The following is a 144,179-nucleotide window of genomic DNA, read 5'->3' as shown; positions in this document are numbered from 1 at the left end:
ATGATTATGATACTAATGAAAGGATGGAACGAGAATTTTATCCTCGGCACAACGATTTACCAAGTGAAATTGAGTATAGAGAGTGTATTGAGTGGTCACCTCAATGTATAGTCTCCTTGTAAAAAATAATATTTTGGATATTTATAGTGGTGTTGGAAATTATGTAGTATGGTAAGGTTTGGCTTGTATATATAAAATTACTTTTTTTCCCTTGTAAATAAATGTATATTATCAACAATATACATCATATAGGTGCTAATGATGTGGTTATAATTTTAATGAAAGGATGGAACGAGAATATTACCCTCGGCACAACGATTCACCAAGTGAAATTGAGTATAGAGAGAATTTTTGAGAAAGTGTATATTGAGTGGTTACCTCAATGAATAGTCTTCTTATAAAAAAAACAATATTTTCGATATTATAATTGTGTTGGAAATTGTGTAGTGTGGTAAGGTGTGTGTATTTATTGTATGGCTTATATATATAAAATTATTTTTTTACCCTTATATATAAATATGTTACCAATGTATACATCCACTTACAAGAAGAACAAGAACTAGAGAATTATGGAGAGAGATGGACGACTATCACAAGGGAGGGTGCGGCAAGAGATGTAAAATATATATTTTTATTTTCACAAAAAATCAGAATAGTCACACATCCATACACACTACACTTGCACACTCACAACACTATATCATATACACAACATTGTGTAAATCTTGATGTGGCCATGTGTAATATGCTAGGGGATTAACTTTCCACTTTTGTTATCTCATGCATCATGGGTGACTCAAGGGCTTGGGCTTGAATTTAAAAAAAATCTATCTATTAGTAAAGGTGTGATTAAAGAACTTCTTTCTTAAATACCCTCTCACTTTTTCACCACCCTTTAAAAACATGTATACTTAAATGAATGTATTTCAAATTATAATAAAATATAATAAATAAATATTGCTTCATTATTTGGGGGACATTTAAAAAACATTTGAATTTTGATTAGTTGTCAAATTTTAAAAAATAGACCTTTTCGCTCCATACTTTTATAAGTATTTTTTTTTTAAAAAAAATAAACCTTCGCTCTCTTTTACTTTTATTGAATGTTCATTTTCTATCTCGTTTTCATAAGAATGTAGAAAAAAATATTCCACTAGAATTATTATTTTAAAAGTTGTATCTCAATAAATATTGATAAGAATCTTTTGTATTTTGTGATTATTCACGAGCTACAATATCAAAATAAAAATAATTTAAAAAATGATACTGTGATCTTTTTACATTTAACCATATTTTATAATCTTTTCAACCAATCACCATATTACATTCTCATATGGAATATCATACATACAACACGTGAACAAACATGTAATGTATGATTGGGTTAATAATCATTCTATTCTACTCAAAATCACATCACACTTAATCCTGCCATAGAAACCAAATGAGACCTAAGAATTTATATATGTATGGTCCTTATTAATTCTCGCGACAAGTCATGTGTTTATCATGATCAACACAAGAAACCAATTACATTAATATCATACTTACTTGAAAAATCATGTTTACACGCATGTATTTGAGTCACGACACGAATAGGAAACATAAAACTTTACATAAAGGATACAAAAAATATATATATACACACTTCTAATCTTTGCATATATATATATATCATATAATGATAAATAAATTTCATTTAATTTGTTACAATGCTACTTTTATATATTATGAGAAGTTACATTGATGCTCCAGGGGACAATATATTTTTACTAAGACCTTTTCAGACCTTCTTCATTGACTTGCTTTGAACCTTGAACTGAAAATCTGAGTGCCTCAATGGCATCTTCATTTGATAAGAAAACAGCATCCTTCCCGATCTTGTCAATGAATTTTGTAACCATCAACTTGTCCATGACATCAATTCTGGGGTTAATTATGATCATCTGGAATAATTTGCAAAGTTAAATTCATCGAGGTATGGGGTAATATTCTCAGTTCAGTTCATTCAATACTATTGGATCAATAACGCATATGTATATTATGTAAAATAGCCTCGAACGTGTGTGTTTTGATTACCTTCATTCCTTTACATTCCAAGTTTCTTTGAACTTCGTGTAAAGATTCCACTCCTGTAGTGTCGATCGCCGTCACAGCTGTCGCAATTGATGAGATATTAAGTTGTTTCATTGTTCAACTAAACATTTAGGGTTTAGACGATTGATTTTTAGTACTTGTGAACCCTAAGGACATATATTCTAACCAAATCAAGGGAAAACTCTTGCTTCTCAAAGTCAAAATATAATTATTAAGTTTGTAAGCATTTCATCTGATTACAAATTATAACGTTACGATTGATGGATTAGAATTTGAGGGAAACATATGAAAAAAAGGGATTTTAAATGTCTTCAAATAAGAAGAATTTGAAATCTATTGATATTTAAGGAGATATAGTTCAGATTCAAAGTTGAAAGACTCGGAATCTTTTAAATTTAGACTTATCCGAACAATTAAAAAAAATTGTTATTAGAGATTTGAAGTCCACAAATCCAAACGTAAATTAAAACTCGGATAAGAAATCTAACCTCCAAAATCGAGTAACACGAACTCAACACTATACTCTAAAGCCATGGCCAACTCATTTTCATCTCGAGCCCATCTCAAGATCCTGTTCGTCAAAATTTATCCATCAGAATTAAAATAAAAAGTAAAAAAAACATGTAAACAAACAAGTAAAAAGGAAAATGTATTTCGTATTTAGTGAAAAATTAACCTTTCTTTCATGTAATTGGCATTTGCAAAATAGATGGGTGAACCAATCTGTAGAATAAGAAACCCTGGAATCGTTGTTGTGCCTGGATACTGCTCCATATCACGATATAGCTTTGAGTTTGGTATGTTCCCAAGCTTGCAGGTCGCTGGCCTTGCTATGTACAGAAGTGCTCGCACCAACGCCAACCCTACCTGTGAACCAATTCATGACTTCCATGACTACATGAATATATCATTTAATTATGACTATTTTTATCCTAGTTAAGAACCAATTAGTTATAGCAAAAAAATTATTGACTACAATCACACAACGGTTATTGGTTGTAGTTTTTGCGAGTGTGGCTAATACATTTATAATGGCTAAAAGCCATAGCAAAAATAATTTACATAGTGAATAAGTTAAGTTTTGTTATTGTTTTTTATTAAAATTGTGGTTAATAATGATTATTTACCATGACTTCAATCCATAACACATAAAATGATTGCCAATAGTAATATTTTTTCTATCTATCTCTGTCACACATTGGCTAACAATACTGGCGGAGGCTGCTTACCACTTCATCTAAGAGTTTAAGCTGTTAGAGAAGAGAATCATTTAATATTAATATCTTAAACGCTCCCCTCATGTGCAATGTCCCAGTATGTGAAACCTTTCTAAATGTGTGCAATAAAATTAGAGCTCAAGACTTATTGTTTGCTTTGGCTTTGATACTATGTAAATGACCACCTAATCTAAGAGTTTAACTTATTAGAGAAGAATCGTTTAATATTAATAGGGAAAAAATGCAAGCAACCATTATGTGTTATTGCAAATGAGCAAATTATTCCTTTATGCTAAAAAAAATAGCAATTTACTTCTCTGTATTTTCTAAAATAAAACTATTTATAAGAGCTCCCGGATCACTAACAAAATCTAGCTTCCCCGAGGGGCTAGGGTTTCCCTTCATTTCAAAAAGCAAAGAGGATATATTGTTATTCTTTTTTTATAGAAGGATAATTTATTCATTTATAATATCACATGGGATAAATTGCTATTACCCAATATTAATATGAGACGAGATAGAAAAACCCATTAAGGGTCACTAGAAACCAATTAGCACCGCTTTGAAGTTTCTAAGATGATATCTAGTTAGGGTATTGTGGATCTTACCGATATCATGAGTCCCATGTCCATGCTTATGAAGGAAACGCCGAAGAATGCGGACATACAAATGATGAAATCAAATTTGTCGGTCTTGAAGAGATAATACGCCTTTTTATACTTGATGAGGCCGAGCATTGCTGAGATGATAATGGCGGAGAGTGCAACTTGAGGAGTATAGCTAAATAGAGGGGCCAAGAAGAGGAGTACCATCAACATGCACACAGACTGCACAACGTTAGACATAGGTGTCTTGCATCCCGCATTCACATTAACTGCAGTTTTCGAGAACGGGCCTACAAGATCAATACTCTATTGTTAAATCATTGCTCCATCTGACAGATAAAGTTGTTAGAAACAAGTCATTTAATATTATTATCGTAACACTTTTGTCATCATTTCAATATTACCATAGTTTTAAATTTAAGAACAAATGTGTAAATTCACGTGCAATCTTGTCAACTTTGATGGAATTTAAATTATTTATTTATTATGATCTATTACAGGCTCAAGTGGTATCACTTGAGCGAGCCTAAATATAAGTGAAAAAGGGATTGGACTAGATATCTCAAAATAACTCGTCCAATCCCCACAAGCAAACAAGATCTCAGTGTTTTAACTGAGATTTTTTTAGAAGTTCTTGAAGCATAAATAGTAATATAAGTTTTTGAAGTGTATGTTTTTTTATTTATTATATAGTATAAATGCAGTTGTTTACCAGTGGTTAAGTAGCAGGATGTCATGGATCCTACAATGTTCATCAGGCCATAGGCAACCATCTCCTTATTACCATCAATCTGCTCATTTGTTGATATGGCAAAACTTCTTCCAATGGCTATTCCTTCCTGCAGAAGAAATTACACCAACACATTAGAATAAGTTTATTATTTTATTTATGGATAATTACACTCTCATTTCTTGAGATTTGATATAGTTACACATAAACATCTTATAACTAAAAAATTATATCTAGTATCCCTAAAATTTTCTTCATCTAATAAATAAATCTCTCAATTGATCAAAATTCATCGAATTTGATGTTATTAAAAATACCATATAAGAATCCATATTTACCCTCGATTGATTTATTACTGCTTTATTGCAAGTCAAATAAAATTCTTTATGATCAAATTATTCGTATACATCTTCACACTGTAATGCATGTGAGGAGGTATATCTTCACTATTGTAAGAAAAGTTTAGTCACAAAAGATTTATTTGATTTATAATAAGTTAATCTATGAATATCGATTGTCATTCAATGTTTTTGTTAATACAACCAATTTAAATTATGACTAACAAAGGAACCATTTGTTATGTGGAAATAAATCTCAAGAATATTAAATATAATTTCTTAAACCATATGGAATTTACATATAATTATATGAAACCTCATAGGACAGAGGTATAATTATTCTTTTATACATCATATAAATTATGTTTTATCTTATATACAAACACATACTCGTAAATGAATTTCATTTCAACTAAATTATTTTATTTTCACAGAGATCATATAAAATAAAATGAAATGTCAACAATTACGATACTTAATTATATTTGCATCCAAAAAATAGAATAAAAGTAAATAATAATATATAAAGGTGGCTCACCGCGAGGGCTATCAAGCCAGTGATAATTCCTGCTTTTATTGGCCCATATATATATTTTGGGTCGAAGATCAAACGGTTAATCGAAGGTTCATTTATCCCTTTCTTAAGAGGGCCCACCTGAAATGCATCAAGAAATACACACATGAATTATAACACACTATTCCTGCATGACACGGGATTTTAATGTATATATGATAAATAATTTTGTTATATTTCAAAATTATTATAAATAAAAATAAAATATATAGACTAATACAACATATTTAAAAATAAAATTTAAGTATTTTATTGACACAACAAATTATTGGTATATATATGTAAAAGGTACATATACAAGTTGAAGATCAAACGGTTAACTGAAAATTTGTTTATCCCTTTCTTAAAAGGGCCCACCTTAAATGCATCAAGAAATATACACATGAATTATAACACACTAGCCGTGCATGACACGGAATTTTTTTGTATATATAATAGATCATTTTTTTATGTTTTCAAAATTATTATAAATAAAAATAAAATATATAGACTAACGCAACATATTTAAAACTAAATTTTAAATATTTTTCGACACAACAAAATATTGGTATTATATATATGTAAAAGCTACATATACAAATAATAAAATTTATTATTGGGTTAGTTCCATTTTATCCCTTCAGTAAAAGCACTATAAACACAAACCCCCATCAAATATGTAGGTATTAATTTATCTCATTTTATATATTGTGTATTTTATTTTCATAAGTTTCTCTTATATTGATGTATTGCTCAATTTAGTAAAATATAATCTCACTTCTATAAAAAGAAAAAAGAAAATACAAAATCAATGATAATATGACTCCCGAATTCTTGACCAAGAAGTTCATTGACTTTTGTTTTAGAGGGTAACATTGTCTTTTTTTTTTTTTAAATATAGGGGTTGTACTATTTTTTCTTATTTTTTTTCACGAAGAATTTTTATGTATTAGTATTTTGACAGAAATACCTGTAACGGATAGATACTATACACACATGGGGTGCAAAAATATGAAATTGAATAATTATGTCTCACAATTGCAATGCCATGTTTCTCAGCATGAGCGAAGTAGGCGAAGAGGCAACCGGCAACCACAACTGCCATGGGGCCGATGGCTGACACCCAAAATAGCTTTGGTTTCTTCTTTTTCTGCATGTCCACAAACTTTTATTATAATCATAAAACATCACACTAGCTGTTAATTTATTTATGTTTTTCATTTTTGATTTTTGAAACATAATTAAAGTGAAAATATGTTTGTTAATATATGTTGTCACTGGAATATGAAATTTTGTTAATTAATCTAAATATATGTACCAAATTAATGTAAGAGCATGTTTGGGTGTCAACTTACCACAAATCTGGTGAATTGGAGAAAGATGAGAAACATTACACCAATAACAACGCTCTTCCAATTGAACTGTGAGGAAAGAAAGATGATGAAAAGGGAAAGTTTTAAGTAAATTAAATACGAATGGAGGAAGGAGAGAAACAAGAGATTCATTACTTGTATTGGGAGAAATGCAAGCAATTCCTATAATATTGTAAATGAGCAAATTATTTTTCTATAAAAAAAATGGCAATTTATCTCTTCGTGTTTTAAAAAATATAACAAATTTTCTCTTTTATGTTTTTTAAAGTGAAGCAAATTGCTTTTTCTGCATAGGAAAATAATTTATTCATTTGCAATATCACAGATGGGTAAATTGCTATTCACCCTATTTTTATATGCAGTTCGCAAAAAATCCAGTTTTCTCAAAATTAGACATACTAAAACATAGATTTATAAATATAGGCACATAATCAATAATGTCTTAGCCTAGTTATTGAGGTCCCATGAAAAAGTTTGAGGTTATTGTTTTGAGTCTCACCTGTGCGGGTATCTGTCTCACTTCATGTGAGTATTTATCTTATTTACTAGTTTTAATCCTATTAATATATTTGTTGAATCTATGTATAAAACAAAAATATTACAAGCGTACATACCTCATGCCTATTTTCATGAATTGCTTTTAGTACATCAACTACGCCTGTGCTCTTTGTAAAATGCTTCAACCCCAGCAGTCCTTTCATCTGCTGAAGACAGATAAGAACCGCTGTTCCCCCCATGAAGCCCGTAATTGTTGAATGTGCTAGAAAGTCTACCAATATACCAAGTCTGCACATTACAAAAATAAAAAAATAAAATAAAATTAGCACCATAATATATATTAATGATATAATATATAGACACTTTCTTTATTCTACTTTAATAACACAAACACTTTACCTTTGTTGCAAAATTATAAATACATTTTATTGAAGTTGTAGTTGTAATTATAAGTACATCCTATTTAAGAACAAACTTTTACAATTATACCCTTAGTTAATTACAATAATACCCCTCAAAGGGTGTATTTGTAATTTTACAGGTGTTGGTGTAAGTAGACAAAGAAAATGTTCATAATTAAGCTCCTATCCAATATCTAAGGTGTTTATCAATTGAAGGGTTTAGTTACACTAATCTCTTGCTCATGAGGCTTAACTGAGATTCCATGAATCATGTGTTCGAATATTGCTATATGCATAGGATGTTGTCCTAGTGCATAGTAGGTGTTGTCTACTTTCATAGTAGATGTTATTTAGATTTCATTTATCTGATATTATTGATAAGAATATGATTGTTGTTTTCTCTTTGTTAGATACTGATACTTGACATGAATAATTGTAATCGAATTATTTTAACTATTATAATTGTCTTTGTTAAGTATTGATATTTGACATGAGTGATGGTAATCGAATTATTTCAATTAATAATAGTTGATTACTTCAAATAAAATTTACACTGGCCTCTAGAAAAGTTAGTTTAATTATATTATACACTTAATTAAATTTTGACAATCAATTAAAACGGAGAGGAATAATAGCCTAAAAATCATATAAAAAAAACAATTAGATTAGGGAGTTTTGGCTGACCTCAAGATGCCCAAAGCAGTTTGAAACAAGCCAGAGAAAAGGGTGGCCGTGAAAACAAGACTTATGTACAGTTCCTGATTTGTAGTGGGAGATGCCAATTCCCCAATGGTTTCTGCTATAAGCAAGGAACATGCTGCCACTGTTCCCACTGCCAGATGCTTTGAACTCCCAAAAATAGCATACACCAGAGGTGGTACAAAACTGGAATCTGCCCACATAGCACCATTCATCAAACATATGTCTCATCCAAAAGTTTAAACTGACAAATAAAATAAAAAACTAAAAATGAGAGAGAGAAGGAAGTGGTTACAAAGGCCAATAACAGGAGGAATCTTAGCAAGGTTCGCATAGCTAATGGCTTGTGGGATGGCAAGGCTGGCAATGGTGATGCCAGCAAGTAGATCATACTTGAAAAATGAGAGACTATATTTGGGAAGCCATTCGCATATGGGAATGAAATATTGAAGAGTTTTGAGAAATCGATGTCCCAAAGGCTCATTTTTCAGCAGGTGGAATGGGTCGTCCGGGAATAACGTCTCTTTCACCTTCGATTTTAGCACAGTTCTGAAGCTGCGCGGGGGTCCGAAGTTGACACTGCGACTCTCTTCCGTCCCTGTCGTCATACTTCCCTCCCTATTGCTCTTGGGAATTATGACAAAATTCTGCACCATGCACACACACGCATATATATGCATTGGATAAGTCGCATCACAAATCAACTCGAAGTACTACACAGTATTATACTAGGAAAGAATTTATTGGTACGTATAACAAAAGTTGAGGTTTTATGAATAAGCATCATAAATACTAATTAGTAATTAATATGTGTTGATACATGAGAGAATTATACTTTTTTTTGAAAAAGAAATAAGTGTAATTATAAATTATTTAGGTTTTAGAATACAAATAAATGATAAACAATATTAAAGTAATTAATAACTATAAAAATACTAAAGATGATGAACTTATAAATAAATTCAAGTTACAGATTTACCTAGAAAAATGAGTGATTAATCTTTTGATTAAAGATAATCAATGGGATTTTATCTCAACTCAAATAGAAAATAAAAAAAAATTAAATATTATTTGACATCAAAATAGAATTTAAATTGTATTGCTAACTAATTTTATACAAAAAAATCTAATGAACATTTTTTGGATAAAGTCAAATAATTTTACACTTATCTAAATATAAATAAGAATAAAAACACTTTTTTTGCATCATAAAATAGAATTCAAATAGGCTATCCAAATATATGTACATGATATGGGTATTTATTTTATGTTATGTTATTTTATTGTAATTTATTGTTTAGTTGTTAATCACATATGCATGTTGATGTAGGACTAAATGCATGCATTTTAACCCCACAACTTAGGGTCATTCGACTTTTTTCATTTTTAATTTTTTAACATAGTATGTTGGTCTTATATTTTTTTTTAATTTTTGCAATTTAAGTCATTTTTCTCTACGAAAGAAGGGTGAACTCCGATGAAAGAAAATGACTAAACTCGCAAAAATTTGAAAAAATACAGTCTCAAATGCTATTCTGGAAAGTTAAAGAACAAAAACACCTAATAAATTAAGTTACAGGATCAAAAATACCAAATTTAAGTGTGTTAATGTAATTTCCGTGATAAACAAAATGAAAATGTTTTGGTGGACAGATCAATCAAAATCAATGTCTCATTGTTATTGAAAAATTCCTATCCGGATCAAGTTTGGCCGAGTCAAACTAATCACAGAGCAAATGTATTGCACTTGCTATGTGATTTGTTACTTTTCCTGAATTGTACACCAATCACACGACAAGTATATTGCACTTGCCATTTGATTAGTTCAGATTCGGCCGAATCAGGTTTGGAATAAAATTTTTCCATTATTATCACTATAAAACAATTATTTCAAAGATGAACACATGCAAAAATTAAAATTATCCCAAAGTCGGATGAGTGTAAATTTAAAAGTGGAGAATATATATGTTACCGAAATATGCTCTGGAAATGGTCAGTTATTGATGAAGCTTTAAACAATGGTCCCAACAGAAGAAGTTTAATACGAAGCTAAAAACGGAAAAAAAAAGATCAACTTGTATATACAGGAAAAGTAGAGGGGTTAGAAGATATGTTTGATTACCCAGGTAAATCTCAATGATTTACTTAGCTAATCCCAATTGATGTTAGACAAAGTTGAGTTAAGGAAGGGGTATGTACAACATGACTTGAAAAGCATTTCAACATATGTGTCCTAATTTATATGTTGGAGTTTTGGATTTATGAAGAAGCAGTTTTTGGAAAGAAGAGGTGTGTGGATGAGAGACCTAAAACCCATATTTAGCCAACTATTACGAATGTTTTTAGGATGCAACTAGCTTCAAATGAGGAACCTCTGTGGCTTTCATTTGTAATATATAAGAGAAAAAATGTATGCTTCTCAATATTAATTATTTACAGGATTAGATATTATAGAATCACGTGTGTAATAATAACAGGCGAAAAGTGAGACAATGCAATCCTTGAACCTATACTAATCTTGAAAGAAAGCCACTTTTCATCCATAACTCGCAATTTCTGCACTAAAATTTAAAATATCAGTTATACTCTTAAATGTTTGTAATTATATAAAGACTCATCTTCTCATCGTCAGTACCGTTATTTTATTTATGCTCTATTTTCACTCATATTAATCACTTGATGTATTTTTAATCATACATTGATTTTTATTTTTAAAATTCATGTCTTAGGTATATAATTATTGGATGAAGTATTTCATACCATGATGGGTAGTACATGAAAACGAAGCCACTTCTCACTCATGTTGGTGGTTTATGATGCAGCAATACAAACTTTTTTGAAGTATTGATTATACGCTTAAATATTTGTATCTATGAGGAGCCTCCATGGTGAGAGACTACACGTGATAGTGAGGAAAATATATGTCTAAATTTTTATTTTTTATGGAGCTAAATATTATAAAATTTCTAACTTATAATGTCTTTTATTTTTTTTAATATCTAATTTTCTCTTTTTATTTCATCCGTAGATAATATGAAAATAAGAAAAATATGTTATTAAGAAAATTTTGATGAAAATATGGATACTGAAACTTGATTATAAAAAATAACAACAACCATGATATTTATACATTTGCCTTCTTGAATGGACGGTGAAGATTAATCTTAATGAAGTGCTAAGAAGTTTTCAAGGACTCTCTCAAATATATTTTTAAATATTATAAAAGTTTCTAAACTTGTATATAAAATTTTCCTAAACTTCTCTCAACTTTTGTATTTGTCTAAAAACTTACATCTACAAACTTCTCTATTATATTAAATACTCTCAATTTTTTTTAACATTTTTAATTTTATATTGCATTTAGTGCTTTTCATATTAACCTCTAAAAATAAATTATTTTATTTTAAAAAATACAAAGAGATAAATTGCTATTTTAAAAAATACTTATCTCTTTGTATTTTTTAAAATAAAATAATTTATTTTAAATATAAAATAAATTGCTTTATGAATTATTGTATTTTAAAAAATAAATGAAAGTAAATTGCTAATTTTTTTTTATAAGATAATAATTTATACATTTATAGTATCACAAGAATTACTTGCATTTTTTTTCTAAATTCTGAATCTGGCCTCGGGTTTCAATCGAAGGGTTCCAACACTGTCGTAAACTTATCAGTATAGTTCATTGTATTTTTTTAGAATTGTATAGAAAAATATACACTATTACATGTGTATGCTTCATTGTATTTTTAAAATTAATACAATTTTAAAAAATTAATTAAATATAATTAATTTATAAAAAAAAGTAATACAATTTGTGAATTTAGGTAAATTAAAAAAAAGGATAGTTTTTTAATTCGAGTCGCGGTTTCTAACCGCGACTCACAATATTTTTATTATTATATTAAAATAAATTATAGTAATATAATTTATTTATTTTTTATTAATAAAAAAATAATTAACCCCTGAGGGCAGGATGCTATAATCTCATGACTTTACAATAATCTCATGACTTTACTAGTTAAGTACTCTCTTGCTAAAATAAGAATATGTTCTTGTTTTTCCCTATTGTACCCCACTCTGTAATGTCTACATAATGTATCGAGTAATATGATTTATCTTATTGGTGTTAAGTGTGAGTTTCTGATGTGATAGAATGTATTAAGGAGGGGAGCTACAGTAGAAATAAATCCCTTTTCTATTGGCAAATAAGGTATTCACCCTACCTTCTTCAGCCATAAATATCTAAAGGTAGTTTTGATAGGCGTCCATCATACAAAACAGGGGCACAATCGACTATGAAATCCACCAAGAGGTCTATGTCAGGCAAGGGAAATAGGTCTTTGGAGCAAGCTTATTGAAATCCATAAAATCAGTATACATTTGCCCTTTCCCCAGCTACTTGGATACCACAACTACGTTTGACATCATTTCTTCCTCTTTGCTATGAACGTTCTCCTCTTTTGATTTACCATTTTCACCTCTAGGTCCATATTTAGTCTGTGAACAATTATGGATTTATACCCTAGAAATCAAATGGGTTCCAAGTGACAAGTCCACGTTGTTGCTAGGAAAATTCACCATCAAAACCTCGGTCTTTAGGAGCTAGCTCCTAGTTGTCTTGTTTGGGTCCACTAGTATCAATTCTACCACTTTATGCCCTTCAATAGGTTCAATTCTCCTTTCAGGTCTCTGATTTTTGCCATCCCCTAGTGGTGCAAGTTCTAGGATTTTATGTGGAGTTCACATTCATACTCTGATTAGACTTCACTTTTTCCTCTTGCTTTTGCTTTTTCTATCTACTTCTCTTTTGTAGAGAGATTGTATCATTGTTTAGCCTTTACCAGGTTTCACCACACCTCTCCAATTTCACTTTTTATGGGGAATTTTATATTAATAAAATGTGGATATTATAGTCTAAAATTAATCCAATCCCAGTCTTCCAAAGATCATATTATATGACTTGATCATTAAGTTTTTCTACTTGGTTCAGTTCCCATAGAGATTGGGAGATCTATCATGCCCAATGGAAAAACCTCTATTCTTCCTCACCCTACTAATGGTGTATGAACAAGATGTATGGTTGTAACATCCAATTCTATTCTTCTTAAAACGTCCATGAACAAGATATCCACTAAACTCCCATTGATAACAAGTATTTTATGTACAGTATTGGCTATGTCCTTTTTTAACCATGGGATTATTCTGGGATCCCACCACATGCTCCAAATTCTCTCTTATCGAGTATTATTTCTTCCATATCCCCAATATTTAATGCCTAGCCCTAAACTTTGTTCACTTAAATTTTAAATGTATTTTTTTCCTGATTCTCACAAAGTTACTAATTGTTAGTCTTGCTATCATGTGGACTTCACTTTCTTAGGGATGTTATCCGCAACCTCATTATCCTTCATTGCATCCTTTTCTAAACTTCTCTCTTCTTCAAGCGTCTCAATGATTTTCTATCTTTATTTTATATTCTCTATCATAATAGATTGATCTCCATAATTCTTATTATCTCTATTAATGATGTATTCTTTAAAGTAACTCATGTGTATTATGGCCTTGTTTTATGGAAGTGATAGTACATGTTGAATTCTTCTTAGCTGGCGTATTTCAAGTTTTCCTAGGCTACTAGAGTAATTACAACTCTCCACCATTATCAAAGCTAGAGTCCTCGTGGTGCTTAGTGGTGTATGCTCCTGATTTTTGGTATGAATATCATTTATGGTCTTTTTCAAACCCATCTCTTCGATGTTCCTCTCTTCTTTTTCTTCCTCTTCGAGCCTTGCACATTCCACATCTTTCATGGCATTTACCTCCTCCTTATTTATGTACTTTTGTGTAACTTCCATCAATAGTTCCACATTGTCCAATGGGTCTTGGCTAAGGCCGATGCGATCGGACCTTCTTCAACAAATGTATCAAAATACTTATCATCAGAATAATGCACAAGTCCTATATTTCTAATATCTCATTGTTGAACCTCAATATGGCACTTCTCAATAACTCACCTTCGTTTTGCCTAATCATGAACATGTGGCCAACCTCTCAGTTTCTTCTTACTGGCAAAATGAAAAATGAGTTTTTGAACCAATTGGCCTTATGATTTGATGGTTGGGCAAATTTGTTTCCACAATTTCGCTCAAGATCTTGGTAGAGATTGGTGTATTCTTGTTTTGCATGACTATTTCTCCTTTCTTCTTCAGCTCATCAACTTGCAATCCTAAAGAATGTATCTATCTATTAATATTCTCCACCTCTTCCTTAGAAATTGCTAGTTGTCTTCTTGCTTATTTATCAGAACTAGCTCATGATGATTCCTTCTCTCTAGAGAGTTATCTTACCGGATCTTTTTCAGGTCTTGTCTTGCTCATGGCTACATCAGTAGGCTAACCATCCCTTTCCCTTTGTTGCTTCCATCTTGTTCAAGAAACAATGGTCTTCGCACATGTTTGCGAGCTAGTGGGAAGCAATTTGTGCTCATACTTATAATAGCTTGCATGCCCACCTCATTATAATTCGTTGCATTTCCCTTAGTAAACTAAATATAGGTCCATTTCTTTGCTCAAGAGTTCTTGCTTCATCATCCTAGCCAGGTACACGATTTCTTCTAGAAGTTTCTCCTATACTATTTTTGAAGTTGGTGTATTCCAAAGTTCCCACATATAGGCCCAAATCGATTTAGGTTGAGGTTGCGTAGACCTCCATGGGTTGCCAAATCCGGGACAAGTGCTAGAACCTGAGAAAACAAGCAAAACATTAGTCTTGTTGGGAGTCTGTTCAGGTGCGAAATTGAGGTATAACACAAGTATAATCTCAAAAGATGACATAATTTGGCTCTAGGTAATTCGGAGTATTTATGAAAGTCATATGTCTGTACTTGCACGGACCCACGTGTTAGAATTCAATGGTTTTAGTTTAGATTGTCAGGTCAGGCCAAATCGTGTTCAATCAACCTGATGAAAAGTGCACAGTTCTTGGGCCATGATTAGAATTTTTAATACGATTTGGGGGTATTTTTATCTTTTAAGCAACTTTCTCATTTTACACATTTTTAGCTTTTATGAATTTTAAAATAACTACGTATTATACTTTTTTCTTTTTGGGAAAGGTGAATTGCATAAAATCGATAAAGGAGTACAATCATACAACAGCAAGGTGCGGCATCACACCTCATCTTGCTTGCCAAACTAGCCTTGTTGCCATGGGATTTTTCAAAATTCTAAACAATAGCCCACGCTATATACTAACTTATCACTCATAACCCGAGGTCCGACTTGGTTCACGATTCGATGCACAATTACTTTCGGTTCTGTTGTCGTATTTTGGATTTTTCTACCGCTCCATCAACAAATGATGCAGTAAGCAAGCTAGCACAACCCTTCTTGATGCGTGAATAACATGCTTCCCCCTCCATTGTTTTGATACTTGGGTTATAGCCACATGCCACAAAAGACCTGACCAGTTAAAGTGGACCTCGTTCGCTAGCAATTTTAAACACTTCGCAGAAGAAGTATATCGGAAGAACAAGTGCTCATGTGTTTCCAAAAACCCATCCTCACATAAGACACAACTTCTATTTGTCAATTGGAGCCAAGGAACATCCATAGTAGTTAATTTGCCTCGAAGCACCAGCCACAGAATGAAATTATTCCTCGCAATTTTAAAAGGTCCCTGCAAGAGTGTTGCCCATATTACATTCGGGGCATCGTTCTCATATAAAGTATAAGCCTCAGCCGAGGTTGTCCTGCCTGTAGTTCCCCTCGACCGCACCGAGTTAGACCCACCATGTATAATTAATAGACTTTTGTATATTTGAAAGTGTAGCCGCTTTTAACAGCTAGCCAAGGCAAGGTAATCGAGAACTCGATTTTCATGCCCTATATTCTCGGCACACTCGATACCATCTCCCATTTTAATTTCTGATTAATATTCTCTCCCTACGTTCTCTTTTCTATGTTTTTTCGTACGTTTTCAACAGCAAAAGGGAGCTGTCTTTCTCTGCTTCTACTCTTTCTTAAAGTTGAGCTGTAAAAGGATAAACTTGAGATCCATCATCTCTAAGCAGACCTTCATTGATCTATGAGATTGTCCTTTGCCGATCAGGTCTATTAACTTCTACTGGCTCAATACTGCCTTCCCTTCTTGAAGTTTGTTCAATTGGACTTATACTTTTATCAAGTAAGTAAAAGGTGTGGGCTCTTCAAGTTTGTGGTTCTTCAGTTTTTTCTTTTTGGTCTGTCTTCTACAGGCAAGTTCGCTTGGGCGACTTTTATTGACCAGATCTGGTTCTCTGAAAGTTTGAAATCCCTGTAGTTCTGATCCCAGAATTCGTGTTTCTGTATACCTCTGTCCTTTTATTGATTGTTTAGTTGATAGGTAGATTGAATTGTGAAGAAAAAGTGGTGGGGTTTATTCTGTTGGTATTGGGATGGCGAATCGACTTAAAGAGGACGAGAAGAATGAGAGAATTATACGGAATCTTCTGAAGCTTCCTGAGAATCGCAGGTGTATCAACTGCAACAGTTTGGTATGCTTCTTGCTTGTCTTCATGGATTGCTTCCATTGTTTTACAATGCTTCTTTCGGTTTCACTTTCCAAGCTTGAATAACATTTAATATTCGAAATTGCTGTTCAAAGTTATTTGGATCACTTTCGTAAAGGCACATCAGGAATTGGGGAACCCGGAGCTTACTCTTCTATTAAATTGTATGGGGCAAACCAACCTGATATGACTTCTTGTTACCCCAAAACGGATATACAATAATTCTGAAGGGAGTAAACCTGGAAGTCTCTTTTGGGAATTGTTTCTCATTTAGTTGTTTCCTTAGCCTTATGAAGTCCCAAAGTTAAATGTTCTATGGAACACCCAATGTATCATTATTCAAATGTTGTGCGTACATTAACTGATAAGTGATACTACAAATAAATTGGTGATATACGTAAACAACTGGAGCGAAAGCAAAATATTTGTACCATTATTTAGTTGGCGTGCAGTCCTATGTGTCTGAATGTTGTGTCTCTGCTGCTCTTGTCCTAAAGAAAATACTAATATGTTTGCAACAATAAAATGCATGACTATTTTTTCAGCTTTACATCAACCAGTCCCCGGAAGCTTAGGTTTTGATCACCATAGTTTTTATAGAGTGCGATTATACCATATACATATTAGCTCTGTTTTTGGTTGCTTTTCTTTTTTATTTTACTATGTTTTACGTTTATTTCCTTTATAGATTTAACTGCTAGTTGTACCTTTTGAAAGGTTCATGAGCTTGGCCAACTGTACCACTGTTCTATACATTCTTCACATTACATGAAAAGAAGCTCTCATTTGAAAACTTGAAATTTGATTTGGAGAATGAGATTGGATTATTTCATATACTATTTAATTTACAAATATTGATGAAATACAAGGCTCTTCTATGAATTATTAATGCCCAAAAAAAATTGTCACAATGTAGAAGAAACTTGATGAGTATTTTTTATTCCATTTACTCCATTCATTTTGTTGAGAAGCCAATATAAGAAGACCATACCTTAATCCTGCTGTTAAATCTGTTTATCAAAGCCATTAGCTTGGAGCAACTGGCTTATGTGGATGCTGTCTCTACTTTTCAGTTATATCTTGAAAACTTCTAATGTTGCTAGCATTGATACAACCAGAAACCCTACAAGAACGAGAGCACGGGACTAATGGAATTGAAGTGTCTCCGTCTTTGTACATATCGCAAATCAGATAAGATTGAGAATAGTTAGAACTCTAATTGTCCACGCTCCAGATGTTTGAATAATTATTTACGTGAACAGGATCTTAATCAAATAAAGATCTGTCTAGTGGTTAACTGGAATGTTGAAGTTCCATGGTTGCTGAGGAATTGGACATTTTATCTCCAATTCTCGAGATATGAAGTTCATTTTTCTTGGCAAAGGAGCTTAATTACTTATTCTTTATCTTCAGAATTTCTGACCAAAAATTTGAGTTTTCAGGTGAGTTACACATTAGATACTTACCCAATGCAATAGGTCCTTAGGAGATGCAAGAACATTTACTCCCTGGCACAGTTTTCCTTCATGAGGATGATAGGGACAAAAACTAACCTGACTTCAACCTGTTCAATCAGTCCACAACATCTTGATTCACCTTATACTAGGTTTTGGCACCATGAGCAGGATTGAATCCATTAATATCCTTTGCCAACATGATTGTCGATGGTTGTTGTCTGTTTTAATTGGTTAATCAGATTTACAAGTCACTCTCCATTGAGATAGCAAGGTACAAGAACAGAAGCAAAATGTTTTAGATTCTAGGACTAGTAGGTCAAACCACTGATGATGCTGAAAGAGAGTTACTCCTCCTTAAAGGACTGACTAGATGCTTTTCAAGTAAGCTTATTGAATGAGTTTCTTACTGAGTGCAACTCTGCACTCTGCATGTGTTTAGCTTTACATCCAACGGAGGCGATCTGTAGTTTTTGACACTGTTATAGAAATGAAGGATTATGCTATTGATGGGTCTGTACTATGGGCATGAACATTATATTTTATTTCAATTAATTCCAATGATCAGAACTTCACCTGCCTTATTGTGCTGGGGCGGTGAGGCTTGAACATGTATTGTGATGCTTTCTGTTATGTTATAATTTAAGTGATGGGGCTGACTATTTCTTTCCTTCTCATCAGGGGCCTCAATATGTGTGCACTAATTTCTCAACATTTGTCTGTACAACGTGCAGCGGGATACAGTAAGTATTAAGCAATAATGAGCTTCGGTTCTGCATCTTTTATTCTGTGACAACCTTCCAGAGGGTTTACAAGTGCTGAAGCTTGTGGAGTCCTTGTTCAGAGCAATCCTCACTTACTATATTTAAAATTTACTTGCAGTCGAGAGTTCACGCATAGAGTCAAGTCGGTATCTATGGCTAAATTTACTCCACAAGAAGTTAGTGCCCTTCAGGGAGGGGGGAATGCAGTAAGCAAGCAACTTATCTCTTTCACTGATGATTTCTAGTTTCTTATTTTTTTAAGCATAGTTCAGTAGAGTTCTCATGTTTGAATCATTTTTTGCCAATAGAGTGCTAGAGAAATTTATCTCAAGGAATGGGATCCTCAACGTAATTCACTCCCTGATGGCAGGTACACTAAAAGATGCCTTGTTATTACATTCTGTGGTGGAATATTGTTCTTTTCTGTTTTTTTTTGGCTTGAGGTTTCCTCCTTGTTTTCATAAATTCTGCATTTTCTGATATGTGTTTCCTACCAGCAATATAGAGAGACTACGTGATTTCATCAAGCATGTCTATGTCGATAGAAGATATACTGGTGAGAGGAACTTGGAAAAGCCTCTGAGGGCGAAGATGGTACATATAGGGTCCCCTTACTGTAAAACTTTTAATAATCTTTTGATGACTGGTTAGAACATTTCTATACATGCAAACTAATATCATCCTTGTTTACTGGTTGGAGTTCTCCCAAAATTCTGGAGCATGCACTCATGATGTCTTTTAAATTGCATTTGCCTGTTTGCAGGGAGAAGCCGAAGATTTCAATGGCAATAGGAGGATAGACACCTATCAGGGTGGTTCACGAAGTCCACCTTATGAAGACACTTTTGAACGCCACCATAGTGATAGGCGTAGTCCTGGTGGAAGAAGTCCAGGATATGATCGGCAAAATAGTGAATATAAAAGAAGTCCTGCTCATGGTGAAGTAGTTAATGACTGGCGACGAGAGGATAGGTTTGGAAATGGGAGGAGGTCTGAAGATAGAAGTTCTGATGGAGGGTCTAAGGTTGAAGGTAAATCACCTGATAGTCAAAGAGATTCCGACATATCCAGCCCGCCTATTGTCCGTCCTGTTAGAGATATCTTAGGAGAGAATGTATCTCCTCTTCGAGTAATAGAACCTCCAAAAGTCACTGGTGTCAAGTTAACTGATGGTTCAGCACAGACACAGGTAAGGCTTCCTGTTTAAGACGCGTTTTGTTATGCTTGCTTTTCTGTGCAAGTTTCTCTGTTGTATAAATTAAAAGAAGCGTGCTTTTGATTCTGAAGGCTAATAATAGTTTGTCATCTTACATTTCTCCCTAGTTAAGAAAAGGTGAACTAGGTTTGCATAGTGATAAAAGAAGCAGAGCATCTTCAATTGGTGATTACTTGTTTCTTGTCACTTGCTGTAAGTGAGCATTGTTTTTCTAAATCTAAACTAATTTCTTACATGACTTGTTACTTCAAACATCATTGGATTACTTTCTTCAAGCTGGAGGGATCACCTTATTTAATGATTTTAATTATTAGTAGATTGTATTACAGTCTGTACTTTTTATAGTAGTTACTTTACTTTCATAAGCATTTCGCTCAACTCTAGCTACTTACCCTCACCATTGAATGTAAGTGGTAGAATGTTCCTTTTGCAGAGAACTGCATCCTCAAGCAGCTTGGCCTCATCTGAGAATCCATCTGAGATCAAAATGGAGGCTTCGTTTATTGATTTCGATTCTGTTCCCGAACCTCCAATAACAGTGACTGTTCCACAAACCCAGCAAGTGCCTCCAGATGCATCTTCCGTGCAAGTGACAGCATCTAGTGGTGATGACTGGGCAAATTTTGATTCTGTACCTGAGGTGAAAGCATATACTGCACCCTCAAACTCTTTGGAATCTGTGCTTTCGGAGCTGTCAATTCCAGCACCCACATCTGGTGCCTCTGCTCCTGTGGGCAACTTATCATCTTTCCAATCTAGTGGCTCACAAGGCTCATCTTTTGGGTCATCCTTTGGAAGTGCTGGTCCGTCATCAGTGCTTCCCCATGGTGGTAATCCTGCGGCATCCCTTGGACCAGTACCACAACAGTTGGTCAATGTTGAAGGTAGCCCGCTTGCCAATGATCTCGCTAGAGGACAATGGACTACCATGAATTCTCAAAATCATTCCATTCTCCCTGGAGGTATTGGCCAGCCGATTTCTCAACTAGTTACCCCTGCTGTTGGTGGGTCTTCAAGCAACGAGGTATGGCATGTGAATGTAATGTTCTTTCTCGTATATTTGATTTTCTTCAGGAAGTAATTGCCCTGGATGTTTAACAGCCATGGAATTCACTTGCGCCAAATGCCCAAGGACCACCTGGTACATCTGTTGCACGAGTTGGCAACTTTGAAACAGCTCCTGCCATGGGAACCTCAATTGGATTCCGGACAGAATCATCAGAAGCAAAATCTAGTGGGAGAAAAGCACTGCCTGAGGATTTATTTACTGTGAATTACTCTTATACTCCATCTCCAGTTTCAGGCTGGTATTCCGGTTCTGCATATGTTGCTGGGGTCCCTATGCAGTATAACATGCCAATGGTATCTCTTGCAGTACTTTCTTCAAAATTTAATTCCTTTTCTCTTTAAATCTCCGATTCAGTGAATTGCATTTGACCTCATTAAGATTTTCTGGAGAGTAAACAATCATGTGGATTAATAATTGGTTGACTAGGCCATGGTCAATGTAAAACAGAATCATTGCTTTAAACCAATTAGTCATTGATTTGATTTAGATGTGCACCGACAGAAATGCCATTCTACACATACACACATTTATCTCTATACAATACATTTTTCTTTGTTTATTTCTCAGTGACTTCTGATTGGTTTGAATGAAGAATTGAGAGATATGGTGTTGGGGGCATCAAAGTGAGGTAAGGCTAGGTTGAAGAGTAGCCATACTCATGCATAAGCATCAGATTACTTGGAGAATGAGCCCAGGATGATTCTCTTAGCTTCAAGCATATAGATTTCAATCTCCACCAGCATCCTAGCCCTGGAAAAAAGAACCCAACAAACAAGAAACAATGCCTACAGCTCTGATGCTTGAAGTTAAGTGATGGTGGGTGAGAGGGAACGCTATCCGTGTGGCTAATTTGCACCCCCAATTTAAATACCAACCCTTCCCCCCCCCCCCGGTCAGCAGTGCTTCTCTGATGCTAGCTAGCTGCTTGAAAAGTGAGAATTGATTTGGACCAGAAGTTGGGCTGTCCTTGAAACTATTGATGAGGTTCCAATCCTCTTTCCGTGAAGTGGATTATGGTGGCTGTGGTCGCAATAGATGAACATTCTATAAGTGAAACCATTACTAGCTTGGGTTAATACCAGATAATGTACACACGTTGCTATTTATAGTGTTGAAGTGTAGAAACGCCATTTAGAGGATCAAATACCTATAAAATGATGTAATACTTGTAGAGATGGGGTCTGGGACTCTCCTAATTAAAGAGTTTGAATTGCCTATTTTTAGAAGTTTGTACTTTGTATGTGCTAATACTTCTGTCCTTGGATCAGTGTTTACCCCTTTGGCATGCTAGCTCTCTTAATATTTGAAGGGAGTAAGTGCAATCCACCTATTTTAATGTTGTCGACGACGTTGTTCAGTCTCCATTAAATATTTGGTTTTTCCAACTGCAGGTTGTACCTAATTTCCAGCCAGTATCGAGATCGGCAAATCCTTTTGATGTTGGCAATGAACCTTCTCCTGTTCAAGCCTCAACAGTATGTTCACTTCTCAACTTAGACTAATTTACTTTTTAATCAATCATTATTCATTTCTATCTTGAACCATGTCAAGATGTTTGATGGCTAAAATATATTCGTTTTTTCTCAATATATTTTGTGTCAGCTGATAACTTGGATAGCATGATTGATGTTGTGATCATAAGACCTGAACAAAAGAACGATTGGTATACTGCAAGAAAGAATGCTGAACATACATCACTCTATTGAAAGAAACCTATATATAAAGAATGCCAAGATGCTATTCATACATTGAGATTTAGCTTAATTAAAGATAGAAAAATGTAAATGGTTCCTTTCTCCTAGTTATTCTTATTTGTGTTTTTCTATTTCTGCCATCTTTTTTTTTCCAAATGAGATGCAATTTTAGCAGATTATAAATTCAATTGGCTGTCAACTTTAATTACGTTATTGAAGTGTTTTAAGAGCTAGTTTTGGCCAAACTTTTATCATTTGCTACAATATTTATTTATAATGGATGATGTGGTAGCGCATAGATGAGACCAGTTCACTCCTTATGCTATCTTTGTTTTTGGTGAAGATATAGAATATCAAGTCGGGGTCCACCCACGAGGTTGACATTTCTTAACTGTATTTTTAACTCCCTTTGCGCTACCAAAGTGAAGTGCGTGGTATGCCAATTTATGCAGCCATTGCATCTGCTACTTCTGGGATAGATATTTGACTTTCATAGATAAGATGACTTAAGGAAACAAATGGGTCTCGATGACTTGTGATTTTGTAACTGTCATTGCCAGGAAAACTAAAAAAATACCTCTTTCAATGATAATGATAAAGGCCAGCTGGAATGCCTTTATTCTCATATCATCCTAGGAACCTTTATGTAAATAATTTAGGGGGGTATCGACTAGTAGATTTAAAATCCCATATCCTTGTTAATGGTTGAAAAATTATGTGTTATAGCTTTTATATCTGAAACACTTTAAAAGTACAATGTGAACCTGACCCAGAAATACCTTAGTAATTTTATAAAGTAAATCGTACTTCATAGATTTACACCTAGAGTGATAGATATATCAATTTGCTGATCTAATTTGAATCACAAGCAACATATAAGATTTCTCCAATCTTTTAACCATGCTAAGGTGAACCACATTCAAATGCTTGAAATTGAACATTTCTTGGAAATAAGAAAAGTCAAATTTAGGATGATCTATTCCAAAACTTACCTTTTAGATATTCAAAATGTAAAAAATCCTAAGAAAGGTTGAAATCAGTCTCCACAATAAAGAATCTCCAGTTAAAAAAGAAAATCACTTACTGATTGAAGTAAAGAATGAGCTTTTTGTAACCACCTAATTGGTCTCGTTTCATATATTAATTAACATATTGAAATAGGAAGTTCCATTTTCTTTCACAGTAAACTGAAACAAGAGGAAATAAAAGACATTTAAATGGATAAATGCCTAATTGTGTAAGGAACAAGGGTAGTTGGACAAATGAAAATAGGAACCCGAACATCCTTTGTTACTTAGCAGCTCCTTTTTATTTATCTGATGGGAAAACAATTTTTTCTTTTTCAAATTTTATTATTGTCTATGTGCAAACGTCTAAAATTCAGCTTGTAAAAGTTTCATTCACAAAGTTAGATCTGGGACTATGATTAGTAATGTTTTGTTGAGGCAATAACCAGTTTATCGGTAAAGAAAGAGAGACTTCTGATTACACTATCAAACTTTCTTTATCAGCTATAGGGATCTTATTTTGCATAAAACTAAATTCAGTTATCAACTTGTTAATTTAGTATTGGGAAAGCAAAATCAAACTTTTTTACTTTTTTCAAATTCTACTTTCTAACAACCTAAATCTGCAGTTCAAGAAGTTATTCTGCTGTAGTTAAAATCAGGAAATAAGAAATGAAGTAAATAGTAATTTTCTTTAGAACGAAAGAAAGAAAACCATTTTCTAAAAACACTGCAGTACATGACTAAGCTGGCTTAATTGGAATACAAACATAAGGAATCAAGGGAGGCATCGCTTGTAAGATTTTTCTTCTTGTCTTGTGAAATGTTTTTCACCCAGATCCATGTTTGTTTGCGAAAATACTTTTCAAAATATATCTCAAAAACATTAACTATAAAGAGACATATGACACCAACTATAATCGTTGCATTTCTGTTACCTAGTATCTTTTACACATAATATTAACTATCAATCATGCACTTTTATCTCACACACAACCACATAGTAAAAAATAAGTCTTATTTCCATCACACCCATTTCATCTCATATTTTCTCATCTTAAGATGACATGTAATCTCAAGCAGTCCGTCTTTAAATTTAGATACCTGCTGGTTCAGGTCTGCATCTCCCCCCCCCCCCCCCCCCTATTTCTACCTAAATTTGATCAATGTGATCAATGATACATTTGTAAAAGATTGCTGAGATAGGAATGTGATAACTTTGATTAGTCCTCTGTAAAGATCATCATTTCTATCCACTAAGGACCTCATTGGGTTGTAATCATGGGATTGGAAATGATATTATTGAGAATGATGGTGATGCTAGAAAATAAGTCAATACCACTATTGCAATATTATATTTGGTAACTAAATTTCATGTGTTAGATATCCCACTGTGTAAAATATGTGGGTGTTTGGCAGGCCACATCATACGGGTAGCATATCATATGGGTAAGATTTGTTTAAATAGACAATGATACCATTACTTTCTGAACAATGACCTGATTTGGCTGGGTACATTTTATTGTAGATGGGCGATGGATTAGTCTTCTCTTCTTTTGTATTGGGTTCATATACTGCATGGTATATCTTAGCAGGCCTGTTAATTAATCCAAGAAGACCTACATGATTATATTGCTGGCCGTGGTTGTCACCGGCTTTGGCTTTCACCCTACTCAAATTTAGTGACTGTTATGGTAACTTACTGTACATGAAATTCTGAGAAAGTCACAGTTACCTTTTGAGTTTAACCCTATTCACATTAAGGGAGTATTAAGTGTATCCCCAATAATGAATCTTGTTCAATTAGGATCTTTTTGCCCGAATTTGAATCTGTTACTAAAGTACACTCGCAATGAAGTTTCAAGACACTTCTTTTCTGTTTCCCTTCACTCACTCCGCTAGCTTATACAATACGGTATATTGTTGATTCAGGCAATACTGGGATGGGAAAAAGAGAAGAATTTGGTTCCTAGAGGAATGTGATTTCATGCAAGACAATTTTGACCAAAATAAGTCTCTAGCTTTTAACTATAAGTTATTGTCAATTCTAGCTCAAAAGTATTGTAAGTATTTTTGTGTTCTGGATTCACATCAGGAGTTATAAGTTGAGTCTTGTTACATCTATATTCTGATTCTTTACTAAAGTCCATTTCCTAGTTGATACGTTGATGCCTTCAAATAGATATATCTTCAAGATATGAATAGACGTTAATTAACAAACTTTACAGCTTATGGTTGAAGCTCTCTTCACTTGTGATTCTGTGATGCAATCCAATCTTGGTGAGACACATGAGGCATCCTGGGAGTGGTTCATGAATTTCTTGATTTTTTTTTATCACTTGATTTCTGGTAGTTTACTGTCCTGGCAGCATTGCACTTGTTGAAATACAGTCTTTCAATATATATTTGGTGAAAGATCATTTTTCCCTTGCTTATGTCCAAAATATGCCAAAACACGCAAAAAACCATATAAACTGTAGCAAGTCTGAAAATTTGACAAGGTGTTCTGTAGCTTGATCTTGTTTTGTGCTTAATTTACCTCTTGATGTGCTGTAGTTTCCTTCACTAGCATCTTTGGGAGGTGCATTACCCCAAACTACAACTCCCTCCGGGCTACTGCGTACTTCAAGCCTTGGAGGCCTTCCACCTCATCCTCCGTCGATGCTTGCTCAAGGACCATCTTATGCATCTGCAACCCCTCCAAGTAAACAATCATATTTGTTTCTTGGGTAAATTACAACTAAAATTTGGTATAATTATAAATACCTTCTCGTTATTTGAAAAATTACAGATACCCTCCTGATTTTAACATCCGTCTAACAGCGAGCCAATTTCAATTAAGTTTCCGTCAAATTTTTGTGATGAATTGATCAAAATTCACTTTTAAATTATAAATTATAAATTATAATTTTATATATTTTTATAATTTTGAAATATTTTAATGAACTAATATTCTCTCTAGATTACTTGTTTTACCCACATTTTTTTTTATATTTTTTCAAGTATTTATTTATTTTTAGAAAAATTCAATAAGGGTAAAATAATAATGTTCTCTTCATCGTTTAGGGGCTACATAATTATTTTCAATTTGAAGGGGGTATTCGTAATTATGCTAAACCTCATGGGAGATAGTTGTAATTTACCTTAATATCTTTTAGTTTGTTGGAGCATTCTGATCGTAGTACTTACATTTCTGAACATATCTCCATTCACTAAAGCAGGTTCTGTTATTCAACAAGAAATAGCGGGCACCATGACACCAAGGTAATAGTTTGTATCTACAAGTCCGCTAGTAATCATCTTTATTTATTTTGGTCTGAGTTGGACCAATATATCAGTTGTTTCTGATTGAACATAATGATATACTGCGGCACTCATTGAAGTTGTGGAACTCTTGTAGGCCACAAGGACTATCCGGCTTCAGCATTCAGGACCCTGCTTTTGCACCTCTAAACCCAAATTCTCAACTGGGTGGATTACATCCAGCTCAGTCTGCTTCAAGTAACTTCACTTCTTTAGGTGGAAACCCATTTGGCTAAGAAACAGAACCAGTTTGGTGTGAGCATCATCTTGTTGCTTCCTTTCAACTCATTATAGATGATATTGTAATGGTTCTACTGAGAATGAAGTGTGCTGCATTTGGAATTGGACAAATGATTCATTTTTCCTTGGTGTACTTCAGAAAGCAGTTACAGAGTGGAGCTTGACTCAATCTATTGTTGATTGAGCTCATTCATGTCCATCTGAACTATATAGCCCATGAAGCTGGCGACTGTAGCATGTTTAACTAGTTCTGGTGATGCGGTTTATGCCGTTTTGCTTTCCAAACTTCTGTATTATAAGTTCATTTTTCTGGTTTAGTATTGTGGTGAGATGATACTTGTAGTTTAAGAAACAAATCAGCTTGTAGAGTGAATTTTTATATTACCATTGTGTCGAATTTGGATAAATATTTATGTTGATATTTGTATTTTTAAATAAATTGACAGTCACCTATACAAATTTTGAGGTTATGTATTAATCAGTACGCTATCAATATTGGATTGAGTTGGCAGTTCTTGCACTCCAACCCTTACACTGTTGTAATTAAAAAAAAAAAAGGTGGGTAAATTACAATTATCTCTTCTGAAATTTGGTATAATTATGAATATCCTATTATTATTAGAAAAATTATAATCTTCTTTCAAATGAAGAATAATTATGTAGGCCTTAAGCAGCAAGAAAAATTACTACTTTATTCTTGCTTTTATTTTTTCAAAAAAAAAATATTTAAAAGAATATATAAATTTTTTTTGGGTGGACAAAGTAAATAATCTATCGAGAATATTAGTTCATCAAAATCACAAGCATATCAAATTATGATTTATAATTTAAAAGGGCATTTTGGATCATTCACAAAAAAATTAAATAAAAACTTAAATGAATGGGATCGTTATTTTACGGACGTTCATATTATGAGGTATTTGTAAATTTTCAAGTAAGAAGGCACATTGTATGTGTAAGTACAATCATAATATAATCTACTAATATATATATATATTTTAATATTGAATTTGAACAATGAAAAGAATAACTTCTTTTTTTGACAGAAAAATGGTAATTCATTATGAAGGCAAATCAGTCAAAGCCAAGGTACAAAGCTGGAGAAGGTAATAATGCAGTGCCTTCATCCCTATTTAGGAGATGTCTGGCAAGTGAGTGAGTCATTGTATTACCAGTTCGACAAATTAAAGAGAAAATACAAGGAAAGTTAAATAATGTAAAAAATAATAGATCCTATTGTAGAAGAGTACGCCACTAAAGAAACAAGTTGGAAATAGAAAGATGCACAATTTTTGGAGGTACATTTAGGGATGAATCTATTTTTTTTTTAGCTAAAGTATACCCTTTTTCAGTTTTAGTATCTCAGGTTTCCAAGTCATCATATTTAGTATCCGAAGTTTTTAATTTTTATCCGTCTGAGTACTTTTCTTTAAGTTGATCGTTAAAATAAATTGTCAACCTAATTTTGGTGGAAAAATTAGACAGGAGCTTGTCTAAACAAAGTCATATTTGATTGTCATTTTTTTCAACAAACAAAAAATTTCTATTTGGATTTCAATTTTATAAGTAAGGACAATAATGTTATTTAACCCAATTTCTATTAAAAGAAAATACTGAGTTAAATCGTTATGAAATTACAAATTCAAACATTTTTTTCTAATTTAAATCATTATGGAAATAAAAATACATGCTATACGCAGAGTAATGCAGAGATAATTATAATAATAATTCAAGAAAACTAAAAGTTAGGATACAACATATCATGACTCATACTTATAGCAAAAAGACCCCCCCCCCCCACACACACACTTAAGATTGATTTTTGCGTCGATGTCCGATATCCTAAGGACAAGAATGAGAAAAAAAGGAGTAGAATACTGCTCTGAGCATGTGGGGCTAGCGGACACCCAGCGAGGGGGAGAGAGGAGTGGCTGGAACTGCATGAACTCGAAATAGGCATGCATATTCAGTTCCATGATTGCAACCACTATATCGTTGTTTGTGCACAAAATAAGAACTACATTTCAATTATTATTTTTGGAATTTATTAAAATTTTCTATTTCGCTAGTCACAAAAAAAAGTAAAAAAACAAAATCATTTGCTAAAATAACTAAACAAAATATAAAAAAATTTATAGCATAAACCCTCGATAAATAGAGTATAACAATATTTGCATTGTGGCCAAGCAAAAAGAAAATTACCTTTGTGATATTGCAAATGTGCAAATTACCCCATATGAAAAAAAAAATAGCAATTTATACCCCTGTATTTTTTAAAATACAGCAACTTACACCCTTGTGTCTTTTAAAAATTAAGCAATTTACCTCTCCAGATAGGGGGGTAAATCGCTTCATTTTAAAAAATATAGGGGAGTAAATTGCTATTATTTTTTTTATAGGGGGTAATTTGCTCATTTGCAATATTACAGGGAGTAAATTGCATTAAACCCTAATTTTTTTTATATAAAAATTAGATTAATTATGTATTTATTTTAAAATTATTGTCCTCGTTTATGAAATTAAAATCGAAATGAATCAAATAGAACTTTTTTTGTGTATTGAATAAAATGGAAGCAAAACATGCCCTTACATAAACAAATTTTCATCTAATTTTTTCTTCAAAATTAAATTGACCGATTGCTTTAACAACAATTTAATGGAGGGTATTCAAACAGATGAAAATTAAAAATTTTGGATACCAAATTTAATAACTTGAAAATCTGTAGTACTAAAACTAAAAGGTAATATATTTTAAATGTGAAAAGTGAAATTATCCCACCACATTTACTATAGGAGTTGGTGCAAATAGAGTTAGGATGGCTTTGCTTGGGAGGATGAAATAATAGCTCTACCTTATAAATATACAATTTTCGCTTTAAAGGTTATTTATAGAAATGTATATAGTAACATGGATGCAAACAGAAAGGTTATTCATTAGAGAAAACTTGCAAGGTAACAATTTGATGTTCAAGTGTATAATCAATGTTTTGAAATTTATATTTTAATCGAATAAAAAATTGACGCGTTATTGATCCAGCAGTTAGGTTAATAATGTCGAACTAGTGACGTTAGTAATAATTATTAGGCTAAATTTCATTTTATACCGTGTATTTTTTTGAAATAGCTAATAACCCTTCTAATCTTTTGCTTTACCCGTTATAAATTAACGGAAGGTGGGATGCACGCGTTTGAAGTACATTCAGGCTTGATTTTTTTGCGTATTTTGGTATTTTTTATTTTTAATTGACTGAAATACCCATATATTGAATCTAAAATTACTATGGTCAAATTGACTTTTTAATTCTTTTAGGCATTTTCCTCTCTTCTAAAAATATAAATTATTTTATAATTAAACATATTATATTAAATATCAAAATACAAAAAAATAACAAAAAATACATTACAAAGACTACTATACTAAATTTTATTTTTTAAATTTAGATATGTAAATGGATATAAATACTAAGCAATTATAATAATTGTAAGTTATAAAATAGAATACTTATTATATTATCTAAAAATTATTCTTAATTAACTATAATATATATAATTATTATAATTATCTAAAATTATTTATTAATGAATTAAAATATATTTAATTAATATAATTAAAAAATTTAAAAAGAATTGGGGGGAGGAAGGTGGCGGGGTGGGGTGGGGGTGGCGATGATTGGGGAGGGGATAGGCAGTGGTGGTGGGGGTTTTATTTTTTAATATATAATAATAATAATAATAATAATATTTTTTAATAATTTTAATTATTTATATATTATAAATTAAATAATTTGTTTAATTCAAACATTTCACTTTTTTAAAATCTATTAGTTGAGATTAATTAATTAAATATGATGATTATTTAAAAAAAATTCAATAGTCAATAAAATAAAAAATAATATATATTAAGTAAGGATATAACGATCACTTTATAAGAAAGTTAACACTAGTAGTTAAATTTATTGGAGAGGGACAATTGAGTTTATTGATCATGTCATTACTAGAAAACTAGCTCACAAGTTTATTGCTAATGTAGTAGTAAGTAAATGGCTGAAAATACTTACGTAGTAACTTGTAAAAGTATCCAAGATAAGGTTAATTTCGAAATAGATCAGCTAGAAGTTTATGAAGCACATCACGTGCCTTGCACCTGGCCTCCAATGGTGTAAGTTTAGGCATGGAAAGCCCTTCTCCTTCTGTTAAATCTACCAAGGAATCATCAACCCTTTGCCACTCAAAACATTGTATTAGAGACGCTATGGCTAAGCCGACGACCCGATTGGCTAGGCCGATGCCCGGGCATGACCTTCTTCCCATCCCGAACGGCAACAGCTTCGTGGGTCCAACTTCTCCTGCTCCTTCAAAACGCTCGGGATTGAAACTTGTGGGATCATCCCAGACTAAGGTGTCTCGGTGAATGGCCCAAACATTTACTAGTAGGATCGTGCCCTGCGGAATGTCATATCCACCGAGCGTGCAATCAGCCGATGCTTCATGTGGTACTAGTAATGGTACTGCAGGGAATAGACGAAGCGTCTCCAAAATAACGTTTTGGAGATATGGAAGCTTGGACAAGTCTGATTCATTGACGATGCGATTGTTGCCAATAAGATTGTCAATCTCAGCCCTGGCCTTGTCCAATTTTTCGGGGTGATTTAGTAGAGCAGACATTGCCCATTCTATAGTCACTTGTGATGTATCTGTCGCAGTAAGTAGCAGAACCTGCCATTTGTTTACCACATAAAAACGATGATTATATGTTGTGATTGTGATCCAATGAATGAGCATAACTTTAGAGATCACTGAATTACACATGATTGAGATGTATGGCATGTCTAACATGGCATCAATCATGAATGCATCTTGATGTTCGTACTGCACTGCATCAATTGTTAACAGTGTACTCTATGTGGTGTTCATAGGTATACGCTCAATCTAATCCTCGAGGAGAACAATTAAGAAGAAAGAATGAAGAACTTACCATTATAATCCCTTTGATCATAACATCTGTGTAGTACTCAGGCTCTGATTCTTGCAAAGAGAGCAAATGATCTATCATTGTATGTCTACTCTTATCTCTTTTATGTTCATTAATCAAACCTTGAAAAAAAGCGTCCATTTTCCCAGTAACTCTCTTCAAAGTCTTCTCATAACCTTTATAGTCAATCCATCTGAACACTGGGATGAAATCTCCGGGGTTCGACACACCACCTAGTATGAGAACCTTATCTATGATCTCTCTAAATTGCTTCGCCTCATCATTTTCCTCATCATCACCGAAATAACGCTTCCCGGCCACCATTCTCATGATAACATTGAATGTTAGCTCAGACAACATAGACCTGAGTTCAACTCTTGCAAAGTCTTGGCATGACTTTCCATAGAGCTGTTTCAGCAGAAGTTTGTTTTCGTCATGTCTGATGGACTGAAACACATTGAGGCGAGCTGTGGAGAATATTTCGACAGTGGTCAGGCGGCGAAGGTTGCGCCAATGCTCACCATACGGGGAACCAACTAGGGATGTGTAGTTGTAGCCGACGTATTTGCTTATGATGAACCGGGGCCGGTTGGCTAGCACGATATCGTTCTTGGTGAAGCACTCCTCCACGATGGCCGGGGAGGAGACAGCCACCACGAGGCGGTTGCCGAAACGAAGTGAGAAGATAGGTCCTAATTCTTGAGAGAGCTTGTGAATGGTGCGATGAAGTGGGAATTTGAGGAAGTGGAGGTGGCCTAATACAGGAAGTGCTGGCGCTGGACTTGGTGGGAGTTTTCTTTTTGCTTTTGGTGAAAACATCAACACTAGGGAGAGAAGGAAGAGTGAGAGGAGAGCGCATAGCCAGCTTATTTCCATGCTTTATTTGTGAATTGCACCTGTATCTGGATTTTTTACATGTTATCTGATCAGCTATATATAAAGATATACATGTATGGTAAAATAACGTTGTATTAGTTATGTTAAATAAGACCTATTTTTTTTATATTTGACATAATTGCGAATATGTCTTTGTTCTTTTATGAAATTATGTAATTTTTGAATAGAGACATGAAAGTATCATGTTAGACCTATATTTTCTTTTTAAAAAAATATGGGACGCGGCGGCGGTTAAAAAATTTTAAAAATTATAAAAAAATTATCCACTTAATTCAAAAAAAAAAATCAAAGTGGATGAAAACCTAAATGATTAACCTAATTGTAAAACGATTGTTAAAATAAAAAATTATAAAAAAATTATTCACTTAATTTCTTTATTTACTGCTTGCTCACTGCGTGCGGATCCCGATGCGGGGTTAAGTTGACAAATAACGAATGCCGACTTCTCCTGCTGACAATTTAACGTGAAAGTCGAGCGTACCACTTATTTAATAGGATATATACAACTGGTTCTACACTTGATTTAAATTAATATTTGTTTTATTATATATAAATAAAGAATTAATCAGAATATGATGGTTTTTTAAATAATCTTTATTAAATTTAATGAGCATAAGTAGAATTTTATTGAAATAAATATTTAAAGAAATAATAATTTTATATTAAAATAAGTATATTTTTAAGAATATCTTAGTCAAAATATATTTTGCAACCCAACTCAGATCTCTATACACCTACAATAATAAAAATACACTTGATGTGTGTATTTAATTTATTTTATAACTAGTTGCTATGGTACATCTTTTTTGTGTGTATAAAATACATAATTATTTATATTTTAGACAAAAAGAAATATCTATAAAGCCAATTGGATAACGTAATAACTGATTTATGAAATAAATAAATATATTTAAGAATATTTTAGTCTATACACGTTAGGTCAGCCAATATAGTTACCATCGGGCCTCTTCCTTAATAAATAACTAGTGGATTCCGCACACTTAATTGAGTGTGCTAATTAAATACCAATTTTAAAAATTTATTTTATTTTTAAATTATATTTAAATTTTAATTAAATAAATTACTATTAAAAAAAAACTATAAGAAGTTGAAGTTAGTAGAATTTGAGAAGACTAGACAACTTGACAGTTATGAAAAGAGGGAGAAAATTTAAAAAAATTAATGAAAATAATATAAAATAAATAGATAAAAAAAATAAGACACCGAAAGGTTGATCTCACTTAATAATAAAGTCGAGAAAAAAATATGTTGCTTGGGTCCATGAAATAGAATGTAGTGAAATAAGTGCTGGAAAAAAGAAAAAGAGTGCAAGTGAATGATATCGAGTGTTATTCCTCATTTTTCATGTACAAAAGAGAGGTTGATATTGAAACAAACTCCAAAACGAAATTACAGTGTTTTTTTCAAACTAAAGTGGTAGCATGAAGGTAGAAATTTGTAGTATGTAGGCTCAAATTGCGTTCTTTCGCTAGGAGAACTCTCTATTTATGGACAATCATAAGTTGGTTGGAGAAGATCATGTACTTGGTGAGTATGGTCTCAAAATGGTTATATAAGACTAATTCATCCACTGATACGGTGGAAGGTCTGCAGTTGTTGGGATATTCGGGTCCGATCCATTGTGTTCTAGTACTGGAATGAGAGTGGTTATGTCCGAGATAAAACAAGTGGATATCCTTCATTATGTTTGGTTTTGTTTTTAACTTGTTTTTGGGTATTTTGTGGAGATAGAGAGAGAAAAACAAAGATAAATAAAAATAAGTTAGAGATAGTGTGTATGTTTGGATTTGTTTTTGGACATAATATAAAATAAGTATGTTATGTTTGATGTTGGGTAGTGGGGAGACAAAAAATACTGTTCATTGTCAAATCATGTCTCTTTTATATATATTTATATATATGTATAAAAATATATATAATTTATTTAGTTGTGAGTGGATTAAAATAAATATTATTTCCTAATTATATATGTATGGAAATAAAAAAAATAATTTATGTAAATACACTTTTAAGAATAATTAAATGCACTCTAATAATGGATTAACAATATTTTTTGTTAGTTGTTCTATTCGAGGTGATAAATTTAAATACATTATTCAAATAATGTAATATATGAATTAACCACGTAGAATAATTATATTATTTTATATTTTTTAAAATTTTTAATTATTCCAATGATGTAGAAAATATTATGTATAAAATATTAAGTGGTTAAAATAAAATATAATTGTATTTAAAAATCAAATACTTATAAACAAGACAAAAATATGGCAAAATAAGCAATGTCAAACATTGCTTGGGCCATCTCAAACATAAGGCTTGTCTCCGAGGCTATCCCCCAAACTCGATTCTTCTTTGTTCCTCCAAGCATAGTTGTTGATCGTTAACCGATGTGCTCGATAATCACTTGGGTAAATTTTTAGAAGCAATATTGCGATGATCACTCAATTTTTGAATTTTTTTCAGTATAATTAAGAAAAATATAATTAGAAAATAAATTAAAGACTATAAACTATTTACTTTGATTTTATCTTAAATAATAGACACTTACAACTTTGGTTTCGTATTAAATTAGTTTACTTGAAGGTTTTTTAAGTTGACAGTTAAATCAAAGTTTTTAAAAGTTGATAGTTAATTTAATTAAATTAATTTAGTTGAAACTTCAAGTTCATAGTTAGCTTACTTAATTTAGTTTAGTCGAAGGTTTTAAGTTGATAATTAACTATGTTAAATTAGTTTAGTTGAAACTTTTAAGTTTGAATTAACTATATTTGATTAGTCTCCAATAGAATTTGCCACGAAAATTCAAAAAAATTGAAACTCCATTGCAAAGTCGTGGGAAAAGCCGTTGCAAATTTGCAGCGAAAGTAAACATCAACTATTGATCAGAAAGACAGTCGATAATTTAGATTCCGGCTAGCAAAAAAATGACATTTTATATGCTTAATTACCATAGTTAAAAGTAAGATATTAGGACGAATACTAATTAACCATGATCACACAGAGGCTTATTAGCCGTTGTTTTAGCAAACGGGATCGATATATAGCTATAATTAAAAGTCATAGCAAATGTTATGCTCATAGGTAAACAAATGATAAATTGATTAACTATAGTCACAACTTAAACTTTTGTGTTGATTTTGTTTGCATTGTAAAACATTGATTTATCATAATTTTAAGTTGTCGTAATTTAGAGGTAAAGTTGCAAAATTGGTCATGTATGTATAAGGGGATAGCAAAATTAAGTCGTGTACGTATTAGATTGGCAATTTTAGTCCTGTAAGTTTTAATTTAGTGGTATTTAGTCTTTTTCACCAAAAATTACCATATTTTACCCAGATAAGTTGGGACTTAAGGTTTCGACTGTCAACTGCAGTTCACTTACTCAATTAGCATCCTACATGGATGTTGACGTGGAGCCGGGAGGGGATAAAAAATGTGTAAATTATTTGAGAAAGATTTGAAGTGTTCAACAATTTGTCAGCCTAAATGTCTCCTCCATTGATTCGCTTGATCTTCAATTAATTGACACCCTAAAAATTAGAAATCAATTAATTAAAACTCCACAAAAATATTGCTTGATCTTCAAATTTAAGATGATTTCTTTTCCTACTCTCATCTCTAAATATAATTATAATACAATCTAATAACATATATAATTAGATTCTAATTGAAGTGGGTTTGGGTTATTTGTTCAATTGTTGAATTAATAATATCGAATTAGTGATGTTATAAATAATTTTTAATATGATAAAAATAATTTTGAAACAATAAATAATATTAATATAGTTAAAAATATATCTCTTAAACATTTCACTCTTTTTCTTTGCTATTAATATTTCAGTAGAATATGTCAATATAAATGTAATAAAAAAGATTATCAATTGTATAAATAAGTGTTTCCGAATTTGAGCCTTCTTTGGTTCATTTTGAAGATTAAGACGTTGGGCTAAATTTATTTGAAATATTTTATAAACTCATTATACAATAAAATATTTTTAAAATTTATAAAATATCAAATTTATTTTAAAATTAAATTCTTGAAATGTTCTAATAAGGGCAAAGTCCTTTTTGGTCCAGTTAAAAAATACTATTTTTATTTTTGGTATCATAATTATTGCGAGTGTTGTTTTTTGTATCATAACACACAAAAATACGTTTTTTTGGTCCTAAGGTAACGATAGAGGCCATGTGTCTCGCACGTGGCCGTTAACTCCTATTGGCTGACCTGATTTTGACTGATTTTCACGTTGTTTAATGGTACAAAGAAAAAAAAAACATCTTTCTTTTGTACCATTAAAAGAAAAAAATATATATTTTGATCAACTTTTGCCACAAGCTATAAAAATTTCTTTCTATTTTCTAACAAAATGAAAAATTAGAATAATTTTATTTTAATATATGTTATAAATAGTTCTAAAGTTCTAATTATGTCTAATTCAGATAATTTCTAGGATTTATTTTACTCTTTTTAAAATTAAATTATTATTAGTCTAAAAATGTATTAATATTTCAGCTCAAATTATAAAAAGTAACATTTATTCTAAAAATATTTTAATAAACTTTGATTGAAAAAAGTAAGAAATAAATTTTAATTTTATTTCAAAAATTTATCTCGAATGTAAATAATTATAATTTAAAAATTAATTTATTATTTAATAAAAAAATTATCTAATACTTTTATTCAGAAAATAAATTTTACTTTTTATAGTTTGTTCTCAAATATTAACATATTTTTAGACCAAATAAAAAATTAATCTAAAAAATAGTAAAATAGATCCTAGAAATTATCTGTAATAAAAATAATTGCAATTTTAAAACTATTCATTATATATTAAAAATAAAATTTTCCTAACATTTTTATTTTTATAAAAAATAAAAAAAAAATCTTATAGTTTGTGGGCAAAGTCGGTAAATATTTTTCTTTAATGATACAAAAAATATAATATTTTTTATTTTATTTGGTACCATTAAACAGGATCTTTGAAGTCAAATTTAATTCAAAATCACATGAACCAATGGGAGTTAACAGTCGTTAACGGCCACATACCACAATTGTGGTGCCAAAAACAAAAATAACACTTTTTAACGGGATTAAAAAAAAATTTGCCCAATCAAATAAAATAAAATCATGAAATTTATACTATGCTAGCAACAACATATTTGTAATTTATGTACTCAAAGTCGAAGACATTTGTTAAATTTATAAAATAATTTAGGAACTCTTTACTTTCTCAAATAAGATTACTTTTAATGTAAATCAGGAACTTTTTACTTTTTCAAATAAGCTTACGAGCTATTAACATTATATTTTTTAATCTCATAATCTGATTTTTGAATGCTTCTCAATTAATTTCAAATATTTTATAAAATATTTAAAAAAAATTATATAATTTTCCAAAAACCCTCGACAATTAATTTGGAATAGGATGGACACATGATTAGACTTTTGTGACCAACTACGGAAATGTGAAGGGGGGGTCATAGTCGAAAATGCACCATATAGCCATCGTGACATTTAATGAACCCATTTTGTCTAGGTGGGAGTTAATTATACTATTAATTCATTGGGCAAAATAAGGAAAAAAAAATGCAAGTAATTTTTCAGTAATATTGTAAATGAGTAAATTATTTTTTTACAAAAAAGATAATTTTTTAAAATGTAGCAATTTATCACCTTGTAAATGAGTAGTAATTTTTTTGTATTTTTTAAAATGTAAGCAATCGTCGTGTGATACTGTAAATGAGCAAATTATCTCCCCATGAAAAAAATAGTAATTTACCTTCCTGTGTTTTTTAAAATGTAGCAATTTATCACCTTTTGTTTTTTTCAAAATGAAACAATTTACTTAGACAAGGAGTTAAATTACTTAATTTTAAAAAGTACAGAAAAATAAATTGTTATTATTTTTCTATAAGGAGTAATTTTCTCATTTTCAATATGAGAGGGAGGTAAATTACATTACCCTAAATGGTATTCAAAGCAAGATTGAAAACGCATACATAATAATATGTAAAAGTATCACAAGATAAGGTTAATTTTGGGATGGCTCAGCTAGAACTTTATGAAGCACATCACGTGCCCTGCACCTGGCCTCCAATGGTGTGAGTTTAGGCATGGAAAGCCCTTCTCCTTCTGTTAAATCTACCAAGGAATCATCAACTCTTTGCCACTCAAAACATTGTATTAGAGACGCTATGGCTAAGCCGACAACCCGATTGGCTAGGCCGTTGCCCGGGCATGACCTTCTTCCCATCCCGAACGGCAACAACTTCGTGGGTCCAACTTCTCTTGCTCCTTCAAAACGCTCGGGTTTGAAACTTGTGGCATCATCCCAGAGTAAGGGGTCTCGATGAATGGCCCAAGCGTTTACTAGTATCATTGTGTCCCGCGGTATGTCATATCCACCGAGCGTGCAATCAGCCGATGCCTCATGTGGTACTAGTAATGGTACTGGAGGAAATAGACGAAACGTCTCCAAAATAACATTTTGGAGATATGGAAGCTTGGACAAGTCTGATTCATTAACGACACGATTGCTGCCAATAAGATTGTCTATCTCAACCCTGACCTTATCCAATTTTTCGGGGTGATTTAGCAAAGCAGACATTGCCCATTCTATGGTCACTCCTGATGTGTCTACCCCGGCAAGTAGCATATTCTGCCATTTTTTTACCACATAAAAATGATGATTACATGTTGTGATTGTGATCTAATGAATGAAATGAGTTTCAATATCATAGAATTACACATGATTGAGATGTATGGCATGTTAACATGGCATCAATCACGAATACATCTTGATGTTCGTACTGCCCTACATCAATTGTTAACAGTGTACTCTATGTGGTATTCATAGGCTATACACTCAATCTAATCCTCCTGGAGAACAATTAAGAAGAAAGAATGAAGAACTTACCATTATAATCCCTTTGATGATGACATCTCTGTAGTACTCAGGCTCTGATTCTTGCAAAGAGAGCAAATGATCTATCATTGTATTCCTACTCTTATCTCTTTTGTGTTCATCAATCAAACCTTGCAAGAAAGTATCCATTTTTCCAGTAAGTCTCGTCCAAGTCTTCTCATAACCTTTATAGTCAATCCATCTGAACACTGGGAAGAAATCTCCGGGATTCGACACACCAGCTAGTATGAGAACCTTTTCTATGATCTCTCTAAATTGCTTCGCTTCGTCATTTTCCTCGTCCTCACCGAAATACCGCTTCCCAGCTACCATTCTCATGATAACATTGAATGTTAGCTCAGACAACATAGACCTGAGTTCAACTCTGGCAAAGTCTTGGCATGACTTTCCATAGAGCTGTTTCAACAAAAGTTTGTTTTCGTCTTGTCTGATGGACTGAAACACATTGAGGCGAGCTGTGGAGAATACTTCAACAGTGGTCAGGCGGCGAAGGTTGCGCCAATGCTCACCATAGTTGGAACCAACCAGGATTGTGTTGTTGTAGCCGACGTATTCGCCTATGACTAACCGGGGCCGGTTGGCTAGCACGATGTCTTTCTTGGTGAAGCACTCCTCCACGATGGCTGGGGAGGAGACAGCCACAACGAGGCGGTTGCCGAAACGAAGTGAAAAGATAGGTCCTAATTGTTGAGAGAGCTTGTGAATGGTGCGATGAAGTGGGAATTTGAGGAAGTGGAGGTGGCCTAATACAGGAAGTGCTGGCATTGGACTTGGTGGGAGGTTTCTTTTTGGTTTTGATGAAAAGTTCAACACTAGGGAGAGAAGGAAGAGTGAGAGGAGAGCGTATAGCCAGCTTATTTCCATGTTTGATTTGTGAATTGCGCCTGTATCTGGATTTGTGACTTATTATCTGATCAGCTATATATAAAGATATGCATGTATGGTAAAATTAGGTTGTATTAGTTACGTTAAATAACAGCGATTTTTCTTTATATTTGACATAGTTGTGAATATATCTTTATTTTTAAATGAAATTATGTAATTTTAATTATCAATTTTGCCCTTATTATATTTTATTTTAAAAAATAAAAATCTGTAAAAAAAATATGGAACGGGACGGATGGAAAATCATAAAAAACTTATCCATTTAATTCAGAAAAAAAAACAAAATAGATGAAACGATAAAGGATGGCCTAATTGTAAGAAGATAATTAAAATCAGATAAATATTAATATTTTTAAAATAAAAAAAAAATATTTACAATTATATCAAATTTTAAAAAATATCGTTATAATTTAAACTTTCAGTTAATACATAAGAAGTGAAGAATAACATTGAAAAGTCAATGATTCTTTGTTCACTGTTTGCAATAATTCTCGCAATATGGAAGCTTCGGTAGGTGTCGCCATGGTCAACATTGTTCTTAGCAGATGATGAGTTGATGTTTGGTGGGTGTGGGTCCCGATGCGGACTAACCGAAAAACACTTGCATTGTATTTAGATTTATATTTTAATTGTTTTGTTTTGTGTTTAGAAAATAGAAAGAAAAATAGAGATAAGTAAGTGTGTGTTGGAAATAGATGATATGTTTGGATTTGTGTTTTGTGGTAATTTAAAATATTTTAAAATAAGTGATGTAGGTTTGATGTTCGAATTTGGGAGACAAAAATCACTGTTAATTGTCAAATTATATATTTTTATATATAAATATTTTATGCTTAATGTTGTATTTTTTGAAAACAAAAATTACTGTTTATTGTCAAATCATGTCTGTTTTATATTATGCATATATAGAAAGTTGAAAGACAGAAAATCACACAACACAAAAACAAACATTGAGTGTGTTTTATCTTGTCTCGAAAAATACAAAATAACAAATCCAAACATAGCCTTAATCAGCGTGCAAATTTTAAATTATTATTATATTTATTTTATTATATATAAATAAAGAATTAATCAGAATTTGATGGATACTTGATGTGTCTATTTAATTTATTTTATAACTAATTGTTATTAGACGTTATTTGATTTCTTAATTACATCTCTATCTGGATTTTTGACTTTCTATTAAAGGTATTTTAGTCCATACACGTCAGGTCCATATATTTTTTTATAATTGTATAGAAAAATATAAACTATTACATTTGTATGTTTCATTGTATTTTTAAAATATAATTAATTTTTTTTAAATAAATTATAATTTATAATTTATTTAAAAATATGAATTGCAATTCACATTTCACACGTCAAGTCGCAGTCGCGATTTACAATCGCGACTTGATTAATTTAAAAAAGAAAAATATTTTTTTAATCGGGTCGCGGTTAGATGCGGACTAACAGAAAAATTGGTCCTTAGTTGGGACTGTATGAAGCCGGAACAAATATTGTAGGTATTAAAAAATATCTTATTCAAAATATATTTTGCAATCCAACTCTGACCTCTTTACACCTATAATAATAAACTAGCAACAGTGGTATAGTTGATGTGTCTATTTAATTTATTTTAAAACTGGTTGCTATTATACGTTATTTCCATGCTTGATTTCTTAATTGCACCTCTATCTAGATTTTTGACTTTCTATCTCATCAGCTATATAAAAAAGAACTATAAGAAGTTGAAGTTAGTAGAAGTTGAGAAGACTGGACAACTTGGCAGTTATGAGAAGAGGGAGAAAATTCAAAAAATTAATGAAAATAATATTTAAAATAAATAAATAAATAAATAAAAAGTGAGACACCAAAAGGTTAATCTCACTTACTAATGAAGTCGAGAAAAAAATATAGTGCTCGGGTTCACTTGGAATAGAAAGTAGTGAAATAAGAGCTAGAAAAAAAAAAAAAAAAAACAGAGTGCAGATGAATGATATTGAGTGTTATTCCTCATTTTTCATGTATAAAAGAGATGTTGATATCGAAACAAACTCTCAATATGAAATTACAATATTTCTTCAAGCTATGGTGGTAGCATGAAAGTGGAAAATTGTAGCATGAAGGTCCACAGCGGTTGGGGGATCTCCCGAATTCAGTGGAGGGTTATTCAATAGGCAATTGGAGTACGCTGTGGATGAAGGCATCATTCAGAGATAGTGATGCCTTTCTGAATTTTTGAGAAGGTGATGGAAAAGTCATTTGCTCCTAGTTAGAGTCCAAGCTTTTACAGCTTATAAAATTACTTTTGGATAGAGGTGCCACGTGTCTTCGAGGGAACGGTTAGTCCTTATTTGATTCTGTGACGTGTGCCTCTAGTGATCCTACATAAATGCCACCTAGGCCACTCGTGACACTATGTGAGACGGGCTTTAATTTTGGTTGGAGGATTTCAAGCCCCTTGATTTTTTGTGGGCCTGTATAGTCTTCTTGGATCGAAACCCTTTCAGATTTGGACCGATTGGGCTTTTTTTAGCCAAATTTAGTTCCTGGGGGAATCTCGTACTATATTTCCTTCGGGCTCTATTTGGACCGGGCTTCTTGAAGGCATTTTGAGCCTTTACTCGAATTGGGCCTCATGGGGGCATCTTGGGCTTTTACAATATTTTTCTTCCTTTTAAATCGATTGAGCCAACCCATTTTTATGGGCATCATTTAGCCCCTCCCTCCCCCCCCCCCCCACTCTAATAGGTGGGATTTCTCCACTTATTAAAAGTACAAGTCTTTGAAGCCAAGAGACTGGCCCCAAGAAAGAGCCTTTTTTTGTTTCTAATTCTTGTAGGAAAATATTACTAACATAAACATGCTTAGAGAACAAAGAGTTTACTTCATGCTTATATGGAGTAGGACTTTTGCTAAAGGAGCTTTTCGGAGCAAGCTCGTGTGCCTCCACGGCGGAGGGCTTGACGAGTGCTTTTTGTGCCTACTTGAGTGTAAGGCTTTATTTTTTTGCAAGAAAATATTAATAATAGAGACGTGTCTATTATGAATTGGGTTTTTTCTACATGTGCTGAGCAAGAATTGTGTGTCTCCTCGGAAGAGGGCTTATCTAAAGGTGCCTACTAGGAGCAAGACTTAGGGGTTTCGTGGGAGGAGCGATAAGGTGTCTGCCCTCAACACAGCTTATGTGCTTGTGTGGAAGACAGGGCTTTTTTGTGTATGTGTAGAAGACAGGGCTTTTTTTTGTGCCTACACAGAACAAAACTTATGCACCTCAAAAGGACCTAAGTGTCTGCTATGAGGTTGCACTTATTCCTCGAGGCCTGTGTGGAACGCGGTCTTGTTTTCCCATTCCTTGCTTTTTTCACTAAAGGCTTTATACTTGTACTTTCTAACTTCCTCCAAGTCAATATATCTATCAGCCTGGGCTAGGGGACTATAAAAATTAGGAGAGGACTTCTTGGCTAAGGACTTGAAGAAGTCTCCACCATGCAATCCCCATGAAATTGCACAAGTAAATACATTTGATGTTGCAGAAGTGACGTCTAGGGCCGCTAACTTAAAATGTTAGAGATACTCTCCCATATTGATTCTCTTTCTTTTTTTTTTTTTTTGTGGGGAAACAAGGCTCGTGGGTTTCTTTCCGCGTTGTTTACTAGCTGGCAAATTGATGCAAAAAGAGAAAGTGAAATTCTTTGAATGGTCAGATTGATCAAGTGGGAAATTAATTGAACCACAATTTGGCCAACCATGTGAAGATGGTCACAAACACACGACGCTTGACCCCAGCGGTATAATGATGCAGAAAGGAAACATTCTCGGAGCAGGACACGTGCTATTGTGGATTACTGGTTCCACCAATTAGGCTTTTTCCAGATGAGGAGTTCGTCTGTTAGGATTTCTTTGCAAGGGTGCCCTCTTGCTCCCCAGGAGTAAAAGGTTATGAATCAGTCTAAGAATGCGACAAGATCATAAACTAAAAGGCTATTAAAATAATTTAACCGGATCGAAAAAGTGTACCCTTTGATAATTCCTAGACATTGTGTAATTTAAAAAATACAGAAATAATATAAAATAAACATCATGCGTTAACATGATAATGATTAAACAAAGAGAACAGAAATAACCACGGATTTTACCTTTTATCTGACTTCTATTCGGCTACTCGCATTGATTCTCATTCTCCACCTATTTGTCCGTGCTAGGATCAACGTAGAATTTTTCTAATATAGTCCACACCACATCGTGGATATCAACCTAGTTAGGTAGATGTTCGATTTTGGAAGAAAACAAACTTCGAATCACACTATTGATTAGTTTATCAAAATTTTAATTGTTCTCTACTTGAATCTAATTTAAGGAGAACTTATAAACACGGAGAGGGAGAGAAAAATGTGAGGCCTAGAGAGAGGAGGTGGCCGAGTGTTGTGGTGAAATTAGAGAGTGATGGAGTTGTGTGTATTGTAAAAGATCTACTCTCTCAAACACTCATAACCAAGTCCTCACATTGGGCACCGACTAAACTTGTTGGATGAGTGGGGCTCTCCACTCAAGGAGGAGTCCTCCTTGACTCAAAATGAAGTTAAAATCGATGGCTACGGTTTTTATAGTTGGACCGGGCTTAATTTAATTAATTTAAATGAAACCTAACCAAAGTTTAATGGATCCAAAATTCATTCAATTAATTTAATTGAAAGGAAGCCCAATTATTTTAATTCAATTAAATAATCCTTAAGTCCAGATAATAATTAATTAGTCTAATGAATTAATTAATTCAAATCCATTTCCACTAATGAATAAATATAATTTATTAAATAGACAAGCCCATAAACTAATTAATTTGTCCAACAAATTAATTAGCCCAAACTATATTTAAATTATTTCAATTAACTTAAAAGGTTATGCTCAAATTTAAACAATTCAATAAATTAAATTCTTTGGTCATCCCTCTAATGGATTATCTCAAATAAATGTTCTAATTATTTATATTATCCATGAATTAATTCAATTCAATTCAATTAAACTAATTCTTTTTTTTTTCTTTCAAATTAATTCAACAACTTCCACAATGATTCGTGTGAAACTTTTTAGGTTTACCCTTAGCTTGACTTGAGCTTGTATCCAACATAATTTAATTAATAATTTTTTGTTAAGCATTAATAAAAAAAAAATGCTTGTCACTATGAGTAGTCATCTAGCAATGGTGAATGACACTAGAGATTAGGTGAATATAGCGTGAACATTTAGGCTCTCGAGTTCCATACAGGTACGATCCTTCCATCGACCGTCTCCCGACCTTAGTCTAGAGTATGGAGTTCGGTGTTGATTCTCATCCTGAACTAGACAACTATGCTTCATACTTGAGATGTGTTAACTCTATTGATCGATATAGAAAACCGTTCCCTATTTGATCAATCGCTTAGGCTAGAGACTTAAAGAGTCTAAACTATCTTAGAGCGCAAAGAAGATATCTCCATCATGTACTGAAAGGGGACAAATTCTATTTTGAAATCCACCATTCTCACTACAAACTCCGACTGCACTTGACATGGCTTGTAATCGAAGACATGGTCATCTCTCATTAGATCTAAGATGCAACCATTATATGTATAAGAATGTTGTGATTCCTCAAGTTCGAAAACTAATCCCATACTATTGGAGTCAGAGAGTTCTAGTTATACCGACCAAGCCTCTAAGTTTTAAATCTGATGATTCATTGTTAGTCAGTTCAGTCAGCTCAATAGACTTGTCAACCAACCCCTAAAATTGAAGAGATGACCTACATTTGTTGCAAAACAGAACACTCATTGAATAAATACAATATTTAGTGCAAGTTTCTATAGGACTTTAGAAGCCCTGTCTCGAGGTCCTTGACCTACAACATTTAAAACCAATTATCAGAAATTGGTTTGATAGCTGGCATCCAATGCGTAATCCAACTACATGGGTTATCCAATAGTGTGTGGGTATTTATTGTGACGTTAATACCGTAAACAATAAGAATAACAAACACACATAATTCCATGGATGAACACTTACTATATTTATAAAGACAATATTATTTTAATAAAGATTGCTAAATAGTTATCAAAACTGCCAATCACATTAGCTTTCCGGTCATCTATTCTAACGAGGGGGATGTCGAAGACACACCTCTGTAGGTCTAAGACTTCTTACTGAAGCTTATCAATGTGCATCCTCCAGTCCTTTGGGATACCTTTTTGTCGGGGTGGATGCTCATGCCTTCTCCTAGAGGGGACATCTTGTCGTAAGGTTCTCAGCACATTAAAAGTTGGGTTAGCAGGGATATTAGTGTTAGGTAAGCATAATGGTGAAACTGCTGAAGTTGAGCCTCGAACGGAGGTAGTAATCATCTGCTGGTAGGGGTGGCAGATTAGTCGAGCTCGCGAGCCGGCTCGATTTTGAACTGGAGCTCAGTTATGACTATTCACCAGCTCGCAAGCTGGCTCGCGAGGTAGTGAATATTTTTTTTATTTTTTTATATATATTTTTATTTTTGAATTTTTTGTATATTTAATTTTATATTTATTTGATTAATTTTATAATCAAAATTGACCATATATTATAATTATCAATCAATATTAATATTTTATTTTGGATAATAATAAATTATGGTACTTGTATTTATACATTTAATCTTTATACAAAAATAAATTTAATAACAACTTAGTAAATTATAATTTTTTTATAATTAAAATTATTATTTAATATGATATATATAAATTTTATATTATATTTTAATATATATTTGTATTACATTATATATTTTTTAAATTCACAAGTAATTCAGTTATGATTTTTTATTATTTATATCAAAATTTAGTAAAATCTATTAATTAATCTAATAATAATAATAATAATAATGATAATAATAATAATAATAATGATGGTTGAGCAATTCTAATTATTATTTTATTATATATAATGAGATTAAAAAATTTAATAAATAATTAAGATATCTTAAAATTCGGGCACCCGATTCATACGAAATTTAAATATATACAAGACTGTGTCCATTAGATCATATCAGATGGTATGATTTAAATCACATGGTCTGATTCAACAATACACCATCTTGAATGATTATTCTTATGTTTCGAGTACGATATCTCGACATCCGTACATCCAATAAGTCTAAAACTTTACCAAATATATTTTCTGTAAGTTTTATCATATCTAACGGTCTGATCTGGATTTTGATGGCCCGATAAACCTATATTGTTTAACAATATAAGATGATAGTTACAACAATATTATACTAGCATTTATAAATATATAAATTTTGTAGATTGTGAACATTTATTAATTTCAACTATAAAATATTTTTATGTATTTCAATTGCATTATTTCAGATAATTGATACTTTGGCAATAACTTTAAACTGTGCAGAATAATTTTTTTTTGTACAATTTATTAATTGTATTACTACTAAACTAATGAGTAGTTTATATTTATAACAATAAATTAGAATTTCATACTATATTTTGATATATTTATAATATAATATACATTATACAATCTATTTTATTACTTATAAATTTATGTAAAAAATTGGTGATTCTCATTATTTAATCTAATACTACTACTAATAATAATAATAACAGTAATATAGTATGCATTATATAATTTATTTTATTACTTATAAATTTATGTAAAAAAAATGGTGATTTTCATAATTTATAATAATAATAATAATAATAATAATAATAAAAACAAAAAAAAACAGTTTGCGAGCTCGAGCTCGACATGTAGGAGTCGAGCTAGAGCTCGAGCTTAAAATTCTAGAATCGAGCTCGACTCGTTGCCACCCCTATCTGCTGGAGGTCCTCTTGCAAGAAAGAGACCATTCTCCCAAAGGAGGTATTCAATGAAGTGTTAGCTCTGATGTTGGTAGCTTCTGTTGTTCTCATATTCTAGTTTTGTGTTTCCAGTGGCTGCGCCAATGATTGAGCAAAAAATACAATGCTCAGGTCTATTTGGAATAAAAAGTAGTGAAATAAGTGCTAAAAAATAAAAGATTGTAAATGAATGATATTGAGAGTCTTATTATTCGTGTTTCATGTACCAAAGAGAGGTTAATATTGAAAGCTCTCAATACGAAATTACAATATTCCTTTGAAAGTTTTAGTATGCCGGCTCAAATTGCCTTTCTCCCATTGGGAAAGCTCTCTATTCAAAGGCATTGTTTAATGTTACAAATAAAATAAAAAGACATATTTTTTTGTACCATTATAAGAAAAAATATTCTCACCAACTTTGCCCATAAACAAAAAAAGACATTTTTTTGTTTTTTTATGTAATATTAAATAGCGCCTTTGAAATCAAAACCAGTCAAAGTCACGTGAGCCAATAGGAGTTAGACGCCATTAACTTGGGACAAAAAAAAGTGTATTTTTGTGTTTTATGGTATCGAAAGTGCCACTTACCACAATTGTGGTACAAAAAACGAAATTAACACTTTTTAACGGGATCAATAAAAAATTTTGCCCTTTTAAAAAAAACTAAATTTTAAAATTTATACTATGCTAGCAGCAACATATTCGTAATTTATGTACTCAAAGTTGAAGACATTTGTTAAAATTTATAAAATAATTTAGGAACTCTTTCAGTATGTTTGGTTTTGATTTTGGCCCATATTTGAGATGGGCCAAAATATAGAGTATGTTTGGCTTATTTAGTTTTGTAAGTTTTGGATATATTTTTTATTATTTTAAAATATTTTTAATTACTTTTTGTCCAAAACATATAATTAATTAAAAAATAATATTTATTTTAATCACTCACAACCAAATAAATTATATATATTTTTATACATACATATATATAATATATATAAAAGAGACATGATTTGACAATGAACAGTAATTTTTGTCTCCCCACTACCCAACATAAAATATACCATACTTATTTTATATTATCTCCAAAAATAAATCCAAACATACACACTATCTCTAACTTATTTTTATTTATCTTTGTTTTTCTTTCTCTATCTTCACAAAACACCCCAAAACAAGTTAAAAACAAAACCAAACATTATGTTTATTTTCTCAAATAAGATTACTTTTAATGTAAATCAGGAACATTCTACTTTTTCAAAGCTTACGAGCTACTAACATTATATTTTTTAATCTTATAATCTGATTTTTGAATGCTCCTCAATTAATTTCAAATATTTTATAAAGTATTTAAAAAAAATTATATAATTCTCCAAAAACCCTCGACAATTAATTTGGAATAGGATGGACACATGATTAGACTTCTGTGACCAACTACGGAAATGTGAAGGGGGGTCCATAGTCGAAAATGCACCATATAGCCATCGTGACATTTAATGAGCCCATTTTGTCTAGGTAGGAGTTAATCATACTATTCATTCATTGGGAAAAATAAGGAAAAAAAAATGCAAAGTAATTTTTTGGTGATATTGCAAATGAGTAAATTATTTTCTTATAAAAAATATAATGATTTATTTTTTTGTATTTTTTAAAATGCAGCAAGTTACCCCATTCTTATGGATGTAAATTGCTTCATTTTTAAAAAGCATAAATGAATAAATTGCTACTTTTTTATCATAATAAAATAATTTACTCATTAACAATATTATTGAGAGGTAAATTACATTAACTCCGACATAAGGTTGATGATCGATTGAACTCTTAGCATTCCTAGGGCTAGTTAGTAATAAAAGACAAATCTTATTAATGTAAGTGGATATGCATGAATGTTCTATACATGAACTAGATCGGGTGGCGGACACAGCGGTGGACAACGTTGACCAGCACCTATGACGCTGGATAGTTTGTTTCCTTCACTAGATTAAGACCACTGATTCTGTAGGAAAACCTTATTACAAGACGTCAACATAGTAATTTCTCCATACAGTCGTGTCCTTTACTAGAAAACTAGCTCACAAATTTATTGCTAATGACTTCATCATATTAATTGTATTATCTCATACACAATAGTAGTAAGTAAATATAAGCAATCCACTTGTGATACTGTAAAATAACAATTGACCTCCCTGTATTTTTTAAAATGTAGCAACTTACCACCTTGTGTTTTTTTAAAATGAAACAATTTACTTAGACAAAAAGGTAAAATTATTTTATTTAAAAAATATAGGGAGATAAATTGTAATTATTTTTTTATAAGGAGTAATTTGCTCATTTGCAATATAAGAGTGAGGTAAATTACATCACCTATGCTAAATGGTATCCAGAGCAAGATTGAAAATGCATACATAATAACTTGTAAAAGTATCTCAAGATAAGGTTAATTTTTTGGATGGCTCACATAGAACTTTATGAAGCACATCACGTGCCTTGCACCTGGCCTCCAATGGAGTGAGTTTAGGCATGGAAAGCCCTTCTCCTTCTGTTAAATCTACCAAAGAATCATCAATCCTTTGCCATTCAAAACATTGTATTAGAGACGCTAAGGCTAAGCCAACGACCCGATTGGCTAGGCCGTTGCCCGGGCATGACCTTCTTCCCATCCCGAAAGGCAACAGCTTTGTGGGTCCAACTTCTCCGATTTCTTCAAAACGCTCAGGATTGAAACTTGTGGGATCATCCCAGACTAGGGGGTCTCGGTGAATGGCCCAAGCATTTACTATTATGATCGTGCCCCGCGGTATGTCATATCCACCGAGTGTGCAATCAGCCAATGCTTCATGTGGTACTAGTAATGGTACTGCAGGGAATAAACGAAACGTCTCCAAGATAACGTTTTGGAGATATGGAAGCTTGGACAAGTCCGATTCATTGACGATACTATTGTTGCCAATAAAATTGTCTATCTCAGCCTTGGCCTTGTCCAATTTTTCGGGGTGATTTAGTAGAACAGACATTGCCCATTCTATGGTAGCTACTGTTGTGTCTGTCCCGGCAAGTAGCATAACCTGCCATTTATTACCACATAAAAAACGATGATTATATGTTATGATTGTGATCCAATGAATGAGCATAACTTTAAAGATCACAGAATTACACATGATTGATATGTATGGCATGTCTAACATGGCATCAATCATGAATGCATCTTGATGTTTGTACTACCCTGCATCAATTGTTAACAGTGAACTCTATGTGCTGTTCATAGGCTATACGCTCAATCTAACCCTCCAGGAGATCAATTAAAAAGAAAGAATGAAGAACTTACCATTATAATCCCCTTGATCGTAACATCTGTGTAGCACTCAGGCTCTGATTCTTGCAAAGAGAGCAAACGATCTATCATTGTATTCCTACTCTTATCTCTTTTGTGTTCATCAATCAAACCTTGCAAGAAAGCATCCATTTTCCCAGTAACTCTCATCAAAGTCTTCGCATAACCTTTATAGTCAATCCATCTGAACACTGGGAAGAAATCTCCGGGGTTTGACACACCAGCTAGTGTGAGAACCTTATCTATGATCTCTCTAAATTGCTTCGCCTCATCATTCTCCTCGTCATCACCGAAATACCGCTTCCCAGCCACCATTCTCATGATAACATTGAATGTTAGCTGAGACAACATAGACCTGAGTTCAACTCTTGCAAAGTCTTGGCATGACTTTCCAAAGAGCTGTTTCAACAAAAGTTTGTTTTCGTCATGTCTGATGGACTGAAACACATTGAGGCGAGCTGTGGAGAATATTTCGACAGTGGTCAGGCGGCGAAGGTTGCGCCAATGCTCACCATAGTTAGAACCAACCAGGGTTGTGTAGTTGTAGCCGATGTATTTGCCTATGATGAACCGGGGGCGGTTGGCTAGCACGATGTCGTTCTTGGTGAAGCACTCCTCGACGATGGCCGGGGACGAGACAGCCACCATGAGGCGGTTGCCGAAACGAAGTGAGAAGATAGGTCCTAATTGTTGAGAGAGCTTGTGAATGGTGCGATGAAGTGGGAATTTGAGGAAGTGGAGGTGGCCTAATACAGGAAGTGCTGGCACTGGACTTGGTGGGAGTTTTCTTTTTGCTTTTGATGAAAACTTCAACACTACAGAGAGAAGGAAGAGTGGGAGGAGAGCGTATAGCCAGGTTATTTCCATTCTTGATTTGTGAATTGCACCTGTATCTGGATTTTTGAATTGTTATCTGATCAGCTGTATATAAAGATACACATGTATGGTAAAATAAGGAGTTAATTATTTTTTTATTATAAAAAAAAATATTTTATTATAATTTTTTTTAAAATAATAACAAAAACATGACGAGTCGCGATTTGAAATCGCGACTCGTCATTAAATAAATGCCAAATTCCATTTCCATATACATCATATACACAAGGATATAATATACACAAGGATATAATATTTCACCAATTCCATTTCCATCATTTGGTGCATATCGTGACAATGTGGAGTCAAGTTCTGAAACATTAAGTCGGTTTGTTGGTGAAGAAAATGAGGCGCAAAATGAGCCAGTTCAAAATGTGGGCGAGGAAATTACAAGACCTCGACGTCAACGCCGCAGACGACATTGTGGAACGGGTGGACATTTTTTATATTTGTAATTGTATACATTTAATGTAATTTTTTACAATTGTACAAAATAAATGACTATTACATTTGTACCCTTAATTGTAATTTTTTAAGTTAATGCAATGTTAATTTTATTAATTTTGGATATTAGTATATTGTTAAAATTAATTATATATAAACTAAATTATATAATAATAATTTCAACGAAAAAAAAAAATGCAGAATTCCCAAGTCGGGAAACAAAATCCCGACTTCAAGTCGGGATTCAGGATCCCGACTTGGAGTCGGGTTTTAAGATCCCGACTCCAAGTCGGGATTCAAGATCCCGACTTGAAGTCGGGATTTTGTTTTTTAAAACCCGACTCCAAGTCGGGATTCAAGATCCCGACTTGAAGTCGGGATTTTGTTTCCCGACTTGGGATGTTTTGCATTTTTTGGCATTTATTTAATGACGAGTCGCGATTTCAAATCGCGACTCGTCATGTTTTTGTTATTATTTTAAAAAAAATTATAATAAAATAATTTTTTTTTATAATAAAAAAATAATTAACTCGTAAAATAAGGTTGTATTCTGTCATTCAATAATATAATCATAAATATTTTCTCGTTGTTTAAAAAATTATAAATATCTCTTGATGTTTGGTTAAATTATATAATTCTTAAATTGATGTATGAAATTATCAACTTTACTATTTCTGTATTTTTTTTTAAAAAAATAAAAATTTGTAAAAAATAAGACGGGTGGATGAAAAATTTGTAAATTATAAAAAAATTATCCAACTAGTCCATGAAGAAAATAAAAAATCTTCAAAAAAATAAATAAAATTATTCATAGCCCACAAGAAAATTTTGATTAGTTCATCACACAAAATAGATAAAAAATTTATTAAATTTGACTAATTATTAGGTGATGGTAAAATTAAAAAGATATTAATAATTTTTTAAACTATTATTCGTCTGTCAGGATTTCTTTGCAGTGGTGCTCTCTTGCTCCCCAGGAGTAAAAGGTTATGAATCAGTCTAAGAATGCAACAAGATCATAAACTAAAATGCTATTAAAATAATTTAACCGGATCGAAGGAGTGTACCCTTTAATAATTCCTAGACATTTGGTGTAATTTAAAAAATGCAGAAATAGTATAAATAAACATCATGCGTTAACAGGATAAGGATTAAACAAAAGAGAATAAAAATTAACTAGGAATTTTACCTGTTATCAGACTTCTATTCGGCTACTCGCATTGATTCTTAATCTCCACTGGTTTGTTCGTGCTAGGATCAATGTAGAATTCCTCTAATATAGTCCACACAACATCGTTGATATCAACCTAGTTAGATAGATGTTCGATTGTGGAAGAAAACAAATTTTCGGATCGCACTATTGATTAGTCTAAAGTATGGAGTTCGGTGTTGATTCTCATCCTAAAATAGACACCTATACTTCATATTCGAGATGCGTTAACTCTATTGATCGATATAGCAAAAAAGGTTTCCTATTTGATCAATCGCTTAGCCTAGAGACTTAAAGAGTCTAACCTATCTTAGAGCGCAAAGAAGATATCTCAGTCATGTACTGACAGGGGACATATTCTATTTTGAAATCCACTATTCTCACTACAAACTCCGACTGCACTAGACATGGCTTGTAATCGAAGACATGGTCATCTTTCATTATATTCAAGTTGCGACCATTATATGCATGAGATTGCTATAATTTCTCAAGTTCCATAACTAATTCCATACTATTTGAGTCGAAGAGTTCCAGTTATACCAACCAAGCCTCTAAGGCTTCAATCTAATGATTTATTGTTAGTGAGTTCAGTTAGCTCGATAGACTTCTCAACCAGCCCCTAAAATTGCAGAGACGACCTACATTTGTTGCAAAACACAACACTCATCCAATAAATGTAATACTTAGTGCAATTTCCTATAGGACTTTAAATGCCCTGTCTCGAAGTCCTTAACCTAGAACATTTAAGACCAATCCTCAAAAATTGGTTTCATAGCCGCCATCCAATGCGCATCTCAACTACATGGGTTATCCAATAGTCTGTGGGCATTTTTCATGACGTTACTACCGTAAACAGTAAGAATAACAAACACACATAATTCCATGGATGAACACTTATTATATTCATAAATACAATATTATTTTAATAAAAATTGCTAAATAGTTCCCAAAACTATCAATCACATTAGCTTCCTGGTCATCTATTCGAACAAGGGGGATGTCGAATACACACCCCTGTAGGTCTAAGAGTTCTTGCTGAAGCTTATCAATGTGCGTCCTCCAATCCTTTGGAGCACCTTTTTGTCGGGGTGGATGCGCCTCCTTCTCCTAGAGGGGACATCTTGTCGTAAGTTTCTCTACACATTACAAGTTTGGTTAGCAGGGATATTAGCAGTAGGTAAGCATAATGGTGAGACTGGTGAAGTTGGGCCCCGAACGGAGGTAGTAATTATCCACTGGAGGTCCTATAGCAAGAAAGAGACCATTCTCCCAGAGGAGGTATTCGATGAGGTAGCTCTGATGTTGGTAGCTTCTATTGTTCTCACATTCTAGTTTTGTGTTTCCAGTGGCTGCGCCAATGATCAAGCAAAAAATATAGTGCTCAAGTCCACTTGGAAGAAAAAGTAGTTAAATAAGTGCTAAAAAATAAAAGATTGTAAATGAATGATATTGAGAGTGTTACAATTAGTTTTTCATGTACCAAAGAGAGGTTAATATTGAAATAAAGCTCTCAATATGAAGTTATAATATTCCTTTGAAAGTTATAGTATGCAGGCTCAAATTGCCTTCCTCCCACTAGGGAAGCTCTCTATTCAAAGGCGTTGTTTAATGTTACAAATAAAACAAAAAGACTTATTTTTTGTACCATTAAATGAAAAAATATTCTCACCAACTTTGCCCATAAACAAAAAAAGATGTTTTATTGTTTTTTTTTTTTTTGTAACATTAAATAGCGCCTTTGAAATCAAAAACAGTCAAAGTCATGTGAGCCAATAGAAGTTAAAGACCGTTAACTTGGGACCAAAAAAGTGTATTTTTGTATTTTATGGTATCGAAAGCGCCACTCACCACAATTGTGGTACAAAAAAAAGAAATTGACACTTTTTAATGAAATTAATAAAAAATTTTGCTCATTCGAATAAAATAAAATCGTAAAATTTATACTATGCTAGCAACAACATATTCGTAATTTATGCACTCAAAGTTGAAGACATTTGTTAAAATTTATAAAATAATTTAGGAACTCTTTACTTTCTCAAATAAGATTACTTTTAATGTAAATCAGGAATATTTTACTTTTTCAAAGCTTACGAGCTACTAACATTATATTTTTTAATCTTATAATCTGATTTTTGAATGCTTCTCAATTAATTTCAAATGTTTTATAAAATATTTAAAAAGAATACATAATTTTCCAAAAACCCTCTACAATTAATTTTGAATAGGATGGACACATGATCAGACTTTTGTGGCCAACTACGGAAATGTGAAGGGGGGTCAGAGTCAAAAATGCACCAACCATCCTGACATATAATAAGCCCATTTTGTCTGGGTGGGAGTTAATTATACTATTAATTCGTTGGGTAAAATAAGGAAAAAAAATGTAAGTAATTTCTCGATAATATTATAAATGAGAAATTATTTTTTTATAAAAAAAATAGTAATTTATTTTTTTTGTATTTTTTAGAATGCATTAATTTACTCCTATTTTTAGGGATGTAAAAATTTGTTTATTTTAAAAAATACAAATAAATAAATTGCTATTTTTTTTATTACAAGAGAGTAATTTACTTAATACAATATTATTGAAAGGTAAATTGCGTTGAGCCCGACTATAAGGTTGGTGATCGGCTGAACTCGAATGATCGTTAGTAATAAAAGACAAGTCTTAATAATGTAAGTGGACATGTGGACATGCATGAATGTTCTATATAGAGATGAACTAGATCGAATGGCGGACACGGCGGTGGATAACATTGACCAACACTTGTGACGCTGGACAGTTTGTTTCCTTCCTAGATTAAGGCCACTGATTCTGTAGCAAAACCTTATTACAAGACTTCAACATAGTAATATTTTCCATACAGCCGTGTCCTTTCTAGAAAACTAGCTCACAAAATTATTGCTAATGACTTCATCAAATTAATTGTACTATCTCCTACAAAATAGTAGTAAGTAAATGACATATGCTAAGAAAAAAACGTAAGCAATAGTTTTGTGATATTTTAAATGAGGAAATTATTTTCGTAAAAAAAAAAATAGCAATTTACCTTTCAGTGACTTTTTAAATATAGCAATTTACCACCTTATATTTTTTCAGGATTAAACAATTTACTTCGTTAGACATGAAGGTAAATTACTTTATTTTAAAAAAATAGAAAGATAAATTACTATTATTTGTAATATGAAAGGGAGGTAAATTACATTACCCGATGCTAAATGGTATCCAGAGCAACATTGAAAATGCATACATAGTAACTTGTAAAAGTATCCAAGATAAGGTTAATTTCGAGATGGCTCAGCTAGAAGTTTATGAAGCACATCACGTGCCCTGCACCTGGCCTCCAATGGTGTGAGTTTAGGCATGGAAAGCCCTTCTCCTTCTGTTAAATCTACCAAGGAATCGTCAACCCTTTGCCACTCAAAGCATTGTATTAGAGACGCTATGACTAAGCCAACGACCCGATTCGCTAAGCCGTTGCCCGGGCATGACCTTCTTCCCATCCCGAACGGCAACAGCTTCGTGGGTCCAACTTCTCCTGCTCCTTCAAAACGCTCGGGATTGAAACTTGTGGGATCATCCCAGACTAAGGGGTCTCGGTGAATGGCCCAAGCATTTACTAGTATGATCGTGCCACGCGGTATGTCATATCCACCGAGCGTGCAATCAGCCGATGCTTCATGTGGTACTAGTAATGGTACTGCAGGGAATAAACGAAACGTCTCCAAGATAACATTTTGGAGATACGGAAGCTTGGACAAGTCTGATTCATTAACGACACGATTGTTGCCAATAAGATTATCTATCTCAGCCTTGGCCTTGTCCAACTTTTCGGGGTGATTTAGTAGAGCAGACATTGCCCATTCTATGGTCACTCCTGATGTGTCTGTCCCGGCAAGTAGCATATTCTGTCATTTTTTTACCACATAAAAACGAAGATTATATGTTGTGATTGTGATTCAATGATGAGCATAGCTTTAAAGATTATAGAATTACACATGATTGAGATGTATGGCATGTCTAACATGGCATCAATCATGAATGCATCTTGATCTTCGTACTGTCCAGCATCAATTGTTAACATTGTACTCTATGTGGTGTTCATAGGCTAAACGCTCAATCTAATCCTCCGGGAGAACAATCAAGAAGAAAGAATGAAGAACTTACCATTATAATCCCTTTGATGATGACATCTGTGTAGTACTCAGGCTCTGATTCTTGCAAAGAGAGCAAATGATCTATCATTGTATTCCTACTCTTATCTCTTTTGTGTTCATCAATCAAACCTTGCAAGAAAGTATCCAGTTTTCCAGTAACGCTCGTCCAAGTCTTCTCATAACCTTTATAGTCAATCCATCTGAACACTGGGAAGAAATCTCCGGGGTTCGACACACCAGCTAGTATAAGAACCTTATCTATGATCTCTCTAAATTGCTTCGCCTCATCATTTTCCTCGTCCTCACCGGAATACCGCTTCCCAGCCACCATTCTCATGATAACATTGAATGTTAGCTCAGACAACAAAGACCTGAGTTCAACTCTTGCAAAGTCTTGGCATGACTTTCCATAGAGCTGTTTCAACAAAAGTTTGTTTTCGTCATGTCTGATGGACTGAAACACATTGAGGCGAGCTGTGGAGAATATTTCGACAGTGGTCAGGCGGCGAAGGTTGCGCCAATGCTCACCATAGTTAGAACCAACCAGGATTGTGTAGTTGTAGCCGACGTATTTGCCTATGATAAACCGGGGGCGGTTGGCTAGCACGATGTCATTCTTGGTGAAGCACTCCTCCACGATGGCCGGGGAAGAGACAGCCACCATGAGGCGGTTGCCGAAACGAAGTGAGAAGATAGGTCCTAATTGTTGAGAGAGCTTGTGAATGGTGCGATGAAGTGGGAATTTGAGGAAGTGAAGGTGGCCTAATACAGGAAGTGCTGGCACTGGACTTGGTGGGAGTTTTCTTTTTGGTTTTGATGAAAACTTCAACACTAGGGAGAGAAGGAAGAGTGAGAGGAGAGCGTATAGCCAGCTTATTTCCATGCTTTATTTCTGAATTGCACCTGTATCTGGATTTTTTACATGTTATCTAATCAGCTATAAATAAAGATATACATGTATGGTAAAATAAGGTTGTATTGGTCAGAGTAACGAAATAATTATAAATACTCTCTCATTGTTTAAAAAATTATAAATATCTCTTGATGTTTGGTTAAATTATATAATTCTTAAATTAAGCTATAAAAATTATCAATTTTACTTTTACTGTATTTTTTTAAAAAAACAAAAAATTTGTAAAGAATCAAAAGGGTGGGTGGAAAATTTGTAAATTATAAAAAAATTATCCAATTAGTCCATAAAGAAAATAAAAAAAACTTCAAAAAATAAATAAAATTATTCATAGTCCATAAGGGCATTTTGATTAATCCACCTTACAAAATGAATAAAAATTTAACAAATTTAATTAATTATTAGATGATGTTAAAATTAAAAAAATATTAATAATTTTTCAAATAACGAAAACACGTTCGTAACAATATAATGTAGAGAAAAGTCATTGTACAATAAGTTGGAGAAGGATAAGGCATTTGTGGCTCTCTGGACTTGAGGAAAAATGGGTAGAACTTTTGCAGGGGCGTCTGATCTCTGTTTATGACTTTGACCATTGTCTTGACATGACATATATGAATCTAGACCTCTTTAGAACTGAACATGAACAGGATGAGGCAAGCAGTGAGCAAAGAATCATTGACTTTTCAATGTAAGTGCATCTAGATTCGTTAGTTTGTTTATGTTTTTATTATTAATTTTTTATTTTTAAAATAATAATTAAATTAAAAACATGTTTGTTTATACATATTTTTATTAAAAATACTTTCTTATAATTTTCGTCTCATCGTTACTTTTTTATATAGTTACATTTATGTAAAAAAATTTCAATCATTAATCTTACAAACTAATAATATATTTTCAATTATAATATTTTGACTTAACATCACCAATAATTCTAAATCAATACAAAAATTAACTATCAGTTTTTTGTTTAAATAATAAAATATATTTGATATGTCATCACTAATAATATAAAAGTAGAATATCATCATTGACTAGCGATTCCGAAGGAACTGGAGTTACATCATTATCACATTAAAAATATATTGATTTAGCACTACTAACAACCCCGTTAACTAGTCCAAATATATTCTTATTTTTTCGAGAAAATTAATAGAAAATTTAATACACAAATCTATATTTATATCAATAACAATATCTATTATGTTTCTATATCTATTCTATATCTATATATATCATATTGTTATTATTAGGCTTAAAGGTAATTTTCGTTCCCTAATTTCAGGCCATTCTTGTTTTAGTCTCCTAAGTTACTAGGATTCCATTTTGATCCCGTAAAATTAAAAAAAATCTCAATTTTAGTACAAATTTGGTCGGAAAGTTGAGTCACTTGCCGGAAAAAAGTCACATGCCAGGCATGTGACTTTTTAAATTGGGGCTTGCATTGTGATTGGCTGAAAATTTGAGATTTTTTCAATTTTATGGGACCAAAATGAAACCCTAGTAATTTAGAGGACTAAAACGAGAATGACCTGAAGTTAGAGGACGAAAATTGCCTTTTTAATCCTTATTATTATCATCATCGTCATCATCATCTATAATAAGTATGAAGGAACTTAAAAGTTTCTTTCCTTTTTTGTTCTGCTAAATTAACTATATAATATCATTTTATGAATTATAAAAATATAAAATAATATATTTATTAATTTCTATTGATTATTTTTATATTACATTTATATATTCTTATTAATTACTTTTCATATTATACTCATATTAATTTCTTTTTAATATTATATTCATAATATATTATACTTACAACACTACAAAAAAAATATTTTATCACAATGGTTTTTTTAACGGTGCCCAACTTAAAATTTTGTAACGGCTTTTTAATAATTGGAATGGCTTTTGTAATGGATAGGCGTCTATGGCTATTTTAGGTGTTAAAAAAATATTTGTAACGGCTCATCTTTTGGCTGTTATGAATTGTAACGGACTTTGTACCGGCCAAAAAAGTCATTACAATACTTGACCAAATACAAAAATTGAATTTGGAACTGTTTTTGAAACAATCAATTTGAATTCAATAAATATATTATTGGAACGGTCATTGTAACACATAAGCTTACTGTTATCAATCTTATATTGGTTTTGTGCGATAAATAATTCCAAAAATTGCTTCCGGAGGGACAATTTTCAATGCCTAGTAAGGGGATTTGGACTTGTCCACCTTTCTCATAGCCGGCAGCCGAGTCAAAGATGGTTGGAGTTGGGGAGTTGAGCACATTTCACATTAAGTTGGTGCTTTTTCCCGCGGTTCCTTCCATTACATCCGAACGCGTGTTCTTGGAAACTTCACTCCTCACACACGCACACGCCTTGGACTGGACTCAAAGCTATATATTAACCCTTCTCGATGCTTGAAATAAAGTGACCTCTTTTTAATAGAAAACATTAGGTAAAAGCGTATTTTTTAACCACTTCTTCTTCCTTTCATTTCATCCACTGACAAACAAACAGTACTTTTGTTAGACAATTGCTCGATTTTTTGTTTCTTTTATTCAATCTTATAAGTCGTGATTATGAATTTCATGGGCATGAGGTATTACTTCTCTCTCCCATTCATTGGTTTGATTCTGGTGGCGCTATTCGACTACTCCTACGGACAAGGCGTCGCCCCTACGCCTGCAGCAATTGCTCCTGCTCCTACCAACGATGGTCAGTTTTTATTTATTTATTTAATTTAATTTACTCCATATAATATTATAAATGAATAAATTACTCTTTATAAAAAAAAATAATTTATTCTTTTGTATTTTATTAAAAAAAAAACCAATTTACCCCTTATTTAGGAAGATAAAATTATTACATTTTAAAAAACACAAGAAAATAAATTATTTTTTTTATATTGAATAATTTACTCGTTTGTAATATAATATATGTGGTTTTCGTTTTCCTTGCTTTTTTTTTCTTTTTTTTTTAAACCCCAATAAAGAAATTTAATGAGTTGTTTCTGTCACTTCATTGTGACATGTTTATTTGGGTTAGGTATCAAAAGTCGCGATTGGTTTATTTGAACAATCAGGTTTTTTATTTAATTTTTTTCGGTCCAAATTACACGTCCTCGCCTGAAAAATGATGTTTACTCTTTTTTTAATCAGGAAAAATAGAAATTTGGTAAATTATTTCGGGTATTTGTCTGGATGAGTTAATGTTAGTAAAAGAGAAATATATAATTATAATTAAGATAAATTATATTGACACTTTTGAGTTTAAATTTAATAATATAAATATTTTTTTCTTTTATAAAATTAACAAAATTTTATAGAAACACCAAATGAAATAAATTACATCTTTCTGAGAAAGAAACGATGAATTTTCTATTATAATTATCTTACCCAAAACATCAAATGTATCCTCACATGACCTAAACATGCCCAGTGTCCTTAAGTCATACGGACAGCTCTCAATCTCAATTTAATGACAATTTTATAGGTATTGTCACCAATTCATACGAATAACAAATTTTATAAAATAATAATAATTATTAAAATTATAAAATTCATTATTGTGATAAAGTAAATATCCTTATCACTAATTAAATATATATAATTAGTAATAATATTAGAATTATCACTATCATTAATATTATATTTTTTTTAGTGAAAATTGAATATTTTTTTAATAATTGAACCTTTATATAAACTTATTATTATGAATTAATTCGTCAATGCTAATACAAATTTATAAAAACAAGCCCAAATGTATTTTCACGATGGAAATGCAGTAAAATTCCATCAATAATACCATTCATTAATTAATGTAACTAAAAAAATTATACATTCAGCAATATTAATTATTAAGAAGCAAAGAAATCATGATTAAATAACTAATTAATGAATTCTTTTTACTGAAACTACTTTTTTTTATTTCATGTAATTTAACTCGATGTGATATTTCATTTGAGCAAATTACTCTGCATGAAAAAATACTAGCAATTTACCTCTATGTGTTCTTTATAATAAAACAATTTACTTTTCCGTGAATTGCTTCATTTCAAAAAATACAAGGGGTATATTGTTACATTTTAAAAATATCGACAGGTAAATTATTATTTTTTTTATAAGGGAATAATTTATTCATTTATAATATCCCAGGAGTCTGCTGGTATTTTTTCCTATTTTTTTCATCTCCCTCTAATTTGTTAAGGCTATAAATACTAGAGTATTAATTGAAACTTAAATACGTATAAGCATCTTTTCTAGCATTTTATTGGAAATTGCTAATGACATTTGAATCTAACTGTTGACATGGTCATGCAGGCACAACAATTGATCAAGGGATTGCATACGTTCTTCTCCTCGTTGCGCTGGCGATTACGTATTTAGTCCACTGATTTTTTGTGCTGATACTTTTTGAGATATAAATGTTTACCACATAGTAATTACATTTATTCAATTCTTAGGTAATTTCTGTCCAGTTATTACAGTGAAAATCGTGTAGCATGGCTGTAGCTTCCTTGTAGAGAAAGTTGATTTTTTTTTTTTTTTTTAAGACCAATGAAATATATTCATGCACTGAACAAAATACACGGATAAAATATTTTTTTTAATCCAATAAGACAAGAGTATAATTTCTTTTGATTGCACAATTATGGCAGGTGTCGCTTTTATTCTCATAATTAAAACTCATAATCATGTATTTTTAGTTGTAAAAAGTCATGTGTGGTGTGTTTTTGGGACAAAGGCGTTGTAATTTTGGGACTAAAAAGCTTAAAATCACATTTTTTGGACTAAAAAGACGTAGTTTTGAATTTTATGGGACCAAAAGCGTCATTTACCAAAGTTGTGTTACCAAAATAAATTATGTCTTTGTTTATAGGATTAAAAAGATATTTTTAGTTGGCCCATCAACAGTCGAACTCGCTAGTTGGCCCAATGACTTCCAAAGATCACATCTAGTTCCCAAATCATTCACCCCATACACAATAGACACAAACGTCACATGTATTCATCGAATAAGCACACGACAATGATTAAATTGCAAATTAACATTCAATATCTTAACTTCAATCTCATCACCATCCCATACAAGCGAAATACGATTGCCCGAGCCCAAATAATTCACAAACTAATTCCAACGAGGCAATAAACTAGGCTGAACTTGTGAGGCATTATTAATAGCTACTCTAGTTTCTAATAGACCAATAAACTATAATCTGAACTCCGAAACCAAGTCTCAAAGTGCCACCTGATGGTCTCGGTGATTCAGCCCCCTCACGTTCCAGACAGCTGCATGCATCATGTATCACCTCGTAAGGGGCTGCAATGTTTAGGGTCTCTAGTAGAACACTCTGCAATCTCATCGTAAGCACATCAAACAGATTATAAAGAACAATCTCCTTACATTATCCCTAATTTTCATTTGGTTGCCTCAGAGGTACATCAATTTCGTCTACAAAGTCATCTTTCACCTCCATATTTCTGCTAGGAATAGATCACATCAGGATACAGCGGTCTTCCAATCCCACTAGCCACCGTGCTACGACCCTTATCAGTCCAAAACTCGATCGGCAAGTGGCGCAACTTAATCCAAACGGGCAATTGCGTGTTCTAGTGCTTACGTAATGCCATACTCGGATCCCATTGTTGAAGGACAATCGGTTGACCCTGAAACAGTCAAGGGACACCATCGATCACCTCTTCCATTACTGCCTCCGTCTTGAAATGAAAGAAATATAATCCATTCATAGCCGCAATAACTTCTTTAACCGCTGGTCATACCGAACAAACAAAAGTATTTAATTGATAGAAGTATGATTTTCAGTCAAGGAAATAGCCAACCGTCGTGGTTGCCCACCGTTGTGATCCCTCACTGACCATCTCCAAAGTAGGATGAACAATAATCTCTCCCTTTTGTGTCGATGGGGCTATGTATGTCAATGTTCGTAGAGTAGAATTATTGATCCTACTACAATTTAATCGTTCAATAAATTATGTGGAACATGAGCATGAAGGGGAACATTACCAATATACAAGCCTATCATTGGTGGAGGTATGGGGTCCGAGGGCTCCTATGGAGTCAAATCATTCATGGGCGCCGATAGAGGTATGGGATGATGAAGCTGCACTATAGGAGAAACCCTAGATAGACTTTCCATGTTAGGCAGCAAAACCCTAGGTGATTTCTCCATGGATGGCAGCACAACCCTAATTTATAGCTGCGCAAGAGTGTGCAATATCTCTGCCGCCTGTTCCGACATTGGGAGGCGTGGGATTCTTCGTGCCATACGTGGCCCCGGTGGTGGAGGACGATAAAGAGTCAATTGGTGGGAGAAAATCGGTTTCAATGTATCCATAGTTGATCTAGAAGACCGATTAACATTGTCATCACCAAACTTGGTTGCCCATCTTGCTTTCAAATCATTGAGTGCCGCCATGGAAGTCTCATCACCATCATCAATAACTCGATTTGCAAGAGATAAAAATTCTAAAACATTGAACTCGTTTTTAATGCGTGCTGCTATATCCTCATTCACCGGCTATCATCTGTGGTGTCATCACTACTGCCATCAAGGCCTGCCGCCACTGTAAAACTACCAGTATTAGGGTTAACATGAGGAGTAGTGTGTGAACTGTGCGAGAGAGAAGAGAGAGAATTTGGAGAGAACATTTTTTCATATGCTACATCTTGGAGATTGGATTTTAAAAGTAAGTGGATAACTGACTTTTGGTCAAGTAAAAGATTGTTTGAATGGGTAATGAGTAAGCCAGTTGTTGGCCCCTATCATCTATTGATAGAGAACACTCTTATTCAATGTAGTGCTAATACTATGAACCCAATAAGTTGTCATTTAGCATACCTTTATTCTGCTTGCTACCACATACTTGATATGTCACGACAAGCCCCACAAACCACATTATAACTAATGAGGTAGGGTTGCGTATTGGATTACTGCCTTGAAACTAGCTTTTGGGGATTAGGCCTGACACATTCAAAGTTGATAACCTCGAGGATATGGTATCGAGGGTTCTATATAGATTTGCACTAGGTAAAGTATTCATTAAGATGGGTATCACGTTTCATTAACAACAGACACAAGATGTCTATACATTCTTAGTAGTGGGCATGGATTGTCAAGTTGACTGAACTGACTCGCGAGGAATCATCGTATGACAGTCTGTGGGACTTGGTTGGTATGATTGTTACTCCTTAGCTCTAACAATTAGGATTTAGTCCTTAAGCTTGAGGATCCATAGCAGTCGCATATATGTGATGGATGTATTAGAGTCTGACAAAAAAAGATTGTATTTTGACGTGGTTATTGTAAATCTTGTCCACTGCAGTCAGAACATGTAATGAAGATGGTGAGTTTCAAGATAGAATTCATCACCTATCGTTGAATGATAACGAGATCTCCTATGCTCTCTAAGGCGTGTTAGACTCTTGAAAGTCTGTGGGCATGGCTAACGATCAAGGAGGAAAGGTTTCTTGGGTTGATCAATGTAATAACACTGTTAGAGTTCATAAGCATAGTTGTCTAGTTGAATATTGGAATCGATAACCAATTTCATCCCTTAAACTAAAATCGGGAGATAGCAGATGGAAAGATCGTACCTGTGTGTACTCAGAACCCTATAGTTTCACTTAATATTCACTATTCTCTAGTGTCATGGACTGTTGCTAAATGACCAACCATGGTAACGGTGCTTTTGGAGTAATGGTTACTCAGAAGCATTTAATAAAATTAAATTAAATTAATCTAGTACAAATCATTTACCAATTAAATTGTTTTTAACATTAATCCAAGTATAGTTTGAAGATGAACCTAAAGGACCACACATGAATCCCTATCAAGGTGGGAGAATTAGTTATGGAATTAATTCTTAAAAATTATAATTAATTTAAAGAGTTTAAATTAATCAGTTTGTGTAAGTAAATAATACGATTATTTACGTAGAGATCCCATTTGATAGAAAATTCAAGAATTTAATTGATGAAATTAATTAAATTTGGGCTACATTCAATTAAATTAATTGAATTAATTTACATTGAGTTGGACTTATTAATTGTTCAATTAATTAAAGGTCTTGGGCTTGTTTTAAATTTATATTTAGATAGAACGATACCCACACTTTGACAATCATAGCTCCTATCAGATGCCCCGAAAACCCGATTATGGCTTCAAACGGTCGTATTTTCCTCTTTATTGAAAAAATAAATATAGAAAAATGGCTAAAAAAAATCTGAGTGACTTAAACACTCTCACAACCTCTCTATCCACGACGAAATTCAGAAAGCTATGGTTCATAGTTCTCTGGCGATAACATACCCAAAATTGTCATGCTCGTTTTCATCTACTTCCACCTCCGACTCCCACCGCTCCTGCTTCTCCTTAGCGACCACAAGACTCAGGCGTTCAAGATTTAGGATTTTGTCCAAGATTGATGATGGATCTCCGGATCAGTTTTTGCAGAACAATTCCATTGCTGATTTCATGAGGTTCAAGAGGAGCAACCATGACGAGTTGCAGACTGCTGTTGTGAGCTACCGCAAGAAGTTCCCTTGGTCCCTTCTTCAACCCTTTCTGCAGGTAATGATTCGATTTTTATGATTTGTTTTTGGGTTTATAAAGGAGTAGTTTATTCTCTTCTTCTTCTTTATCTAGGGTTGGTGAGTGGTTTTCTTGTTTTTGTTGCCTGTGTAGGTGGACTTGGTTTCGACGATTCATATTGCCGACAAGGAGTAAGCTTTTCGGAGGATTTTTGTTTGAAAATTGATTGCCCTTCCTTATTTTGCCCGATATGCATCTGTTTGGACTTGGAGATTAAAAGGCATCTTTTTGTGTGATGCATTGTCATAAATGATCTGTGATATATATGCATTGAGTGAAGAAAAAAGGGAAGCAATCATCATGAATTTGAAGTCCTTCAAACCAAGTTAAAGAGGAGATGAGGCGACTAAGCCCGAGCTGTTTTAACTGTTAGGAATTGCATGATCGAGGCCTTAGTTTATACAATGCTACATATTATAGTGAGCAGATTTTCTTCTTGATTATCATGCAAGGGCTTGAGTGAAGATTGTAGTTCTGTTTGGTACCTGTTGACACAGTTATTTAGTTGTGCTGTCCTTTGATAGTTGTGGCGGCAGTGGCTCAGATCAAATTTCAGCATGAGTATATAGACTTGATACTATTATGCATGAGGAAAAGACAGTTATGGTGAAATATTTTGCTTACGTAAATATTATAAAACCCGCAACTAACTTCATTGATATTTTTTGAACAATCAGCTCGTAGCTTAGTACGCCCTTCATGTTATTTCATTCTAGTATGATACAGTTTAATAGCTAGGTCATGGAACTCTTCATGGCATAGTAATACTATGGATTTTATTCCTCTGCTCCAATTTGGACGCAGCATTAAGATTTCAGTGGTAGGCTGTTCATCATTCTCTTCTCTTCTCTTCTCTATGTATTAGCTTGTCTGCTTGCGCATGTGAACACCATCTCTCTTTCTTTTCAGATTTGACTCAAATTCCAATTTGTTATAGTCTAGAAAATTATATATTGATTTGAGTCTCATTGTGTTTGCCAAATTAGTCATATTGTTTGTAATGTTGTTCAGTATCGTCTTTATTGTCTTAAACCTGCTTTAGTATGTCGTATTCATCATGTTCGCATGTTTTCTTGCTTTTATCATGCTGAAATGTTTTTTCATTTTGAGATTATTTCTGCAAGTATTTTCAGAAGCCAACACCTCTCTTCAACAAGAGTTTTAACACCTAAATCCCATTTTTGTAGAAGGTTCCATTTTCAGAAACCGATTCTTAATATAAATTTGAAAGCAAGTGACCAAATCGTGTAATTTCAAGGGAAGTGTTAAATTTACCTATGGAGTCAATTCCTAGATTCTTGCAACCCTCTCTTATAAACAAATTTTCATTTTTTTTGGTAAGAGTTAAATGAAAGGAAGAGGGAATTTTACAGCATTTTCATAAAACATTTTCTGAAACTATAAGCAGAAGTTAATCTAGATTACCCTAGTGATTCCTTTTATTCAGTTTGTTACACTATTGTTCTATTTCTGATTGATAACAAAAATATATGTATTTATACAAAACACTTGTACAAGTCTGAAGTTCCTATTGCAAGAATAGGTCAGCACCACACTGCTCCTACCAAGTTGACTACATTCTTCTATTTCTCTTCCTGGAGTTTTGCTGTATGAATTTTGCTTCATGCTACTGTAGGTGCTGAAAATGAATCTAGTTGGCTTGATAGATCACATTGGGACTTTTGTTGGTCAACGTCAAGCTCTTTTGCCTCTTTTTTGTGAGTTTTTCCTATTTTTTAAAAACTTATTTAATATAATGTAACAAGATTTTTATTTTTCTTCGTTAATATCAATTTCCATTGTATTCTCATTTTCCGTCCAATCTGAAATGTTTTATATATACAATCGCTTATATCTTTTCATAATTCAGTCCAAAATGTTTTTTCGGGAATGAAATTAAAACATCCACATTCTTAAAGTTAATAATTTTTCATACTTATCTAGTGAATATTTATATATATTTTACCAGTATATATATGTGTGTATAATCCTTGTAAACTTGTGATTAACTTATTCTATGTCTTAGTTCAAACAGAGAATTTTATCCTGACAATTATTTGTATGATTTACAACAACAATTAATGGAAGTTTTTCATATTTATTTCCTTTTAATTTAATTCATATATAACTGTATGAAGCTACCTATTGCGAATATGATTTGATCCATATTTCTAAATCTTTCCCAAGTTTATTGCCATTTATAAACTGATAATATTTTTATTTCTTTTATCAAGCAAACAAATTATGAGTTAAATGAATGGCCTCATCCGTTTATCCTTTTTAAATCTTTTGAACAATTACTTATAAAAAGCATATTAATATCTAGATTCATTTCCATTGTGGATCTAGTTCTTGGAGTTATCTTGCTTGTTGATATAAAACTAAGAATTCCCTTTTAAATTGAAGTCAAAATAAAAAGTTCTATTGTCAAACTAATTCCTTTATATATATTTTTGAAAAGGATTTTGATTTTTTGAAATCATTTTCTAATTCAAATTCTAATTTATGTACTTTTTGCATGACTGAGCTTCAGCTTGAGTTCAAGCCATTCAAAAAGAACTCGTGGAGCTTGAGCTCAAAATTAAATGCTGGGCAACTGCATTCAAGTTTTTCGAGCTCGAGCAGTTTGCACCCTTATGCTACCCCCAAACCCTTGAGATATGAGGCTACATGAAAAATTCTACCATGTGATGAAGTCGGGACAGCGGAAGTATTTCAAAAAAATGAAAATGAACATACAGCATTCGTCTTTCTATATGATAATTTGACTTTTAAGTGCCGCTTAATGTCAAGGGGATGTTGGAGTTTTATTATCATTTGAAAGTGCTAGTAAGCTGGTCATATTTGAAATGCCTTGGTCACTCTGGATCTGTAGCACCTTGTCTGACCTGTGGTCTCTCCCTTGATCAGCAAATGGAACTGTATATATATGTGCACACATGGAAAGCATTTCCTATTTCAAGAATGCATCATTGCATGGCAAGATTTTTGTGTGTTTTTTTAACTGGAGCCTAGAGGGACCGACATCAAGCTTTTCTGTTATAGGACTCACTAACTGGGTCTGATGATGGATATCATTTGTGCTATTAATACAATGTATTAGCTATATGCAATAATCTTGCTATGTCGAGGACTATATGCATTTGTTTAAGTATTTTTTTCTGTTTGCATTCTCTTTTCCTGTGTTTCTCCTGAGTTACAAAATGCTTAAGATTTTGTTGCTGGGAACTGAGCCTTTGTTTCATTTGGTTTTATATTGATGATGTTAAGCTGATTAGAACAAGGACATGAAGATGGTTGAAGCTTCGTGGAAAATTTTTCTGCGACTTTTTTGCTATATATTTCTCTATTCATGTATAGATTTTATATTAATGAAAAATAACTTCTCACTAGCTATTGTAGCATGTGGTGAATTTAAGGTGAAGTATTGTTTTCAAGGTGCTTCACATCAGAAGAAAAACCCCTTGCTGGCAAACTGCATGGTCATAAGCATATTCCAAGGACTCATTTTGGCAGTGTAGTTAAAATGTCCAAATTTTCACTTCTCATTGTCTGTTTTACTCGGAAATTGGAACAAGAAAGAATGAAAAAGTGGTGTCGGTGAAAGATGGGAGCTGTGTGTTAATTGTACTTTGATCTTCTTGCTAATGCACCTGCTTATTACCTGCTAGAAAAGGTCTGAGGGGCATGTCTTTGCAGGTACTTCACTACACTGCAAAAAGTACTTGAGCCATATGATTGTGTTCTTTATGAGATGGTTGCTAGCAGAGAAAGTTTAGAAAACAGAAGAAACCCTGAGGCTAGAAAGAAACTTAAGGGCTCATATTTACGAGGATTTAATGTACTTGGATGCATTCAGCGGCAGATGGCTAAACTGCTTATGCTCGATTTTCAGCTAGATTGTCTTGATTACCAGGCTGAAAACTGGTACCATGCAGATCTTGACTTTGAAACTTTCAAATTACTTCAGGTACCGTTGCACCATGGTAGCCTAGGTAATTTATTTTGCTCGAGGCATATTTTTATTTAATATATTGAAATATTAAAAGACAATGATGTGACAACATAACTGCAGTAAATGGAAATAACAATAGTTGGAAAGATAACAACAAAGGCTACTGCTTACTAACCCTTTTATCAAGTTTTAATTGCTGATTTCCCCATATATTTGGTTCCTTCTCTAAAGTTGACAAGATTGACATGTTCTCTTTAGATAATTTGGCTAGTTAAATGATGGTTCAGAAAAATTTACTGTAACTGCTATGAGTTTCAACAGCAGTTTCTGCTGGTTTTATTTTCTGTCTTCACAAAATAAATGTTTTCATCTGCTGATTCCAAAATCTGTTACCTGATCCATTTCAGCTGGAAAAGGGTGAGAGCTTCTTCACATTTGCCAGAGATATGACACTTAGATCCACTAAAGCCATAGTGCAGCCTACACCTGTTCGAGAGGATCTTGGTCCTTGGAGATCCAAACTTTTATGGGCCTCCCGTGTTGTACCAATGCCCCTTGTTGGTCTTCTCATCATTGGAAGTGTTTGCGCAGATGTGGGAACTCAAGCCGAATTTCCTGAATTGGAAGCCTTGTCCAGGCTTGACTTTGGTGCGGCAATGAAAGTTTTTCTAGCAAAGAGGCTAACATCTGAGTAAGTGCTAAAATGTGTAAAACTGAGTTGCTTTTTTGTTTTTCTCTTTTGGTGATTATCCTGAATGTTTCTAGTTCCTAGTTTATAGATTATTAATTTTTTGCGCAGGTTTATACATCTTATCTAAGTTGCTGCATGTCTCATTTGTGAATAAAATTATGCGAACCTTCCTTACTTGTATCAGCATTCAACAATTTTACTGTAGCAATCACTTAACTATTAACCTGTCTTGATTCCACATTGTTTCTTTCTTCGTGTGTTGAGAATATAGATCAGAGAATTACTGGATAAATAAATCACAACAATCAGACCCAAAAGTAGGCTTCCATTTTACCTAGTATACTTGTTCAAAAGGGCTTTTGAATTTTAAAACCGAAAGAACAGATGGACAGAGCTGACTGAAAGTTATCTTATGCTTAAGTTGCATGGGGTCTGACTCCTTGTTGATATCCTTCTGCTTCCTGGCTGAGCTCAACATGTTGATATTGATTATCTTGAGAGCTGCTTTAGTGATTTAGGAAATGAAAATTGGTGGGTTGAATCTAGAGGAAGAAAAAGTCAGGTTTAATGGAATGTAGATGAAGTGTATCAGAGGATCACTTCAAGTAGCGTTTGGATTAAGGATTTGCATTTAGCGAAGGGATCTTTTAAATTAATCATAGCGACTAAGGGTTCCCAACAAAAGCAGAGATAAGAAGTAAATCTTTAAAAAAATAGAAAGACCTAAGGTCTGAGTTGCTTATTTCTTGTAACACACGACTTGAGCATCATAAAAGAGTGATTATATAATGAGGGTTTTATAACTACTTAGGTTAATTGTGGATGGCTTTCGAAGCCTTTTTTTGCTAACTTTTTCCCTCTCAGAATTTGTTTTTCTTTGATGGTTTTGGTCCGTTATAATTCCTTAGTTCAAAATAAATCACTGTTTGAGTTTTGGATTGTTGATGAATTATTGTTTACAAGCTTTGTATATGATGATTTGATCAAATGAGAACCTCTCAGAAGCATCACTCTTTGATGTTGTGAAGTTCTAAGAGCAACTTCGGATGCTTCTTTCTCTTAAATCCTCTGAGACTTTCTCAGATATGGAAACATAAAAACAAGATTAAGTTGAGTCGATATCGAGTCCCTTGGTTTCACATGCTTGCACAAAACATCCTTTCATGTGGTAAGTTTAATAAAAAGGTGAAGTAGCTGTCATTTTCTTTGACCTTGATATGAAAAATGTTGCCACTCTTGACATAATTGTCGTTCTGCGAAACAGTTGTAATTTCAGATTGTTGAGGAACAGATAAGAGAAGAATGAGAAGGTTATTCACCAGAGTTTTATGTCAGTCAAGCGATTTTTTCTGCCAACAATGGCAAACTGATAGAAGAAGGAATATCACAAGTCTTTGAACCAGAAGGGCTTTCACTGTCCAGAAGAAGAAACTCGTAAATAGGAAAATTCAATGGTGCTGTTTGGTTGAGCTAGGGAGAAATGTTGGTCAGAATTAGGTGATGCTGGACACAAAAGCAAAATACTTGGAACAGCAATAGTCCATGTCTGGCTAAACAAAGATTGTAAGAATTTGAATATGAAATGAAGCAGTATTTATCTTAATCTACTAATGAAGTAAGACTATAAAGAATGATAAAGTAATCCACCGTGCGCAATAGAAAACCTAGCCTAAGCTGAGAAATGCAACAAACTGCTAAACTGGGATGATGAAGAGGGGAGAGACAAATACTAAGAACCAAGAATTATTTTCAACATAGTATAAATAGGCTACATAAAAGTGATGGAATCAGACACTTATGACATGCAAAAAGATATGTAAGGTCAAGATACCAAAATCTGATTTATCTTGTTCTATTTTTCACATTCTGATAACCTTTTAGAAGTCCTCGCCGTATAAATGCAATGGTGAAGACATGGTGCCCTGGAAATGCAAGGGCCTTGACCAGATGACCAAGGAGTAACAGTGAGCTGGCCAGCAAATGTGGACACAGGTACTGAGCAAGCAGTGGCTGAACCAGGATTTACATATTTTGGTGACTAGTTAAATGGTTGAAAAACTTTCTGTATAGTTTAATGTAAACAAGTTATACTCACACATAAAACAAGTAAAAGGATAAACTAGTCTCAGCTCAACTAAAGTGTCTAAAAAAATGAATAAGAGAAAATCTTGATGTTATGTATATGATTATAGAAAATTATAGCAATTTCATAGATTTTAATAAAATAATAGAAAACTAGAATTATTAATATGGTGTTAGAAATTAGACAAGGAATAAAATAAGTGTCAAATGAAGCTGACAGAATCTAAGATTAACTGCCCTTTCATTTACTTAAGCTAGTTTTAATATTTTTATTGCGCCTCGTAAAAGCCAATTTTCTTCTCTTCTCACTATTGGTCTCTCTTCCTTTTCCTGGTGCTTCCTGTTTCTCTTCCTTTTAACATTTACCTTTTCTTCTAATACTGAATATCATTCTTAAAAATTTAACTCACATGACCTTAAACACTAAGATCAAGATTTAAATGCTATAATTGTGGACTTAGGGTGGATGAATGGTCCTGCCCAGACCCTCTGCTTGCATCACTTTTAGCACGCAACAACCTAGAAATTACTTTAGTTGGTAATTCCTGAGATGTAAAAGAGATGCTCCATACCAAGTTTCAGGTTTGCTAGGCTCAATGGTTACTTTTTGAGGATTTTATTTCTCGAATATTGTGAGGTTAATATCTCATTAGTCGAGAATCTGGTAGATTTTAACCTTGGAGTAGCTTATGGCTATGTTGTGAGCTTCAGTGTAGGTCATACCTGGTCTTTCAAAGTTGGAATGCGAAATGTGAATACATAATAATTTTTGGGTTTTATATTGTCTACCCTCTTTGATCGGCTTTTGTTTGCCAAGTCTACTGCGGGAATACTTGGCCAGCCTTCTTCATGTGCCTGTTGGACAGTTGTGGGCATTATCCAAACAGTACCATGCTGTCTTTGGAAACTAAATTATGATTCTAGTGTCTGAAAGGAGGTCTTAGAGTTATCATTGGAGTTAGAGGAACCCTTTGGCGGTTAGATTCTGGCAGCAGTGTCATTGGGGTTAAATTATGTGTGTCAAGTGGCCATCAAAGACACACTGTGACAGACCCTAATTGCGGATGATGTATGGGCAATAACCTGGCTTGTTAATATTGCCTCTAAAAGCACACAACATGGTCGACGGAACCTTGATGATCATGGTGAGTGCGTTGGCACTGGCTATCTCAGTGGTTTTATGGGTGTTCATGCTAGCAAGTCGAACTCCTATGTGAAACAGACCTTTTTTATAGAACTTGAGATCAACCCTAGCTTATTCTAGACTGAGTTTAAGATGGGATCTTAAGCTTAAGCATATTGAATTGATATATTCAGCATGCAAATAGGACATAGCTAGACAAATCTTGTCTGCTATATAAATTTAAGTGATCAACATGGACCGCATGCATTCGAGAGCAAGAGGTGGAAGGTCAACTTAGTTTCTTGATCAAGTTCAGAAGGATTTATTGGTATGAACTCTTAAAAATAGAAGTAATACACAAGCTAAGAAATAAAATGGAAGTCTTCAGCAGGCGCTTCTATTGTTACTTTTCTAGATACTTAAATATCAGAAACCATGTGCCTTGTTACAGTCATGAGAAATAAAATGAATATTTGTCTCAAACAGAAAAGCATTTATTTTCTTAAGATGTGGATGTGTCTCAATAGAATACCATTGTTCTTCTCCATTTATCTCTCTTTCCGAATGTACTTGAAACCATTGTTGCTGTTCTTAGGTTCACACAGTTGACAGCTGATGTGGAAGAGAAATCTGTTATTATTGGTGAAAGAAACCGAGCAGCTACTGAAGCGTTACATCGAGCAATTGATGATGGGAACAATAAGATTGCTATATTATATGGGGGTGGGCACATGCCAGATTTGGGACGCCGTCTGAGAGAGGAATTTGATCTCGTTCCCTCCCAGGTACAGTGGATAACAGCATGGTCCATCAGAAACAAGAATCTTACAAGTAGTTCTTTTCCTTTCCTAAAACAATTAGCCCAAGTCTTCGGCTGGCCCTTAAACCGGTATCAAACTCTTGCACTGCTGATCTTCTCTTCAATCCTTGCACTGGATCTCTGGTTTTGGGAACTATTTTTTGGTACCACTGTAAATTGGGTTTCCAATGTGGCCTCACACTTATTTCTTTATGTTGATAGCACTCAGCCAATGTGATTAAGTATGCTAGTAGCAAAGCATGTCTTGTACATATTGTATTATCTCCCATGGATTGAAAATTGTTCTTAATAGTCTGTGGGACTGTTTATCGTTGAAGGGCACATGCCCTTAATGAATGAGATAAATCTTCTAGGCAGGTTCCTGCTATGCATCTTTTATTGTACTTATAGAGATCTTCGACCCTCTCCTACGTTTTTCCAGGGCCTTTCTTTCGATGATGTTGTTCCTTTCTTATATGCTTCCCATAGTGGACAGCAATTTTAAAATGAAATTTTATCATTTTAGATATTTTCCAACAATTTGAAGTCCTCAGAGGTAGATTTATGAGATTCTCTCTGTCTGACATTGTATAAATTTGAGAAAATGTTACAGAAAATACATATAGAAGATATAACGTTGTGTAAGAATTAGTTTTGATAAATCATAAATATAAATAAGAAAATCACTAGTCTAATTTTAACATTTAAAACTATATATGTCAAACATGTACAAATAGTTCTAGAGAAATCATCCTCTAGCTTCTAATATCTTGACAACACAATTTGCTTTTATATCAATTCCACTTACGACTGATAATGTGTTGCTTGGGTTTGAATTGAATCATCAGTCAAGAGGGAGCTATGTGGCCTTCAAATTTGACATGCAAAGCTTATACCGAGTTGGATCGATCTTTCTTATGCATGTTCGTCTTCATTAGGATTTTGTTGGTTTTTTTTATTGATCTTATTATGATGCTTGTGACTACTGTTTCATATTTACTTACATTAAATTGTTCTCAATCCAGTTTCTTTTTGCCGCAACGTGGGATGCGCCAGGGTGATCCCTTGTCACCTTATTTATTTATTTGTGCCGAGTTATTTTCATGTTTGTTATAGGAAGTCGAACTTAGGGGATGTTTGATGGGGATGGTAGTACCTCAACATGCACCACGTATTTCTCATTTGCTATTTGCGGATGGCACGCTGGTGTTTTGTGGAGCTAAGGTGAGGCAACTTGATGAGATTCAAGAATTCTTGCACTATATGCATAGACATTGGGATAGGTTATAAAGCTTAGCTTGTGGAGCTAAAGTGAGGCAACTTGATGAGATTCAAGAATTCTCGCACTATGATTTCACTTATTCGACTTAATTTTATTTTAAACACATTTTTACTTTTACAACAATACTAATATTTCAAAATGTAGTTTTTTCTATGATTTTTTTATATAATTCAATATTTAAGTTTTATAATTGCTATATTTTATTATCTGATAATATCCTCATATCTACAAAAAATATAAATTAAATTTCTGTGATTAATTAATAAAAAAATATTTTTTTGGCAATCATATATGTAAGTTTATTTATTGTGTATGAATGAATAATTGTATTACTTAGTGAGAGTATTATTAAATTAAAACCTATTTTTTTAAATCATATTCAATATTATAATAATATAAATGATAAATAATTATAAAAATTAAATAAAAGACATATAATAATTGAAATAAAATGTATTACTTTTGAGAAAAAAATTATTATTAACAAAAAATAAGTGCAAATATTAAACGAAATAGTATCTCTTTAACATATGTTGACAAAATGGTTTTTAAATAATTAAGTTTGTTTTACAAGTAATTTTTTTCCAAACTCTGTATACTCAATTTAGCTTGTCTTTGCTTTGCACTCTTTTTACGAATACTACCTATTTTTAAATTTCTACAGCTTTCAATTTTTTCTATAAAAATTACTTCTTTAAAAAGTAAAATTTTTTACGAACATTTCCAAAAATCAGCACTTTTAACGCTCAAGTCGGTAATATAATCAACATAAAATAATTGAAATTAAGCAAGACTAGTGAAGTGTAGTTCAATATGTGTGAGTGTCGAAAGTAACAGATTCTATCAGGATAGGCATTCCAACTTCTATTGCCCGTCTCCCGCTTTCAAGGGAGGCGATAGAGGCATGCTACCAGCTGCATTCCACTTTTCCTGGGCATGTTAGCAGTATCGTGTTGAGGCTGCTAGCCAATTTCGTCATCATGTTTGGGTACGAGCGGTGGGGGTGTAGATGAGTCGATCTCAAATAGAACTCGATCAAATATTTTGGTTTGAGGTTGAGTTCAAAAATTTTATTGTAAGCTTGAGCTCGACAAATTTTTAAGAAAGATGTTCGAATTCGAGCTCGAGCTCGAAGCATATATAAATAATATGAGCTCAAGCTCATAAGCTCATTTCCTATCGAGTCGAGCTCGATAAACTTCTTTTTTTTTTTTTTAATAAAATCACTACAAAATAATTAGTTGTAAATAAAATATTAATTAAATATATCTATAATTAAAGATAATTGTAAAAGAAATATAATTTTCTATAAATATAAGATTGACGAATGTATATAATATATTGTTTCAAATGCAGAATTTAATTTGAGAGATCAATTATTTTTCTAAAGTATGAGACTAAATATTGACGATTTCAAAAAGTACGGCAAATCATCCTATATTTTGGGATCAAAATACAATTTTCTCTATAAAAATCCAATTAGCATAATATCCTACTCTTAGACCAATTATTTTGGAATATCAAGAGCTATACAAATAAGATAAACAATATACGAAAAATTCTTTCTCGAATCAGATTTGGACAAATTAAACTAATTATTCATATTTCTTCAACTGTACACTAATAATATAACAAATATATTACACTTGTTATATAATTGATTCTAATTTCATGGAGTAATTTGAATTTCCCTACAATACACTACACTTTACAAGAAAAAATAAGAAAAAGTAAAAGAAAAAAGGAAAAGGAGTTGAGTTCCCCACATCCCAAAATCTTGTCATTGTGATCTTTCGTGCCACCATTTATATCCCTTTCATATCTCCATCTCCACGTGGCATTACATCCTTCATTACTGCCAGGTTTTAGTACTATCCCTTTCAATCCTCTGCTCAATCTGTTCTCAAACCCAAACGGGATTGTCATTAATTTCGCCCTGGGTTTGATACATACAAACTACAGAAATCCCTGTTCAGGTTTGATCGGAATTCCAATGGATTCCCGACAGAGGGGAAGGGCTCGCCTCAACAAGTACGCCCTTGCCTGTGCCCTTTTGGCTTCCACCAACTCCGTTCTATTGGGTTATGGTAATCATGATATATCAGTCTTGAATTCTCCTGTTTACTTCTGAATTTGTGTACTTTGATCCCATTTTTGTACATCGATCGACTGGTTTGTAGATATTGGTGTCATGAGCGGCGCTGCGCTTTTCATCAAAGAAAACTTCAGGATTTCATCAGTTCAGGAGGAGGTTTTGGTGGGTTCTTTGAATGTCTTCTCCTTGATCGGTTCATTAGCCTCCGGCAAGACTTCCGACTGGATTGGGCGGCGCTACACCATTGTCTTGGCGGCAGCGACCTTCTTCATTGGCGCTCTTCTAATGGGCCTCGCCCCATCTTACCCCTTTCTCGTTGCCGGACGGGTCGTCTCTGGCGTTGGAGTAGGTTATTCTCTCATGATTGCTCCGGTTTACACTGCGGAGGTTTCTCCCGCCGTAACCCGCGGCTTCTTGACCTCCCTCCCGGAAGTATTCATCAATGTGGGAATTTTACTAGGATACATCGTCAACTACGGATTATCCGGTCTTTCGCCGCGCATCAACTGGCGGCTGATGCTCGGCCTCGCTGCCGTCCCTGCCGTCGCCATTGCCTGCGGCGTCATGGCCATGCCGGAGTCGCCACGGTGGCTGATCATGAAAGGGCGGACGCGAGAGGCCAAAAGGGTGCTCCGAAGAACCTCGGAGAGCGAAGAAGAGGCGGAGGCGAGACTCGAAGAGATCACCAAAGCCGCTGCATCAAGTCAAGAAAATCTAGCTTCTAGTAGTTGGCATGGGCAAGGTGTTTGGAAGGAGCTGTTGAGACCTTCAAGGCCGCTCCGTCGCATTCTGGTGGCGGCTATAGGGATCAACTTCTTCATGCAGGCCTCCGGCAACGACGCGGTGGTGTACTACACGCCGGAAGTGTTCAAAGCCGCCGGAATCCACAACCGGAGAGGCCTCGTTGGGGTGACAGTCATCATGGGGATAGCCAAGACCTCCTTTGTTTTGATATCTGCACTTTTCTTGGACCATTACGGGCGGAGGCCTCTACTGATATTGGGCTCAATGGGGATGGCAGTCTCCCTCTCCGGGCTCGGTCTCGGGTCCAAATTTCTTGAGCACAGAACCCATAAACCTACTTGGGCCATAGCATTGTGCGTGCTGACAGTTTGTGCTGATGTTTCGTTCTTCTCGATCGGGCTCGGGCCTATTACGTGGGTGTATTCCTCCGAGATTTTCCCGATGCGATTGAGGGCGCAGGGTGCTGCTTTGGCGGTGTCGGTGAACAGGCTGGTGAGTGGGGTGGTGGCCATGACGTTTCTCAGCATTTCAAAGAAGATTAGCTTTGGGGGAACATTTTTTGTGCTTGCTGGGATTATGGCCGTAGGGACCGTTTACTTTTACTTCTTACTGCCTGAGACGAGAGGCAAGAGTTTGGAGGAGATCGGGGAGTTGTTCGAGGACAAAGAGCGGCCTTGTGATGCTCGAAAATCGTAGTAGTAAGACAAAGTTGTTTTTGTAGAAAATTTGTGGAAAATGAGGAAGAGTGAGTTCATTGTATAAATATATTTATCTTTAGGTTCAATTCTATTTACTACCTTATATGTTAGTGCTGCATGAGTGGTAAATATGACTCATAATTTAATAATTTTTAATAATTAGAGAACTCTGGGTGTCAGAGTTTATATTTTGTTGAAAATTGCTGACGTGGATAAAATTAGAGTTTTGTTGAAAATTACTAACGTGGATAAAATTAGAGTTCTTTAAACTGAAATTTTTATTGGCGAAGTAACCAATCAGCTGTCTCAACGATGTATCCAATGATAAAAGTATTTTATACCCTATATATTATGCGGTGGTATATATTTTAAGGACTTAGTAACAAAAGGATGACAATTAAATACTCATAAATATATTAATTTTGTGCAATTTTTGAACTTCTTTTATCTTTTTATATGTCACCAACTTATGTGTATCAGTAAATGTTTTCACGTGGTAATAACTTGTAGGTGTAGTACCAATTTGACTTATTTGTAACAGTATAAACTACAAACACTATATAAAAAAATAGGAAATAAGTTCCAAGATAAAATATTATATATGGTAATATCATAACTATGTTTGGAATAAAGATGAAATACAAAATAACATAAAATTATATTAACTAAAACCAAAGTGACTAGCAATCTTTGGATACAGAATTGGATGTCAACTAAACTAGCAGCTAAACATAGACATTTCACACTTGTAAGCTACCCACTAAAACATATGACTCTACTAAAGTTATGTTCTCTACACATCTTACGCCAACCTATCCAATGAGTGTGTCGCTTCTCCTTACTATGTGATCCAGGTCGAATTCAGCGATCTCGAGAAACAATCTCGACACAGAGAGCTAACTCCTCCAAGATCAGATTTTGGGTTCCCTGAGAATAAAACAAGAACTGTGAGCTCGTCGGGCACGTCCCCGACAATGACCCTCCGACGCTCAAGTTAGGTTGATCGAGAGAAAAGTGTACTATCTCAAAGTTCGATCTCAATAAATGCAGAATAGTTACCTTTAATGACGGGTTTCGGGTCTATATATAGGACTCAACAGGGTGGCGCTGACCAGCCACGTGGTCTCATCCTACTGGCCCGCGTCTATGATCAGACGGCTATAATTATCGGGTTTTCGAGGGCAGACGGATCCGGGTCGGGTCCTTGCGACCCGACCGATGGAAGAGGCACGGATCCTTGCTTAAATGACTATAATGCCCTTAATGAAGGGCATTTTTCACATTTTCCTTGTATCTCCTCTTAATCACACATCACTATGCCACCAGGAATTGGCTAACATTGTTTCTATGTCATGTAGAAAATAGTCCGACAGTTGAAAGCATGATATAAAATAAGTAGGAATTGATTGCAGCACGACTTTGATCAATACACCCGACATGCTTACGAAAGTAGTTTAGTATTCCAACCCTGGATCCGACTCCACTCTCGATCCTTAATTCCTTGAAACAGTTCTCCTCGTGATCTCCTAGCAACCTCTGGTAGCCCGAAATACTTCTCATGCCTCATAACCAAGGTGACTCCAAGAATATCTGCCATCATTTTATATTTAATAGGAAAATAATGTATATAAATATGTATAAAAAATATATTTTTATCTTTTTTGGTATTTTTAAAAGTTTTTGAAATAAAACATAATAATAATAAATTTAAATATAATTTATTTCATATTTTAGTCATAATGCCAAAAAAAGGCACACAAAACAAGTCAAAAAAACGTCAGTCTCTTATATAAGCATATAAAGAATATTTTAGTCCAAAATGCCCTAAAATATTGACCAAAACACCAGAAACCAACAACCAAGCGCACCACCGGCCCGTGCATGCCACATTCCGTCAATTGTTAACAGAATATATATATTTTTTTTTTGCTGGGATTTTAAAAACAGGAGGGGGATTTTTGCCTATTTTCAAAACACAAGGGATTTTTTACTAATTTAACAAAACACAGGGGGTAAAATAAAATTTAGCCTAATACAACTAACTATAAATAATATACATACATATATATATATATTTATCTATCTTTAAAAAATATATTTCTACAGGTGCATCACACATCATATGTCTTAGTGATCATAAAATCATTAATATTAAGATGAATCAAGTTGATGAATATTATGAGCATGAGTGAATGTATCTTGATTATGTGTGAAGAAAGCTAGATTGTGGTGTGGACGATTACTCCATTTGTTCAATAAGTCTATGTTATAGTAACTTAATAGACACATACTACCCATGACGAGATATGGGGATTGGTAGTTTAAAATGTTTGAAGGTGTTCTCAATACAGATAAAAATGATATTTTTGCACCTCAAAATATCAAAAACTATCATAAAACTCATTCTTTTAATAGACAAAGGATCACACCAGTCATAAATATTACATGTATTTTATGTGCGAGAAATATCACTCGTGAGGTTTGTTTATGTCTAATAAATAAGTTCTTTCATTAGTTAAAATTCATTGAATTTGCTAATATTAATAAAAAAAAATATATTTACTCCCGATTAACTTATTATTGATTTATTACAAGTCAAATAATTTTTTTATCAAATTATCTTTATACGTCTTCACGCATTAATGCATGTGAGGGGGGTATATCTTCACAATTATAAAGGTAGTTTAGTCGAAAAAAATTGTTTGAACTACAATAAGTTAGTAATAAATAATCTAAGGTAAATACCAATTAAGTGAAGGTTGACTAACAAATAGATTTATTTGTTAGAGTGATAGAGGTATAATTACATTAAAATTTAAGGAAAGAGAGCGTAATTATGTCAAAGATAAATTATTTGTATTTTTCCCACAACATAACTCAATACAAATTCAAAAATCAAACTTTTATACCTACAAAAAGTAATCACCCGCTTTAACGGAGTTCGAGGATATCAATATATATACTACCTCGATTAAGTCTAATGGGGACAAGAATGAAGACGAAAACGGCAAAAAGTGCTTATGAATTTTTAATGACAATCAAAACTCTCTATTATTTTCAATAATCAAATTCTTTCTCTCTCCTCCCCCTACTCTCTCTCCTCAGCTTATATTCTCCTCCTTAAATTTGCCGACTAGCAGCTGCTCTTTCTTACAAGAAAGAAACTTGGCAGTCAACCTTCTCCCATCCACAACCCCCCCCCCCCATGGCGGAGAACCGTCTCAAAATCCGTATCTGCCGCATTTTCCGATCACCCCTCGGCTCATGCAAATCCAAAGATCAAATCTCTGACGTCATTGAGACCCATCACGGCCGCCAACACTACCAGTTGGTCGAGCTCTTCTCCCCACAACCTCGTAGCCCATTCAGCTTCTCACCATTAATGCCGGAAAAAAGCTATTTCTTGAGAAGCAAACTCCATTTTTTTTCCTCTGATGTGGACGGTCGGAAATGCCCACCAGCTTCTCCCATCATCTCACCTCTCTATGGAATTCCCAAAGAGAAGAAAAAGCCCACAAACAAGAAGAAGGGCCGCTCCATAGCGTACAACAAGAAGTATTCAGGATTTGCACAGTTCCCGGAATGCAAGTACAATGGGTTGTTCAGCAGCGATGAAGAAGAAGAAGAGGAGGATGACAGGGCAAGTTTTCTTCCCTCGACGGGCACACGGCGGAGGACGGCGGCTGAGCCAGCGGTGCAAGACAGCTTGGCGGTGGTGAAGCGCTCGAGTGATCCCTACAGTGATTTCAGGACATCCATGGTGGAAATGATTGTGGAGAAACAGTTGTTTGAAGCAAAAGATTTGGAGAATTTGTTGCGCAGTTTTCTGTCTCTAAACTCTTATCATCATCATAAAGTCATCATTCAAGTCTTTTCTGAAATCTGGGAAGCTCTTCTTCTGTAATTTGATTTTTTGTTTCAAATGATGAGCCAGACAATTATGTTCATTAATTATATTCAAATTTCTGCTTTTCCTTCCCGTATTTTTTTCAGTTCTCTAGACAGTGCCATAAGAACAAATATAATTTTTTGCTTATGATTAATTATTATAATTAAAAAAATAAAAATTGTGGTAAAGGAATAAATGCAAATATGATATCGTAAATGAGCAAATTATCTCTTATAAAAAAATAAATAGCAATTTACTTCTCTATATTTTTTAAAATACATTAATTTATCTTTCATATGAGTTTTAAAATGGACCAATTTACCTCACTGTATAAGCGGGTAAATTGCTTCATGTTAAAAAGTACATGGGGGATAAATTGCTATATTTTTTTCATAGGGGGTTAATGTATTCATTTTCAATATCACATGGGGATAAATTGCTATTCACCTTATAAACCTATTTGTTGTCTCGGCAATGTGGTGAAAATATTAATTATAGCTAAAATCATGGCAAATGCATCGATTATGGCTAAAAATCATGATAAATATTGATTATCGTTTTAAAAATTTAAATTATAGCTTTGATTTTTTTAACTATATTAATAGTATTAATTTATCACGATTTTCATATTGTGGTTATTCATAATATAGCAAAAATTTAATTTTTTTATAATGTGATGATAAACATTACAAAAGTATCTTTTTGTTTATGAAATCTTGGTTTAACAAAGTGGGAATGATTATATGTCGACATTAATTTCGTTTTAATATCTTTATTTGTATTGATGTTACTTTTACTTTTCCATCAAGTTTACTATTTGAATGTAGGCAATTTTTTAAAATTATTATATTCTAAAAAATACCAACAAATAATTAAAATATAAAATTTGAATAAGCAGAAAAAGATTTATGTGAAAGTTTTTTTTTTTTAATAAAATTACTTAATGACCTCGATAATTGATAGATTTTAGACATTATTAGGATGTTGTATATCCCGAAAAAAAAAAAGTTAGGAAAAATAAATTGTTAAAAAAATTCAACTTTTTTTTTTATAAAAATATCTTATAATGCAACAAGCACGTTCTCACTAATTAATAGGTTTCAGTTTATTTTAATTTAATTTTAAATAAACATAATAAAAAATTATATTGTCAAGGCAAATACTTTTGTTCAATTTAATTTAAATTATAATTTAAAAAAAAATAGTCCGTGTTTGGGTGACCTTATAAGCTCCTTTATTCAGCTTAGCTGAACACTCTCTTAATTTAATTTTTTAACAACACCCCTTAATCAAAACAATCAATCACAGATACAGTTATTTCCACGTCAGAATTTAAACTATAGCTGATATAAAGGGATCATTTGTTTTGAAACCCAAATGTGATATTTTCATTTTCTATTATTTAATAGAGAAACCCATTATTCTTAAAGTACTTGATTAAAAATATTAAATTTAAATATGATCTAAACAGTTTTCTGACTATATATTTTTAATTGTTTTTAACATATTAATTAAAAAATATTATTATTTCTACAGAAAAGATAATTTGTATATTTTTTAAAAGAAGAGAAACGTGAGAGGGGAGAGTGAAACCCGACAAAAGCGCATTCTTGAAAGAAGAATGTCAAAAGGACAAAAAGTCTTTGGGCGATGGTCTAAAAGGTGATCTGATAAAAAAAATAGACTTTGTGAAAGATTCTGATTGATGATTGACAATGATCACTATCAGTAGAGGACACATGAAGACAAGAGCTTTATAATTGAAGAGCTTTATAATTGCTTCTTTCTACAAGTCACATATAAAATGATAAATAAAACCAACCATCGCTCGAAATTTATCATAATTATAAATATTTTTTTATTATTTGAAAATTATAAATATTTTTTTGATATTTGCAAAAATTATGTAATTTTTGGATGAAGGTATGAAATTGTCAACTTTACCATTATTGTATTTTTTTTATTTTTTAAAAAAATCAAAACCTATAAAAATTTTGAATGAAGTGGATGAAAAAAATTTAAAAATTATAAAAAATTATCCACTTGGTCCAAAAAAATAATAAAAAATTTAAAAATATAATTTTTAATCCGTCAAGGTATTTTGGTCAGTTCATCATAAAAAATGGATGAAAATCAAATGAATTGAGCAAATTGTTAGACAGTCGTTAAAATCAGGGAGTATTAGTAATTTTTCAAATAACGAAAAAGTATTTATAATTATGCGAAACTTTAGAGAAGATCATTGTAATTTACGTCTATCTAAAAATAAGAGTATTTTTTAATGTAAGATATGTTGCATTATGGAAACTATTTTGTTATATATATTTATTTGTGTTGCTCCACAATTTATTTGTCCCATTTTAGTGGATTGTTTATCCATATTTATGGATAGAATGAGGTCATCTTATGATCAGTTCATAAGTCATCTAAGATGGATAAGGATTGGAACTTATGGTTAGATAGTAAAAAAAATATTAGTTGTCTTGTCTTGACTGGAGATGGCCAACCTGGATCCCTTTTGATTGGGATGGGTCTCCAAATTTTAAATGGATTCCAATGCTGGTTTTTCAGTTTTTGTGATTTGGACTTGAACCCTTCCGGAACCCACCACGATTATTATTTTATTTATTTTTCTTGTATATTTTATATATACTTATATAAAAATATATATTAGTATATATATAACAAATATGTGTAATTTATTTATACTTATAGGACATATTACCTTATACTTTTTATAAATTAAAATTGATATGCAAACAATGTATTCTGCCCAAGTGTTTGCCTGACACATTGAAGACCAAATCTGTGCGGAAATTTGGCAAGAGGGTTCGGAGTGCACAAGGCCCTAGAGGGAATAGTCCCCAACTGGCTGGAGTCCGTGTATGGACTTTTGAGGGATAGGCCTCGGCCATGCAAATTACAGGAGACTATTTGCTCTGAGAGTGAGTAACCGCCCACGTAGAGAAAATGCTGGATGTTGCTCATGCCCCCTGAAATTTTCGAATATATCCGTCAGGAAATTTATTCCCTCATAGCTGGGACTCCTTGGAGATCTTTGTCAATGTCCCCCAAAATTTGTGAAAACTTTCCACAACAACTGTTGGACCAAATCTCCCGGATCCTGCTTCCTCATCTGCTACGGGCGACAGCTATAAAAGTCAGTCTTCCCCTTTGATTTAAGGTAACATTATCTTAACGCAACCACACTTATCAACCCACTGCTAAAGCATTCTTCTCAACAAAATCATTCCTTTATTTTCTAAGCATCCATTGCTAGTTTATTCTCTTTAGAATTTATCTTTTTATCATCAATTGCTGAATTGATCATTAGAGTGCTAATATTTTTTTTACTAGTTCCTTTTACCAGGCTTGGTAAAGATTCGCCCAAAGAATCCAAGTCCAAACAGTTCCTCCACGAGCACTTTTTGATCGCATAAAAAATAATAATATAAATAGTTTATAAATATTTTAATTTTTATATAAGTAACACATACTCTAAAATTTTAATATTTTACTTAATGCTTAAAACATGCACTTATAAGTTTACCCAAAAAAAAAATATTAACCTTTCAAGAAAATTATTATCTTATATTTATAGAGTTGTGGTAGTATTATTTTCAAGACAATATATTTTTTAATATTTTAAAAATATTAATTGGGTTCATCGAGTCGAACCCAACAAGTCCCTAGTCTGAATTCGGGATTTCTTGGAGAAGAAGGTTCCGAATTTTGATGAATTCGTCTCAAACTCGACTTATTGTCATTCCTACTTTTGATGGACACATAATCATTGCATCAAATAGAGAGGAGGTTAGACTTCTTCATGAAAGTTAGATCCTTTTCAACTACAAGATATTTGATCTGAATTGAGTCAGTGATGATCCTCTGTATAAATGATATAAATAATCACATGTTTTAAGGTCCCAAAATGTTTGATTAATGCAAATATTCATTGTTACTGACATAATATATATTAGTGATAAAATATCAAAGAATAATTTCAAAATTATTACTAAAAATATAAATTAAGCGAACAAAATTTATCTTATCAGTATATAATTATTAGTGACAAAAATTATCAGTATTTATAATTAGTAACACCACAATAGAGTGACAACAACTGTCACTAATTTTATTTAGCGACTATCTTATATACAACTTTTCTTTCACTAATTCTTTTTAATAAAGATAATGTGTAACAAAATTAGAGGAAGTGGATGCCTTTCACTTGAAGTTGTGGATGGTATTCACTATTTTAAAATAAAATTAAAAAAATAAAATTATAAATCGTGAATGCCATCCACGATTTGATTAAATTTGTTTCTAATTTTAAAATTATATTAATTTTGTTAATTTTTTTTTAAAATTATTTAAATAAACAAGCCTGTAGGTTCAGCAAAAGAATAATAACTGGATCGATGCCACGATGACAAACCATGTCAGCAATATATATCTGTCTGCATGCACCATATATGCCAAAGACCCGAATATCTTATTATGTGTTAGGTCTATCCATTTGTATTTCTTTTATTATTAGCAAAGCCCAAAGAATATTTTGATAAATCAAAAAATACATGAATTTAATTAAAAATATATTATAATTAACGACGGATTCAATATATGTAATTATTGATAAGCAATCAACAGTATTGATTTTCAAAATGGTCAAAATTTTAAAGCATATTTATTGCAAATTAACTAGTTAGCTATGGTTCACAAAAACCAAAAAAAAAAAAAAAGAAAAGAAAAAACCAAATAAATAACTACGCCAACTGCAAAGGAGTACTTAATTTTATGTGAGGTAATATTTCCAATTCAAACGTATTAGTCAAAGAATGTGAAACATGACATGGAAACAAGTGTCAGATAATAAATATAAGTAAACAGCGTGTAATTTGAGAAATTACATTTAATACTTCTAAAGTTTGCTTTCATATAATAAATAAGTTTTTCCGTTAAATAAAATTCACCGAATTTGCTGATATTAACAAAAAAATTGAAAAAAAGATCTATATTTAACCCCGACTGACTTATTACAGGTCAAATAAATTCTCTTATGATCAAGTTACCCTCATACGTGTTCACGCGTTAATGCATGTGAGAAGATATATTTTATAGTTATAAGGGTAGTTTAGTCGAAAAAAATTATTTGACCTACAAAATCAGTAATAAGCCAAGTGATGGTAAATATCAATTTTCATTCAGTTATTCTGTTAATATCAGCAAATTTAGTGAATTTTGACTAACGGATGGACTTATTTGTTAGATTAAAGCAAACTTCATGAATATTAGATTTAATTTTTCAAATTATAAAGGATGTATGTGTAATTACATCAATTGTTAGGGGAGGTAAATGTAATTATCCTTAAACATAAGTGAAATGGAACAAAAGATTAGGGATTCCCAAGTCTGAACAACTTTTTGTTAAATAGCAAGTAATGATGGTGACAGGTTATCTACTTTCCCTTTCTCTCGCATCCATTATTTCTATCTGTTTTGGAAAATATTTTCAAATCAAAATCGTTTTTTTTTGGTAATATTTTGTACAAGTCCATTCATATTAGGGTTAATAACAATTAGATCCCTTGTTGGACTATACCCTTTTCATTAGATTTGAATGAGAAGTGCTGATGTCAAATAAAAAATTTACATAAACTTCCAATTATCTCTCATTTTGCATGCCATATAGAATAAATTATAACGAGATTTAATTAGGTTTATTTGACATAATTATGAATACCCTCATTATTTAAAATATTAGTAATATGATATTCTCATGATGTTTGATGAAATTATATAATCGTTGGACATGGGAATTGAAATTGTCTATTTTGTCCTTTGTTTTATTTTGTTAATTGAAAAATTTTGAAAATTTGTAAAAAAATTGTTCACCTAATCCATAAAAAAGTTTCAGAAAATTTTAAAAAATAATTAAAATTATAATTCAACCCACAAGGGCATTTTGATCAGTCCACCATAAAAAAATTCATGAAAAACTAACGGAGACTAAAAGATTGACCAAGTTGTTGGACAATCGTGCACACTGGTAGTTTTTTAAAATAATAAATATATACTTATAATTATGTCAAACCTCTGAGTACCCTTTCGTATAATTTATAAACAAAATAAAATATAATCTAAATGGTGTAATTATAACAAAATATTATTCTCGAATTATCATCATCGGACAAAGTATCCGTTGATGAATAAAAGAACAAGTCATACTGTCAATAATTTATATGGAATGTTGAATGAAGCGTAAACTTATAAGTTTATGTATTTATTTATTTACTTTTACTGAGAACAATATCTTTTTATCCAAACCCTAATGAAAGGTGCTACAATTATAATTTTAAAAAAATTAAAAAAAAATACAATCTTTTTGCATTGTCTAAGGAGTCAAAGTGTAATTAACCCTCCAGACAATTGCCATTTTTAAATGAGTTTTTTTCTTTAAAGAAAAAATGTTGTTCGCACTGATTATTCACGTATCTTATGAACATGAAAGTGTAGGCACAACATAAAAGTTGGGAGCGTTTAAAACAAAATTAAGACTGAAAAGAAGTTGAAGTTGGACTTTTTCGACAAGAAAAAATCAGCACTTACAATTTTATTAATGAATTACAAGAATTGATTAAGAACTGCTTATAACTTTTACCTTAAATTAATTTATTAAATGATTTAAAAACAAAAAACGATAAAATTAAAATAATTTTCCCAACTTATTTTCAATAATAAATTAATAAATTTTTATTTTAAACTATTACAAACACCCCTCAACCGTAATGGTCAAATTGTCACAGCTTCCGCAGTCGTTTCTATTTTATTTTATTTTAAATAAGAAAACCTAAGTGTATGAAAATTGAACCCTCCTCCTCGTATCGTAAAAGGAAGAAAGATTCCTACAGCTTCATTAAAAAATCATGATGCAAACTGATAGTGATAACAGAACACTACAGTCTGTCTATACTATTTTAGAACCCACCACTCTATTCTATTAAATTCCCTAATTATAGCTCACCAACATCTCCCTCCAAAATGAAAGGTAAGCAGTAGTGATTTATATTCTCTATAATTCTTTTGGGTGAATACAAATTTATTCCCGTAATATTGAAAATGAGTATATTATTTTTTTATGAAAAAAATATAGTAATTTATTCTTCTATATTTTTTAAAATGAAGCAATTTATCTCCTTATACAAGGAGGTAAATTACTTCATTTTGAAAAATATAAGTAAATTGTTGTATTTTAAAAAGTATAGAGAGGTATATCGATATTTGTTTTTTCATAAGGGAGTTATTTGCTAATTTGCGATATCACAAGGGGGTTGTTTGTATTTTTTCCTAATATTTTTTACTAAAAATTGTTTGCCCTCAATCTTTTTAGTGAAGAAATTACAATCAACTTAATGGGATATTGTCAATGAGCAAGATTACCTTTTCATAAAAAAAAAATCGTAATTTATTTATCTGTATTTCTTAAAATGCAGCAATCTACGTTTCTGTGGTTTTTAAATGAAGCAATTTCTCTTCTTAGATAGGGAGGTAAATTGTTTTGTTTTAAAAAATATAAGGATCTGAGGAGGAAAATTGTTTTATTTGAAAAGAATAAGAGAATAAATTATTATTATTTTTTCGTATGAAAATAATTTATTCATTTACAATATCATACGGTCAAGTTGCATTAAATCCACTTAATAAATATTTGGACGTTGAGGATGAATTCTGTTCGGAAATTTGAGTTTGACAATTATGAGTTTCAATTCGAAGTAACTGCCCTCTTTTCGAGACTTGTCCAATCCCTCTCTGTTCTCTGACTTCTGATATATAGCGTCAGAACGACATCGTTTTATGCAGTTTGGGATACTGAGAAAAATTCCATAACAAGGAAATGTGTACGCAAATGGTGAGAATTGCGACAATTAAAGAATGTATGGTTCAATTCACAGACAGCCTTGTTCTTATCCTTTTCCTTAGTTGACAGATCACATGGCATATTTCCAAAACACGCTTCTTGGTCTTATTAGATGCCCATTAGAATGAATTGTCACTCCTTTACGTTTGAAAACTTTGAGCAACACGACAATAGGGAAATTTGTTTTTCAATCCCATACTACAAGGGGTTAGTTACTTTGTTTAATTGGTTGGTGTGATTATATATATAATAATAAAATTGTCTGTTATAAGATAAAATTAAATATAGGATATGATTATTCTTTACTAAATGAATAATTAAAAAACTCGATATTAATAATAAAATGTTTAGTTACATGTATTACAAAATCATATTAATTTAATTAAGTGTTTATTTTGAAGTATTATTATTATTTTGGTAGCAAAAAGACATTATAGCCCTTCTAATACTAATTTTGCTAAGAAGATACAACCGAAAACACGAAAAAATAACCCCATAAGTACCCATGTTTGAGCTTCTAAAAAGAACAAACCAAAAGGAAGAAAAAAGGGGCGAAGAGAGTTGAGCTTCGGGTGAGCAAAAATGGAGGAAAAGTTTCACTCCCAAGATGTAAGAAAGTGAGGAGGGAGATGAAAGTCCACCAACTCTACTTTTTTACTTTATTACCAGGGGTAAAATCGTCCAGCAAAAATTGGCTATTCATGGGACAAAAATTGTACCACCTTGATTATTATAATTAAATAAAATTACTCTTAAGTAACTAAAATATATTTAATTAATATAATCAAAATTAATTTTTCTTGATCAGGGCAACGTCGCGGTGGCGTCGCCCCCATCTGTGGGGAAGAGAGAAGGCGGAGGGAGGGGTGGCAATGATTGGGGGTGGGGGATAGGCAATGGGGTGGGCGAGGTGTTAATTTTGTTTATTTTTTTAAATAATATTTTATATTAAGCAAGGGTGTAAGGTTATTTTATGAAAAAATTAACACCGTTAGTTAGATTTAGCGGAGAGAGACAATAGAACTAAGTTTAAGAAACACAAAATGGGTTTTAGCCTATTTTTAAATAGATGGGGGTTTTAGTAAACTTTTTAAAATATAAGGAGATTTTATGCATTTTAGCCTATAATATTAAAGCTTAGTATTAATGGTTTTGTATGGTGTTGTGGATAAGGATACGGGAGATGGGATACACTCTTCCATTGATTAGTGGGGTTTTAGATAAATTATGTTTGGACAAAATGAACACCAAGACAAAAAATGTTCAAATTAGTGACAGCCAAGCCAATTGTAGGCTCATTGTCAGCCATTTTGAACCCTTTTTCTTTTTCTTTTTTTAAAGAAAATGTTAATATTGAGAGACGATCTTTGATCTATGGGGTTATGCGTGATGCCGATCATGAAACCAACCTTTATATATGATTTGATTTTAAAGTATTCCGAATTGATGAATCGGCCGAGATAGCTAGGGTTTGACCATAATTTTCTAGAGATTTGCACTAAGTGATGAGTTCATATAATTGTCTTATTTTATAAACAGTGATGTATGACGTCTGTGCACTTTAGTGGGAGCTTGATAAGGAGCTATAAAGTCCGTCGAATTGATCTGCATGATTGGTATGACTTGATTCTCCTTTGTTATAATAATGCATTAAGTGGCTTTTTGACTTGAGGTTCCAAAGTAGCCTTGTGCATAGGATGATTATAACTTGATCATGACTGACACAACTATAGTTTATATTACGGTTGTAAAAGGCCATATTTCAGACATAGTTAAAGTATGTATGAAGATTGGTGGGTTCCAATGTGAGATTCGTTGCTCATCATAAGATGATGAAAACTCTCCTATGTTCTCAAGTGCCTATGATCACTGTAGTTGATCAATAGTAAAGGAGTTCCAAGTGTTGATAAATGATAAACACATATGTAGAGTGGATACATATATATTAAATTCGTAGATGGGAATCGATTGCAATTCCTTGCCTAGACTTCGATTGGGAGATTAGTTTGATGGAAAAGATTGTATTTGCATGGAACTCGTAACTTACAGGGTTACAAAATTTCATTTATTCTCTAGGCCATGGACTATTGCTAGGTAGCTATCCATGTGTTAGTATAAATGACCAGAAAACCAATCAATTGCCTATTTTATAATCTAATATTAATAATCTTACTCGATGAAATGTTAAATATAATGAATATAGTTTATTCTTTGGCCATCATTGTGTTATATTTTATGTTATTACTGCATTTCACGGACAATTCACTCGACATATATATATGTATATATATATATATATTTGATGATCAAATATATATTATCATATCAATTAAGTTAACTATTTTTACATAAAATTAATTTAGTAAATTCTAAAATATATATAGAAAAAGAAATATAATTGATGATTAATATATATTATTTTACACTTGTCATCATTCAATTGGGCATAATATTTTATACTTGTATACAATTTTCAAATATTAACTTTTTTTTAATTTTGAATTATTTATCTATTTTACACATTTCATCAAAATAAGCTCATATATTGATTTGACTAGTAATTATTCTTTTATCAATAATTATTTAATATAATACAGATGAATTTTACTTCTACATTAATAATTTTATAATGTTAATAAAAAATTAAAAACATAATAACAAATAAAAAAAGTAAAACAATAAATAAGGATTAATATTGCAACAAATTTTGCAACCAAGAAGTGACGCTCCAAAAGTTGAAAATTCGAAAAATGAAAATTGTAAAAAGAGAAGAGTTGAGGGAAAAATAGATATAGCTCTGTTGGGCTGCAGTCTTTTGCCGGATCAAAATTGTGGGCTGGAGCCTTTGGGCAGAATCATTGGGCCTGCCATCTATTATGGGCCACAGCTTTTGGATCCTGGCCCAAAGTATGGAAGGGAAGTATGCATTGTATTAAAAAAAAAAAAAAGAAACATGATTTAAATTGTATTGACATCATTTAGATCAATTAGGACCCATTTAAAGACTCGAGACTGGTTATGAACAATAGTGAATTGATCCTGAATTGAGGTTCTTTGAATTCATCCGTGCCGGTCCTTAGCCGACTTACGCATTTAACAAAAATAAGCTTATTCATCAATTTAACTATTGAATATTTATTCTTTGAAGTAATTATTTAACATAATACATGTTGATCAATTCAACTTATCTATATGAGTATTGTTTTCTTTTAATGATTAAATTAAATATTAAAAATCATAATAACAAATAGAAAAGTAAATAATAACTACTATAATGACTATAAAAATGACATTAGCTACAATAATTAAGTGCTCGTTGCAAAAAAGTTATTGTAGAAGGGGTCGCAATTCAATCAAGATCGTACCACGTTGCATTTTCCGTTAAATGTTTTGTTGCTCAATAATTTATATTTATGATGTAGGAAAGTATCTTATATCAATTGTAGAAAAAGAGTTTGGGTGGCTGATTAGGTCCAAGATCTCCTCTTCCTATCGACACGCTTTTTCGGGATAATTTGTGAGGTTCGTATACAGTCAGACCTGATAAAAGCTCACGCAACGATGCAACAAAACCACTTGGTGGCGGAGTGATGAAGGACTCCTTCCTCCACCTTGAAAACTAGGGTTTGAAGCCCAGTGCCCACACGACACTATGCGCTTTGTCTGCACGATGTTCAGAAAATTTTCAAAAATATTAAATTAACAATCTAATAACATTTGAATCTTTTTCAAAATTAAAAACTCAACAACAACATATATTTAAAGGTATAAAACAAATATGATCATGTGATTAAATTGAGGATTAAATCATATAATTCCACGAATATCAATTGATGGTGCAAAAATCGGACACTGATATCACTGAAGAATCGATATAATAGAACTTTTAGAACCTGAGTGACGCAATAATAACTAAAATATTAAATAAAGTGTTGGGGATCAAGATCCCACGTTCCTGACGTTCTTCAACTATTCCTTGTGGACTAGGGCTCGGGCCAAATTAAGCCAAACTCTATGTTGATCTAATCAATAATTGAACCAAGTTAATTAATTAATTGAGCTCAAACCCAAAATTTATTATATTGACTTTTGTATTGTGATTTTCCCATTTAAATTTTAAGCTTTTAAAAAATTTATATACTTTTTTTTTATCTATTTTAATATTTAATTAATATATATTCTATAAATAAATTTAATTTATTAAAATATACTTAAACTAACTAAGCACAAAAAAACAAGCCAAAAAAGGTAATTTAAAGTAAAGTGTTTTAATAGACAAAAGAGGGGTATTTCAATTAATTTAGAGTCCAAAAATGTGTGGAAAAACATAAAGAAAACATAGAGCGCTCGTGTCATCAAACTTTTGTTAGTTCGTAATGTAAAGAGAGTTTTTCACATAATTTTACAAAATGTGTGTCCATAATAGCCTCCAATAATACAGCTATTAATGAATGACTGGTCACCTTTCTACGTTTGGGATTGATGTTTTATAAATAAATTTAAAATTGTAAATTTAAAATAAATCGTACGTATTAATATAATATTGATTGAATATTAACTTATTCGTCCCATGATATACATATCGGTCCAAACTTGATTACGACTCCTTCCAAACGGTTCTCATAGTTTTTTTACAATGTATTTTGTACTTTAAAATTTTTATATATTTAATTTAAAGATATTGAATATAAAAATAAATCATTCTCGATTTAAAAATTAAAAAAATGCAAATGGTGTTGAAATTATTTGTAGACTAACTAGGGAATAAAAATTATAAAATTTATTATATGCTCTTTCTGTTAATGTAATATTTGTTCTCATCATTATTATCATGTTCTTTCTTAATTTATTAGATGATTTAATCAATTTTTTTAATATAGAGATGTAAGCTTTACATCAGTTAATACATTACATTACTAAATAAATAAATTTATAACTTCAAAAAATATATATATTCGAAAGAAATAAAAAATATTTTGTATATTATTTCTCTAGAAAAAAAATTACTATTGGCAACAATATTAGTGGTTATGGCTAAAACTCGTGATAATGACTACTATTAACTACGGCAAAAATATGTTTCGCTTTCAACTGTTGGAAAATTAAAGGTTGTGCCGTGGACAAACCATTGTCTTGAAAGCGAAATTTCGGTACTACTGTGGTGCAGATAGTATAAACTATTCGCTCCCCAAGGTTGACACAACTATAACTCTCTTAAACATGAACTCATGGTAGAGAGCTTGGAACAACGAATATAAGAACACTCAGAGAAGAAAAAGAGAGAAAATGTAAGAGGAGCACACAGAAGCGATTCGGTTTTTTTGTATGTAGAATGCATAAGGGACTGAGGTATTTATAGAGGAGCAGGTTGGTTGGTTGAGAAATTCCAGCATTCGGACTCTTCACCAGCCATAAAAAACGGACTCTTCAATAGTAGAAGCAAAAAAAATCGGCAAGTGATGAGGATTTTCCTCAACCTCCATAACATGGTCATCTTAAGAGTCCAAAAATGTGAAAAATGAAAGATTTAAATGTAATTTTCCCAAAAAAGTATAGAACCATGCAAGCCCAGCCCGGGTGTCACTGGCCGCTCCTTGGGCAAGACGGCTGGCAGTGACTTGCGGAGGACGTGCGGGCGGCTAGGGGATGCCGGCCGGCACGCAGGTGCGCAAACGGCCTTCGAGCAGAGACTCTTACCGATTGGGGATTGCAAAACTGTTCGTATGCGAGAGAGTAGCTTTCCGCGGTCTGAGGTCATCCTTCCCTGGAATTGTAAATATGTTCTCTTGCCTGGTCGGCAGTTGCTTGCTTTTCTTAAGCCAATTGCATTCCGGTCTGAGGGGGAGTCTAGCAAGGGCTCTAATTAATCTGCCCGCTCAAGTGTGGAAAAGCTTCTCAATCGCCGCCTATATCGCTTGGGCTCTTTAGGCTTACTTTACTTGGGCCAGGCTAAAGATGTGAGCCGCTAAAGTTCTAGTTTAGGTGAAGGAAGTATGACCGCCTTACCAATAGTTGAAACTCAATCAGGAGATGTTTCGGCTTATATTCCTACTCATGTAATTTCCATTACTGATGGGCAGATATTTTTATCTGCCGATCTATTCAATGCTGGAATCAGACCTGCTATTGCTTGATGTGTGGGGATGCTATCCGACAAGTATGAAGTCATTCCGAGAACGTTTGGGTAAGGAGATATAAGGGCGACGATCAGGCGCCACCCTGTGCGCGAGTAGGAGAGAAATGTGTGAAGCAGAGTGCTTTATCGTTGGAGATTTGCAAAACTGTTTCTATGGCGAGATCCTTGGAGTGTTGGGAACACCTCCAAGATGTTTCAGAGGTAGACGGTTCCGTTTGGGTAGGAAACGACGACGATCTTCAAAGTCTGCCAGTGCAGTGGCGAGACTGTAGTTTCAGAATGTTGCGAGGGCAATTCCTCAGCGATGGATGATCGGATGGGGCTGAAACTCAAAGGTTATGAAGTAGAAGTCGTAGGCTACACTACGGTTCAAGCGGCACGTGATTTGGACGTCGGTTGAGGGAGATGCGAAAAAAGTGCGCTCCTCAACCCCTTTCAATGTCTACTGCTGGAAATAGGAAAAACTTTCTTAAGTCTATTATAAGGGGGGTATGATGCGGTAGGCAACGTCGGCACTAAATGAGCATCTCTTGAGGGCATGTTGGGAGCCTCCAAGGGCTGGCTCTAGGCATCTCAAAGGAGTGTTTAGAGTTCCCGAAAGGCATGAAAATCGAACGGGCGGCGTAGGGCCAGGACGGCTTACGTTGGGCACAAAACGGCCGAGAGGTTCTGTGTGACGCGCAAGGTTGCTTCGCGGGCTGCGAGATATCTGGGCCAACACCTCTCGTGCCAATAGGTGATCGAGGCAAGCACTCCAAGACCTCGTGATCCAACTCATGGCTCGCGCTATCGGGTTCTAGCCGTCCATAAGGGTCCGTTGGCTAAGATGAGCGGTCGTGGGGCGACGGCGCACTATGGGCAAGTTATGTAGCCACGTCGAAAGGCAAGAAGGCATATCGGGCATGCCATGCGGGATCAAGGTAGGATGTCTGCATATCATGTGGGTCTCGGACTTAAGATGCGGTCCTACTCGGGCGAGGCATAGAAGATGGCCACGATGAAGGCGTGCGCCGAGGTTGCCCCGAGTGTGTGTTGGACTTGAGACGGGCGTTGCGGGCGCATGCGGAGCGCCGTAATGCCGAGGTGGAGCGAGGATGCTCCTTGCTATTGAGTGATGCGCCGGCGGGTTCCGAGATTATGGGCGAGACGCTTGGCGGCAGACTAGCTAGTCGGGGCCGGCCGCTAAGAGACGCTAAGGCGTGCGTGCCGAGAGCCTCGGCGAACATGGGCATTTTGGATAGGCGAGCGCAAGGGCATGCGGTGTCGCACAAGGATGCGTTCGGATATCGTGCTAGCGATCTTCGGTGTCGAAGACACGCGACGGACAGTCGGTAAACTCTGAGATGTGCAAAGGCTGGTCGAAGGTTGGGTGAAACCTGAGACGCCGCACGGGCGAAAAATATATTCTGCTGCGTGACAAGAGAGTCTGCCCGTGACAGTTGGTATTAGAGCCCACCCGGGCTATGGGCTCTTCAAAGAGAGTTGTGTCCAGTTGAAGATTTGGATCGGCACACGAGCTCTACGTTAGGTAGAGGCAGTTGGGTTGAGACCATTAGTTGAGACAAGATCAGACCGAATTACGGCACAGATGTGTGGCTTTATTGTCTTGGGCTTTAAAATGCTTCAGCGAGCCGATTGTGAGACGGTATGATTTTGGGGGATGTCTGCCACAGAGATTATGTTGGGTAGAGCCTTTTCCCGCGAGTGTGGGCTGCTTTAGAGAGCAAGCGGCAACGGTCCAATTTCGATGTAATTGGTTGGCAGTTGAGTTAGCGTCGCAGATATGTTGAGCAAGCTGTCAATCGTGGTCCGAAATTTTTTTTTGGGATGGAACGAATATCATATTTTAGAATTCATCTTGATTTTTCTGAGCGAGAGTGGGACATGCCGATGCGTCGGGTGGACTGCGAGAGCCACGATTGCGAGATAAGCAATCATGTGTGTGGATCTGCCGCAAGTCAGGAGGTGATCTAGGCGATGAGGCCGTTGCGGTGTGCGAGATGCCACCTTTTGTGGAGAGTGGTGGATGAAGGGCCACCTTCTCATGAGGATTCGAGGAACCTTCCAGTGGGGAAGCATGAGCAGAATGTTGAGGTGCTTAGGCACAATTGCACATGAGGTGCTTCGAACAAACCACCCTTGGGGTTGCGAGGAGGGGATGTTGAGACCCCTTCGTTTTGTGGGCAGTTGTCGGTATGAGCAGTATGTGGCCGAGCAGAAATGTGGGATGGAATGCTGTCGTGGTAGATGATGGTGCATCTAGAGGAAAGACGCACGCTTCAAGCACCAGAGGGGCATAAGCATCCGTTATGAGAAAAATGGCAACTTGTCCGAAACATGAGTGGGGGCAACCCACTAAGCGTGCGTTGGATGCTCGTTAGGAGCCTAATTGAGCGGAATTGCGAATATTCTTCGAGGGGACTCTGACGCCATATTATGGGCTCTTTGGTTGAGGGATTTTCGAGGGGGACTACCAAGTTGAGAACAGAGAGGAGCATCGGGCTCCATCGGACCCATGAGCGGCATGGTGCAACCGGGCTTAGAGTTAAATTTGAGTTTTGCAGCCGGGCCGGGGAATGAAAAATCTTGATGTTGCGGCCGGGCTAGGACTATAAAAATCACAACCTTGCCGATGCGGCCGGGCGGAGATATAAGCTTGAGTTTGGTGGCCGGGTGAGGATTCAGAAATCTTAGCCTTGTGTTGTGTTGCGAATGAGAATCCCAGTCCCGCGATGTTCGGGGGCAGCGACCCTATTTTCGTGCTGAGTCAAGAGAGGACTCTTTGAAGAGACGTTCGGTCCACGAGGGGCGTGGTTCCGACAGTTTGGGCAACCGGCCCATGTGCGTTAAAGTTGGTTCAAGTGTGATCAACTGTAGAGGCGGGTATGCGTGTTTGCCAAGGACGGCAACACCTCGAGTGGGGGAGAGAGTGTGAAGCGTGCACACAGACTCCACACATCGGTCGTTCCAAATGATTTCGGGCATATTTGAGGCACTGTTTTGAGGGACATCAGAGTTTCAGAGGCGCACTTGACGGGACTTGAAACACAGTTTGTTACCTACTTGTTTGAAAACTTGTGAAGAGAGTACAAAATGCGTGTACAGACTTCCGACCTGTGGTATTTGCGTTGTAAATCGGGTGTATTTAGACACTACCTTTGGGGGCAAACAATCAGTGAGCAACAATTGGGAGAAAGTGTAGCAGCGTATACAGACTCCATCATGGATTGAGCGACATTGGGGAAGAGAGTGTAGACGAGTACACAGACTTTCAAATTGAGCAGACAATGAGAAATACAGTGCATAGAAGCACTATTTGTGGAGAGCTACCCACCACTTTGGGAAGAGAGTGCAGCGAGAGGCACATACTTCCGCTTTGAGTTTTCGTGATGAATTGAGTGTGTTTGAGGCACTATGTTTGTGGGGAGCTTTGCACAGATTAGGGAAGAGGGTGTCAACAGAGTACACGGACTTCCACTTGCGTTGAGATGATCATATCAGGTGCGGTAGAGGCACCATTTGTGGGGAGAAAACGTGTTATGCTGAAGAGGCACTCACGGCCGAAGTGTTCGAAAGAGCAGGAGGTCGGTCTGGTGTCGCGCGATACTAAGAGAGAGTATTGGGCATCGCATACACCTCAATCCTTCGTGTATGTGTTGACGAGGACGTCAACGGATCGAGTGGGGGAGAATGTCACTGGCCGCTCCTTGGGCAAGACGGCCGGCAGTGACTTGCAGAGACGTGGGATGCCGGCCGGCACGCAGGTGCGCAAACGGCGTTCGAGTAGAGACTCTTACCGATTGGGGATTGCAAAACTGTTCGTATGGAACTTCGTTGATGGGTGGGGATGTTATCCGCCAAGTATGAAGTCATTCCGAGGACGTTTGGGCAAGGAGATATAAGGGCGACGATCAGGCGCCACCCTGCACGCGAGCAGGAGAGAAATGTGTGAAGCAAAGTGCTTTATCTTTGGAGATTTGCAAAACTGTTTCTATGGCGAGATCCTTGGAGTGTTGGGAACACCTCCAAGATGTTTTAGAGGTAGACGGTTCCATTTGGATAGGAAAAGACGACGATCTTCAGAGTCTGCCAGTGCAGTAGCGAGACTGTAGTTTCAGAATGTTGCGAGGACAATTCCTCAGTGATGGATGATCGGATGGAGCTGAAACTCAAGGGTTATGATGTAGAAGTCGTAGGCTACGCTACGATTCAAGCGGCACGAGATTTGGACGTCGGTTGAGGGAGATGCGAAAAAAGTGCGCTCCTCAACCCCTTTGGTCTACTGCTGGAAATAGAAAAAACATTCTTAAGCCTATTATAAAGGGGGTATGATGCGGTGAGCTCCAGCAGACCCTCCCCGTGCACGACGGCAGTGGCGGTAGGCAACATCGGCATTAAATGAGCATCTCTTGGGGGCATGTTGGGGGGCCTCCAAGGGCCGGCTCTAGGCATCTCAAAGGAGTGTTTAGAGTCCCCAAAAGGCATGGGAATCGGATGGGCGACGTAGGGTCAGGACTGCCTACGTTGGGCACAAAACGACCAAGAGGTTCTGTGTGACGCGCAAGGTTGCTCCGCGGGCTGCGAGATATCTGGGGCAACACCTCTCGTGCGAATGGGTGATCGAGGCAAGCACTCCAAGACCTCGTGATCCAACTCATGGCTCGTGCTATCGGGTTTTAGCCGTACATGGGGGTCCGTTGGCTAAGATAAGCGGTCGTGGGGCGACGCCGCACTATGGGTAAGTTATGTAGCCACGCCGAAAGGCAAGAAGGCATGTCGAGCATGCCATGCGGGATCAAGGCAGGATGTCGGCATATCATGTGGGTCTCGGACTTAAGATGCGGTCCTACTTGGGCGAGGTATAGAAGACGGCCACGATGAAGGCGTGCGCCGAGGATGCCCGGAGTGTGCGTTGGACTTGAGACGGGCATTGCGGGCGCATGCGGAGCACCGTAATACCGAGGCGGAGTGAGGATGCTCCTTGCCATCGAGGGATGCGTCGGCGGGTTCCGAGATTGTGGGCGAGACGCCTGGCGGCGGACTAGCTAGTCGGGGCCGGCCGCTAAGAGGCGCTAAGGCGTGCGTGCCGAGAGCCTCGGTGAACATGGGCATTTTGGATAGGCGAGCGCAAGGGCACGCGGTGCCGCGCAGGGATACGTTCAGATGTCGTGCTAGCGAGCTTCGGTGTCGAAGACACGCGACGGACAGTCGATAAACTTTGAGATGTGCAAAGGCTGGTCGAAGGTTGGGTGAAACATGAGATGCCGCACGGGCGAAAAATATATTTCGCTGTTTGACAAGAGAGTCCGCCCGTAACACCGGTACAGGACAGGTGGGCGCACGCATGTGGTGATTCTTCCAAAATCCACCTACCCACACTTCTCACTTCAAAGGTAACAAGTTGGTTTAATATATATAGAAGAAAGTATGTTTATACTATCTATGTGGGACAAGATAATTACATTAGTCATTCCCAACAAAATAAAACCGACACAAAAAATTTGCTTTTTCACCATGACATATATTTTAGCTATCCTCGCAAAAATCATTACATGACCATGGTCAATAATTATTTGCTATAACTTTTGTTATTAATCACGTCAATTAACCATAGTTTAATGTTATAGTTCTTCTAGAGTTTGTAATTTTGGCCTTGCTTTTAGATACAATATGGACCAACAATCGTTACATAGCCGTAGTTAATCATACTCAATTTAACTTTTTTTATTTTTAATCATAATACTTTAAAATAATAAAAAAATCATATTTCTTCTAACAAGAATAATTTAGATACAATGCCAATACTATAAAGCAAATAACAATAAAAATGTAAACATCTTTCATGGAACAGTAAGAATAATATACTGTATTTTATAATTATACAATTAATAATCTTTTATGCAACTTTTCTTAAACTCCAAATTTAAATTATATTTCCTTTTATCTTCGTAGTGTGCAATTATTATATATACTTCAATATATTCAAACTCAAAAATCTAATTCAAACATCAAAATTCAAATAAATAAATATGTTTAAATAAGATAAAAAAAAATAATAAACTACTATAAAACAAGCATATATTCATATTTATTACACTCGAATTCATAATCTTTTTATTACAAAATTTTAATTTTACCATTCAAACAAAATCTCGATGATTGATGCTTCAATTGAACATGGCGATATTTCCTCAGGTGTGGCAGGTGTGTGTATGTGTGTGTGTTTGTCCAATATAATTAACCACTACTTGACTATTTCGATGTTGGAGGTTTCACGTGTTCAATGTACTGTGCCTATTCCCCTCAACTTTGATTGGAGAAAGCCTCGTACAAAAGTTAAGAGATCCAATCAAAATTATGATAATTTGATTCCATCCTGCTACCAAAAGCAACATCATTAAAATGTCAAACACTACAATATATATATATATATATATATATATTTCTTAAGCTATAAATGTACCACAACTTATAATTATGACAAATTAATATTTTACATTGTAAATAAAATTGATGCAAATATTTAAGTTATGACTATGGTTAATCAACATTTATCATGTGTTTACCTATGAGCATAATATTTATTATGATTTTTAGTTATAACTAATATTTTGATTTCATTTGCAGAAACAATGGTTAATAAGTCTTTGTATAGTCGTAGTTAGTTAATGTTCATCATAATTTCTTATTTTTTGGCTATGGTAATTAAGCATAATTAAAAGTTATTTTTCTTGTAGCGAAATCTGAATCATCGATTGTCTTTATGATCGATAATCGATGTTTATTAGGTTGTCATGTCGATTGGCTGATCATAATCCAATCGGAATAATAAAATGCTGAATAATTTTAAGGATAAAGTGACCTTTTTAGGGAATAGAGGAAGTTATCAACGCTAGAGCTAACACCTCCTCGAATACCTCCTTTGGGAGAATGGTTTCTCTCCAGCTGGAGGACCTCCACCGACGTTTACTATCTTTATTTGGGGCCCAACTTAGTTGCCTCACCATTATCCTTACCTAATACTAATGTCTCTACTAACCCAATCTGGGAGAAAGCGGGAGCACCCTCCTTACAAAATGGTGCCCCCAAGGACAGGAGGGTGCACATTGATAAGTTTCAAGAACTCTTTGATTGCAAATGCATTTCTTCAGGGTGCCCCTTGTTAAAAAAGATGACCAGGAAACCAATGGGATTGACGGTTTGAGAACTATTTAACAATTTTTATTAAAATAATATTGTCTTGATGAATACAATGAGTCTTGATCCATGACACTATGTGTTTGTTGTTTTTACTATTTACGCTAAACGTTATTAATGTCACAATAAATGCCCACAGATCATTGGATAACTCTTGTAGTTGGGGTGCGCATTGGATGGTGGTACCGTCGAACTTGGTGAATGATACTGGTCGGACTAATTTTTAAATATAATAATATATCCCTAGTTAGATAATTTTAATAAATAATTATATTTACAAAAGTAACTCCACCATGTTATTTTAACACCATTACACCAATTCTTTTATTGTATCGCTAATACTTTAAGTTGGTCTTATTTAGTTTCTTTCTTCCATATTTGTTTTAAACGTGATTGATTTATATATTTATTCTTATTTATTATATATAATAAAATATAAAAAATACTTATTTTATGCACGCAAAAATAATATATCATAATAACTAATTATAAAATAAATTAGACACACACATCAAGTATAACACTGTTGCTAGTTTATTACTATAAGTGTAATGAGTTCCGCGTAACTCTTGGAAGATATATTTTGACTAAAATATACTAATTTTTATATAAAATGATTATTTCTTTAAATATTTATATCAATAAAATTCTATTTATGTGCATTAATAATGAATGAAAATTATTAAAAAAAACCCATCAAATTCCGATTAATTCTTTATATCTATATTATAAAATAAATATAATAATAATATAAATTTTGCACACCAATCATGTGTGCAAAAACAGTGCTTTCATGTTAAATTGTCAGCAGAAGGCAGCTGTGGGACCTATTATCTCTAAGCAGCCCCAAGTGGGCAATTTTTATTGGCTGCCATATCATAATATCTCAATAGCTGTCCACTTGCACCCGCATCAGGACCCACACCCACCTAATATCAACTCACTATCTAATCATAATAATGCTGATCATCGCCACACCCACTAAAGCGTTCCATATTGGTTTGGAAATACGGATTGCCAGAATTATTGTCACACTCTTGGCCGCGACCAAATTCATCCACAGTATCCTCAAATTCGGTTATAAATAACGACCCGTATTTATAATTATGTTAAATTTTAAAAAAGATTATTGTAATTTACAATAGTTTTTTTTGAGATTTTTTGATATAATTATAAATATTTTTTTATTATTTTAAAAATTATTAATATCTTTCTAATTTTAATGGTCTTTTGACAATTAACTCAATTCATTAGTCCACGTTTGATTTTTATTTATTTTTATGGTGAACTGACCAAAATATAATTGTGGAATAAAAACTATAACTCTCTTTATTTTTTTAATTTTTTTATGGATTAAGTGAATATTTTTTTAAAACAAACAATAGGAATAAAATTGATAATTTCATACATCCATCCAAAGATTATATAATATTGCCATACATCGGGGGATATTTGTAATTTTTTAAATAACGAGGGAATATTCATAATTATGCTGAATTTAAAGGAAGGTTGTTGCAATTTACCCTTGTATTTTCCGTCTCAAAATTCGTTTCAATTGATAAATAATTATCGTTTTTATTTTTTGTTCCTAAATATGTATATTTTTTTTACTATTTTGATTATTCTTATCAATTGATTGTAAATCTAATGGAAGATATCACGTGCTATGCATGTGAGGGGGCAAGGAGGCACGGAAAAAAAGATAATCTCCGTCTGATTTTACAATTGATTTACGAAAAGTGTCGAAATTACTAAAAGAAAAGAAGTACCAATTGAGAGACCAAAACTGGAAATGGGGATTATTTAGGGACTGAAATCGAACAAATGATATTGTTTAGGGACTAAAAATGTATTTCTCCCGTACATTTTCCATGTAGTAATATTGATGTATTAATTTACTATTTAATCTTAGTTAGATAGTCGGAAAAGTAAGGTAACATCTCGACTCCACACACTTAGTCTTATCAAACATTTTGATAATGAATAATGAAAAATTACATCGACGTACTCTGAATTTATATTAAATTATACAAATTAATATCTTTTACATTTTGTAATATTATAAGTACATTTTTGATATTGTAATTGAAATTTACATAAACACTTTCTCAAGAAAAAAGCCTAATGCACAGATCCTTTTCGATACATTACGTACATCGACATCTTTCAAAAAATAAACTTGTAATTTTATAATAAAAACTATTTATATAATTAGAGATAACTAGGAGTGTGCAATTTCGGTTAACCAGTCGAACTGAAAATTTAATTTTTACAGATATTTAACATGAATCGAGGTTATGATGAAATCAGGGTCTCCATCAATGAGTGGTGATCTGTTACATTTCTAGAATAGAAACTCGTCAATGTTTAATTAAATTAATTTGATGTTTGGAGTCTAATAGAATTTGGGATTGAAGAATTGAGTCTTGAAATAATAAATCATACCTATTTGAGTATGGTCGATATCTATGCGTAAATAATAACGAGATGTACTGATATTTGACATAATTATAAACATTAAAAAGGCAAATCAATCATGTTGAAAAAAAATGAACAAATCAAAACGAAAGTCAAATCTGAACAAACCATATGAGGCGCACGTAATTTATTCTGACGACTTTTGAGAAATCCGACACCAAAAGAATCAAAATTGGAAAATATAAAAAAACTACAGGACCTCAATTGCGAAATATCAAAAAGTTACAGAGTGTTTTTTATAATTCTAAAAAAATAAAGAATAAAAATAATAAAATACCAAAACTCGAGGGCCAAAAATATATTTAAAAACATTAGTTGTGTAGTGAAGTCATTGTAAAATTCATATAGAGAGAGAGGCACATGAAGAGATAAATGTCAACGTCTGAATCCTCTTTCTTTGAGGCATTTCGTCCCCTTCTCTCTCTCTCTCTCTCTCTCTCTCCAAATAATTAGGTTCCTCATAGCCATTAAAACGCAGTGAAAGGTGTGCTGAATTCGGAGAAGAAGGGGTGAGGGGTGAGAGGAGGAAGATCGATGGCTCAGATACTGCTCCACGGAGATCTTCATGCAACTATATATGAGATTGATAAGCTCCATACTGGAACTCTCACTAAGTTCTTTCATAAGGTACCACCAATATCCCACCTGCCTTCACTTCATTTCCAGTTCTAGAGTTTATAAGTAATTAAAATCAAACAAATCATAAAGCAACGGTATCATACTTGTTTTGAGATTGATCACTTTTTCTAAATTCTACACCAATCACACGATAAGTGCATACCACTTGCTATATAATTGGTTCTAATTCGACTGAGCCCGTTCTAGACTAGAATTTTCCCGTAATATTAGGATGTATATTTCTTTCGGAGAGTTTAGAGGTACAATTAAAGGTAAATTACAATGAGCCCCTTGATGTTTGTCATAATTACAAATAACTCCTCGTCGTTTGAAAAATTACAAGTACCCCTAAAATTAACGGTCGTCTACAAATACCCCCTTACAATGGCCTGTCACGAGGGGTATTTATTAAAAAATCGTTAAGTTTAGGAGAGTGCTTATAATTTTTCAAATATCAATTGTTGCTTATAATATGACATATTTTAAGAGAGTCAAAATTGAGAGCAATAATGCGATATAAGAATATACTTAATATTTTGAGGATATATATTTATAAAAAAGTTACCGTGTTATACGATCTAGCATGGATTGTTGATCAAAGGATGATAAGACGATTACGAAGATCACATATATCTTCGGATCGGGTACGAATTCGGGTAGAATATGGATCCGAGTAGGATAAAAAGTATGCGGACCCTATACATTTAGTTATTTTGATGATGTGTGGGCACTTTAGTCATTTTAGGTAATTTTGTGGTCCTATGCACAATCATACTAATTTAATTATTTTATGATATTTTCATTTTATGTTTTACTCCACATTTTAGACACTAGCATATAATTAAGACTGTACTTTTCTAGAAATAATTATTTTAAATAAACTGAGTTTTCCAATAGTTGAATACAAATTTTAGAAAAAGTATTCAAATATAATATAATTCTCCCTTCTAATATTTCGAGCACTTGCGTACTTGGTCCCTTAGGAATACCCTAATGATTCGGGCTCACTATTTTATTATGAAAATATTGGGTTCAAAACTTATTGGGAGCGTGTATGAGTGGATGCGTGCGTGAGAAAAAAAAAAAAAGGCATTTGCATACTCGACATATGACGCGTTTGATTGACACTAATGTAGAGAACAAACTTTATCTAATAAGTCAAGATTAATACCACTTTAAATTTAAAAGTTAGTTTTTTTAATTTTTTTATTTGTTTAATATATGAATATTACGTGTATAATTTTTGTATAAATAAAAAAATAATATAATTTTTGCACCCCTGAACTATACCTAAAGTGGGTTAAATATATTTTACACCTCTGAACTATGCATGAAGCGCATTTACTAACTTAAACTATATAATATAATAAAATGCCTCCTCACGATATCAACCAATTTTTTTATAACGAAAATGCGTTATTATTAACACTCCCTAAAATATGTCTATTACAATACAAAAAGTTATAATGAAATAAATACTACGCAAAATTTATTATTTTTATAATAAAAATAGAATATTTATAAACTTTATAAATTTATAATCCCTATATTTTTTTTACATTACTGTTCAAATATTTACACAATTTTTGATTCTGATGTTATATATTGAACATTTTTAAAAAATAAATTATTTTATAAATTTATAATATAATTTATAAAATATTATATATAGAATATATATATATACACACTGTAAAATATACAAATCTACAATATAATCAATCTATAATATTCTATAATTGTTTGAGTAATGATATGTTACAATTAAAATTGAATAAAAATTTGTAAGTTATATAACATATTCTTTTTTATAAAATTATATGCTTTATGTATTTACACATACTTACATGTATTTTTTAATACAAATAATTTACTGTAAAATATATTTGCATATATTGAGCTTCTAAATAGGTTTTGTATTACATAATTTATAAAAAATCTATAAATTTTAAATATTATTTTTATATAAAAATTGAGTAAAATTTTAAATCACTAAAAATTCTATTGGGGAAGATTTTTTTAATAAAGTATATTATAGGGAAAGTAAAACGAAAAATGTAAAGAATAAGTGAGAAGGGCATTTTATCGATTCAATGCGAAATTATTTTATCATAGAGGTTTATATTACTTTTCTTATATTAAAAAATGTATATTAGTAACGAGAATTTTACTTTTTAACTAGCTCGATACTAATATTTTTTTTGTAGTTATTGAGTCATTTTTTTGAAATGATGCTTGTTATAGACGAAGAATTTATGTGATTCATATGCGTCACGATCTCCTCTTTTTAGAGACACTTTTTTAGGACAAACTTGTAAGTCTCATGCTAAAGTCACTACCACTACATTGATTATTCACCTATATTGTAAATCACTGCGGCTTATAATTGTAGTAAATAACCAGTATCTACCAAAGTCAAACAAAATCGAGCAAAAACTTATGTTTTAACTATAATTAATCAATATTCACTATAATTTTATCCATAGTAAAATATTTGCCGCAATTAGCAAATATTTTGACTCGCTTGCGTAAACATATATTAAAATATATTTCAAGTCAATAAAAACTATAACTATTAATTTCATCTAAAATAAAGAATATATCTTATCTGACACGGTTAAAAAAAAACTATAACTATTATTTTTATGTGATAAAAAAATATATTTATTTAACATCACTAATAACATAAAAACACAATCCATCAATTAACTTAAACATGTCTTTATTTTAACAAAAATATATATGAAATTAAAAACACACATTTTCTATTAAAAAGTGAAAACAAAAACCAAAACAAAATTGTTACTCCGGACTATTAGGCCATGTTTACTTCCCGATAAACTCAAGTAAGGTCTTTAGGGGATATTATAAAGGTTCGTTTTTAATTTAAAAATTCGGTACGTTTAACTGTTTGAGTTAAATAGATTTCGATTCAAACAGTCTAAGTAAATATAATATAATTTTTATATATATATTTTTTATTTTATCACTCGAATAACTCATATCATAAAGTAAACGGGACATTAGATGGTAGTTTGAAAATTAGAAATTATATAGGGTTAGTTGCATTTAGACCCCTTCTGAAAATACGAAATTATATATATTTTTTTAAAAAAGTTTTAAAATTATTCTTACCTCTCTTAAAAAATTCTTTATTTACACCCGACCCGCTTCTGTTAGAGTTTGGACAAAAAAAATATTGAAATTAGCAAAAAAATATTACATAAAATTTTAATTTTGATTCTCATTTAGCATTCTCAAGTATATTTGTACTTATAAGAGGATAAATGTAATATGAATATATATGGGGCAGTGATGTTAATATTATTATTTTTTTATAAGCACAAAATTATTATATGAAAAATGTCAAATGAAGGACAAATTAGATTATGTGATTTTTTGTTAAAAGTCAGTAGTTTTTGTCCAAATTCTGACAAAAGGAGATATGTGTGAACAATGAATTTTTATAAGCGGTGTATAATATAATTTCAAAATTTTTTTGGGAAGAAAGTATAATTTTACATTATGAGTGAAGGGTCTAAGTGTAATTAATCCAACCATTTATGTAATTATATCTTTAAATTATGCTTCTAAGTAGTAGTTGAGATCTAATGTCGGCATATATTTATATTAGGGTAGTGGTCCTGATAGGCAGGCGGGTAGTTCACCCTACTCCGCAGCAGCAAATAGACCAATACATAGTGGACAAGTGGCCTTATAAAATCACGAGTTATAGAAATAAATAAAGAAAATAACTTTTCACTAACCCTACAATAATGTAGCTACATGTAATGACATAAAGTTATATTATTTTAATATAAATGATGTGGTTGTGATTTTGATTCATCGATAAAATGAAAATTTGATCCTCGATACAATAATATAGCTGGTGTGATTAAATTTAATGGGCGAATCTTTGAAAGAGAATGGGTTACGAATTACCAAACTAATGAATAGTAATTTGGTTTAAAAAATACGGTAAATTGCAACAACATACCTCTGAGGCTTGGTGTAGTTATAAATACCCTCTGTTGTTTGAAAAATTACGAATAACCCTCTTATTTTAACGGCTATCTAACAATTAGCACACTCCGTTACTCCCCATTAGATTTTCATTCATATTTTATGGTGAATTGATCAAAATGCCCTTATGAACTAAAAAATATAATTATATTGATTTTTTAAAATTAATTAATTTTTTACTGACTAAGTGGATAAATTTTTAATTTTTTTTAAGTAATTGAATTATATGATTGTTAGTGAGGACGTTTAATTTTCCTAATTCTTGAAATTCAACCATTAAATTGTAAAATTCCTGATTAGAATAATTTTTCTTGAATTTTTTTCTTGTTTACATGAAAAAGAGGGTTGTCATTCTTCTTGTGATTCAGAAGAGGTTGATGAATATTCAAAATTTTCTTTTATATTTTTTAATTGATCCGATTTATCAAACTCTACTTCAAATTGAGAGGATTCTGTTTTTTTTTTTTATTTAAATATTGTATTTATTATATTCTCTTTTTCTTTCTCGATTAAGATAATTAATCCTAATGTTTTTGCTTTCTCATTTTTGCAAATATTTCAAAATGTTCTGTTTCACCACATATATAATATCTCTTATTTTCTTAGTTATAATTATATATATTATTGTTAGTTTTCTATTCATTTTTATCTTGCTAAGCTTTTCTCACTATTAGTTTCTTTTCTTAATTATTTTTACCCATTTTCTCTAGCTTCTAGAGTTCTATATTTTGGGATCTTATATGTATGGGATGGTTTCATTTCTATTTCAAATTGAGCATACAATTATCCTAATAGGCTATTTTGAGTCTAATTTTATTTACTAAAATATTGATTAATCTAATTTCATTACAAAAATTTAATCATTTTTGGATGCAAGTTTCTGTTAACATTCTATAAGTATCTTGATTATATTAATCTTTATTGACCATCTATGAATTTGGACTTAACGGACATCATTAGATTCTGAGCGTATCAAAACATCTTATAACACCTAAATGAGGTAAGAATTTTGCATTTTAAATTTTGCAAAAGGGTCCTAATGTGTTTACTTTTATCGGGTCATCGTCCTGTAAAATATTTTATAATATTTATGACGAGCATATATTTCTTCTTGAATATTATTTTTAATTTTTACTTTATTCAAAATTTTATATTTGTCTACTTGAAGAAGATAGTTATTCCACTAACCTTTCAATTGATTAGTAAACCCTGCTATAATAATTTTTGCAATGATTTTGTCAGAATTATTATTTCATTTACAAACAGTGCTATATGTCATCATTCTATGTATAGTATTATAAATTTATCTTTCTGTAAATCCATCTATGTTCCATTTACAGTTTATTTTTTAATATAATTATTTTGATCAATTATTTTTTGTTGTTCATAAAGAACATCCCGATTTGAGGTGTAGGTCTCGATTATTAAAATTTTATTTGCACTGGTTTCAAAGAAAAATGTTTTAGCTTATTTATTTCTTTGGAATTTTTTTCTTTATAATTTGTTAAATTAATAAGCATGAACTCAATCTAAAACCCCACAAGAAAATCCGAAGTGCCATCTTTAGGCAACAACGGGCAACAATGACAACACTGACTTTATTCATACATATAATTCAATTCTACGACCCAAAGAAGCTCTAATCTATTTTTATTCAAATATCTTTTATATTTATCATAACTTAAAAATACTTTATTTTTTTTTTCATTGCCTTTCTATCTCAGTTAACATGGATAATTTAACAACAATTCTAGCCTTTCATTAGGTTGATTACATTATCAATTTTTTTTAATTTTCTAAAAGATATAGGAATTTAAGTAAGAAGACTTACAGATATTAAAGCATTCCTTAGAATACAGAAAATGTTTTATTTCTAGACAAGAATGACAATTTGCAAATGCTTCTGGTTCAACATATGAAGGCTTCTGAAAGCTTAACTACAACAGGGTATATGAAACCAATTTATGGGCGGCAAAAATAAGAAAGATAACAAATTCCTAATAGTATCCTCTATAATTGAGGATTATGTCCTACACTATTGAGGATAAGTGTCTTCCACTATTGGAGGTAGTGCCCCTCATTATTTAGGGCACTATGATTTCTGAACGGACTTTACTATTCGTGAGAGTAGCCTTAAAAATTCTTGAGGCTGCATCATCGCTTATGTCACTTCTTCATGATTTTTAAAAAGTTGTTTCCTTCCAAATTAGAGTCTGATCTCTTGTGGTCATTACCCTTAAATGGGTAATCTTTCGAAAATTCAAAAGCTCTTCCTTTTGATTTTCTTTAAAACACTCTTAATATCCTGAAAAATGCTATCAAGAAACATTTTTGGACATTTCCTCATAAGGGGTCCTGTGATTCTCTTGCTAAACAAAAGTATTTATTATCTTTATTTACAGCAGATATTTCTATAGGTGATCGGATTCTCCCAAAATTTTCTTGATATCCATTTTAACTTGATTGAGATACTTTTCAAGCATTTGTCGTTTATAAATTTTCCTCCTTTATTTCTAATTCTTTGAGGCAGTTGCTCAAAAGGACTAGGAACTTAATTCTCCTCTTTTCAATTAGAACTTTGTATTCCTAGAGCTTATTCTCCATCTCTTCCAAAGCTTCCTTACCAAAATACTTCTTAGTCTCTAGATTTGTTTGAAGTAATTTATTCCAAAATTTCGAACAAGATCTCCATTTAATACAAGGAATCTTTTGTAGGGGTATTCCTACTATTGGCAACCGTTTTCGAGTCCATGGTAAAGAGAATCCCATAAAGAAATATAGAGAGACCATTTCAATCCATTTTTTAGATCTCTCTGCCAAAATAACTTTTGGTGAATAATTTGTCCACTCTGTAAAATATCTATGGAAGATTTCAAGAAGAATAGAAATTGATGGGCCATAATTTAGCCACCATTGAAATACCCAAATTGGTAATTTTTATTAAAATTCTAATGGACATATCTTAAAGAATCATGTATGCTTTTTCTTATGATTCTCATGAAGAAATGTCTTATTGAATGCTTCAACATAATCCCAATAGTTAAATTTTATTGGGTTTTTAGTGTTTGGATAGATATATTCCTTTTCACCCAATGGGTTAATTCCTCATTCAATAGTAGTGATAAACTTTTTAATTACTACTTTCGAATAATTGAATTCTCTACTATTGTTTGGAATAAGTGTGGGTAATTTAACCATCTGAGTGACCTTTAAAATACATTCATACTCAGCTTTTGGTTTATATGATCCGGCTGTGAATGTAGCTACATCTAAATACCTCTTAATTAGGTACCATGGGTCCTTTTTCCTTCTTAAATCACCATTTTCCAGGAGTATAATTACTTCCTGATGCTCAAAAAAAATTTGTAATTTACTCATTCATCATCTTTTTCTAAATTTTTTGTGTAGGATGTTGAGGATGATGATTCTTCTTCTACAGTTGATTTCTGTTGTTCTTTTTTAAATTTAAGGAACTCTTTGAACACTTCATTCTCTTCCTCAAAAATCTTATTTTATTTTTCTATACCATAGATATTATCTCTTATGAAGGACCTGTTTCCCAAATGTATAATTTTGTCTGATGAAGACTTACCTCCTTTTTGATCAGAGGGGTTTCTTCCTCTTTCTCTTTGAGGAAACATTCCTGATAATGTTTTATATCCATAGTATCTAAAAGTTTTATTACCTTTTCTTCATTATCAAGAGCTATACATTCTTCAGTAGTTTATCCTATTTGTTAAATTTTCATAAAATCAAACCGTCCAAAATTATAAATTAAATTAGGACTTACTTTTAGGAATTGTCCATTTATTTAGTTGATCTAAAATTTTTGGAATTTCATATTCTTCTTTCATTACATTTTTAACAGAATTAATACTGGTACTAAAAATATTCTGCATATCAATTAAGGGGCAATTTATTAAAAAAATGCCAAAAAAAAAAAATTAGTAAAGTAGGGTGAAATTGAAAGTGTTAGAAAAGTAAGTGGCATCGCGGTGCCACATTTTTTATATAAAAAAAAAAATTTCTCTGTGTCACCGCGGTGGCTAACCGCAGTGACACAGAGTTCTTAAAAAAAATAATTTTTTATGTGCCACTGCGGTCACTGACCGCGGTGGCAGGAATATTTTATAAAAAAAAAAAAACAAAACAGTGAAGACCGCTATTCCAGATAGCGGTTCTTCACTGAATGTTAAAAAAAAAAATGGAGTCAAACCTGCAGCCTGCAATTTTGCAGGCTGCAGGCTGTGCCACTGCGCTTACCAAGCGCGGTGACTCAGCTCTATTTTTGGCCACACTATTACAGTGTGGCCTGTGACAATAATGTAGAATTGCAGCTCACACTAAAAAATAGTGTGAGCTGCAATCCTTATTCTTCACCTTCAGTAACATTTTCTCTGCAATTCTTGTTCTTCAACATTTAGCAACATTTCCTCATCAAATTTCCTTGTTCTTTCTCTTCCTTCTTCTTCAATATTTTTCCCGGTCAATTTTATTGTTCTTGTTCTTGCACAATTTTTACACCTTTCTCTTTAAAAAAATTTAAAGTGAGAATGTCGAATTTTGGCCCTATTGATACCAGTGTTTTATACGGGCAATTAAATCATCAATCAGAAGATGTGTCCGAAAATCCGGATACAACTTTATCAGTACGATGTGGTGATATAGATTTTTTTCATGTCCTACAACTAACACCACGTCATATTCGTGTTTTGCAAGTACTCCAGAATATGGGGTTTCTTGGTGTTTTGCAGTGTGAGCATGTTAAAATTGACGCCCACTTGATTACTGCTTTAGTAGAGAGATGGCGCCCCGAGATCCATACTTTTCATTTTTCGGCGGGCGAAGCTACTGTAACACTGCAGGATATCACCATCATCTGGGCACTCCCGGTGGAAGGTAAATCTTATTACCGGGGTAGATACAAGGTATAGTATCCATCGGTGGCAAAATTAAAAAATGCCAAAAAAAAAATTTAGTAAAGTAGGGTGATTTTGAAGGCTTTAGAAAATTAAGTGGCACCGCGGTGCCACAATTTTTATAATTTTTTTTTTCTCTATGTCACCGCGGTGACAGATTTTATTAAAAAAATATTTTTTAATGTGCCACCGTGGTCAGTGACCGTGGTGGCAATGATATTTTGCAGGTTTTAATAGCCACCGCGGTGGTGAGCCGCGGTGGCATTGATATTTTTTAAAAAAAAAAATTTTAATAGCCACCGCGGTAAGCAACCGCGGTGGCACTGACATTTTAAATTTTTTTTTAATTAGCCACCGCGGTAATAAGATTACCTTCCATCGGGAGTGCCCAGATGATGGCGATATCCTACAGTGTTACAGTAGCTTCGCCCACCGAAAAATGAAAAGTATGGGTCTCGGGGCGCCATCTCTCTACTAAAGCAGTAATCAAGTGGGTGTCAATTTCAATATGCCCACACTGCAAAACACCAAGAAACCCCATATTTTGGAGTACTTGCAAAAGACGAATATGACGTGGTGCTAGTTGTAGGACACGAAAAAAAGCTATATCACCACGTCGTACTGATAAAGTTGTATCTGAATTTTCGGACACATCTTCTGATCGATGATTTAATTGCCCGTATAAAATACTGGTATCAATAGGGCCAAAATTCGACATTCTCACTTTAAATTTTTTTTAAAGAGAAAGGTGTAAAAATTGTGCAAGAACAAGAACAATAAAATTGGCCGGGAAATGTTGAAGAAGAAGGAAGAGAAAGAACAAGGAAATTTGCTGAGAAAATGTTACTGAATGTTGAAGAACAAGGATTGCAGAGAAAATGTTGCTGAAGGTGAAGAATAATAATTGCAGCTCACACTTAAATAGTGTGAGTTGCAATTCTACATTATTGTCACGGGCCACACTGTAATAGTGTGGCCAAAAATAAAGTTGAGCCACCGTGCTTGGTAAGCGCGGTGGCTCAGCCTGCAGCCTGCAAAATTGCAAGCTGCAGGTTTGATTCCTTTTTTTTTTTTTTAACATTCAGTGAAGAACCGCTATTTGGGATAGAGGTTCTTCACTGTTTTATTTTTTTTTATAAAATATTCCTGCCATCGGGTTAGCCACCGCGGTGACACAGAGATTTTTTTTTTTTTTTTTATAAAAAATGTGGCACCGCGGTGCCACTTACTTTTCTAATACATTCAATTTTACCCTACTTTACTAATTTTTTTTTGGGTATTTTTTTAATAAATTCCCCTGAGACATGGCCTGAAGCTATGGAGGGATCAATACATTGCCATTAAATCCATATACATACGTACCAGAATAAAAGATAATAGTAAAATTTTAAGAAAAAGAATAAAGATAATAATAAAAGTTTAACTGATATCCTTTCTGAAAGAAGAAGAGGGAAGAAATCCCTCTAATAAAAAAAGAAGGTAGGTCTTGTCCAAATGAAATTATATGGTTGGAAAATAGGTCTCGTATAAGAGATAATATCTTTGGTATAGGAAAATGCAATAAGATTTATGAGGAAGAGAATGAAACTTTCAAGTAGTTACTTGAATTTAAAAAACAACAAAAGAAATCAACTACAGAAGAAGAATCCTCAACATCCTACGCAAAAGTTTTATAAAAGAGGATGAATTAGTAAATAATGAATTCAGTGAGTATCACGAAGTAATTATACTCCTGAAAAAAGGCTCATGGTACCTAATGAAGTGGTATTTAGATGTAGTTGCATTCGCAGCATTATAAATGTATTTTAAAGGCGACTCACAGTGTTGAAATTACTCACCATTGTTCCAACAATGGTAGAGAATTCAGTTGTTTGAAAGCAGTAATTAAAAAGTTTATCACTGGTATTGAATGGAGAATTGACCCATTGGGTGAAAAGGAATCTCTCTACCCAGACCCCAGAAACTCAATAAAATTTAAGTATTAGGATTATGTTGAAGCATTCAATAAGGTATTTATTTATGAGAATCATAAGAAAAAACATACATGGTTCTTTAAGATCTTTCCATTAGTATTTCAATAGGAATTACTAAATTTGGTTTTTCAATGTTGGCTGAGTTACTAAATTGGGTATTTCAATGGTAACTAAATTATGGCCCGATAATTTTTATTTTTCTTGAAATCTTCTAGGAATACTATAAGAGTGGACAAATTATTCGCCAGAAAGTATTTAGGTAGAGAGATCTAGAATGGATTGAAGGAATGACCTCTCTATATTATGAAATTCTCTTTACCATGGATATGAAAATGGTTGCCAAAAGTAGGAATGATCCTACCAAAAAACTTCATGTATTGAAAGGAGATCTTGTTCGAAAATCTTGGAGTAAATTGCTTCAAATAAATCTAGAGACAAAGAAGTATTTTGGTGAAGAAGCTCTGGATGAAATGAAAATTAAGCTCCAGGAATACAAAGTTATAATTGAAAAGGAAGAGAATCAAGTTTCTAATCCTTTTGAGCAATTGTCTCAAAGAATTAGAAATAAAAGAGGAATAATTTCTAAACGACAAATGCTGAAGAGTACCTCAATTAAGTTAAAACGGATATAAAAAAAATTTGGGAGAAATCAGATCACCCATAGAAACATCTTCTAACGATGAAGAAAATAAATACTTCTATTTAGTAGGAGAGTCACAGGACCCTAGTGTAGAAAAGAGTCTTGAAATCTTTCTGGATAGCATTTTACAGGATATTAAGAGTGCTTTAAAGAAAAAATCAAAACGAAGAGCTTTTGAATCTTCAGAAGAGTACCCGATTAATGTTAATGACCACAAGTATTCAGACTCTAATTTGGAAGGAAGTAGCTTTTCAAAAATCATGAAGAAGCAACGTAAGCAATGACATCAGTTTTAAGAATTATTTAAAGTTCTTGGTATAAATAGTAAAGTCCATTCAAAATCGTAGTATCCTAAATAATGAGGATACTACCTCCAATAGTGGAAGACACTAGTGGAAGACACTTATCCTCAATAGTGTAGGACACTATCCTCATTTATAGAGGATACTATTAGATATTTGTTATCTTTCTTCCTTTTGTGGTCTATATATAGGTCACCTAGTTGCAGGTAAGCTTTCGGAAGCCTTCTTGTGTTGAAACAAAACATTTATAAATTATCATTTCTTGTTTAGAAATAAAATACTTAATGTATTTTAAGGAACACTTTAACATCTATAAGTCTTCTTATTTAAATTCATGTATCTTTTAGAATTAAAAAAAAAATTCATATTCTAATCAACCTAATGAAAGGCTAAATTATTGTTGTTGAATTATTCATGTTAACTTAGATAGTAAGGCAATAAAAACAAAAGAAAAAAGTAATTTTAAGTTATGATAGATATCAGAGGTATTTGAATAAAAAATAGATTAGTGTTCCTTTGGGTTGTAGAGTTGAATTATAGCTATGAATAAAGTCTGTGTTATCATTATTGTTCGTTGTTGCCTAAGGATGGCAGTTTTGGGTTTTCTTGTGACGTTTTAGACGGAGTTTATGCTTACTAGTTTAACAATACGTAAAATATTCTCATATTAGCTGTTTCTAAGTTTATTTATTTCCTCTTGTATTTTTCATAATACCTATTTATTTATCTTGCTATCTCTCACCTTCCGCCTGTATGGACGTATTTAATGGCGAATTATTGATCCCTCCATGACTTCAAGCCATGTCTCATGTCAGATTTGTTATTCTTTTTTTGAAGAAAATAAAAAGTGTTGCTAATACCTTTTCCATTCTTACTTTTAGAAACTTTATTAAATGATCATGTAATACAAATAACATTTTTTAGGAGAAATTATATCAAGGTAATAGGATAATATCAAGTAAATTACACTTTTAGTCTCTATACTTTCGATTAAACTTTTCAAAACACGTTTTTGTTCCTAATTTTTACAAATTATTATGAGTTTGGTCCAATCGTTAAAATTGGGTTTATAAGATGTTAAGAAGGAGGGAACTGGATGGACCAAAATCTTAATAATTTGTAAAGATAGAGACCAAAATTGTGTCTTAAAAAGTTTAAGGACCAAAATCTTAGCAATTTGTAAAAATTAAGGACCATAATCATGTCCCAAAAGGTTTAGGGACTAAAGTTGATTTTGACCCAAAGTATAAGGACCAAAAGTGTACTTGACCTGATAATATCTTGTACATAATATATTTTATTAAGGTTTAAAGGCAATTTTCGTCCTCAACTTCAGGCCATTCTCGTTTTAGTCCTCTAAGTTACTAGGGTTCCATTTTGGTCCCGTAAAACTGAAAAAATCTCAATTTTGATACAAATTTGATCGGAAAGTTGAGTCACTCGCCGGAAAAAGTCACATGCCAGGCATGTGACTTTTTAAATTGAGACTTGCATTGTGATTGATTGAAAAAGATGATGTGGTGAAGACATGGCCTAAAGTTAGGAGACTAAAACGAGAATGGCCTGAAGTTAGGGACGAAAATTACCTTTAAGCCTTTTATTTTCAACCAATCACAATGCAAGCCCCAATTTAAAAAGTCATATGCCTGACATGTGACTTTTTTCGGCGAGTGCCGACCAAATTTGTACTAAAAATTGAGATTTTTTCAATTTTACGGAACCAAAATGGAACTCTAGTAACTTAGGGGACTAAAACGAGAATGACCTGAAATTAGGAGACGAAAATTACCTTTAATCCTTTTATTAATTGAATAAGAATATACATGATGTGGATGTGGTTTCGACTAAGGAATTGAATGAGAAAATTACCTCGACACAATAATACTATTAGATCTTATTTTTCTGCTTAGTGAGAGAAGTTTTTGGATATATGATATGTCAAATTAATAAATAGTGATCTGTAATAAAAATTATATTTTTAATATTTATAGTTGAATAAAAAATTTTATGGTGTTGTAGAGTGTAGGTTTTTGTGGTGTACCTCAGGTGTGGAAGTTACAAATGTACACTCACTAACCATTTAATATCACTAATATATCCATCAATACATATATTGTGATTTCAATTTCTCCAACTTGTAAAATATGATGATATTCAATTGTTATTTTCAAAATGTTCCATAAATAAACTTAGTAAAGAATTCAATATTAAGTTTTGTAGAAATAAGTTTACACTATTATCTATAGTAGGACAGTAATTAAATATAAAATACCATTATGTAATTTAGAATTTTAAAAATATTATAAAATTCATAAATTTCCGTACATAGTAGGGGTTTTCATACTAATTCATTTATAAACCAAAATTAATTTCAGAAGTTAATTTTTTATACAGGGAGTAAAGTGTTATATTTTAAAAAATATAGAAAGGTAAATTAAAATTTTAAAATTTTTTTTTCTATAGATTTGAGGGAAAAGGGGGATAATTTGCACATTTGTAATATCACAGTAGGTTACTTTCATTTTTTTCTTTATTAATTTTATAGTCCTTAATAATTATCAATTTCAATTAATTAAAAATGCCACCCACCCATATAATTAATAGGCTAAAATTGCAATTTTCGTAATAGTGGTGTTCTCATTTCAGCATTAAACGTATGAATTTTAGAACTTGTAGAATTCATTTCAGGTAGGCACTTCCAACTTTTCAAACTTTCTTGATGATTGTCTCGATACGTTTCTTGTGAATTCATGCAGGTGGTAGAGGGCATTGAGGAAGTACTGGGTTTTGGAGATACTGCTTCGAAGCTGTACGCAACCATTGATTTGGGAAAAGCAAGAGTTGGCAGAACCAGATTGCTAGCTCACCAACACTCAAATCCTCGTTGGTACGAGTCTTTCCACATATACTGTGCCCACATGGCGTCTCAAGTGGTGTTCACTGTCAAAGTTGACAATCCCATTGGGGCAGAACTGATTGGGAGAGCTTATCTACCTGTTGAGGAACTGCTTGCTGGAGAAGAAGTGGATAGATGGCTTGAGATCCTCAATGATGATCATAAGCCGATACACGGCCACTCCAAGATACATGTCAAGTTGCAGTTCTACGATGTCACTCGTGAACGTTGTTGGGCTCGAGGACTTAAGAGCCCCAAGTTTCCTGGCGTCCCCTTTACGTTCTTTCCGCAAAGGAAAGGATGCAGAGTTACTCTTTACCAGGATGCTCATGTTCCCGACAATTTCATCCCGACGATTCCTCTTTCTGGTGGGAAGTACTACGAGCCACACCGTTGTTGGGAAGACATCTTTGATGCTATCTCTAATGCAAAGCATTTGATTTACATAACTGGTTGGTCTGTGTACACTGAGATTACGTTAGTGAGAGACACGAGAAGGCCGAAGCCCGGTGGAGATATTACTCTTGGGGAACTTCTCAAGAAAAAGGCCAACGAAGGAGTGAGGGTTCTGATGCTCGTTTGGGATGATAGGACTTCTGTAGGTTTGTTGAAACAAGATGGATTGATGGCCACTCACGACGAGGAAACGGGAAACTATTTTCGTGATACTGAAGTACATTGTGTCTTGTGTCCTCGTAATCCTGACGATGGGCGGAGTATCATTCAGAACATAGAAATCGGCACGATGTTCACTCATCATCAGAAAATTGTGGTAGTGGATAGTGAACTGCCTAATGGAGATGCAGAGAGGAGAAGAATTGTGAGCTTCATAGGTGGTATTGATCTATGTGATGGGAGATATGACACTCAATTTCATTCCCTTTTCAGGACTTTGGACACAGCCCACCATGATGATTTTCATCAGGCAAATTTTAAAGGAGCCACCATACAAAAAGGTGGTCCAAGGGAGCCTTGGCATGATATCCACTGCAAGTTGGAAGGGCCGGCCGCTTGGGATGTTCTTTACAATTTCGAGCAGAGGTGGAGGAAACAAGGCGGCAAGGACTTGCTTTTGGAACTTCAAGAACTTCAAAGAATTATAATTCCACCATCTCCGGTCACATTCCCGGATGATCATGAAACGTGGAACGTTCAAGTGTTTCGTTCCATTGATGGTGGAGCGGCTTTCGGCTTCCCAGATTCACCCGAAGAAGCAGCAAAATCTGGCCTTGTGAGCGGCAAGGATAACATCATCGACCGTAGCATCCAAGATGCTTACATCCATGCTATTCGTCGTGCAAACAGATTCATCTATATTGAGAATCAATACTTCTTAGGAAGCTCCTTCTCGTGGTACTCAAAGGACATCAAAGACGCGGATATTGGAGCTCTACACTTAATCCCGAAGGAACTCTCACTGAAGATAGTGAGTAAGATTGAAGTAGGAGAGCCGTTCAGAGTTTACATTGTCATCCCTATGTGGCCAGAGGGCTACCCAGAGACTGCATCTGTCCAGGCTATACTGGATTGGCAGAAGAGGACCATGGAGATGATGTACAGAGACATAGTTGAAGCCCTTAAAGCAAAGGGAATAATTGCAAATCCTAAGGACTATTTGACATTCTTTTGTCTCGGTAATAGAGAGGTAAAAAGGAGTGGAGAATATCAGCCCTCGGAGAAACCTGATCCTGATACGGATTACGCTAGAGCTCAGGAAGCTAGGAGAGGAATGATATATGTCCATGCCAAGATGATGATCGGTACATAAACATAATTCGTTTCACTACTTTATTCATCATATCGAACTAAAACAAAAGCATCGGTTTTAAGATTGCTCACACGCTGAAAATCTTTACATTGCTTTTGCTTGCAGTTGATGATGAATACATAATTATAGGATCTGCCAATATCAACCAAAGGTCCATGGACGGCGCCAGGGACTCAGAAATTGCGATGGGAGCGTACCAGCCATATCATCTATCGTGCAAGCAGCCCGCCAGGGGTCAGATTCATGGCTTCCGAATGGCTTTGTGGTACGAGCACATGGGCATGTTGGACAATTGCTTTTGTCATCCAGAAAGGTTGGAGTGCATTCAAAAGGTAAACCAAATAGCTGAAACAAACTGGGATCTCTACACCCGGGAAGTTCTGGAAAGAGATTTGCCGGGACATCTACTTAGCTATCCTATTGGAGTCTCATCGGATGGAACAGTTACTGAGCTGCCTGGAACGGAGAATTTCCCGGACACAAAGGCTCGAGTTCTTGGCTCCGTGGCCGAATTCTACCCTCCAATCCTCACTACATAGTATTGCTACTTAATCCTCAAGTCATGTAATAACGAGACTGACGAAAATAAGGTATATTTTGTACTTATGTATAATAATAGTCTTGAACCGTTGTGTCTACTCGTAAATTCTAGGCGTTTTTGCACATGGACAATTATTCATGTTGTGTGTTTGATGAATTATATTATTAATAATAACACGTTAAAGAAATATACTTCTAAAGAAGAGTAGAAACACAATGCCAAAATTTTATTTTTGGTCCTACTTAATAGTGCCGTTCTCACTTTAAATCCCCACTTTATCAACTTGGTATTTTTAATTTCAAAATCTTTAAATTCTAAGCTAACAACCCCCGTTAATAATAAGCTAAAATGCTCGTGTTTGGAAAAAAAAAAAAAATCCTTTTGAACTCATTTTGACTAAATCACACTTCTTTTCTTTTTTTATTTTAAGGTTGTTTTTTGTTTTTTCTCCCTCATAAAAAATAAATAATTTTATTTATAAATATATATGTTTAAATATTAAAATACCATAAAAGTATATAATTTTTAATTTTTTATAATTTAAATTTAAAAATGATATACTAAAGTTTATTTTTTAAATTTAAATATCTATATCAATATAAATATTCATCAATTATAAAATTATATACTATATATTAACCAATTAAATTATTATTTAACAAAAATGTACTTAAATAAATTATATTATCTATTATAAATAATGGTTAAACTTAAATTATCATTATTTAAAATAAAATTTTAATAATTTTTTATTGTTTTTAAATGTAAAAATTTTAAAAAAGTAATTTCGTAATTGTTTAAAATCATAAAAAATTATACATTATAAAAAATAAAATTATTATTATTCACCATATAAAAATATATAATAAAATAATATTTTTTGTAAAAAAATGACTAATTTGATAATTTTATAAATTTAAAAGACTAAAGTGATACAATCAAACTCAAATTGATCATTTTACCCCAAAAAGTCAAATTCTGGCTATATTTTCACTGAAAAATGATTAGAGAGACTAAATTGAGACAAAAATTAAAGTTTATGAATATTAAAGTCAAGAAATGGACTTGAGGGAATAAAGTGATTTCAAATGAAAATTTAAGGGACCAAATATAATATTTTGCCCAATTAGATATAGGGTAAATTGCATAACACCCTCCCGTATTTTGATAAAATAGCGTGAAATTCTCATGGGTTAGTTTAATAGGCAAAAAATCCCATATCCGTTAAAAACAAAGAGAGAGTGGCTCACACTCGGCTTTTGTGCGAATGGGCTTCAAGTTTTGCCTTTTTGAAGTTTACTTATTAAGTATGTACATGTCCATTTTGCCCATTTCTTTAATATCTAAATATGTTTTAAATTGATTTATTTATATATATATATAATTGAATTAATTTAAATTATTTATTGAGCTCAAATATATTACTGTAAATTATATTTATTATGAAATATATTGATTTAAATATAAAAACAACTAAATAGTATATAATTTTTAATTTAAAAAACACAATACAAATTTAATATTCTAAAATTATCTTTAAATGAAGAATTCATATGACATATAATTTAAATATAAATACTCCTAAACAGTATATAATGTTTTTAAAATTTAAAATTTAACACATTATAAATTTAATATACTAAAATTATTTTAAATTAAAAATTTATATGAAATATAAAAATTACTTATAATAATTATATATTATTAACTATATTAAATTATTATTAATTAAAAATATCAAAATAATTTTTATTTTTTAATTATTTTAAATTATATTATTTTTTTTAAAAATATTTTTTTTCTTCTTCTTCGTTGCCGGCCATGCTAGCGATGGGGCAACGTCGCCCAAATTTGGCCGCTGCCCCTTCTAGAAGGGGACGGCGAAACGCGGGTAAGCAAGGTCTCCTCGGTGTAAGTAGGGCCGACAACGACGATAATTTGGGCGACGACAAGTTTGGGTAGCTACATATAGATATATACATTATAGTGTATATATAATTATATACAAATAAAAATTATATATTTTAAATTACGTAAGATCTTGACTGTTTATTTTTAATAATAGAGATCAATATTTGTTAAAAGAAAAGTATAACGGATAATTCAGCAAAAAAATTGACGCCGTTAAAGTTTACCTAATGGAAGATGAGAGTATACAATATTTTGAAAAACACAGGGGTTTTTTTGCCTATTTTTTAACATAAGTTTTAGCTAAATTTTAAAATCGCAGGGGTATTATGCAATTTAGTACTTATTACTAAATGCGAAAACCCCGAGCTCCTTTCTCAGTTTCGACCGATTAGTTTATGTAACGTGGTCTATAAAATTGCTTCCAAGGTTATCGCAAACTAGTTGAAAGTTTTTCTAGATAGGATTATTTCCTCCGCCCAATTTGCTTTTGTGCCTGGCCGACTTATCTCTGACAATGTTCTTCTCGATTTCGAGCTTAATCATTTTCTTAACACCAAAACCTGAGGTGAACAGGGTTGGCTGGCGCTTTCTGGGACAGGTGATGTCGAAGTTAGGTTTCCCCTCGCCTTTCATTTGCCTTGTTATGCTTTGTATTTCCACTATCTCATATTCCTTTATATTAGGTGGTAAACATTTTGGTTCCCTTGCCCTGGAGAGGGGACATCGTCAAGGGGACCCTCTCTTGCTTTATCTTTTCATGTTATTTATAGAACCTTTAGCTCTCTTTTACAGTGTGCGGAACAGGAAGGTCCTATCCGGAGTGTAGCAGTCTGCCGGGGTGCTCCAACTATCTCTCGCCTCCTCTTCGTTGATGACAACCTCATCTTTAGTCAAACGTCCTCAGAAGATTGCCAGGTTATCTGTGCGATTTTGGAGACGTACAGAGGGGCTTCAGGCCAAGAAATAAATTTTTCCAAATCGGTGGTGACCTTTAACAAAACACAGGGGATGATTTGTGCCAACATCTTGCAGTTGAACTCACAATCCGAAGGGATAAAAGATGGAGTTATATTTAGGCCTCTCGTCTAGAATGGCTCGGTCCAAGAATGATTTGTTTACTACCATTACGAATCGAATTTGGCAAAAAATAACGGGTTGGAATGAGAAACTACTCTGACAAGCGGGCAAGGAGATACTAATCAAGGCCGTGCTCCAAGTGGTGCCGTCATATGGAATGGGGTGCTTCAAGTTGCCAATCACCTTATTGAAGGATATCCAGAGTATGATCTAAAACTTTCGGTGGAGTAGCTGGGAACACACAAAACTCACTGAGTCTCATGGAATCTATTGTGCGAGAGCAAGTTGTTGGGTGGTCTTGTTTTCTAGCACCTCCACCTTTTCAACCTTGCTATGTTGGCCAAACAACTATAGCGCATCATGAGGCATCTAGACTACCTACTTAGCCGGGTACCCCACGCTTGTTACTTTCCCTCCGGTGACGTGTTCATGGCTACTTTAGGCAGTTGACCTTCCTTTATTTGGTGAAGTGTGATGGCAGCCCATGATCTCTTCCGTGTGAGTTGCCGATGGTGAGCGGGCTTGGGAACACATATCCGGGTCTAGGCTGATCCCTGGTTGCCGCGGCCATGATCTTTTTGAGCCATCACCTAGTTTTCGAGCTAATTGATCTAACCTATGATGAATGGGACTCGAGGAAGAATAAAGAGTCGTTTTGGTCAGTGGTCAATGACCTTATTCTCAACATCCATCTTAGTCATATTGGTGCACCAAATTTGCTGATTTGGCACTATTCCTGTAGCAGTATCTTTTCGGTATGGAGCGCTTACCATCTCGCTTTCGTACAATTGAAAATCTTCCCTATTCAAGTTTCTACAGAAGCATGAACAATAATGGTGGAGGAGAGTTTGGAAAGCTAAGATACCCAACAAGGTGAAGGTGTTTGTGTGGCGGGCTTGTCTCAATGCTCTTCCAACGGGGGACAACCTTATCCTAGGCCTCTCAGTGGAATGCCCGTTCTATCAATGTGCTATAGAAAATTGGTTATTATCATTTTGACCCCTTGTGATATATCAGAATATAAAAAATCTCCCTATGAAATTTTTAATATAAAAAATCACCCCTATCTTATGAATAAATAATTACACCGCCCCCTAATCAATTTGAGGTTATTTTTTTAGAAACAATGATTAAAATACCCCTTTTAGTCAACCGGTCAAACTAGGCCTATTAATATATAATTATTTTAATTTATAATATATATAATTTACAACTATTAAATTATATTTATAATTTATAAAAAAAAATAAAATAATAATTATAACCCCCCACCCTCGCCTCCCCCCCCACCCCCATCGTTTTCTCCGCAGCATCCTCTTCCCCCCCAACCTGCTTCGCTCCCACCCCTCTCGCCTCCAACCCCCCTTCCCTCCCCCATAGCCCAGCGTCGCCTTCGCAGATGATGGGCGCTGTTGCCCAAGGGTGAGGAGGTTCAGCTCTTCGCTGCCGCCGCTGTCTTTGTTTTTTATATATATATAAATTAATTTTTAATTAATTTAATTAAAATAATATTTTATTATTAATAAATATATATAATATTATATACATTAAATGAGAGAGAAGGGCAAAAATATAAAAACAGAACTTTCATAATAAAATCACAGTCAAAGCACATGTGGCCCAATTTTTGTACGGAGGAGGTTTTTTGAACTTTATTTTATATCACAAGGGAGTATTTGATACTTTAGTTTTCATAAAGAGTATTTTGAATATTCCTATTATCACAGGGGTCTCTGAATTTTTCTCAATAGAAAATAGAATGCATGTGTTTGTTCTTTGCCCGTTCGCTCCACAGGTTTGGAGTTTTTCTTCTGTACTTTTGCCTCTCTTATCTTTCAAGTGCCAGATTTTAGGGGGTAGATGCAGATTGTGGCAGCCCAACTTGATGATATGGATTTTGGTTTATCCCTTTGTTTATGTTGGGCAATTTGGTGGTGAACAAACTGTCGTGTAATGCCGTAACTCACTATTTAGCTCAAGTTGCTCGTGCTTCTGGCGAGGGTGGACATGATGCCCTCCAGCAGTTACAGACGCTAAAATATTACAGGGAATGAAATTGCTCTTCTCTTGTCCCCTAAAACAAAAGGGTATTTGCCACGTACCCACAAATAACATTGTTGTTGGCCAAACAAGAAACAATTGCGTGTAAGAACATTTTTTAAATAAATGATTGCCACTTGAGTACTATATTATTCGATGGATGCTTACACCCACAATGATGAAAACACACACATTCGACAAAAATCAAATCAGTAATTGGCGTCAGCAAAGGTAATTGAATATTAAGGTTATCAATTATTGGTTACGAGTGCTAATCCTTATCTTGATGACTTTTTCTTTTTGCTCTCTATTTTCCAACCATCCAATCAACCCATCTAAATTTGCTGATCAAATGCTAATGATAAGCTTTTCTAGTTTGTGTTTTGACTTGAAAGGAAAAGGGAGGAAGAAAGTGTCAAAGTTTGATTCGCGTGGTTGGATTAATTTAGAAATAATTCCTTCTTTCTTTTTTATTTTTCTTAATTAATTATACTTTTCCCCTCAACTTAACTCACTCAAGCTATGAAATTAATGTATGTTTTATACACTATAAGAAACAATTTATTCTGGAATCTTACTTCTCTTTAAAAAATATTAAAATTTTAAAATTACCGTTTGAACCTGATAATGTGAAACAACTAGTTTAAATAAAACCCAACTCGATAAAATTCTTAAAAAGGTCGACGTTCCATCAGACAACCTCCTATTCTTTGATTCGGTGCAAGAATAAGTACTTGAAAATTTCCAAGAAGATAGAACAGGAAAGTAGCCTTATGTAGTTACTTGCTCTCTCGTCGAAATTAGTGAATTGATAAAAAATCTAATAGAAATAGAATCTAGTTCGAGAAATGAATTCTTGGCTATTAGTTTGAAGGACTAGAGCAATATTCATTCATTGATCGGTGAAATTAATGATTAAAACGGACCATCTAGGAGAGGATTCAAAAGAAATTATCTTAAACCTAAAGAATTATAATATGAGGATTAGGCATAAACAACATTACTTGTGACTTTTTCCCTTGTAATACATATCTACTATTTTATTAAAAGCGACATATATTAATAAGAATCCTATGGTACTAAAATATTTCTCCTGAAATGTATGGTGAGGTCATGAAAATGGAATATTGAGGCATCGGATTCGCATATGTCATGTATCTTACTTTATTATTAATTAAATGGTATTATTCATTAATTGTTACATATTATGCGTGAGCTAGTGCGTCTGCGTCATGTTACACTGCCTGCATCTCTTCGAACCTAGCACTTGGCCGATATTCGCTCATTTTCGAAGGAAAAAAAATTAACAAAAGTTAAAAAAACAACAAATAGCACATATTGAAAAATTAAACGTTTCTAATATTTGTTGTCGGGAAAAATACAAGCAACTTCCGTGTGATATTACAAAGGAGCAAATTACCCTCTTATAAAAAAATGAATAGTGATTTACCTTTTTGTATTTTTTAAAATACAATAATTTATCCCCCTATAATTTTTAAAATGAATTGCTTCATTTTAAAAAATATAGGGGAATAAATTGCTATATTTTTAAGCCTCTCTTTTCAAGTATGAGAAAGAAATACGAAATCTTCTTACACATATACATGGACATATATAATCTCATAACCATATACCTAATACTATATGTTTACATAAATATTTAATCACCCTACGAAAAAAAAAATACTATATCAAAAAGGAAAAGAGAAAATTTTCATCTTATAACTTTGTCCCAAATTCAGTTTGGTCTTTTAACTACTTTGGTAGTATTAGATTTAATCTCTTATCTTTAAATTTTGTATAGATTTGGTCCTTCAATCTAATTAATGACCTTTTTGTACTTTTAATGATAAAAGCTTAATAGTCTTTCACCAAAAAAAAAAAAAAAATGATAAAAGCTTAATAGTTCATCCTCATGCGCTTAAAAAGCCCAATATACTTTCGAAATAAAATTAACCCTTTATAAATCTTACCTCGTTTTGACCGCCTTGTTCCCGGATATTTCAAGTCTCAATTTTATGAACTTCCTCCAACCATACAACTGCAACAAATAGTTCGCAGGTACTTGGCTTCTTTAACAACAGATAACACAGTCATAGTTTGTTTACTACCTCAAGGCATAAAAACACTCCAAACGAGAAACTTAATAAAATTTTAGATAAGCATGTTGAACAGAAGCCTTTAATAATTGAAGAAATACTAAAAATATTACCTAGATACTTATTTCTCTATTGAAGGAACAACTATTTAACTTGCTATGGAAAAGAGGACTTGACAGATTGGAAAAATCCACATATACTAAAAAAATCCAAACAATTGAAATTCTAAAGACATGATTTATTTTCTGAAGAGTTGGAAAAGTTTTCTGTTGTCCTCCGTTCGCTTCTGACCTCTTTGTTTTAATAGTTCGCGGCTTCAAACACAGACTTCAAACTTGTTCTTAGATAACGTCACTGCGTTTATCACATATTTTGGCTCTCTACTTTTCAGCTATGGTTATTATGGCTTATCAGCCATGTGCTTGCTAGTTGGTATCCTTCATTTTTCTGACCATTGGTGCCTTTATCTTCTTCTATCGATAGTCTTTCTTTCAATTTTTTACATCTTAAGATTTTTACCTCATTTTGTAAAAATTCTTTCTTTTATCTATTTATGATTTTGGTTTAGGCTTCTTTTGGGTTATCTGGATTTTTGTCCTGAAGAAGGATTTTTCCTATTTTTCACAACAAAGGCATATGTGGGTATGCCATTGTCTAACATGCATCATGTTGCATGTCTTCTTCCTTGTGGCCTCTTTTGCAGGTAGCTTATTTTCCTAAACGAGCACTCTTTTCTTTTTGAATAAGCTCTCTACGAACTCAGTGTTTTTTTATATTATGGAGTTTAACAAGAATGATTCATTTAATTTATTCAAAATATTTTAAACAGATATTTCACTATGTCCATCTTTGTGAGACAGACCTAATATTCCTAAACTCTTCTGATAGATATTTCATCCTTACGAAGGAATGATACCATGGGAGTTTCTTCTACGGCAGCCTTGACTTTGTTGAAGGGAAAGATACAAGTTACCCCCCTGTGTAAAGCGAAATAAGCAATTTACTCCCTTATGAAAAATAAAACTACAATTTTATCCTCTTGTGTTATCAGAAATAGAGCAAAATACTTCCTTAGGTCCATTGGTGCACTACACGTGCCCCGTGTGCATATGAGCATCATTTTTAACCAATAAAAATTATTTTATATATATTTAATTTAATAAATTATACATATATATTTAGAAAATTAATATTTAATATATGAAATATTAAATATTAAATATTTGTTATATAAAAATAATATACACACGCACACACATATATATATATATATATTTTCCTTTCTTCTTCCTCTTCCTACTGATGGACAATCGTCGTCGCCACCCTCCCCCTCTCCTCTGTCGTCGCCGCTTCCGTCTTCATCATCCTCCATCGCCACCCTCTTCCTCCGTCCCTTTTCGATGCCCAAATCAGGTACCCACCACCCTTCCCCCGTCCTCTTCCTCCCCCTTTGTCCTCCCCCATCACCATCCCCCTTCCTCTTCCGTTTCTAGGGTCCAAATCAGCCTTCCCCACGCTTAGATGTGCCGCCCCTCGCTGGCCTCTCTCTCTCTCTATATATATATATAACTATATATATAAATAGTTTGTATCATAATATATATATATATATATTCAAATTTAATTATATATAATATATAATTTAAATTTTATTAATTTAGATTTAAAACGTTGATCTGAATTTGATAAAATCTACATTGTTGATTTATTAGTTACGATTATTAAATAAGGATATAAATATTATTGTTTAAATTTTAAATTAAAAAAGCGTGTGTGACTCACGAAACGCGTCAAGAGGGTAAATTGCTTTGTTTCTGATAATACAGGGGGGTAAATTGCTCATTTCCATTAATACATGGGGGTAAATTATATTTAACCCCTTTGTTGAATGCTAACATGTCAGGTCTCTGAAATTTAATAAAATAAAATGCTGGATGACCCTTTTTTTGTAATTTTTGGAGGCGATGGAATAAACGTAAGCTCCAAACTATATCCTCGTTTAACGTGGGAATTATTTTTCCACGAGTCATAGACCTCCCTGCTGATCCATTCTAAAAGTTTTGAGATTTTCGAAAATCTTAGTGATAGTATTGACTGAAACATGAGCTCTAAAATCATACCATTCTCAAACTTTTCTTGATTTCAACCCTTCGAGCATCCAGATCCGGTATGCGTATACTAAAATTTTGATTCGGTTAACCTTAGAAGCACTTATCGTCGGCCTAAGGTTAATCTCTTCTTCTTTTACCATAGTGTTGGATTAACTTGAATTATCAGGAATTCGCACTTCCTGTAATTTGACTGGTGTCTTCTCACTAGAATCTATTAATGAACACGAAGCAGCGCGCTTGAGAAACTGGGCAATTGGATTTGCTTTACTAGGTGGAATACTTTACCAATACAGTTTTTCTCAGCCCTACCTCCAGTGATTGTTGGAGGAAGAGGGCATAAACGTATTACATGAGATACATGAAGGATCTTGTGGATACTAAACAAGTGGTGTGGCTCTTGTAGGTAAAACATTATGAGCAGGATACTTTTGGCCTATTCTCAAGAAAGATCCAATATATAACGTAAGGAGGTGTGAGTAGTGCCAAAAGCACTCTTAACTCATCCACTTACAGCCGAACCATTCAAAGTCCTTTCAGCACCCTGTTCGTTTTCCTAGTGGGGAATGGATATAAGGGGTCATTTCCCAACTGTGCAAGGACAATGCAAATTCCTACTAGTAGTAGTAGACTACTTCAGCAAATGTGTGGAAGTTTAACCCCTTGTCAAAATCACAAAAAGCGAAGTGCTCAAATTCTTCTGGAAAAAAACATAATTTGCAGGTATGGCTTACCTCATACACTTATTCCTGACAATGGTCATCACTTTAAGGGTTGAAAAATCCAAGATTTTGGTGTGCTGACATAGACCTCCAGCAACGGTTCACTTTAGTAGCCTACCCCAAGCTAATGGGCAGGTAGACGTTATGAACCGCAACCTGGTGCAAGGCATAAAAATAACAAAAAAAACTGAAATAAGTAGGAGGACAATAAGTAGACGCCTTGCCCAGTGTATTGTGGTCCCATAGGACCCAACCTAAATCACCCATTCGAGAGATACCTTTCAACTTGGTGTATAGCTTGGACGCTGTTATCCCTAGCAACCTAAAGAATTCAACATTACGAGCAGTAAAGAAATGATATCCTATTGTGTACCTACCTGGACTTAGTAGATAAAGTTCAAGACGATGCTTGGACATGCATGAAAAACTACAAACAAAAGGTGGTCAACGCCTACAATAGACGCCGTCAGCTAGAGCACACTTGCTTCAAGCTCTAATAAGCCACCCCTAGGTGGTACACCCATTCTAATTCATTTCTGTATCAGCTGGCAATGAACTCTCCTCTAGCTTGTACATTCTTGCTCATTTCATTGGCTATGGGTCATAATAAAGGATAAATTGCATAAGAGCCCCAATGTTTTAAAATTTTAGTTGAAAACTCCCTTGTATTAAAAAAATAGGTAAAAAGGCCTTTGTGATTTTAAAAATTGTGCACACTCTCCCCTTTTGTTAATTAGGGTTAATATTGTTAAAACTTTTATCAAATCGCCCGTTATACCCTTGTAATGACAGCCTTTGATCCTACTAGTAAAAAAATGAAAGGTTCAAATTTAAAAAATATTTTATATATAGATATATAAAATTATACATATAAGTATATACACATATATATATACAGAGGGAGTGACGTATCGCCGCCCAAAGCTCTGGGGAGGCGATACATCGCCGCCAAAACCTCATGGATGGCGATAAGTGGGAGACCAACTACCCTTTCAAAGGCGTGGATGGGCCACCGCCGTCGCCCAAATCCAAGGCGATGGGCGACCGCCATCAATGGCATGTAGACTTCTGTTTTTGGCCATCATCTTGCTTTGAAATGCACCTACTGGCAACATGAGAAACTTGCCATTGATAATCTACATGAGGAGGAAAGGGCGAAGCTAGCCTGTGAGAAAGAAAAAGCCGACCTCGAGGCACAAATGCGAGAACAAACCCTTCGATTCCAATCTGAGATCACTACTGCTGAAGAATCGGCTAAGGCTGAAGGCTTCTTTACAGGTTGCATGGCTGATCGAGAAGAGGGATTGAATGAGGGTCGTATTGATGGTCACGATGAGTATCTCGCTTCAGACGATCACAAACAAAAACTAGAGCTTCGTGCTCAGGGTCGCAACAAGTATCTGGCATCAAACGATCACAAGAGACTCTTATCGGATACTTGCATATAAGGTGCCAGAGACATTCTCAAGTCCTCTGCATTTCACATTGATGTGGAAATCAAATCTGTCGACTACCTAATACAGGGTTTCGATCGTTGTACCTCCCAAATCCAAAAATTGAAAAGCCTTGTGGAGGGTATTGACACAAACTGGCTCGACCTTTCTTTGCATGGTAACCTCTCTGCCTTTCCTGAGGAAGAACCTCCAAACCCCAAAAACGGTGAGTTCGGGTTCTTGGTGGAAGAGATTGAAAAGATGGATGAAGATGAAGACACTGCATAGATGTTCGGACTTGAAATGTGGCCCTTTTGTATAAGTCGCACTACCATTTTCCTCTTATCTTTTGTAATGGGAATAGGTCCTCTATCTCCACCTCACTTGTTCTTGAAACAATTGTCATATTATGAGAACTTTATTAATGCAAAAAGTTTTCTTATGACTGTGAACTCAGGTGCCTTCACAGAATAAATAGATTAATTTCGGATCAATGTTGAAGCGATCTTCCTTTTGACGATCTTTCTCAGATCGAAATAATTAGGTCATATTTTTCAGTCGCAATCGCCATACAATTTTTGGATCGTTGGAGATTTTTCGTCTTTTTGAGATGAATCTTTCTCAGATCAAATAGGTTCCTCAAATAGCCACCTCTCTCAGGTTGAAGGTCTTTTTCAAACACGATCTTTCTCATATCAAAATAAGTTCTTCAAACAGCAATCTTTCTCAGGTCCATCTTTTTCAGACGATCTTTTTCAGATCAAAATAAGTTGTTCAAATAGCGACCTTTCCCAGGTCGAATGGTCTTTTTCAAATATGATCTTTTTAGATCAAAATAAGTTCTTCAAATTGCAACTTTCTCAGGTCTATCTTTCTCAGACGCAAATTTTTCAGGTCATTAATCATTTATTGCAATACAATTGCAACTCAAAATGCTATTTATGATGTACGAGCTCGCAAACATAGAGAATCTGATCGCCCTTTTTCCAGGTTTCCTTATATATATATGCTTGTATCAGTCTTCAAAAGACCTTTCTCAGGACATTGCAGAAATGAAAATATAATCCTCTTTATCTTTAACTCTAGCAAAAACATTGATACCTGCAAAAATTAATACTCCAGATAAAAATAATTGAAACACAAGCCCACATACTTATACTTTGGAGCTCCCGTCTTCTTCATAAAATAACCCCTTTCGCAGGAGCATTACCAAATTGTCCTCCTCGCTTCCTTCTTTCTTTGCTCGAGTTCCTCACTGCTTCATGACCTGCTCCGTGATCGACTTCTTGCTTTGCCAGGGCATTTTTTACCACTACCCCCTTTTGTCTTCAGTATGATTTTCTTGAAATATCCCTGTTGGATCAATCTTTCTATCTCATCCCTCAACTGATACAATCCTCGGTGCTATGACCTTTTTCTCTGTGGAACCTACAATACTTGTTGGAATCTCTAGTCTTGCTCGGCCATTGCAGTAGGTCATCCTTTTCAAGCATCATCATGACTTTGGCTTTAGTAGTACCTAACAGTGCATACCTATGATATTTCAGTTGGAACGACCTCTCATCCTCAGGTCATTTTTGCCTATCACAACTTCCAATCCATTCCCCGTCCTTGATTGCATTCATTTCCTCCTTGTCGATATATTTTCGGGCTAGTCGCATTAACTATTTTACATCTTTAGGAGGATTCCTTGCTAAGGTCGACACAAATGGTCCCTTCTTCAACCCATGAATCAATGTGCTTGTCATCAAGTCAATCCTTAGATCGTGGACCTCAAGAGTCTCATTATTAAACCTCCCTATGAAACTCTTGAGGGATTCGTTACTTTTCTGTCGGATAGTGTAGAGGTAGGTCGTTGATCACTTCACTTTCCTTTTACTAGCAAAATAAAACACGAACTTCTAAATTAATTATCCGTACGATTCGATGGTTCCACTCAGCAAACTGGTGAATCACTCTTCTGTCTTTCCTATCAAAGTTGTCACAAATAATTTTGCATTAATCGAATCAGTTTGTCCATACAAGTTCATCACCAATTCGAAAGCGAGCACGTGTTCCTATGGACCCTTAGATCCATCATATTTAGGTAGATCAGGCAGCCGAAAAGTTGGACCCACTACTTCAGTTAGAATTTTGTCGGCAAAAGGTGAGTTTCTATTCTGCGTCACCAGCTTGCCTCGCTTCTTCAGGTCGTCTATCTATTGCCTCAATCTTTCTATGTGTCTCCCCATATTTTCCACTTATGCTCTCGATATTGTTGGCTCCTTTCTTATCCTACTCTTACTAGATGCTGTGTCTGACGCCCGTCTCTCCTGGCTAGCTTCTGGTATTGGCTCTATATGACTCGTCGTTCCCGTGTGGTCATCTTATATCATCTTTTCTTTATCTTTGAACAAGCTTCTCCTCATTGATTCTCTAGCAGCATGCGTCACTATTCTCCTTTGATACTCCACCATAACATTCCTGCTAGTTGTATCAATCATTCATTGCAATTCTTCAATCCTTAAATGCAACACTCTCCTCCTATCACAGAGGGACTTGCTCCACTTGTTCTTGTCTTGATGGTTCTAACATGGTAGATTCTCTTTTTTGAAAATCTGAAAAATCTTTCGACCACCTTGAGACCAAATAAAAATACTTTCCTCAAATTTTCCACAGACGGCGCCAAATGATCCGGGTCAAAATCCTGCGACCTCCTTAGTTGGGATAATCCTCTAAGTTGTTCGAGATCGCTACCTCTCCCAGATTAATATAAGGGCCCTGAGAAAAGAGAAGCAAATCATTAGGCTCGCTGGGGCGGCCACCAATTAAGACCCTCCGATGCTTAAGCCAGTATTGGAATCAAGGTCGCTAGCAAACTGGCGAGCTCAAGCAATCTAAAATAGAGTGTTGAACATACATGTCTTACCATAAATGCACTGACCATGGAATATTTATAGCATAGGAGGGGTTCTATTGTCCAATAGCTTTCCGCCACGTGTACCAGGTAATAGGGCGGTCCCCGACCCGAATGACGACCCCACCCTATTAAAAAGACGCGGATCCTCTAGGTAAACTTTCAATTGTAAACTCTTTCAAAGGCAAAATAATTCTTTTCAGCTAAAATTAAGGTTATACTCATCAAATAAAGGCTAAATTTATTAGGAACTTTAATTTGAAAAGACAATTATTAATCAACTTATTTACGCTTGTAATTAGTACATTATTGCAAAATCTTAATATCAGCATATACAATCCCAACATTTTTTACAGGGATTAGAACTTGTTTAAGGTATAAAAATCCATTTGGGGGCATCTTGGGTGCCATGTATGGTCCCCACATAAGGTTTTTTCGTCTTCTTTTTCTTTTTCTTTTTCTTTTTCTTTTGGTCTTAACTAATGAAGAGGTTCTTTGACTTTTCTATTTCTTTGTCTTTTCATTTTTGTTTAGAGGGTGTCGGATGATACATTACAATTAACCCTCATCCCATCTGATTTGGAATAAAGTCAGTCTAAAATCTTGTGAAATTAAGATTACAATGAGAAATAAGAGAGTACAACATAGGAGAAAGATAATGATAAAATATATTATCATACAAAAATTGTGAAATGCAAACTCATTCCTGTCCATTGGTCTGTCCAGCAACTTGGTGACAATTGTCAAGCAGCTCAGAGGTCATGCCCTGATTCATATACTCCATACGAAAAATTGTAAAGAAATAAAGCTACATTAATTAGGTGAATATCAATTTAAAACTGGCTGATGTCCATCATGTGGTTTCATTATTTAAAACTGGGTGATGTCCATGTGGTTTCAGACAATGAATGAACAACTACCAAATTTTGGTCTCTATTCAGCTGTTTAAGTACAGGAAAAAAAAACATAATAATGAGAAGTTGTGCATACGATGTAGGTCATATATAGACATTCTCATGTGATGAGGTCCTTTAGGCCTATGAAGAGCCAAACCAGCTGATGCATTACACATACCACAGATTGTTTACTAAATAATGAAAAAGTCCCTTATAATTTATTTAAATCGAATTCTAACCTGCAAGTTGTATACCTCAAAGTCAACCCAAAAGTTGATGTATTCATCCCGTGTAGCTGAGCAAATACTTGAGTTACTGATAGGTGTAGTCTCTTTGGAACGTATTACGTGTGATGTATATGTAGAAATATATATTTATTGATGAATAATTCAAATATTAATATATATAATTATATTTTAAAAAAAATTGATAATAATTTATTAGTAATTTAGTTCTAAATTAATTTACTTGATACTATTAAATAATTATAAGAGATTCATCGAATAACTAAACTTTCATACGCATTTAAATTTAATTAAAAATAGTGGTTTTGTTGTCGATAACTAATTTTATTACTAATATACTTTTGTTAACCTTAACATTTGTTCTTATAAATTTATTCTGCAGAAAAATATATTTCTCTTTTGTTAGTATATAATTGAGATTTAGTCTATGACTAATATGTTAGTATATTGTTATTTTTAAAATCTTATTTTTAATTGTTATCCATATTTGTTCTCAATTTTATAGAGATTTATCGTATTTTAATAATATATTAATTATAAAAGCTATTTTTTATTTTTTTATTGATATCTTTTTATTTCTAAATATTTAAAACTTATTGATATACTAATTTTTTTCAATGGAATAAACTTTCAGTATCAAAATAATTGTATTTTGCATCCTGTGTGGCATAATAGTTATGTTAATTATATTTCAGTAGCAATTATTATGGATAGATTTTAAATTTAATTACTTAAGGTAATATTGGCTATACTATTTATCAACCTCTAACCTCAGTTGTCTCAATCTCATTTATTGTTATTTTATCTCTATGAAATCGTGAAAAATAAACAAAACTAGTGTTTATATACTTTCAATATTAGATAAAGTACTTTATTAATATGTTCTATGGTTTAGTTCCTATATAATTATTTTAGAAATAAATACATAAATGACCCTAAATAAAAATTAATTCATGCTGAATTCGTCCTTAATTATGCTTATTTTATATATACATATATGTATATATATATTGAAATATTAAATAAAATTTATAGATTATGGTGCTAAATTATATTATGTATTACGTCATCGCTCAGCCGGTCTCCCTCAA

The 144,179-nt window shown here is 33.3% G+C and overlaps 10 protein-coding genes and 1 long non-coding RNA gene across 16 annotated transcripts; 6 read left to right on the top strand and 5 right to left on the bottom strand.

Annotated features, from left to right (window-relative positions):
* Positions 1-1,676: 1,676 nt before the first annotated feature.
* Positions 1,677-10,705, bottom strand: SULTR3;5 (sulfate transporter 3;5). The gene is made up of 13 exons (XM_011080059.3): positions 10,484-10,705; positions 8,807-9,158; positions 8,497-8,704; positions 7,528-7,699; positions 6,896-6,961; positions 6,577-6,690; positions 5,526-5,642; positions 4,632-4,758; positions 3,923-4,209; positions 2,774-2,964; positions 2,586-2,668; positions 2,080-2,156; positions 1,677-1,946 (listed from the first exon to the last, which is right to left on the bottom strand). Exons 2-13 carry the CDS (start codon positions 9,117-9,119, stop codon positions 1,773-1,775), a joined length of 1,929 nt encoding a protein of 642 aa, XP_011078361.2. The 5' UTR covers positions 9,120-9,158; positions 10,484-10,705; the 3' UTR covers positions 1,677-1,772.
* Positions 10,706-16,351: 5,646 nt separating this feature from the next.
* Positions 16,352-28,245, top strand: NIG (NSP (nuclear shuttle protein)-interacting GTPase). Of its 6 annotated transcripts, XM_088880511.1 has the most exons (14): positions 16,352-16,368; positions 16,496-16,695; positions 16,894-17,044; positions 19,195-19,256; positions 19,396-19,483; positions 19,586-19,647; positions 19,775-19,871; positions 20,041-20,466; positions 20,927-21,517; positions 21,595-21,855; positions 22,954-23,037; positions 26,820-26,967; positions 27,482-27,527; positions 27,664-28,245. In XM_088880511.1, the coding sequence occupies exons 3-14, from the start codon at positions 16,946-16,948 to the stop codon at positions 27,800-27,802; spliced, it is 2,103 nt and encodes a 700-aa protein (XP_088736637.1). In that variant the 5' UTR covers positions 16,352-16,368; positions 16,496-16,695; positions 16,894-16,945; the 3' UTR covers positions 27,803-28,245. The 6 variants fall into 6 exon arrangements, with proteins under 6 accessions (XP_088736637.1, XP_020549450.1, XP_020549449.1 ...); XM_020693791.2 differs by lacking the exon at positions 16,352-16,368 and having other exon boundaries at positions 16,394-16,695; positions 16,898-17,044; XM_020693790.2 differs by lacking the exon at positions 16,352-16,368 and having other exon boundaries at positions 16,394-16,695.
* Positions 28,246-31,776: 3,531 nt separating this feature from the next.
* On the bottom strand, positions 31,777-33,668 carry LOC105162174 (cytochrome P450 81Q32-like). Its single transcript, XM_011080142.2, has 2 exons — positions 32,782-33,668; positions 31,777-32,522 (listed from the first exon to the last, which is right to left on the bottom strand). Exons 1-2 carry the CDS (start codon positions 33,652-33,654, stop codon positions 31,896-31,898), a joined length of 1,500 nt encoding a protein of 499 aa, XP_011078444.1. The 5' UTR covers positions 33,655-33,668; the 3' UTR covers positions 31,777-31,895.
* Positions 33,669-39,584: 5,916 nt separating this feature from the next.
* Positions 39,585-41,522, bottom strand: LOC105162115 (cytochrome P450 81Q32-like). Its single transcript, XM_011080062.3, has 2 exons — positions 40,617-41,522; positions 39,585-40,358 (listed from the first exon to the last, which is right to left on the bottom strand). The coding sequence occupies exons 1-2, from the start codon at positions 41,487-41,489 to the stop codon at positions 39,732-39,734; spliced, it is 1,500 nt and encodes a 499-aa protein (XP_011078364.1). The 5' UTR covers positions 41,490-41,522; the 3' UTR covers positions 39,585-39,731.
* Positions 41,523-51,557: 10,035 nt separating this feature from the next.
* Positions 51,558-53,577, bottom strand: LOC105162116 (cytochrome P450 81Q32-like). Its single transcript, XM_011080063.3, has 2 exons — positions 52,674-53,577; positions 51,558-52,413 (listed from the first exon to the last, which is right to left on the bottom strand). Exons 1-2 carry the CDS (start codon positions 53,544-53,546, stop codon positions 51,775-51,777), a joined length of 1,512 nt encoding a protein of 503 aa, XP_011078365.1. The 5' UTR covers positions 53,547-53,577; the 3' UTR covers positions 51,558-51,774.
* A 4,772-nt stretch (positions 53,578-58,349) lies between these two features.
* Positions 58,350-60,290, bottom strand: LOC105162117 (cytochrome P450 81Q32). Its single transcript, XM_011080064.3, has 2 exons — positions 59,378-60,290; positions 58,350-59,118 (listed from the first exon to the last, which is right to left on the bottom strand). The coding sequence occupies exons 1-2, from the start codon at positions 60,248-60,250 to the stop codon at positions 58,492-58,494; spliced, it is 1,500 nt and encodes a 499-aa protein (XP_011078366.1). The 5' UTR covers positions 60,251-60,290; the 3' UTR covers positions 58,350-58,491.
* A 2,206-nt stretch (positions 60,291-62,496) lies between these two features.
* On the top strand, positions 62,497-64,775 carry LOC110011973 (uncharacterized). The gene is made up of 2 exons (XR_002287060.2): positions 62,497-62,998; positions 64,603-64,775. It is a non-coding gene; the product is annotated as an uncharacterized LOC110011973 (long non-coding RNA).
* A 3,740-nt stretch (positions 64,776-68,515) lies between these two features.
* Positions 68,516-77,936, top strand: LOC105162119 (thermosome subunit gamma). The gene is made up of 5 exons (XM_011080066.3): positions 68,516-68,873; positions 68,988-69,025; positions 72,594-72,864; positions 73,257-73,540; positions 77,341-77,936. The coding sequence occupies exons 1-5, from the start codon at positions 68,583-68,585 to the stop codon at positions 77,780-77,782; spliced, it is 1,326 nt and encodes a 441-aa protein (XP_011078368.1). The 5' UTR covers positions 68,516-68,582; the 3' UTR covers positions 77,783-77,936.
* A 2,719-nt stretch (positions 77,937-80,655) lies between these two features.
* LOC105162120 (polyol transporter 5) lies at positions 80,656-82,473 on the top strand. Its single transcript, XM_011080070.3, has 2 exons — positions 80,656-80,913; positions 81,007-82,473. Exons 1-2 carry the CDS (start codon positions 80,820-80,822, stop codon positions 82,359-82,361), a joined length of 1,449 nt encoding a protein of 482 aa, XP_011078372.1. The 5' UTR covers positions 80,656-80,819; the 3' UTR covers positions 82,362-82,473.
* Positions 82,474-85,429: 2,956 nt separating this feature from the next.
* On the top strand, positions 85,430-86,342 carry OFP8 (ovate family protein 8). Its single transcript, XM_011080143.2, has one exon. It carries the CDS (start codon positions 85,569-85,571, stop codon positions 86,265-86,267), a length of 699 nt encoding a protein of 232 aa, XP_011078445.1. The 5' UTR covers positions 85,430-85,568; the 3' UTR covers positions 86,268-86,342.
* A 23,979-nt stretch (positions 86,343-110,321) lies between these two features.
* On the top strand, positions 110,322-127,758 carry LOC105162121 (phospholipase D alpha 1). Its single transcript, XM_011080071.3, has 3 exons — positions 110,322-110,608; positions 125,213-127,112; positions 127,226-127,758. Exons 1-3 carry the CDS (start codon positions 110,516-110,518, stop codon positions 127,657-127,659), a joined length of 2,427 nt encoding a protein of 808 aa, XP_011078373.2. The 5' UTR covers positions 110,322-110,515; the 3' UTR covers positions 127,660-127,758.
* The last annotated feature ends 16,421 nt before the right edge of the window (positions 127,759-144,179 follow it).

Source organism: Sesamum indicum, linkage group LG5 (assembly GCF_026168435.1).
Source record: "Sesamum indicum cultivar Baizhima isolate 11 linkage group LG5, ASM2616843v1, whole genome shotgun sequence".
Lineage (NCBI taxonomy): Eukaryota > Viridiplantae > Streptophyta > Magnoliopsida > Lamiales > Pedaliaceae > Sesamum > Sesamum indicum.
The sequence above is the reverse complement of the archived record's forward strand: the minus strand, read 5'-3'. Positions and strand labels throughout refer to the sequence as shown.

Bases quoted from the DNA above. Each gene is read 5' to 3' on its own strand.
- NIG (XM_088880511.1), top strand. From the start codon at position 16,946: ATGGCGAATCGACTTAAAGAGGACGAGAAGAATGAGAGAATTATACGG. The intron at 17,045-19,194 runs GTATGCTTCTTG...CCTTCTCATCAG, and splicing joins GTATCAACTGCAACAGTTTG to GGGCCTCAATATGTGTGCAC. The intron at 20,467-20,926 runs GTAAGGCTTCCT...TTCCTTTTGCAG, and splicing joins ATGGTTCAGCACAGACACAG to AGAACTGCATCCTCAAGCAG.
- LOC105162174 (XM_011080142.2), bottom strand. From the start codon at position 33,654: ATGGAAATAAGCTGGCTATGCGCTCTCCTCTCACTCTTCCTTCTCTCC. The intron at 32,523-32,781 runs GTAAGTTCTTCA...AACAAATGGCAG, and splicing joins TGATCAAAGGGATTATAATG to GTTCTGCTACTTACTGCGAC.
- LOC105162115 (XM_011080062.3), bottom strand. From the start codon at position 41,489: ATGGAAATAAGCTGGCTATACGCTCTCCTCTCACTCTTCCTTCTCTCC. The intron at 40,359-40,616 runs GTAAGTTCTTCA...AAAAAATGGCAG, and splicing joins TCATCAAAGGGATTATAATG to AATATGCTACTTGCCGGGGT.
- LOC105162116 (XM_011080063.3), bottom strand. From the start codon at position 53,546: ATGGAAATAACCTGGCTATACGCTCTCCTCCCACTCTTCCTTCTCTCT. The intron at 52,414-52,673 runs GTAAGTTCTTCA...AATAAATGGCAG, and splicing joins CGATCAAGGGGATTATAATG to GTTATGCTACTTGCCGGGAC.
- LOC105162117 (XM_011080064.3), bottom strand. From the start codon at position 60,250: ATGGAAATAAGCTGGCTATACGCTCTCCTCTCACTCTTCCTTCTCTCC. The intron at 59,119-59,377 runs GTAAGTTCTTCA...AAAAAATGACAG, and splicing joins TCATCAAAGGGATTATAATG to AATATGCTACTTGCCGGGAC.
- LOC105162119 (XM_011080066.3), top strand. From the start codon at position 68,583: ATGGTTCATAGTTCTCTGGCGATAACATACCCAAAATTGTCATGCTCG. The intron at 68,874-68,987 runs GTAATGATTCGA...TTGCCTGTGTAG, and splicing joins TTCTTCAACCCTTTCTGCAG to GTGGACTTGGTTTCGACGAT. The intron at 73,541-77,340 runs GTAAGTGCTAAA...TGCTGTTCTTAG, and splicing joins GCAAAGAGGCTAACATCTGA to GTTCACACAGTTGACAGCTG.
- LOC105162120 (XM_011080070.3), top strand. From the start codon at position 80,820: ATGGATTCCCGACAGAGGGGAAGGGCTCGCCTCAACAAGTACGCCCTT. The intron at 80,914-81,006 runs GTAATCATGATA...ACTGGTTTGTAG, and splicing joins CTCCGTTCTATTGGGTTATG to ATATTGGTGTCATGAGCGGC.
- OFP8 (XM_011080143.2), top strand. From the start codon at position 85,569: ATGGCGGAGAACCGTCTCAAAATCCGTATCTGCCGCATTTTCCGATCA.
- LOC105162121 (XM_011080071.3), top strand. From the start codon at position 110,516: ATGGCTCAGATACTGCTCCACGGAGATCTTCATGCAACTATATATGAG. The intron at 110,609-125,212 runs GTACCACCAATA...GAATTCATGCAG, and splicing joins TCACTAAGTTCTTTCATAAG to GTGGTAGAGGGCATTGAGGA. The intron at 127,113-127,225 runs GTACATAAACAT...TTTTGCTTGCAG, and splicing joins CCATGCCAAGATGATGATCG to TTGATGATGAATACATAATT.